Below are 103,615 nucleotides of genomic sequence, written 5' to 3'. Positions count from 1 at the left end.
TGGTAAATAACCCAGGGACTGCCTGTATATGAAGAAGGTTCACAGGCTTGGTCGTCTTCATACACACCGGGGGGTGTATGAAGAATTTGCGATTATAAAAGCAACTATGCCACCTCCATGACATGTGGGCGTGAAGGTTTGGGCATGCGGTGTGCCTGAATTATTTTGAAAAACCTACAAACTTTTGTTTGTTGTTTTTACACAAAATTACAACAGGATGGACCTGGTTTGGTTTTTCCAGCAGATACATCAAGAGGCCTCAGGGCGCTGTCACATGTTAGGGTTTTGATTCCGATTTGTAACCAATTGCATATTTGTTTGTATAGAAACAGATGTGATCGGCAATCAGCGCCGTTGTCTTGTATTGTGTAAATGCAAGACACCGGGTGCGGATTGTCGATCGCATGTGTTTTCATACAAACGAATACTATATGCAATTGGTTGCGGCCCAATACGCTGCATTTTGAATGAGTTACAAAACACAATTAAAATGCTAACATGTGACAATACCCTAAGTCTCTCCAGGTATCCGGCAGGACATGGGGCATGGCCGATGAATATCCCCCTAAATGGATTGCTGGTACCAATCAAAGGTATTAACCTACAAAATGCCACTGTGAGCATTAAAAGGTCAACTACCACCAGGATGAAGGACTGTAAGCAAATGAGCCTGAGAGGCTCCAGGCTCCATTAACAACTGTGGAGGATCCTGGAACCCCTCAGGCTCATTTGCATACAGGCTTTCATCCTGGTCGCCACATATTACGATGCAGCTATATTGTTGTAATTGGTAGGAACGAGAAGCCCTTATGGTCTGCAAATACAGTAAAAAAAGGTCAGTGGGACCCCTCGTTTTTGCAATCTGCACTGAGACCCCCGCTGATCAGTAAGTTATGCCCTATCCCGTGGATAGGGCCTAACTTGTCTTCGTAGGAAAACCCCTTTAAGGCTTTTTTTTTGTACCAAAGGTTCATATTTTATATAAAAACTGAATAAAAGCTTTATGAATTTGGTGTCCTCGTGATCACACTTACCCAAGGAATTAAGGGGGATGTATGATTTGGAGCATACAGTGAAAGCCATACATACGTAGCCCACAAAAAAAATGACATAAGTATGTTTTTTTTGTCAATTTTACCCCATTGGGATTTTTTCCCGCTTTCCAGTACATGGCATAGAATATTAAATACCATCACTAGGAAGGACAATTTGTTATGCAGAAAACAAGCCTCATACAGCTCTGCACATGGAAATAACACAGTTATGGATTTTTAAAGACACAGAAGTAAAAATGGAAAATCAAAGATGAAAATGGTCTGGCCTTTAACCCTTTAAGGGTTAATATTCCATGCAGTGCCCTAGGAAGCTGGAAAAAAATTCCAAATGTGGTATAAATGACAAAAAAAGTTGCATTAGTTTTATTACAGGCTCGGTTTCACACACCTTTTACTTTTTTAAACTTTGTACGGAGCTGGAGAAGCTGACGTTTTCAGTGATATCAGTTTGTGAAATGAAGAAGCTTTTCATCACTTTTTATTCAAATGTTTGTGCATTGAAATGGTGATGAATCTGCAATTTGGACACCATGGCGGGTGGGGGGTTTTGGTAAAACTGAGGATGCGGTCACACGTAACGCGGGATATACTGATAATACCGACGCTGGGGTCACACGTAACGCGGGGTATGCTGATAATACTGAGGCTGCAGTCACACGTAATGTGGGGTATGCTGGTAATACTGAGGCTGCAGTCACACGTAACGCAGGGCATGCTGGTAATACTGAGGCTGCAGTCACACGTAACGCAGGGTATGCTGGTAATACCGACGCTGGGGTCACACGTAACGTGGGGTATGCTGGTAATACTGAGGCTGCGGTCACACATAACGCAGGGTATGCTGGTAATACTGAGGCTGCGGTCACACATAACGCAGGGTATGCTGGTAATACTGAGGCTGCGGTCACACATAACGCAGGGTATGCTGGTAATACTGAGGCTGCAGTCACACATAACGCAGAGTATGCTGGTAATACTGAGGCTGTGGTCACACATAACGCAGAGTATGCTGGTAATACTGAGGCTGTGGTCACACATAACGCAGAGTATGCTGGTAATACTGAGGCTGTGGTCACACATAACGCAGAGTATACTGGTAATACTGAGGCTGGGGTTACACATAACGCGGGGTCTGCTGGTAATACTAAGGCTGCGGTCACATGTAACACGGGGTATGCTGGTAATACTGAGGCTGCGGTCACATGTAATGCGGGGTATGCTGGTAATACTAAGGCTGCGGTCACATGTAACGCAGGGTATGCTGGTAATACTGAGGCTGCGGTCACACGTAACGTGGGGTATGCTGGTAATACTGAGGCTGCAGTCACACGTAACGCAGGGTATGCTGGTAATACCAACGCTGGGGTCACACGTAACGTGGGGTATGCTGGTAATACTGAGGCTGCGGTCACACATAACGCAGGGTATACTGGTAATACCAACGCTGGGGTCACACGTAACGTGGGGTATACTGGTAATACTGAGGCAGGGGTTACACATAACGCGGGGTCTGCTGGTAATAGTAAGGCTGGGGTCACATGTAACGCTGGGTATGCTGGTAATACTGAGGCTGCGGTCACACATAACGCAAGGTATGCTGGTAATACTGAGGCTGCGGTCACATGTAACACGGGGTATGCTGGTAATACTGAGGCTGCGGTCACATGTAACACGGGGTATGCTGGTAATACTGAGGCTGCGGTCACATGTAACACGGGGTATGCTGGTAATACTGAGGCTGCGGTCACATGTAATGCGGGGTATGCTGGTAATACTGAGGCTGCGGTCACATGCAACACGGGGTATGCTGGTAATACTGAGGCTGCGGTCACATGTAATGCGGGGTATGCTGGTAATACTGAGGCTGCGGTCACATGCAACACGGGGTATGCTGGTAATACTGAGGCTGCAGTCACATGTAACACGGGGTATGCTGGTAATACTGAGGCTGCGGTCACATGTAATGCGGGGTATGCTGGTAATACTGAGGCTGCGGTCACATGTAACACGGGGTATGCTGGTAATACTGAGGCTGCGGTCACATGTAACACGGGGTATGCTGGTAATACTGAGGCTGCGGTCACATGTAATGCGGGGTATGCTGGTAATACTGAGGCTGCGGTCACATGTAACACGGGGTATGCTGGTAATACTGAGGCTGCGGTCAAACATAACGCGGGGTATGCTGGTAATACTGAGGCTGCGGTCAAACGTAACGCGGGGTATGCTGGTAATACTGAGGCTGCGGTCACATGTAACACGGGGTATGCTGGTAATACTGAGGTTGCGGTGAAACATAACGCGGGGTATGCTGGTAATACTGAGGCTGTGGTCACACGTAACGCAGGGTATGCTGGTAATACTGAGGCTGCGGTCAAACATAACGCGGGGTATGCTGGTAATACTGAGGCTGCGGACAAACGTAACGCGGGGTATGCTGGTAATACTGAGGCTGCGGTCACATGTAACACGGGGTATGCTGGTAATACTGAGGCTGCGGTCACATGTAACACGGGGTATGCTGGTAATACTGAGGCTGCGGTCACATGTAACACGGGGTATGCTGGTAATACTGAGGCTGCGGTCACATGTAACGCGGGGTATGCTGGTAATACTGAGGTTGCGGTGAAACATAACGCGGGGTTTGCTGGTAATACTGAGGCTGCGGTCACACGTAACGCGGGGTATGCTGGTAATACTGAGGCTGCGGTCACACGTAACACATTGATTCTTTCAGCCCTTGCATTTGGACAATACAAGACACTGGGTGCCGGTTATCCATCACATGCGTCTGCATAGAAGCGCATCCTGCCCCCGTGCGCTTTGATTCCATTTCTAAACACAGTCAGCGCGTTACATGTGACATCACTCCTTATTCTACAGCAATACTTAATACAGTCAATCAAAGTACTACAACTTTCAACATCTCATTCAACTGCTGGGAGTTGTAGTTGTTGAGGCCACTGTTATTCTGTATGTATATACACATTGCAGGGATGTAATGAGGTGCACTGTGTGTGTGTAAATGTGATGCACTTTTATTTTGTACCTTTTTCTTGTGCTGGAAGCCATCAGCAGCTCCTCATCCATCCTGAGCTCCTGCACATGAGGGCAGCCTGTGCTGTGCCAGGGGGGGACACTCCAGCATGACCAGGAGGAAGGGGGCCCACTGTGACAACTAGGGGGCCCACGTCCTCTGGTCTGTAATTAGTGACAGCTCACTGTCTGCTCCTCCAGTGAATCAGGGGCCATGTTCTCCTGCAGTGACGCAGGGGCTGAGGTGCTCAGTGCAGGGAGGAGGAAATGTCTTACTCACTGCCCCAGCGCTGCTATGGGAAGAGCAGAGAACCTGTCTCTCCCTCCTGCAGGACGTCATAGTCCCCCCTGCTGCCCCCCTCCTCCAGCCTCAGCTGAATGTGCCTGCACAGACACAGATAACAGATGGTGACTCATGATAAGGGCCCACCAGGGTTTTGACCAGTATCCCGGCAGGCCAGTCCGAGCCTGCATCCTAGATTATAGGAGCCATAACTTTGGATCCCTGGCACCTAGAATCTCTTGGCTGCTTGGGACTGAAGGAAAAGCGTGACGGTGTGGAGAACACTAGATTATCTTTGAAGGTCCTCCTGTTGGCCACATGACTCTTCCTGTACAGCGGGACCCTGGAGAGAAGCTACAGTGTTAGTCCCGAATTTGCCCTCCGGCTTTTAGTTGTATCGGTGTCCACAGAATGCTGATGTGAATGATAGTTGTGAGAGAACAGTTCAACAAATGAATAAATTACAGCTTATATTGGTACTTTGTGATAAGTAAGTGGATTTTAGTAAGTGGATTCTGTAAAAGGTTCACTGTCTGGGTCAGAGGGGACGATCAGCCATGGTTCAGACTCTATACTCTCCCACCATACAGAATATTGTGCTGCACAGTTGATTATGATTTTTCACCACAAGAGGGCGCCGTGTCTCTATCATCTACAGATAATTATTAATATAGGATCCAGGTCAGAAATCCTTATAGTTGTGATTTTGTGCAACTTTTTGCATACCGCGGCTTCTCAGCAAATGACAATTTACATGTTTGTGTTGTTTAATGGGGTTTTCTGGGAATTACTATTAATGGCCTATTCTGAGTGTTATTCTATGGGGGGAAAATGTTTGGAAATATTTGTCTCCGCAGGGTATACATCATGCAGTTCATGTGCAATGTCCATCCACCAGGGGCCTGACCACAGTGCGGGGACAGATGGACTCCTTGGTACCTGAGTGGCTGGCTCGTAGTGTGGCCTAGCATCAGGTAAATGTCCCGGGTGGCTTGGTTCAGGAGAACAGGCCTCCTCCATGGCCATCAGGGACAGCAGGGATATGCAGGAACAAGGGGAGGCCGTAGCACAGTGAAGGGTTCCCCTTGGGGCATAGATCCCCGAGCAGATGGTGAAGGGGAGGCCCATGATGTTAGTGGCAGCAGACCAGGGATCACACAGGGAGATGGGGATCATGAACAAAAACTTACTTCAATGTCACATAGTGACGACAAAGCAAGTAGCAGTTCGTAAAAAAAAATTCCGAATACAGTGAAATTGGCGAAAAAAAACGCATTTACATTTTCTTGTGGGCTTGGATTTTACGGCTTTCGCCCCAAATGACATGTCTACCATATTATATCAGTTGGCATGATTGGGGGGGGATACCAAATTTTTATAGGTTTTTATAATGTTTCCAAACATTTACAAAAATTAAAACCTCCTGTATTAAAAAAAAACCAAACATTTTTTTATTTTGCCATCTTCGGGTGCTAAAAACTTTTTCATACTTCGGTGTACGGAGCTGTATGTAGGGTCAAATCTCTGTCATCTGCAGATAAAAGGTGTGTGGGGGGTATTAATGATGACACCAGGGACTCTGTCTTCTTTGAAGGCATGTATATATGATCTTTTAAAAATAATTATGGTAATTATAAAAGCTAATTAGTAATTAGTATTAAAAAAAACTTATGGGAACCTGTTATTAGTTGAAAATGTTTGTCCTGATGACAGGTTCCCTTGAGGTGATGGGAGAGTTAAAAACCCTTAAGTTGAACTGCTAGATAACTAGACAGTTTCATGTCAATGGGGGGTCTGATTGCTGGGCCCCCCATGGATTTAGGAAACCCCTGGTAAATGAAGCACCAGTACACACACACATCGGCCAGCACTAAATTTACTTCAAAAATGTGTAGCCCCATAGAGGTAAACAGAGCACCCATCCTGAGGATAAGTTACCCATTTCAAGGAATTGTCTATGAAATACAATCCTATGCACAGGACTATCCCAGAACCTGCACCAGTTGGCTCCATGTCCATTGTAGTGGCCGAATGCTGTAACTACAGCCACGACTCCAACCAAAGTGAAAGTGTAATTCCCAGACCAACCCCTTTAAACTCCCAATCACTGCAGGTATATTATACCCCCCCACGTCAGTAATAACAGGAGGCAAGAAACATAAATAATCACAGTTTTATTTCTTTTCTACTCAAATTTTAACTAATTTATACAAAACACCATACTCAGGCGATTATACAAATGTACAAAAATGCATCTGCTCGGACAACGTTGTAACTGGATCTAGTGACAATCGCAGTTCATTGTAGGCTACGGTGAAATGCGTCAGTGCGTTATTAACAAGGACCTGGACTGTCGGAAAACAACGGACCCAACACATCGCTGATTTATCTAATTATTACACAAAAAGAAGACGCGGCCGTGCTGGAAATCTGCAACATGCAAAATGTTATGATGTAGGCAGGATGGTGACCGGACGATACACGATATACACCGAGAGGCTAACCAGCATGTACTGAATGCAAACATGGCTGCTCCATCGTACTACCATATACTGCTACTTAAAGGGGGTTTCCATCTTACTGATATTGATGATCTCCGCTCTCCTTTAAGTGAATTGGAGATGAGTTGCAGTACGGCATTTTGGCCACTACAAAGAATGGAGCTGCCTCCTCTGTGCAGTAACAAAGTTTGGCCACTACACAGAGGATGGCGCTGTTCTACTGGCTCTGTTCTCTGTGCTGGATCCAGAGTGTGATATTGATAATCTATCTATAAACTGAGCAATTACAACTCAGCTCCTCTTTAAGTGAATAGGAGATGATTGCACTAACAAAGTTTGGCCACTACACAGAGGATTGCGCTGTACTACTGGCTCTGTTATCTGGACCCCCACATCCGACACAGAAATCAGCACAGAGAACAGCGCCGTTGTCTGTATAGTGGCCAAACTTTGTTACTGCAATTCACCTCCTAATCACTTAAAGGGGCGTTGAGCTGTAATTGCTCAGTTTATATAAAGATTATCAATATCACACTCGGGACCCCCACCCCCGACACAGAAATCAGCACAGAGTGTGATATTGATAATCTATATACTGAAGAATTACAGCACAGCTCCCCTTTAAGTGATTTAAGGAGGTGAATTGCAGTAACAAAGTTTGGCCACTACACAGAGGACGGAGCTGTACTACAAGCTCTGTTCTCTATGCTGATTTCTGTGTCGGAGGTGGGGGTCCAGAGTGTCAGACCCCCACTCTTCTGATACTGATTATCTATCTATAAGATGGGTAATTACAGCTCAGTTCAGGAGCTGAGTTGCAGTAGCAAAGTTTGTCCACTACACACTAAAAGGAGCTGCACTTCTAGCATCATTCTCTGTATCTATTTTAGCGTCAGAGGTTGGGGTCCGGAGTGAAACCCAAACTAATCTGATACTTAGGATCTATCCTATTAAATAGGTCATCAATATCAGTAAGGTGGAAAACATCTTTTACTTTTGCTAATACCTTTAGTCACCACTAGGGGGAGCTCACTGTATACAAATGTATACACCCAATTAAATAGGTATTCCAGTTGTAGCAAATATAGGTCATTCTTTATATATTGTAAAGGGCAGTTTCCAAATTGCTCATGTTTATCAAGATCTCTGCTTGCTGTTGTTCCACAGGACTTGTATTGTTTGTCTGTCACATGACAGACACAAAAGATGGATGTCAACAAGCAGAGATCTTAAAAACCGTGATAAATTCTTACAATAAGTATACTAAATTTTAATGCAAAAAACCCCCAAAAACTTTCTATTGTGAGGCTGGAATACCCCTTTAAGCTACATAAAACCATTTGCTGTGAGCTCCCCCTTGTGGTCAGAATTATAGTTTTTAGACAGATTTTTTAGATTTCAGATTCCTCCTGCATAGATATATTATTATTAATCAGAACAGATTATTATAAGTGAATGGTGATTTTTTAAATTTGTAAATATGAACCTCTGAGATGGGGGAGGATAATTTTGAGAGTTGCTGTGGCGCTCTGTGATTGGCTATGATAAGGCCATTGTGCTTTTTCATTGTATTTACATAGAAGTTGTCTTTTCTGTGACAATTTGTACATTTCTCACTCTGGAAGCCATAACCATAATACTGATATACATACCTCCCAACATTTGGGAAAAGGAAAGAGGGACAAAATGGCGGCACGCGTAGCGTGCCGCGGCGATCCCCCTAAGCCACACCCCCAATCACTCCCTGGCCACGCCCCAAATTTTAGCCATATTAAAAATAATAAAAATCATAATTTAAAAAAAAAAAAAATAAAAATATTATCCTCATTGGGATTTGAACCCAGAACCTGCAGTGTCCATGTACAATAATAACACAGCGCCTCAACCCACTGAGCTATAACCTCAGTGATTAACAAGTGGAGAATTTTGGTAACTAAGAACTATATACTGCCTTGGTATATAGGGAGGGATCTTCTCAGATTATTGTAATTATTGAGACTATTATTATTATTATTATTATTATTATTATTATTGAGATGATTATTATTATTTTTACTATTATTAATAATCATCTCCATAATAATAAAATTTATAATAATAATAATAGTCTCAATAATTACAATAATAATCTCTGAGAAGATCCCTCTCTATATATCAGTGCATTAGTCTGTATCACAATGTAACACTGGCTGATAACATGTCTTACTTACCAGAAATCCTCAGCTCTGTATCACTGGGCTTATAGCTCAGTTAGTTAGGCTCCTGTCTATGGTGCAGAGGGTCCCAGGTTCGAATCTCAGCCTGGGCAAAACTTTATTTAATTTAATTATATAAAGAGCTTGTGTCTGGGGAAGACCTGGAGACCATATATGGACAGATAGAGATCTGAGCTGATGACGTAGTCCCTGCTCTCTCCACTAAGCCGACACTTCTCTGAAAAGGATTCCCTGCCCGATGTCTGCTCTGGAGAACCCTAGGAGATGCAGTGACCATATATGGACAGATCTGAAGCTGATGACGTGGTCCCTGCTCTGCGCTAAGCCCGACACTTCTCTGAAAAGGATTCCCTCCCGATGTCTGTAGAAGCCATTCTGTACTGTGAGTTCAGACTTTCAAAGTATTTACTATGCGGACACAGCAGCGGGACACAGCGGGACCTGGGGGGAGAATCCGTGACAATATCATAGCTGCCCGTGACGCGGGGCAGGGGTACGAAAAACGGGAAAGTCCCGTCAAAATCGGGACGGTTGGGAGCTATGGATATATGAAAATATCCTGTATCATCCTTCAGAACATATGGAAAAAGCTAAGAATTCTCCACTCATACAAAGCTTAAAGGGGGTTTCCACCCAAATTGTAAATGATTAAATATTATACTAAATCTTGGGTTGGAGCATCAGAAAAAAATTGTACTTAAGAGAGATGCTGATATATTTCTGGCAGCCATTTTGAAAAATGGACAACAGGAAGTGCAGCCATGCTTGTTTTCAATAGCTGATGCAGAACTTTATTGACCAAACATGCTGACAAATTCAAAATTATAACATCAGTTTTTAAGGGGACAATTGAAAAGTGACCAGCAGTGTGTTTGCACTTCCTGTTGTAGTAAAATAGACGCTGCTGATGTTGAAATATTATTACCTAACTTTGCCACTTTCATATTTGATTTTCTGTAATTTAATCTTTCAGGAAGGAAAAACTTTAATCAAAAGTAATATGCTGTGTTATACCGCATGCAGGAGCTGAGGGGAGGAGCTTAGCCAGGTCACCTTCAATCCTTTTGTCATGCTCCGCCCCCTCAGCACTGGACATACAGTGTATCAGCTTTTCCCTGACTCTCCCTTAAGGTTAAGCAGCTTTTATAACTTTACCTTTAACCGATGGCATAAGCAGGAGCCATGCCTAGTTAAATCTATCAGTCTCTCATTGCAACCCTTAAAGGGATTTTTTTTTTTTAGACTGATGCTCTTTTTCCTCCTCCATTTTGTTTCAATTCTCTAACTCAAGATCTCTGCTTGCAAATTCAGCATAATTGTGGCACCCCGCCCCCCCCCCCCCCTTTGCCCTCATATTAGGTCTATATCTAAATTCTACTACTGGATATAAACTGTACTGTTTCCGTTCACTGACAGCAAGCAGATACCTTAAATGTAGAGAAGATCTAAAACATAAATTATATTAAAAAGTTGCAAAACTCTTCATTGTATGATGATTAAGCTTTTTCTTTACAAAAGTGGAAAATCCCTTTAAGAGTTGCTTGCAAGAACTGTTGGTCTTCCACGACGGGGATTGTAACAACTGATTTGATTCAGTAATGCTATATAGATACTTAAAGGGATACTCCATGTGTCTTGTGCAGGGCCAGAGAATGACGCAAGGATTCTCTCTTTGGTTTACTTAGACTACCTGTGTCTTGCTCCGCCCACTCAAGCCCCTCCTTGCCGCCTGGAGTCCTCCCTTTCGTTAGGCCATCCGGATACCTGCACTTAAATTAGCAGCCAATTTGTAACATGAACCAACATTCAATAAATGTCATCTCCCGCTCTGCTCCTTGCTATTGGACCATTTCCCGATTCTGGTTCAGATACATGAACACGTAACTTTACGAAAAAAAAGCGTCGACGACTCACAATACAACCGTAACGTGATGTGCAAACATGAAACAAAACAGGAAACACTTTTTTTTTTGCCTTTTGATATGTCATCGATATCAATAGAGAAACCCTGTCCTCAGCCCTTTAAGAACTCGCTTGGTGTCAGAAGGACTTGGAAAGTTGAGCAGACGACGCGCTTCAAGTCACGGCTGGCACGCGGCAAGTTTACCAAGGCTTCACTACAGCTTTCATATGGACTCGTGCTAATATGACCGTGTAGCGTTAACATCCCTAGATAAAGGAAACAAAATCCTACTGTCTAGAAGAAGAGAGAGAGCGATAGAAATCGGTGGGTGGTAACACTGTGTCGGGAGGGGGCGGGGCGGTCAGTTGGATTGGGCAGGGGGCGGGCCGGGGCGTCGTGTCGGGATGATTCGAGGTTTGGGTGAAGTTTTTGCATCCTCCTCCTCTTCCAGGTCACTGTCACATACATGGACTACAACGCTGGGGGTGGACTCTGTTCCCGCATGGAGCTCGTACTTCTGACCTGCAGGGAGACAACAAAAAGTCAATGGAATTAGGAGCCAAATTATGAAATAATCCAGATTATCAGACATTGTAACATACACAAAACTGACTTCTAAAGGGAACCAACGACTCCAACTATGGCTCCCAATCCTGCGTTACTCCGGTACTTCCATTTTTCATGCCTGATCCTCTCCGAAATGTCTGCGGATGCTCTTCAGCCAATGGAGTGGTCTCCAAGTACCGCAAAGCGTCTCTTACATTTTTGTGGGAACATCACTTCCTTTCCTGTCCCCTGGTCTTAAAAAGTCGGTTCCATGAAAACCCCAGAACTTCCGCCCAGATGCAGGGTTGTAAACTATAAGTACCAGAACAATGGGGTGGGGCAAGTACCATATACACTTGAGTATAAGGCTAGTTTTTCAGCACAAAAAAATGTGCTGAAAACCCAAACTCGGCTTATACTCGAGTAAAAGAAATATATATCAATATATACTGGGGCTATATACTGGGGGATATGGGATGGCAGGCTATATACTGGGGGGCAGGTGCTGGCTATATACTAATGGGCAGGGTCCGGCAGGCTATATACTGGGGAGGCTGTGACTAAGGCATTTCCTACCCTCAGTGTATACTCGAGTCAATAGGTTTTCCCAGGTTTTTGTGGTAAAATTAGGGGCCTCGGCTTATACTTGGGTTGGCTTATACTCGAGTATATACGGTATGTATTTTTGGACCTTTATCTGCAGCTCTCATTTCCAACTTTGTCTTTAGCTGCCTGTATTTCTGGTTCTGTAGCTCACAAAGCCGTGAGCCTGGTGTGATCTGAAAGATGAGATTCTTATCTTTAAAATGACACAAAAAGCATTTTTCTAGGTGCTATAGAACTGAATATAGGGGAAGTGACACTACCCATGAAACCACTAAACATGAAAATGAGGTGAGAATAGTTATATCTGTCCAAGTTTGAGGGGAGATTTCTTTTTATAAGTAAACAAATAAAATTTCACTTAAAACATGGAATTTAATAATTGAGGGGGCTAGTGGTTTAATGGGGTAAAAGCTGGTGACAAGTTTCCTTTAAAGGGGTCGCATAAGATTATAAAAACATCTGCTAGCAACAGCGCCACCACCGTCCATAGGTCGTGACTGGCATTGAAGCTCAGTGGCTTTGATGTGAGTGTAAACCTGCGGACAATCCCTTTAATTAATGTAAGAAGTTGATGCAATGACTCAGTAGTGATTAGCCTCAGTAGTAATTGACAGTAATAGCGATGTTGTCCTTTACACCCTCGCGTGCGAATCTGACAATAACTAGTAAGTGTGTGGTTAACACTAGACAGAGAATAATTAGGGTCTACTGATGGCTACATCCACGTTTCGCCTTTAATGATGCATTTGGCACCAGGCCAAGGCTCTATACCCAGTATATGATACGTGCGGCTCTGCGTTACCGCATGGAAATAATTAGAGGATTGTGTCCCACACGCCGGCCCTGAATGGCACACGCGGTCACTCCAGCACGTAGGCCTGAAAGCAGAGCGTCTCCATTGTGACGAGATGCAGAAGATTAGCGCGTTGTCAGGAACACCGGGTGGCGAGGACAAGCTGCACAAAAGAATCCGGGAACAATGTAATTTGCCGTCGACTTTGTAGAACAGATTTCTGGGAAATTGTAGGGGTGGGGAACGGCACAAAAAGTGTCTGCTAAAATTTAAAACCAAGGCCAAACCTATAGTGAAACAGTCAAGTGAGATTCCTGCACTGCCCGACCCTGTGCCTACCCTCCTCATCAGGACTGTATCATTCAACAAATTCAGGTGACACTTCAAGGGGTTGGGACAAGCAAAAGACAGGAAAATTAGAAAACCCATTAAGGGGTTGGGACAAGCAAAAGACCCTTCAAGTAGTTAGGACAGTGATGGCGAACCTTTTGGAGTCGGAGTGCCCAAGCTACAACCAAAAAATGTAAGCAGTAACTTATTGATCCCTGCTGTATCACAGGTTTTAATCGTATTGGCGTCCTGAGTTCACCAATACAATAGAAAGATGATGGAAACATTTGGATTGTAGCTTCCCTCCAGGGTCCCCTGAAGAGGAATAATCAGGGGAGCCAGAGCAGGAGCTCCAATGACAATCCATCTCTATCCACACCTTCTGGATACTCCTGAAGTCCTGGCAGCCAAATAGCGCTGAGCATGGCACGTCCTGGGCTGTATTGTATCACAGGAGGAAGCCTAGCTGGCAAACTCTGTGTTGGGGTGAAGACCTGGGTGCCCACAGAAAGGGCTCTCAGTGCCACCTCTGGCACCCGTGCCAAAGGTTCGCCACCACTGGGTTAGGACAACCAAAAGACCCTTCAAGGGGCTGGGACAAGCAAGTGACTCTTCAAGGGGTTAGCTCAAGCAAAAGACCCATCAAACGGTTAGTACAAGCAAAAGATAGGACAAGCAAAAGACCTTTCAAGGGGTTAGGACAAGCAAGTAACCCCTCAATAGGTTGGGACAAGCTAGTGAGATCACTTTTCCCTCCATCCGTTTTCGTTTTTTGTGGATCGACAAAAACGGATGACATATGGATACCAGGCGGACCGCAGAAACGGACAAGGGATCCACATTTGTGTGAAAGTAGACAGAGGCCAGAGCAGAGGTCGCAGGTCATGGTTTCAGGGCGTCACACTTTCTGCTTGCTTCGGATGACCTTTATGTGAGTCACTATGGCAGATTAATTGAGGTTTCCAAAAATAATTCCACCACCCCCCCATCAGTGACTGACAGCACAGATTACACCGCATGCCATGCATCCTCAGGGGAGCAGCAGGACTGCGTCATGGCAGCGGCGGGTGTCACTACGGATCATCTGGAATGATGCACTTTTCACCCAGTTATCTCAGTCTGTCGCACGGGGCCTTGTGCACTTTGCAGGCTCTCAAGATATAAAAGAAGACGACGGCAACGATGGAGGAGGAGGGGGGGGGGGGATGGAGTGAAGAACATACTGTAGTGATTGAAGGAGATTACGGAGCCGCTCTGTTGTTAGAGGAAATTATTTGATTCCTCCGTGCTCCGCTGCCCTCCAGGCTCCAGCTCATTTCTCCGCCACAAGCTGACGTCAACTCTGCCGGCAAAGCCCCACCAGCCGAGGGGTCTCTGATGGAGGCAGCAAGACGCTTAATGGTTGTGTAGACACAAAGAGGATTGTCCCTGAGCGCAGCAAGGAAATCGCCTCCCTGCTCCTGCTCGCCGGCTGATAAGATCCACCAAAATGTCACATTCTCTCCCGAAACCACTTGTATAGTCTCCGAGCAGCTTTTATCCGCAGCCCCCTGCTACCCATTATCTGCTACAGACCTAGTACAGTCAGTATGATACCACGGCCCGGTGCAGACAAACTGAGCTCTGCTACATCTGCAGATACAACAGGATGATGCATCTTTCTGATAGAGGAGTCAATGGAGAGGGGCTGTGTACTGTATATGATATATATATATATATAATTGTCCTGCCTCTTCTGTTTCCGATATAGATTACTTTCCTTCATATTTTGGTTTCTGTATAGATTACTGATCTCCATCTCCCGGTTCCTGTATAGATTACTGATCTCCATCTCCCGGTTCCTGTATAGATTACTGATCTCCATCTACTGGTTCCTGTATAGATTACTGATCTCCATCTATTGGTTCCTGTATAGATTACTGATCTCCATCTACTGGTTCCTGTATAGATTACTGATCTCCATCTACTGGTTCCTGTATAGATTATTGTCCACCATCTACTGGTTCCTGTATAGATGACTGATCTCCATCTAGTGGTTCCTGTATAGATGACTGATCTCCATCTCCCGGTTCCTGTATAGATTACTGATCTCCATCTACTGGTTCCTGTATAGATTACTGATCTCCATCTACCGGTTCCTGTATAGATTACTGATCTCCATCTACTGGTTCCTGTATAGATTACTGATCTCCATCTACTGGTTCCTGTATAGATTACTGATCTCCATCTACTGGTTCCTGTATAGATTACTGATCTCCATCTACTGGTTCCTGTATAGATTACTGATCTCCATCTACTGGTTCCTGTATAGATTACTGTCCTCCATCTACCGGTTCCTGTATAGATTATTGTCCACCATCTACTGGTTCCTGTATAGATGACTGATCTCCATCTAGTGGTTCCTGTATAGATGACTGATCTCCATCTCCCGGTTCCTGTATAGATTACTGATCTCCATCTACTGGTTCCTGTACAGATTACTGTCCTCCATCTCCCGGTTCCTGTATAGATTACTGATCTCCATCTACTGGTTCCTGTATAGATTACTGATCTCCATCTACTGGTTCCTGTATAGATTACTGATCTCCATCTACTGGTTCCTGTATAGATTACTGATCTCCATCTACTAGTTCCTGTATAGATTACTGATCTCCATCTACTAGTTCCTGTATAGATTACTGATCTCCATCTACTGGTTCCTGTATAGATTACTGATCTCCATCTACTGGTTCCTGTATAGATTACTGATCTCCATCTACCGGTTCCTGTATAGATTACTGATCTCCATCTACTGGTTCCTGTATAGATTACTGATCTCCATCTACTGGTTCCTGTATAGATTACTGATCTCCATCTACTGGTTCCTGTATAGATTACTATCCTCCATCTACCGGTTCCTGTATAGATTATTGTCCACCATCTACTGGTTCCTGTATAGATGACTGATCTCCATCTAGTGGTTCCTGTATAGATGACTGATCTCCATCTCCCGGTTCCTGTATAGATTACTGATCTCCATCTACTGGTTCCTGTACAGATTACTGTCCTCCATCTCCCGGTTCCTGTATAGATTACTGATCTCCATCTAGTGGTTCCTGTATAGATTACTGATCTCCATCTACTGGTTCCTGTATAGATTACTGATCTCCATCTACTGGTTCCTGTATAGATTACTGATCTCCATCTCCCGGTTCCTGTATAGATTACTGATCTCCATCTCCCGGTTCCTGTATAGATTACTGATCTCCATCTACTAGTTCCTGTATAGATTACTGATCTCCATCTACTAGTTCCTGTATAGATTACTGATCTCCATCTACTGGTTCCTGTATAGATTACTGTCCTCCATCTACCGGTTCCTGTATAGATTTTTGTCCACCATCTACTGGTTCCTGTATAGATTACTGATCTCCATCTCCCGGTTCCTGTATAGATTATTGTCCACCATCTACTGGTTCCTGTATAGATGACTGATCTCCATCTAGTGGTTCCTGTATAGATTACTGATCTCCATCTCCCGGTTCCTGTATAGATTACTGTCCCCCAGAGGTCACACTAACATTTTTCCAGAAGGGTAATAATACTCCTCTCACCATTTTTGAGGAGTATTTTGAGCTGAGGAAGAGTATGGAATTTTCAGTTAATACAAATATATAACTCCAAGTTGTATAAATTGTTAATAGCCAGCCCCAAACCCCCTACCTCCCCACGCTGAGCAGGCTGGGGCTGCCGCCTCTAGATTTATTTCATTTATTTTTGGGGGGTTGAGGGCATAACACTTTTTTTTTTTTTTTTTTTTTTTTTTACACGGTTTATTTTTTACTAGATAATGCTTCCCAAAAACATAAGCCTTCTGACCAATGCACTTGCGTTCACTAACTAGCAAGATGTGTTTGGCCGCGATAAAGTTGTTACTTACGGAGCACAAGTGTTTTGGTTCAGGGAGGATTTTTTTCAATACAATGTGAAAACATTGGGGTCTTTGGGGTATTTATTTATTTTATCCCTTACTTGAAATGCCTGGATCATTGTACAAGCCCTGTCATCTCCTGTGTCCCCTCCTCCTCATAGATTGTAAGCTCTTGTGATCATTGTACAAGCATCTCCTGTGTCCTCTCCTCCTCATAGATTGTAAGCTCTTGTGACCATTGTACAAGCACTGTCATCTCCTGTGTCCTCCTCTTCATAAATTGCAAGCTCTTGTGACCATCGTACAAGCACTGTCATCTCCTGTGTCCCCTCCTCCTAATAGATTGTAAGCTCTTGTGACCATTGTACAAGCACTGTCACCTCCTGTGTCCCCTCCTCCTTCTCATAGATTGTAAGCTCTTGTGACCATTGTACAAGCAATGTCACCTCCTGTGCCCCCTCCTCCTCAGATTGTAAGCTCTTGTGACCATTGTACAAGCACTGTCCCCTCCTGTGTCCTCCTCCTCATAGATTGTAAGCTCTTGTGACCATTGTAAAAGCACTGTCACCTCCTGTGTCCCCTCCTCCTCATAGATTGTAAGCTCTTGTGACCATTGGACACGCACTGTCATCTCCTGTGTCCCCTCCTCCTCAGATTGTAAGCTCTTGTGACCATTGTACAAGCACTGTCACCTCCTGTGTCCCCTCCTCCTCATAGATTGTAAGCTCTTGTGACCATTGTACAAGCACTGTCACCTCCTGTGTCCCCTCCTCCTTCTCATAGATTGTAAGCTCTTGTGACCATTGTAAAAGCACTGTCACCTTCTGTGTCCCCTCCTCCTCATAGATTGTAAGCTCTTGTGACCATTGTACAAGCACTGTGTCCTCCTGTGTCCTCCTCCTCCTCATAAATTGTAAGCTCTTGTGACCATTGTAAAAGCACTGTCACCTCCTGTTCCTCCTCATAGATTGTAAGCTCTTGTGACTATTGGACACGCACTGTCACCTCCTGTGTCCCCTCCTCCTCATAGATTGTAAGCTCTTGTGACCATTGTACAAGCACCTTCCCCTCCTGTGTCCTCCTCCTCATAAATTGTAAGCTCTTGTGACCATTGTAAAAGCACTGTCACCTCCTGTTCCTCCTCATAGATTGTAAGCTCTTGTGACCACTGTACAAGCATTGTCACCTCCTGTGTACCCTCCTTCTTATAGATTGTAAGCTCTTGTGACCATTGGACACGCACTGTCACCTCCTGTGTCCCCTCCTCGTTCTCACAGATTGTAAGCTCTTGTGACCATTGGACAAGCACTTTCACCTCCTGCCACTCCCCCCTCAGATTGTAAGCTCTTGTGACCATTGTAAGATCACTGTCCCCTCCTGTGTCCCATGCAGTCCACCCATACATAGAACCTCAATCATAACTATTTTGTACAATATTGAATACATCTTATATCAGGCTCAGGTAACCAGTATAAATCAATTGAAATCCCTGGGAATAGGTCAGTCACACAAACCTGTGAGAACACCACAGCAGGCACAGGACCGTCCTCCACAGCAGGCACAGGACCGCCCACCACAGCAGGCACAGGACCCCCCACCACAGCAGGCACAGGACCCCCCACCACAGATGACAACAAACTCCTTTGAGAAAGGAGGAGAGTGGAGAAGCCTTTGATTCCAGACTTTGCCAAGTCTGCTAGTGCGCATGTGCAGCTGTATATATTAGAGCTAGAGAGACGGGTCAGGAGGGGAGGAGGAGCTGAGATCCCAGTAATGGTCACATGTCCTGTCCTCCTGCTTGTGCTTGCCCCGCCCCTTTTTAGTGTAATGTGATTCCCCAGCTGCTCCCTATATGTGAAATGAGCTTGGAGAAGACAGTGACCGGCAGCAGTGAGTGTTCAGGGGGCGTGGCTTCATCTTCCCTTCTGCCGGCAGAAGCAGAGACCTCTCTGCAGTGTAGTGGGTCCGTGTGCACGTGACTGCTCTGTGCGCTCCGCTGTCCGCTCTGCTCCTTACAAACTAGCAGGCGGCAGCTGCACAAAGTTACTGCGGAGAGCCAGCGCTTTTACAAGAAAATCACCAAGCGTATTTATACGCTTGGTGGTTTTTTTGGAGAGTAAATCAGCCTCTGCATGCGTCATAGACGCTTGTAGAGGCGTTATCGCGATCTCTGCTGTCCCCCATCTACTGGTTCCTGTATAGATTACTGATCTCCATCTCCCGGTTCCTGTATAGATTACTGATCTCCATCTACTTGTTCCTGTATAGATGACTGATCTCCATCTACTGGTTCCTGTATAGATTACTGTCCCCCATCTACTGGTTCCTGTATAGATTACTGATCTCCATCTACTGGTTCCTGTATAGATTACTGATCTCCATCTACTGGTTCCTGTATAGATTACTGATCTCCATCTACTGGTTCCTGTATAGATTACTGATCTCCATCTACTGGTTCCTGTATAGATTACTGTCCCCCATCTACTGGTTCCTGTATAGATTACTGATCTCCATCTACTGGTTCCTGTATAGATTACTGATCTCCATCTACTGGTTCCTGTATAGATTACTGATCTCCATCTCCCGGTTCCTGTATAGATTACTGATCTCCATCTACTGGTTCCTGTATAGATTACTGATCTCCATCTACTGGTTCCTGTATAGATTACTGATCTCCATCTCCCGGTTCCTGTATAGATTACTGTCCTCCATCTACTGGTTCCTGTATAGATTACTGATCTCCATCTACTGGTTCCTGTATAGATTACTGATCTCCATCTACTGGTTCCTGTATAGATTACTGATCTCCATCTACTGGTTCCTGTATAGATTACTGTCCCCCATCTACTGGTTCCTGTATAGATTACTGATCTCCATCTACTGGTTCCTGTATAGATTACTGATCTCCATCTCCCGGTTCCTGTATAGATTACTGATCTCCATCTACTGGTTCCTGTATAGATTACTGCTCTCCATCTACTGGTTCCTGTATAGATTACTGATCTCCATCTACTGGTTCCTGTATAGATTACTGATCTCCATCTATTGGTTCCTGTATAGATTACTGTCCTCCATCTACTGGTTCCTGTATAGATTACTGATCTCCATCTCCCGGTTCCTGTATAGATTACTGATCTCCATCTCCCGGTTCCTGTATAGATTACTGATCTCCATCTACTTGTTCCTGTATAGATTACTGATCTCCATCTACTGGTTCCTGTATAGATTACTGATCTCCATCTACTGGTTCCTGTATAGATTACTGATCTCCATCTACTGGTTCCTGTATAGATTACTGTCCTCCATCTACTGGTTCCTGTATAGATTACTGATCTCCATCTACTTGTTCCTGTATAGATTACTGATCTCCATCTACTGGTTCCTGTATAGATTACTGTCCCCCATCTACTGGTTCCTGTATAGATTACTGATCTCCATCTACTGGTTCCTGTATAGATTACTGATCTCCATCTACTGGTTCCTGTATAGATTACTGATCTCCATCTACTGGTTCCTGTATAGATTACTGATCTCCATCTACTGGTTCCTGTATAGATTACTGTCCCCCATCTACTGGTTCCTGTATAGATTACTGATCTCCATCTACTGGTTCCTGTATAGATTACTGATCTCCATCTACTGGTTCCTGTATAGATTACTGATCTCCATCTCCCGGTTCCTGTATAGATTACTGTCCTCCATCTACTGGTTCCTGTATAGATTACTGATCTCCATCTACTGGTTCCTGTATAGATTACTGATCTCCATCTACTGGTTCCTGTATAGATTACTGATCTCCATCTACTGGTTCCTGTATAGATTACTGTCCCCCATCTACTGGTTCCTGTATAGATTACTGATCTCCATCTACTGGTTCCTGTATAGATTACTGATCTCCATCTCCCGGTTCCTGTATAGATTACTGATCTCCATCTACTGGTTCCTGTATAGATTACTGATCTCCATCTACTGGTTCCTGTATAGATTACTGATCTCCATCTACTGGTTCCTGTATAGATTACTGATCTCCATCTATTGGTTCCTGTATAGATTACTGTCCTCCATCTACTGGTTCCTGTATAGATTACTGATCTCCATCTCCCGGTTCCTGTATAGATTACTGATCTCCATCTCCCGGTTCCTGTATAGATTACTGATCTCCATCTACTTGTTCCTGTATAGATTACTGATCTCCATCTACTGGTTCCTGTATAGATTACTGATCTCCATCTACTGGTTCCTGTATAGATTACTGATCTCCATCTACTGGTTCCTGTATAGATTACTGTCCTCCATCTACTGGTTCCTGTATAGATTACTGATCTCCATCTACTGGTTCCTGTATAGATTACTGATCTCCATCTCCCGGTTCCTGTATAGATTACTGATCTCCATCTACTGGTTCCTGTATAGATTACTGATCTCTATCTACTGGTTCCTGTATAGATTACTGTCCACCATCTACTGGTTCCTGTATAGATTACTGATCTCCATCTACTGGTTCCTGTATAGATTACTGATCTCCATCTACTGGTTCCTGTATAGATTACTGATCTCCATCTACTGGTTCCTGTATAGATTACTGATCTCCATCTAGTGGTTCCTGTATAGATTATTGTCCACCATCTACTGGTTCCTGTATAGATTACTGTCCTCCATCTACTGGTTCCTGTATAGATTACTGATCTCCATCTACCGGTTCCTGTATAGATTACTGATCTCCATCTACTGGTTCCTGTATAGATTACTGATCTCCATCTACTGGTTCCTGTATAGATTACTGTCCTCCATCTACTGGTTCCTGTATAGATTACTGATCTCCATCTACTGGTTCCTGTATAGATTATTGTCCTCCATCTACTGGTTCCTGTATAGATTACTGATCTCCATCTACTGATTCCTGTATAGATTACTGTCCTCCATCTACTGGTTCCTGTATAGATTATTGTCCCCCATCTACTGGTTCCTGTATAGATTACTGATCTCCATCTACTGGTTCCTGTATAGATTACTGATCTCCATCTCCTGTTTGCTGTATAAATTACTATCCTCCATCTCCTGTTTGCTGTAGAGATTATTAGCCTCCATCTACTAGTTCCTATATTACGTTACATTATAAGTGCCATCTTTATAGGAAAATATCAATGAATGGACACCTCATTTCCTGGTAAGAAACCTCCCAAATCTGCAATACAAGAAAGTCCTATAAACAGCCGAGCTGAGACTCATCCGCATCCAGGCAGCTGTAAATGTTCTGGAACATAATGCGAGAGATTATTGTGACATGGACCTTCCTGCTGAGTTTATAGCAGTAAAAAGTCATTCAGACCTCCGAGGTCCCATCGCCTGACAAGATTTCAGCTCCGTGAGTGTGATTAATAAGTGATAATGTTGGCTCGGCGCACTCCCTGTTCCCAGACTTCATCCTCTCCATTGTACAGGATGATGAGTTACTCTTAGAGTTACATAAAGAATTTACAGCGTGGGCTATGAAGACCAGGGATCAGCCGAAATACAGATAAAGCAGAGGTGACTTCATCTCTAGAGGTGACCTAGGAGCCATTCACTTGTCACTAGGGTCTATAATTTATGGGATGACCACGAAAAAACCCATTCAGTCTTACAGATATGTGCAACGTAAAGGTTTAGATGGAGCAAAACGTTGTCAAGGACCTGCCCTCTGAAGGTAAAGGCTTGAGATGTCATCATGGTGGACCCAAGAAAGCCTACTCAGATACTGAAGTCATAGTATGCAGAGTCATAGAAGAACGCGTGGATGCTGCCAAGTTTCTCAGTGAATGAGATCAAAGAGTTAAGTTGTCTATAAGGAGACAGGACTTTGATGTCACGCCAGGAGATGACTTCAGACGCAGATGTCTTGAAGACCTGGAGATGAGACCTTACAATGTGTAATTGCTTTCTCCGTAGGGGGCACGGTACTTGTATCAGTGACAGTCTGCTGACTCACAGAGTACGTCATGTCACAAAGAAATCACAAAGACCCCCTAATACAGCCCAGTAAGAGATCCAAGACTATATAGAGAATGTTAAAGGAGAAGGACACCCAGGATCTGTCCTTTCCCATGATCTCCAACCAAAACCCCTTTGTAGAATATTCTGTTTGTGGTACGAGGAAATTAGAACAAAATGTTCTGCCAGAATTAAGCTAGATAGAATAGAAAGTGACTTCTGGTTAGACACGTCTAGGAGATGGCTCAAGTTAGATCAATAGTTTAACCAAGAGCCTTTTCTCTCAAATTTTTTGGATCCAACCCAATGTTGCTCCAATGGTCCTGTATTCAGCATCCTATAATACCAGAATTTTCAGTGTGATCTGGAAAAGTATCATGGTACTCAATAAAAGACTTTTCAAGAAAAGAAGCAAGTGCTATTGGAATCCAAACTGTTAATTAAAATTAGTTTTTTTTTGCATCGCTATCTTTATAAAGTTGCAACTTGCTGTATAAACTTAAATATAAGCCGAGATACCTAATTTTAACATAAAAAACTGGGAAAACCTATTGACTTGAGTATAGGCTGAGGGTGAGAAATGCACAGCCTCCCCAGTATATAGCCAGCAAGCACATGCCCCCCGGTATATAGCAGGCCCCTGCCCCCCAGTATATAGCCAGCACCAGCCCCCTATTGTATAGCCAGCACCAGCCTCCTATTACAGACAGCCCCTGCCCCCTAGTATATAGCCAGCACCTGCCCCCTATTATATAGCCAGCGCCTGCCCCCTGGTATGTAGCCAGCACCAGCCCCCTATTGTATAGCCAGCACCAGCCTCCTATTACAGAGACAGCCCCTGCCCCCTAGTATATAGCCAGCACCTGCCCCCTATTATATAGCCAGCGCCTGCCCCCTGGTATGTAGCCAGAAGGCCCCTGCCCCCAGAATATAGCCAGCAGCCTCCTAGTATATAGCCATCCCTCTGCACCCTAGTATATAGCCAGCAGCCCCTAGTATATAGCCAGCCCTCTGCCCCCTAGTATATAGCCAGCCCCTGCCCCCCAGTATATAGCCAGCCCCTGCCCCCTAGTATATAGCCAGCAGCCCCATAGTATATAGCCAGCAGTCCCTAGTATATAGCCAGCCCCCTGCCTCCTAGTATATAGCCAGCCCTCTGCACCCTAGTATATAGCCAGCAGCCCCTAGTATATAGCCAGCCCCTGCCCCCTAGTACATATCCAGCAGCCCCATAGTATATAGCCAGTCCCCTGCCCCCTAATATATAGCCAGCAGCCCCTGCCCCCTAGTATATAATCAGCAGTCCCTAGTATATAGCTAGCCCCCTGCCCTCTAGTAGATAGCCAGCAGCCCCATAGTATATAGTCAGTCCCCTGCCCTCTAGTATATAGCCAGAAGCCCCTGCTCCCTAGTACATAGCCAGCCTCCTGCCCCCTAGTATATAGCTAACTCCCTAGTATATAGCCAGCATCCCCATAGTATAAAGCCAGCCCCATAAAGCCAGCCCCCTTCCCCTGCATTCCTTTAAGTTCTGGGATACATGAAAGCAGTTTTTACAAAATTCAAACGCAGCAAATCAGAAAAAAAAATTAGATCAAGACCAAATTTTCGAACCAAGTAATAGATTCCTCTAGATTAATTTCTGGTGTTGGATCTAATCAATTATGGTACTTAACAATAATTCATTTATGTATATAGCGCACACATGTTACGTAGCGCTGCACAGAGCTTGCCAAATCAGTCTTAGGAGGTATTCAAAAAATAGCGGCTGGGGTATGCAACACTACAAGGGATGGGAAGTCTCTGGTCTCCCATTCAGGTGGTTGAACTCTCTTCTTAGTGACCGCCCCTGCAGAGCAGCTTATATTATGCCCCACCCCTGATGTGCTAACTACCATCTTATCCACTCCATTATCTGATTCCTTGATCTATCAGCTACATTTACAAAGTAAAAAATCTCATTCCTTACCTGGGCCTAGCTTAGCAACTGCATAAAGGAGATCGTAATTGATGACTGGTGTAGCGTCGTCTATAGGTTTCCAACCGACTGGAGGAGATACAGGAGGAGAAATGAGGAACTGTTTTGCCGGCTGTGGGGGTGCCAGATGGAGTTTATCTCCGTCTGTCACTGTGGTTTGGACCTGTTTTTGACAATACAGAAAATATGTGATATGTATGAAAAGAAGTCATTTAATACAAAAAGTCAGCCATATATGAACATTGTCAGGGTGTCTTTAAAAAAAAAGCCAAAATTACCTGTGCAAAATAAAGCTTTAACTTCTTCCCCCTGAACGTTGTCTCGTGGAGCTCTATCCTCGCCCGCGCCGCTGCCTTAGGGTTACTGAAGTTTATTCGTACTCTTCTGAAACTCTTGAAAAGTTGTAACGTGACGCACTCGTCGTATGCCCGGAAAAGACCCTCAAACTTCTCCTGTAGTAAAGAAGGATAGTACACGTCGTCATATTGTATATATCTTTTTTCCTAGAAGGGTGGATTCTAGGTATTTTAGAAAGTATCTGGGTCACAAAACTAATGGATGTCATGGACCAATTGTTGGACCAAAGTCCTCATCCATCCAACTGGGCATCAAAACTGATTGAGGTTCTCTGGAGATCACTTAAAGCACTTACCAAAGCAGTTTGAAGAACAAGTCAACTAAATAATATAACAACACATAGTATAGTTTTGTACAATACAACAAACAAAACAGAAGATGACTCGGGTGTCAGACTACATCGAAGCTATATGTAGGGGGAGCAGGGAGTCACAGGACAAAGTCTCTTTCCAACAGCTTTGAGACAACAGCAAATTTACAAACAGAGACAAACAAAGTTTGTTGAAGTAAGACTGTTTCACTACAAGCTACTCTTTGGGTCAAAAGACCCTTGGGCTTTAAGAACTTGCTGGAGCCACAAAACCACAAGACGCCTACAACTGAGTGAGTGACAAAGCAACAGGGCACCACTGACAAAATGCCAGAGACCTCTGGATACCAGGGAGTTCCCAAGTCGTAAAATTAGGTATTAGGAACTGCCTCTGTCCCAAAACCAATAGATAATGTTGAGTGTCTCAGCTTCACAACCAAAATGAGGGGCTGCTAGAGACAAAAAAAAACACTCAAAAATCAGAGTATGACTAAGCAATAAAAACACTGGGCACCATGGATTGGCCATGATAGGAAACCTCTGGAAATCAGAGACTTCCTAAGCCATAAAAACACTGGATAACCATAGACTGGCCGAGCAATGAAACCACTGGACACCGGACACTGGCGGAGCAATGAAACCACTGAGCACCAGAGACTGGCTGAGCCACAAAACTACTGGACACCAGAGACTGGCCGAGCCACAAAACCACTGGACACCAGAGACTGGCTGAACCATAAAACCACTGGACACCAGACACTGGCTGAGCCATAAAACCATCGGGCACTAGAGACTAGTCAAGCCATAAAACCATTGGACCCCAGACACTGGTCTAGCCATAAAACCACTGGACCCCAGACACTGGTCTAGCCATACAACCACTGGGCACTAGAGACTTGCCGAGCAATAAATCCAATGGGCACCAGACATTGGCTGAGCCATAAAACCTCTGGGAACCTGACACTGGCCAACCCATAAAACCACCATGGATTGGCCATGCTAGAAAAGCACTGGAAATCAGAGACTTTGTAAGCCATAAAAACACTGGATAACCACAGACTGGCCGAGCAATAAAACCACTGGACACCAGAGACTGGCCGAGCAATAAAAACACTGGAACCAGAGACTGTCTGAGCCACAAAACCACTGGACACCAGAGACTGTCTGTGTCATAAAACCACTGGACACCGGACACTGACCAAGCGATAAAACGACTGGGCTTCAAACACTCGCCGGGCCATAAAAACACTGGGCACTAGAGACTGGCAAAGCCATAAAACTACTGGACTTCATATACCACTAAACCCATAGAACAAGTTGGGTCACCAAACTACTGGACCTTATCATTAGGTTTCATGAGACAACTCAAAGCCTTAATTTCTATGAACCAAGGGAACAAAAGGGGCAGTACTCGAGCCAGGGATTGCATTCACTCTCACTGCCATAACTTTATTAAAAACTCCATTTAGACAGAAGGTCCCTTTAACTACATATACAAATGTCCCATCTTGATGAGACGAGCCCTGACACCATGTAGTAGTAATAGACACCATGTAGTAGTAATAGACACCATGTAGTAGTAATAAACACCATGACATAAACCAGAGCTCTCATAATATCAGAATGATCCCGCTGTCAGGGTTAAATCCCGGCTCTGCTCCCTCTACCAGACTTGTCAGCCGAAGACTCACAACATTTAGGGTAGAGGTAAATTTTTAGGTTCTCATCGAAGATGAAAATGTCAAGTTGTTGTGTTGGCACTTATCAGCCTAGTACCACGAAATACCATCTCTCCAGCGCCCGCTTCTGATATTTACAGATCCCAGAGGAAGCAAACAATCACTTCCCTCTAGATGAGTCTGACCTTACCTTCTCTACAACTAAACCACAGGTTCAGTTCCCGGCAGGGGAAAATTTGGGGGCTACTGGTGTTAATGTAAAAACCAAAGCAGATGGGTTTATACAAGGAGAGATCAATTAATATTGTCTTTGCACAAATCTATTAAAATTTTTTATAAATATACATTTCTGTATAGTTGCCATAGCATCTAATGACACGACTAGCAACATTGATCCTTGTCTGTAATCGGACAGCAAGAAAACATCTTAAACTGCTCTCCAAGCCATAATTGATAGTAACATCAATTATAAAGTAAACATGTCAGATCTAAATGGTGAAGTGATCCAAACAAATCATTATGTTACATTCACTTTATGCTACTTTAAGTGTCCCTCAGCTCATGTCTCAAGTCATTCACTTGTTGTCTTAAAGGGAACCTACCACCACGATTCTACCTATAAAGGTAGATCGGGTGGTAGGTGGATGTAAGGGACGTGAGGAGAGCTCTTTTTAGAGCTAATCCTCACGTCCCCGCCAACTTTTAATAAACTTTATTCCCCTAACATGTAAATTTACTTATGCGGCTACTGGGGCTTGGAGTAGCCGGGCACGAGACTACACAGGGCGGCTACTCCACGCCCCAGTAGCCACGTTACTCCTCCTACCCTGTGTGTTCGGCGCGCAGCTCCTCGTAGCTGTGTGCCCTCGGCCGACATGCTGGCGTTCTGAGCATGCGCAGAACTCCGGCTTGTCGGATGCCGAGCGCCGAACACACAGGGTAGGAGGAGTAACGTGGCTACTGGGGCGTGGAGTAGCCGCCCTGTGTAGTCTCGTGCCCGGCTACTCCAAGCCCCAGTAGCCGCATAAGTAAATTTACATGTTAGGGGAATAAAGTTTATTAAAAGTTAGCGGGGACGTGAGGATTAGCTCTAAAAAGAGCTCTCCTCACGTCCCTAACATCCACCTACCACCCGATCTACCTTTATAGGTAGAATCGTGGTGGTAGGTGCCCTTTAAATACATCAGAGAAAATTTAACATTTTTCCAAAAATGTACAATAATATAGAACTGCCCCCTATGTACAAGAATAGAACTACTATAATACTGCCCCCTATGTAGAGGAATATAACTACTATAATACTTCCCTGTGTACAGGAATATAACTACTATAATACTGCCCCTATGTACAAGAATATAACTACTATAATACTGCCCCCTATGTACAAGAATATAACTACTATAATACTGCCCCCTATGTACAGGAATATAACTACTATAATACTGCCCCCTATGTACAGGAATATAACTACTATAATACTGCCCCCTATGTACAGGAATATAACTACTATAATACTGCCCCCTATGTACAAGAATATAACTACTATAATACTGCCCCCTATGTACAAGAATATAACTACTATAATACTGCCCCCTATGTACAAGAATATAACTACTATAATACTACCCCCTATGTACAAGAATATAACTACTATAATACTGCCCCCTATGTACAAGAATATAACTACTATAATACTGCCCCCTATGTACAAGAATATAACTACTATAATACTGCCCCCTATGTACAAGAATAGAACTACTATAATACTGCCCCCTATGTAGAGGAATATAACTACTATAATACTTCCCTGTGTACAGGAATATAACTACTATAATACTGCCCCTATGTACAAGAATATAACTACTATAATACTGCCCCCTATGTACAAGAATATAACTACTATAATACTGCCCCCTATGTACAGGAATATAACTACTATAATACTGCCCCCTATGTACAGGAATATAACTACTATAATACTGCCCCCTATGTACAGGAATATAACTACTATAATACTGCCCCCTATGTACAAGAATATAACTACTATAATACTGCCCCCTATGTACAAGAATATAACTACTATAATACTGCCCCCTATGTACAAGAATATAACTACTATAATACTACCCCCTATGTACAAGAATATAACTACTATAATACTGCCCCCTATGTACAAGAATATAACTACTATAATACTGCCCCCTATGTACAAGAATATAACTACTATAATACTGCCCCCTATGTACAAGAATATAACTACTATAATACTGCAACCATGTACAATAATATAACTACTATAATACTGCCCCCTATGTACAAGAATATAACTACTATACTACTGCAACCATGTACAATAATATAACTACTATAATACTGCCCCCTATGTACAAGAATATAACTACTATAATACTGCCCCCTATGTACAAGAATATAACTACTATAATACTGCCCCTATGTACAAGAATATAACTACTATAATACTGCCCCCTATGTACAAGAATAGAACTACTATAATACTGCCCCCTATGTAGAGGAATATAACTACTATAATACTTCCCTGTGTACAGGAATATAACTACTATAATACTGCCCCTATGTACAAGAATATAACTACTATAATACTGCCCCCTATGTACAAGAATATAACTACTATAATACTGCCCCCTATGTACAGGAATATAACTACTATAATACTGCCCCCTATGTACAAGAATATAACTACTATAATACTGCCCCCTATGTACAAGAATATAACTACTATAATACTGCCCCCTATGTACAAGAATATAACTACTATAATACTACCCCCTATGTACAAGAATATAACTACTATAATACTGCCCCCTATGTACAAGAATATAACTACTATAATACTGCCCCCTATGTACAAGAATAAAACTACTATAATACTGCCCCCTATGTACAGGACTATAACTACTATAATACTGCCCCCTGTGTACAAGAATATAACTATTATAATACTGCCCCCTATGTACAAGAATATAACTACCATAATACTGTCCCTTATGTACAAGAATATAACTACTATAATACTACCCCCTATGTACAAGAATATAACTACTATAATACTGCCCCCTATGTACAGGAATATAACTACTATAATACTGCCCTCTATGTACAAGAATATAACTACTATAATACTGCCCCCTATGTACAAGAATATAACTACTATAATACTGCCCCCTATGTACAAGAATATAACTACTATAATACTGCCCCCTATGTACAAGAATATAACTACTATAATACTGCCCCCTATGTACAGGAATATAACTACTATAATACTGCCCCCTATGTACAAGAATATAACTACTATAATACTGCCCCCTATGTACAAGAATATAACTACTATAATACTGCCCCCTATGTACAGGAATATAACTACTATAATACTGCCCCCTATGTACAAGAATATAACTACTATAATACCGCCCCTATATACAGGAATATAACTACTATAATACTGCCCCCTATGTACAGGAATATAACTACTATAATACCGCCCCTTTGTACAATAATATAACTACTATAATACTGCCCCCTATGTACAGGAATATAACTACTATAATACTGCCCCCTATGTACAAGAATATAACTACTATAATACCGCCCATATATACAGGAATATAACTACTATAATACTGCCCCCTATGTACAGGAATATAACTACTATAATACCGCCCCTATGTACAGGAATATAACTACTATAATACTGCCCCTATGTACAAGAATATAACTACTATAATACCGCCCCTATGTACAGGAATATAACTACTATAATACTGCCCCCTATGTACAAGAATATAACTACTATAATACTGCCCCTATGTACAGGAATATAACTACTATAATACTGCCCCCTATGTACAGGAATATAACTACTATAATACTGCCCCCTATGTACAAGAATATAACTACTATAATACCGCCCCTATGTACAGGAATATAACTACTATAATACTGCCCCCTATGTACAAGAATATAACTACTATAATACTGCCCCTATGTACAGGAATATAACTACTATAATACTGCCCCCTATGTACAGGAATATAACTACTATAATACTGCCCCCTATGTACAAGAATATAACTACTATAATACTGCCCCCTATGTACAGGAATATAACTACTATAATACTGCCCCCTATGTACAAGAATATAACTACTATAATACTGCCCCCTATGTACAAGAATATAACTACTATAATACTGCCCGCTATGTACAAGGATATAACTACTATAATACTGCCCCCTATGTACAAGAATATAACTACTATAATTCTGCCCCCTATGTACAAGAATATAAGTACTATAATACTGCCCCCTATGTACAAGAATATAACTACTATAATACTGCCCCCTATGTACAAGAATATAACTACTATAATACTGCCCCCTATGTATAAGAATATAACTACTATAATACTGCCCCCTATGTACAAGAATATAACTACTATAATACTGCCCCCTATGTACAAGAATATAACTACTATAATACTGCCCCCTATGTACAAGAATATAACTACTATAATACTGCCCCCTATGTACAGGAATATAACTACTATAATACTGCCCCCTATGTACAAGAATATAACTACTATAATACTGCCCCCTATGTACAGGAATATAACTACTATAATACTGCTCCCTATGTACAAGAATATAACTACTATAATACCGCCCCTATATACAGGAATATAACTACTATAATACTGCCCCCTATGTACAGGAATATAACTACTATAATACCGCCCCTATGTACAGGAATATAACTACTATAATACTGCCCCCTATGTACAGGAATATAACTACTATAATACTGCCCCCTATGTACAAGAATATAACTACTATAATACTGACCCCTATGTACAAGAATATAACTACTATAATACTGCCCCCTATGTACAAGAATATAATTACTATAATACTGCCCCTATGTACAAGAATATAACTACAATAATACTGCCCCCTATGTACAAGAATATAACTACTATAATACTGCCCCCTATGTACAAGAATATAACTACTATAATACTGCCCCCTATGTACAAGAATATAACTACTATAATACTGCCCCCTATGTACAAGAATATAACTACTATAATACTGCCTCCTAGAGGTGAGGTTGTGTGATAGTTGAGCTCCTGACCCCTTCTGATGTCTGGAGACAGCCCAGGGCGGGGCCACCCTGGGTGGGGAAGCTCCCCAAGCAAGGCCCAGGCTCCAAGGCCTAATCTGGCAGATAACACCCAGCCAGCTCAAACAAGGGATGTTAATCCCCAAGTTTCTGTTAAAGGAACAAATGTCAGCACTGCAAGTTCCAGTGCGAGTAGGAAAGTTTGTGTGGACAATGAAGAGGTTACAAGCAAGAAGCTGGTAAAACAACCTACCAGTGAAAATGTTGGATCATCTGTGAGCAGAGCAAAAGTGCCTGAAAGTCCAAAGGCAAGTAACATCCACAGTGTGCAGCAGCCTCCATCCCAGGCCTCAGGTGGACAATCCACCTCCACCCCGGGCAGGCAGAGGAGGACATCGCTGGAGAGACAGACAATCCAGGAGAACCTGAAGCAGCGAGTGATGTTACCAGCTGAGCGCACCAGGTCTGGGGGAATGCAGGCTGGGAAGGAGATGCAAGGCGGCCATGAGGAAAGACCCAAAGGTGCTAACAGTGTTGTGTCTGCAAGACCTCTGGGACCCAGTCACCCAGCAAGAGATTGTGACCCCCGAGCAGTAACAGCAGCCACCAAACACCAGAAGTCACCGGGTCTGTTACCAGGAAAGAGCAGTGGTAGTGCGGCTACAGGATCCAGGCCTGCAAGCAAGTCAGAACAACACCCCAGTAGAAAACTGCAGCCCCCAGAGCCATCACCTGAGCTCCAGCCCCCAGAGCCATCACCGGAGCTCCAGCTGGCCGCTAAGATCCCAGGACTGGTGAGAAAAATGGACGCTTTACAAAAACAAAAGCTGTACCTGCAAAAGCAAATAGATTGCACTTACAAACTGAAGGCAGCAAACCCGGGGAAGCAGGCCCTGCTGAATAACAAGCTGGACTCCCTGGCCAAACAACTATCTGACATTGTGAGGGAGATGGAGTCTGTTATTGACCAAATGGGACCAGTTGGAGAGACCTACAGGAACCAGCAGAGGTTTGACAAGATATCTGCATCAACATCCAGGTCTGAGACCCAGCAGTCCCATGTAAGGCCAGTACTGCAGCCAGCAACTCTTCTTTTTGAGGAGGGAGATGTATACAAAAGAAGACAACATCAACACGGTGAGGTACTACAAGACCTAGCAACCCTTGATGAGGCACCACAAATCCCAGCAACCCTTGGTGAGGCACCACAAGTCCCAGCAACCCTTGATGAGGCACCACAAGTCCCAGCAGTAAGTGGACCTGATGACAGCAGTGAAGTTGTGCAAACACCACAAGTCCCAGGAGGCAGCAAACTGCAGGAGGACTCAGGACTCGCACCTGAAGGTAACACCATGGCACCTCAGGGTGTTTCTCCACAGGACTTTGCTGTGCAGGATGTTTCTGGGGAGGACATTCAGGACTGTGATCTGCAAGGGGTTAATGCTGATATTGATGAAGCTGCTGATGTGCCTAATATTGTGGTTGGTGTTTCTGATATGTCTGATGTTTCTGTGCATAAAAATGTCCCAGCTGAGGAGTCATCTCCAGTGCAGTCTATGGCAGCTGGTGACACAGATAGCACTGATGTTGTTGTGGAGGGTGAGGGACAATCTACAGCTGAGGAGTTCCCCCCACTAGTCACGCCACAGGCAGCAGTGCCCCATGGTCCGGGTGGTCAGCAGCCCCATGGTCCGGGTGGTCAGCAGCCCCCTTGTACTGATGATCCACAGCCCACACATCCCCCACAGCAGGACAGGGGTCAGTCATCTGGGAATGCATGGAGTCGAGGTTCCCCATTCTTCTCCTCTAATACCAGCTATACCGGCCAGGCCTTCAAGAGGAGGAATGTTGTCAGGTTTAGGCATAAGGGGGCTAAGGAAGATCTGCCTGACAGGAGGCATGTGGTCAGGGACATGTTGTGCGCCCAGATGGGTTTCCAGCCAGCCGACATCCTGGCCGTAATAAATCTGCCTGACAGACAGGGGTATGACATTAGCTTCAAGCTGATGTCTAATCTGGACCGGTTCTGGGCTCAACAACCCCGTTATAGAGATACTGAGGGGTGGAACAAGTTTAGTTTCATTCCCATCTCCAAACTAGATACAGCGGTTGTCACCATCATGTTCTGGAATGAGTCTGTCCCCCCTCAGGATATTATCATATGGCTCAAGAGACATTGCACCCTCATGTCAGACATGACCAAGACCAGGGATGAGGATGGGATCTGGACCGGGGGGTGGAGGGTCCTGGTTAAATTACATCAACACCAGAACATCACCCATCACCTCCCCAACTCCTTCTTTATCGGCAGAGAGAAGGGTGTGTGCTTTTATGTCGGTCAGCCCAGGTTATGTTTTAAGTGTGGAAGATCCGGTCATGTGGCGAGTAACTGCACCACAGTGAAGTGCACCCTGTGCGGAGACCTCGGCCATGTGAGCGCCAACTGCAAGACCATCAGATGCAACCTTTGTGGTCAGATTGGTCACCCCCACAGGGACTGTCCTGATGCCTGGCATAATATCTGTAGGGACCTCCCCGATGAAGACCTGATGGAAGGGGCAGATATACCAGAGGAGGAGCAGGAGGAGGAGGCGTTATTATCAGGATCAGTGTGCACAGTGCCAGAAACTCCTGATATTAGTGGTGCTGCCCCAGACCATCCAGGGACAGGTAACACTGAGGGAGACATGGAGGTAGGGGAGCAGCCATTAGTGCAGCCAGCGCCCATCTCTTCCCCTAACTTGACACCCACCACTGGGGGAAATCATAGTGTTAAAAAGAGGAAGAAGGACAGGAGCACCCGAAAACCTGAGAGTGCGTGGACTACCGTCCAAAAACCCTCAAAAGTGAAAATGCAGAGTCAGGCTGATGTTACTGTAACCACTAATAGGTACAGCGTACTGTCCGAGTCAGATGGAGAGGAGGAGATTGAGAGAGAACTGAAGCGCATGATGGAGGAGTATGATGACGACCCAGGGGGGGATCCTCCCACAAAAAGGAAACCCCTTCATGCCGAGTCACAGTCAGTTTGGGATATGGAAACCGGTAGTCAGGAAGACAACTCTGACTCTGATTTATGATGATGGGGTTGATCTTTCTATTTCTTCTCATGATGGCGCACTTCCATCTTACTGTGGTCACCAGTAATGTGAATAGTATTAGGGCTAGAAGGACCAGACATGTTGTGTACGAACATCTGAAATATCTCAATGCCGATGTGTTTTTCTTACAGGAGACCCGTTTAAACACCTTGGGTCTCATGCGAGAGGCGGAGAGAGATTGGCAGTCTGGTCCTTCCTTTTGGTCGCTGGCTGTGGAGCCTTATGCCGGAGTCTCTATCATATTTAACACCCATGATGTCACCGTCCACAGACTCACCGAGGTATCGATGGGACGGTGCCTGCTGCTAGAGGTCACCATCAGAGGTAGAAGACTCCGGCTCATTAACATCTATGGCCCACAGACAGTGACCGAAAGGACTCAGCTTTTTAACGATTTAAAGCCTTATCTGTTCACGTCTATTCCAGTCATCATGGCCGGGGACTTTAATGCCACCACTACCACCAGGGACAGGAACGGTAGGCCCCTTACCAGGGACTGTAAGGTCCTTAATAGTATTATTCAGCAGTCCGGCCTGTCTGATGTTTTTGTACTGGGTGGTAGGAGTCCTAAGTTTACTTACACATGTGCAGGACGCAGCAGTAGGATTGATCTCGCTCTGGTGAGTCCTACTGAAGCCATTGGAGAAAAAAGGGAAAGAACGGTCCCATACTCCGATCATTTGGCCTTATATTTTTGTTTGGGTGCCTCTAAGTATCCTGATGTTGGTAGAGGGCTGTGGAGACTAAATTCTAGTCTGTTAGATGACGATTCTGTCCAGGAATACATTTACTCTTTCTTTCATCATCAACTGGAAAGAGTGGATTTTTATAACAACATGGCCGACTGGTGGGAGGACGTCAAGGAGGAGATCCGATCCCTCTTGCAAAGACTGTCAATTAAGAAGGGGAGAAGTAAGTACAGCCAGTATCTGAGACTGCGTAAAGAATTGGAGTCACTCTATTCGGCGGGTGGGGATGACCAACAAAGCATTGACCGGCTGAAATCTGAGATAAGACAGTATCAGTACAGTAGGTACACCTCCCTGGTAGTGGAAAGGGACTATGGCACCCGAGGGGCACCTGATCCATTTGAGAATTGCCGGGAGCGTGTGGAGAAAAAACTGATCGCAGGTCTCACTGACTCCCAGGGTGTTTTACAAGAGTCTCGGGAGGGAATCCTGGGAGTGGTGAGATCGTACTATACTGACTTGTTTCAGAAGAAAGCTTTGGATAAGGAAAAAGTGGCCCAATTCTTGGAGGCAACTCCAGGCCCTGATACTAGAGAATTGGACTTTTCTCCTTTGACAGCAGGAATAACGGTGGAGGAGATAAAAGAGGCCATTGATAAGTTAAATCTGAAGAAGGCACCAGGTCCTGACGGTATTACAGCAGAATTTTATAAGAAGTTCAGAGACCTCTTGGCTCCAATCCTTGTGGATGTTTACAGAAATTGTCTAGAAAACCACCTGATGCCTCCATCCATGAGGGTCTCATCGTTGATCCTGCTATCCAAAGGGAAAGAGCCTAGTGACATCAAGAACTGGAGGCCGATCGCCCTTTTGAATGTTGATAGGAAAATTCTGGCAAAAATTGTATTCTCTAGATTAGTCTGTTTGTCCCCGGCACTGTTGGCAGGCTCTCAGTACGGCACGGTAAAAGGGCGGAACATCTCTGGAGCAGTCATCTCGATAAGGGAGATGTTTGATAGATGTAAAGCTCTGAGGTGTGGGAGATATGTTGTAGGTCTGGACCAGGCTAAAGCCTTTGACAGGGTTGACCATGATTATCTATGGGCAACTTTATCAAAGTACGGTATTCCGGGACAATTTTTGGATTGGCTCAGGACTTTGTATAGAGAGGCTGAGAGCTTTCCTCTGATCAATGGTTGGCAGGGGGACACTTTCAGGGTAGAGGCAGGGGTGCGACAAGGCTGCCCCCTGAGTCCACTGCTGTATGTGTTTGCTATCGACCCGTTCCTGAGATCACTGCAGCGGTGTGATTTTCAGGGGGTGCCGGTCCCCCATTGTTTGCCCCTGGATGTTGTTGCCTACGCGGATGATGTGACTGTGGTGATATCTGAACCTCGTGAGGTGGAGATGTTGTCTGCAGCCATCAGAAGTTACTCAGAGGCCTCCGGGTCTCTGGTCAACCTTGAGAAGAGTCAGGCTTTCTGGACATTGGACACTGCTCCTGGCTTTGATCTGCCACAGTTCGCCAAGGCCTCCACCCATATTAAGATCCTTGGGGTGAAATTCGGGAGGGAAGACAATTCCACACTAAACTGGGAGGATAAGTTGGAAACCGGAAATGTAAAGGTTCAGCGATGGAAAAACTGGAGGCTGACCTATAGAGAAAGGGTTACTCTGCTGAAGACTTACCTGGTCCCTGTCTTCCTTTACATCTCTGTCGTATTTCCTTTGCCAGAATCTTTCTCCGCTAGGCTCTTTAGCCTGTTCTTCCAACTTTTATGGGGGAACAGGTTGAACCCGGTTAAAAGAGGGATCACCTACCTGCAGAGGAGAGAGGGTGGACTGGATATGTTAAATCCAAGGGTTTTCTTTGACTCCATGTTTCTGAAAGTTAATTTTGGAAGCTTGGACTCAAATAATGGTCTCCTGTGGGTAAGTAGTGTCAGGGACTGGATATTGCCTTTTGCAGAATCTTGGATGCGAGGCGGCAGTCTCAAGAGGGGCCGATGGACTCCTGGCTTCCTCCCCCAGTATCTGGAGTATGGGATACGGTGTTTAAGGAAATGGGGCATTGAAAAGTCTTTCCTAGAAACTAAGACCAGAAAAGATGTGTACTCCAGAGTCTGCAGGACCTTCTATTGCTTACAACTGGCACTCCCAGACTGTCCAACCACCACCCTAAAGGACAGTTTGAGGTTTCTGAATGGTCGGAGGCTGCCCTATAAGTTTCATGACATTGCCTGGCTCTCATTACAGGGTAAACTGTTTGTGAGGGGGAATCTAAAATTCCTAAGTGTGACTGATCGCATGTGTCCCCTCGGGTGTCAGCAGGAGGAGACAATGGTCCACTTTATATCAGAGTGCTGGGGTGGACGGAACATCTGGCGTGACATATCCACCAAGCTAAAGATACCATCACTGCAGTCCCTCAGGTACCCCGAGATGCTGTATGGAGTGACACCTTCTGTACATAACTTCAACCAGGAGACCATGTACATAGTTATACAGGTCATCAAGTATTACCACTGGCACATGAGAACCAGAGTGTCCATACATAGCGAGGACTTCCACCATAATAAAGCCATAAGCCTCATCATGTCCGAGCTCAGGTGGATCCGGTCACTAGAGGTCAGGAAAAAGGGGCAGAATATAAGACTCTGGAGGAACATCCATCTAGACTGAAATATGTCTGATTATATAATGTGGATGCATATGTTTTCTTATGTTTTTCTTTATTTCCCTTTCAGCCAAAATGGACTCTTAAGTTACATTTAATATAAATTTAAATTTTTTTGAACATGTATGATTTATACTGAATGATCTATGTTTTATTTTGATGGAAAAAGTATTTCTGTATTTATGTTTGTTTTATACTAATACAAATTGCCCCCTATGTACAAGAATATAACTACTATAATACTGCCCCCTATGTACAAGAATATAACTACTATAATACTGCCCCCTATGTACAAGAATATAACTACTACAATACTGCCCCCTATGTACAAGAATATAACTACTACAATACTGCCCCCTATGTACAAGAATATAACTACTATAATACTGCCCCCTATGTACAAGAATATAACTACTACAATACTGCCCCCTATGTACAAGAATATAACTACTATAATACTGACCCCTATGTACAAGAATATAACTACTATAATACTGCCCCTTATGTACAAGAATATAACTACTATAATACTGCCCCCTATGTACAAGAATATAACTACTATAATACTGCCCCCTATGTACAAGAATATAACTACTATAATACTGCCCCCTATGTACAAGAATATAACTACTATAATACTGCCCCCTATGTACAAGAATATAACTACTATAATACTGCCCCGTATGTACAAGAATATAACTACTATAATACTGCCCCCTATGTACAAGAATATTACTATAATACTGCCCCCTATGTACAAGAATATAACTACTATAATACTGCCCCCTATGTACAAGAATATAACTACTATAATACTGCCCCCTATGTACAAGAATATAACTACTATAATACTGCCCCCTATGTACAAGAATATAACTGCTATAATACTGCCCCCTATGTAGAGGAATATAACTACTATAATAATGACCCCTATGTACAGGAATATAAGTACTATAATACTGCCCCCTATGTACAAGAATATAACTACTATAATACTGCCCCCTATGTACAAGAATATAACTACTATAATACTGCCTCCTATGTACAAGAATATAACTACTATAATACTGCCTCCTATGTACAGGAATATAACTACTATAATACTGCCTCCTATGTACAGGAATATAACTACTATAATACTGCCCCCTATGTACAGGAATATAACTACTATAATACTGCCCTCTATGTACAAGAATATAACTACTATAATACTGCCCCCTATGTACAAGAATAGAACTACTATAATACTGCCCCCTATGTACAAGAATATAACTACTATAATACTGACCCCTATGTACAATAATATAACTACTATAATACTGACCCCTATGTACAATAATATAACTACTATGATACTGCCCCCTATGTACAAGAATATAACTACTATAATACTGCCCCTATGTACAAGAATATAACTACTATAATACTGCCCCTATGTACAAGAATATAACTACTATAATACTGCCCCCTATGTACAGGAATATAAGTACTATAATACTGCCCCCTATGTACAAGAATATAACTACTATAATACTGCCCCCTATGTACAAGAATATAACTACTATAATACTGCCCCCTATGTACAAGAATATAACTACTATAATACTGCCCCCTATGTACAGGAATATAACTACTATAATACTGCCCCCTATGTACAAGAATATAACTACTATAATACTGCCTCCTATGTACAGGAATATAACTACTATAATACTGCCTCCTATGTACAGGAATATAACTACTATAATACTGCCCCCTATGTACAGGAATATAACTACTATAATACTGCCCTCTATGTACAAGAATATAACTACTATAATACTGCCCCTATGTACAAGAATATAACTACTATAATACTGCCCCCTATGTACAAGAATAGAACTACTATAATACTGACCCCTATGTACAATAATATAACTACTATAATACTGACCCCTATGTACAAGAATATAACTACTATAATACTGCCCCTATGTACAAGAATATAACTACTATAATACTGCCCCTATGTACAAGAATATAACTACTATAATACTGCCCCCTATGTACAAGAATATAACTACTATAATACTGCCCCCTATGTACAAGAATATAACTACTATAATACTGCCCCCTATGTACAAGAATATAACTACTATAATACTGCCCCCTATGTACAAGAATATAACTACTATAATACTGCCCCCTATGTACAAGAATATAACTGCTATAATACTGCCCCCTATGTACAGGAATATAACTACTATAATACTGCCCCCTATGTACAAGAATATAACTACTATAATACTGCCCCCTATGTACAAGAATATAACTACTATAATACTGCCCCCTATGTACAAGAATATAACTACTATAATACTGCCCCCTATGTACAATAATATAACTACTATAATACTGCCCCTATGTACAAGAATATAACTACTGTAATACTGCCCCCTATGTACAAGAATATAACTACTATAATACTGCCCCATGTACAAGAATATAACTACTATAATACTGCTCCCTATGTACAAGAATATAACTACTATAATACTGCCCCCTATGTACAAGAATATAACTACTATAATACTGCCCCCTATGTACAAGAATATAACTACTATAATACTGCCCCCTATGTACAAGAATATAACTACTATAATACTGCCCCCTATGTACAATAATATAACTACTATAATACTGCCCCTATGTACAAGAATATAACTACTGTAATACTGCCCCCTATGTACAAGAATATAACTACTATAATACTGCCCCATGTACAAGAATATAACTACTATAATACTGCTCCCTATGTACAAGAATATAACTACTATAATACTGCCCCCTATGTACAAGAATAGAACTACTATAATACTGCCCCCTATGTACAAGAATATAACTACTATAATACTGACCCCTATGTACAATAATATAACTACTATAATACTGACCCCTATGTACAATAATATAACTACTATGATACTGCCCCCTATGTACAAGAATATAACTACTATAATACTGCCCCTATGTACAAGAATATAACTACTATAATACTGCCCCTATGTACAAGAATATAACTACTATAATACTGCCCCCTATGTACAGGAATATAAGTACTATAATACTGCCCCCTATGTACAAGAATATAACTACTATAATACTGCCCCCTATGTACAAGAATATAACTACTATAATACTGCCCCCTATGTACAAGAATATAACTACTATAATACTGCCCCCTATGTACAGGAATATAACTACTATAATACTGCCCCCTATGTACAAGAATATAACTACTATAATACTGCCTCCTATGTACAGGAATATAACTACTATAATACTGCCTCCTATGTACAGGAATATAACTACTATAATACTGCCCCCTATGTACAGGAATATAACTACTATAATACTGCCCTCTATGTACAAGAATATAACTACTATAATACTGCCCCTATGTACAAGAATATAACTACTATAATACTGCCCCCTATGTACAAGAATAGAACTACTATAATACTGACCCCTATGTACAATAATATAACTACTATAATACTGACCCCTATGTACAAGAATATAACTACTATAATACTGCCCCTATGTACAAGAATATAACTACTATAATACTGCCCCTATGTACAAGAATATAACTACTATAATACTGCCCCCTATGTACAAGAATATAACTACTATAATACTGCCCCCTATGTACAAGAATATAACTACTATAATACTGCCCCCTATGTACAAGAATATAACTACTATAATACTGCCCCCTATGTACAAGAATATAACTACTATAATACTGCCCCCTATGTACAAGAATATAACTGCTATAATACTGCCCCCTATGTACAGGAATATAACTACTATAATACTGCCCCCTATGTACAAGAATATAACTACTATAATACTGCCCCCTATGTACAAGAATATAACTACTATAATACTGCCCCCTATGTACAAGAATATAACTACTATAATACTGCCCCCTATGTACAATAATATAACTACTATAATACTGCCCCTATGTACAAGAATATAACTACTGTAATACTGCCCCCTATGTACAAGAATATAACTACTATAATACTGCCCCATGTACAAGAATATAACTACTATAATACTGCTCCCTATGTACAAGAATATAACTACTATAATACTGCCCCCTATGTACAAGAATATAACTACTATAATACTGCCCCCTATGTACAAGAATATAACTACTATAATACTGCCCCCTATGTACAAGAATATAACTACTATAATACTGCCCCCTATGTACAATAATATAACTACTATAATACTGCCCCTATGTACAAGAATATAACTACTGTAATACTGCCCCCTATGTACAAGAATATAACTACTATAATACTGCCCCATGTACAAGAATATAACTACTATAATACTGCTCCCTATGTACAAGAATATAACTACTATAATACTGCCCCCTATGTACAAGAATATAACTACTATAATACTGCCCCCTATGTACAAGAATATAACTACTATAATACTGCCCCCTATGTACAGGAATATAACTACTATAATACTGCCCCCTATGTACAAGAATATAACTACTATAATACTGCCTCCTATGTACAGGAATATAACTACTATAATACTGCCTCCTATGTACAGGAATATAACTACTATAATACTGCCCCCTATGTACAGGAATATAACTACTATAATACTGCCCTCTATGTACAAGAATATAACTACTATAATACTGCCCCTATGTACAAGAATATAACTACTATAATACTGCCCCCTATGTACAAGAATAGAACTACTATAATACTGACCCCTATGTACAATAATATAACTACTATAATACTGACCCCTATGTACAAGAATATAACTACTATAATACTGCCCCTATGTACAAGAATATAACTACTATAATACTGCCCCTATGTACAAGAATATAACTACTATAATACTGCCCCCTATGTACAAGAATATAACTACTATAATACTGCCCCCTATGTACAAGAATATAACTACTATAATACTGCCCCCTATGTACAAGAATATAACTACTATAATACTGCCCCCTATGTACAAGAATATAACTACTATAATACTGCCCCCTATGTACAAGAATATAACTGCTATAATACTGCCCCCTATGTACAGGAATATAACTACTATAATACTGCCCCCTATGTACAAGAATATAACTACTATAATACTGCCCCCTATGTACAAGAATATAACTACTATAATACTGCCCCCTATGTACAAGAATATAACTACTATAATACTGCCCCCTATGTACAATAATATAACTACTATAATACTGCCCCTATGTACAAGAATATAACTACTGTAATACTGCCCCCTATGTACAAGAATATAACTACTATAATACTGCCCCATGTACAAGAATATAACTACTATAATACTGCCCCCTATGTACAGGGATATAACTACTATAATACTGCCCCCTATGTACAAGAATATAACTACTATAATACTGCCCCATATGTACAAGAATATAACTACTATAATACTGCCCCCATGTACAAGAATATAACTACTATAATACTGCCCCTATGTACAAGAATATAACTACTATAATACTGCCCCCTATGTACAAGAATATAACTACTATAATACTGCCCCCTATGTACAGGAATATAACTACTATAATACTGCCCCCTATGTACAGGAATATAACTACTATAATACCGCCCCCTATGTACAAGAATATAACTACTATAATACTGCCCCTATGTACAAGAATATAATTACTATAATACTGCCCCCTATGTACAGGAATATAACTACTATAATACTGCCCCCTATGTACAAGAATATAACTACTATAATACTGCTCCCTATGTACAAGAATATAACTACTATAATACTGCCCCCTATGTACAAGAATATAACTACTATAATACTGCCCCCTATGTACAAGAATATAACTACTATAATACTGCCCCCTATGTACAATAATATAACTACTATAATACTGCCCCTATGTACAAGAATATAACTACTGTAATACTGCCCCCTATGTACAAGAATATAACTACTATAATACTGCCCCATGTACAAGAATATAACTACTATAATACTGCTCCCTATGTACAAGAATATAACTACTATAATACTGCCCCCTATGTACAAGAATATAACTACTATAATACTGCCCCCTATGTACAAGAATATAACTACTATAATACTAGACAGTGTACAATTAGTTATGGGGCATGTAAATAATTATTACTCCCCTATGCAGTGACTGGTAAGAGGCAGATACTGTGTGAGTCCAGCTATAATCTGCATGGATGATTGTGTCAATGAAGCGATGCTCATTTTGTTTCAATTACATTTAGCGGATCCTCCATCACTATGGGAACCATATGGAACCTTGATGCACGTGATCCGGGTGAAATGTCCTAATCTAGCAATTTGTATTCCAGAAGAGTTTTGTGCTCGCTTCATTTTCCCTTCGCTATAGACGCTGGTAGGGACGAGGCTCCACAACTGATTTACATAGTGACCATGTGGAAACTGGTCCTGGTTATGTAAGCCATAAGTCCGGCATGAGAGGACCACGGCTTCCTTATTACATGCAAGGGCAAGAGGCGATGAAGCAGCTGTGGCAGGTGGAAATCTAAATAAATACTGCCAAACTGTGACCAATAGTTGGTCGCGGAGCAGATTTGCAAGATTTCATCCTAGAAGAAGGCCGGTGCTGGAGCAAATTATAAATAGTCGTGGGGAATAGTGTATTCACGATAGCATGAGCACTCGCCATAATCAGGACCGCCCACTAGGCACTTGCAAACTTATTCGCATATTAAATGATATATATGAGTATGAATGCAAATGCATTCCAGATATATTATTATACAAGGCGGTCCCCTATTTAAGGAAAACCGACTTACAGACGACCCCTAGTTACAGAAGGACCCCTCTGCCCACTGTGACCTCTGGTGACCTCTCCGGATGTTACTATAGTCCCAGACTGCAATGATCAGCTGTAAAGTGTCTGTAATGAAGCTTTATTGATAATCCTTGCTCCCATTACAGCAAAAAATTTTGAAAGTCCAATTGTCACTGGGGATTGTCTAAAACTACAATTATAAAATATACAGTTTTGACTTACATACAAATTCAACTTAAGAACAAACCTATGGACCCTATCTTGTATGTAACCCGGGGACTGCCTGTATAGTAATAAAGGTTTTCAATATCACGTTAACAGCATCTTCTATTCAGTGCTGAGGCTTCCTGCTGTGATAGAGGTAGAGAGAGCTGCACTAGTCAGAGAACTACTCTCATATTCAGTTTACCTTAGAGTGTTATATATTATATATGACTCGTCACCATATCCTAGATCTGTAGTTTGAAGGAATCTCACTTCTGGAATGTGTGAATACTGTATTGTTAATACAGCAAATCCCAGCAGTCCAGGAGAAGAATCCCTCTTCACATGCCACCTCCTACACTACTCCACCGAAGGTCAGTGTTACCACGTGCATATCGCCCTCAGCATAAGGCACCTGCCACATAGAACCTACTGTATCTAGTAGAGAATATTCACCGTGCAGAGGTATATATATACCAGGGGTGTAATTGGGAGAGGCAGGGTCTCATAGCAGGCTTCTGAATGGGCCCCCCTTCCCAATTACACACTCATTTATATATACACACATTTATATATACAAATACAGCATATACACATCACAGATACACACACACAGATACAGCATATACACATCACAGATACACACACACAGATACAGCATATACACATCACAGATACACACATGACAGATACACACACACAGATACAGCATATACACATCACAGATACACACACACAGATACAGCATATACACATCACAAATACACAAACACAGATACAGCATATGCACATGACAGATACACACACAGATACAGCATATATACATCACAGATACACACAGATACAGCATATACACATCACAGATACACACACAGATACAGCATATATACATCACAGATACACACACAGATACAGCATATACACATCACAGATACACACACAGATACAGCATATACACATCACAGATACACACACAGATACAGCATATATACATCACAGATACACACACAGATACAGCATATACACATCACAGATACACACACAGATACAGCATATACACATCACAGATACACACACAGATACAGCATATATACATCACAGATACACACAGATACAGCATATACACATCACAGATACACACACAGATACAGCATATACACATGACAGATACACACACACAGATACAGCATATACACATGACAGATACACACACAGATACAGCATATACACATCACAGATACACACACAGATACAGCATATATACATCACAGATACACACACAGATACAGCATATACACATCACAGATACACACACAGATACAGCATATACACATCACAGATACACACACACATATACAGCATATACACATGACAGATACACACACACAGATACAGCATATACACATGACAGATACACACACAGATACAGCATATACACATCACAGATACACACAGACAGATACAGCATATATACATCACAGATACACACACAGATACAGCATATACACATCACAGATACACACACACAGATACAGCATATACACATCACAGATACACACACACACAGATACAGCATATACACATCACTTTGTGATATACATATTATACTGTACAACGTGCACCATAATATGTATACAGGCAGTCCCCTACTTAAGGACACCCTTCTTACTGACAACCCCTAGTTAAAGACGGACCCCTCTGCCCACTGTGACCTCTGGTGACCTCTCTGGATGTTACTATAGTCCCAGACTGTAATAATCAGCTGTAAGGTGTCTGTAATGAAGCTTTATTGATAATCCTTGGTCCCATTACAGCAAAAAAATTTTGAAAATCCAATTGTCACTGGGACAAAAATAAATTTTGTCTGGATCTACAATTATAAAATATACAGTTTATACTTACATACAAATTCAACTTAAGAACAAACCTATGAAACCTATCTTGTACGTAACTCGGGGGCTGCCTATATAATGGCGCACATCCTCCATTCTTTAGTGTCAGGTCCGATAACAGGGCCCCCTGACACTACGGGCCCCATAGCAGCCGCTACGGCTGCTACTCCTGTAGTTACACCCCTGATACATAACACAGAAGATCTCAGGTCAATATGACCCTGGGGTAAAAAAAATCCAACTGTGACTCTCTCTTCATGCAAATTCCCATATTTTATTAAAAACAGAGATAAATATAAAATTATGGGTCGTGTTTACCATGTGATCATGGATATTTGGCCCTTCATAAACGGAATGTATCCCTTCTAACATCTTTCAATCTGCAGTTTTAGGACTTTTGGAGGTCCTGAAATGGCTCTTGTGTACATGTGTATTGAGAGCAGGAACATATTTCATGGGTGAAGGTCCTTGTCAGTATAGAATTTGTTGGGTGGTCTGGGTGGCCGTGGGCCCTGGGCTACTGCCCAAACCGCCTATATTATAACCCACTACTGGTGAATGGGTACATACTAGATATGAGGATATTGTTTTGTAAAAATTTGTAGTTTTTGCATAAAATAAATCCCCCCCCCCCCCCATAGTATTTTAGACTAGTAATGTGCTATAAATAGAAATGGGTAACCTGTACTAATCACTTATGGAAAGACGTGATACATATGTTACAGGTACCTGACCTTGGGCATGTAATCGTGATATAATCTAGCAGTATGCCAACATAAATAAAATATAACTTTTAATATGCATAAGTAAAAAGGGACCACCTATATTGCTGCGGTCCAGGTCAATACACGGTTAAAATATCAAACAAAACCTAGTGAAATCCAAACATCAAAGAGCAGCGGGTAAATAACCCTGTACCAAACAAAAATGAAGTATTTACAATTGCAGCATTAGATAGGGCTACATGAAAAGTGCAGAGATACCAGTGCTAGGGTAGGAAAAAGGTTGGATCTCACCCATCTTCATCCAGGTTCGGCCGTGGTAGGGACCGTTTTTGTGCAGTGATCACCTAATAAGCCCTACTCACACTGTTGGCCTGATCCCCTTTTGTTTGCTCCCAGCCCTTACAAGGGCGGTCCCACACTCTCCCTGCACCGGCTGTTATGCCCTTACTCTATGCTGTTTTTCTTCGTTGGTTCCCTCCGCGTTTCGTGCAACGATCCGTGTGCACTCATCAGGGGAAACTAGAAACAGTTGTATTGGTGCTCGTATACTTGCTGCGCCACAATGGGCCGTATGATTCCGCTAGCGCTAAATCATCTAAACAGGCGGGCAGTGGCTCGTCCTGTGCTCATCCAAGAGCTGCAGGTATACACCTAAACACTAGGAAAAAAGAAGCACGGCGTCGGCGCCAGTCTAGTGCGCCTGCGCCCATTTGTAGCCAGTTCCGGCTCCGCCCATGCCACGCCCCCTCTGACGTGTAGCAGGGTAAGTGTCATGGCGTGGGAGGGGTCTATGTGCGGAGGCACTACGGGAGATCCGCTTACCTCTCGTTCACAGAGTTTCAGCATCTTCCTTAACTTACAGCCCTGATAGTTGTGGATGTTATTGGCATAATGCAAGTTTTTAGGGAGGACGCTGAGAGTCTCCTATCATTTGGGAGTTCCGGCCAATGTACTTTGGCCGGGGTGTAAAGGTAATTTTAGGAGTTTAGAACCTCATTAACCTGTACATAGTCCTTAAGATGGAGACAGTTAGGTCTAGAAGAAAATTTGGTTTTTTAGGCAGGAAAAAGGTGTAGGGTGGCAACAATTAGTGTTCGGTTGGGCCTCTTGTCTGAGGCAAATGGGCAAGGAGGTAATCAACATACAAGGAAAGGATTAAAAGGGGTGGCACGGAGGCAAGCATCATACCTGGAAATAGGCAAGGGAGGATGGATAGGTTAGAGGAAGCAGGCATAACTAAGGGTTTCATTTAGACCCTTGGGGGCCACTGTGTCAAGGAGAAATATCCATCTTGCTTCACATCGCAAGACGGACCTGTCCCAGTTTCCTCCCCTAATTGGTCTTGGGATAGCCTCTACCCCATGGAACCTAAGTTTCCTAGCGTCACCATTATGAACCAGATTGATGTGGCGGGCTAAAGGTGTATCCCTTTTGTGTAGGATATCACCCAGGTGCGCTCCTATCCTCCTTCTCAATTGGCATATGGTCTTGCCAATGTATTCAAGTTTACATTCACATACCGCCCTGTAGACTACTCCTTCTGTCCTGCAATTAATAAATTGTTTAATTTTGAAGGTTCTGCCCGTTACTGTGGATGTGAAAGTTCTACCTCTCGCCATGTACGGACAGGCGATGCATCCACTGCAGCCAAAATTGCCAGTAACAGGAGTTTTGTCAAGCCAGGTGGTATGTTGTTCTTGTGTAAAGTGACTATGAACTAGTCTATCTTTAAGTGAGCGGCCCTTCCTATATGTCACAGTAGGGTGCGTGCTGATTACTTCTCTAATATCGGGGTCCATCAGTAAAATGTCCCAGTGCTTCTCTAGGATTTTTTTAGCACTCAGTGCCCCATTGTCGTACGTAGTGATCAGCCTGATCATTTTGTCCTCGTTGGTTTTATCTTGTTTTCGGAGAAGGTCATTCCTATTTCTACTTAGAGCATCCCCAAAGGCTGTCCTCAGCAGTCTATCCGGATAACCCTTATCTTGAAATCTCAGGCGGAGGTCCTTTGCTTGTTTGATGAATTTTTTTGTCCCTGAGCAATTCCTCCTTAGTCGGAGGTATTGCCCCTTGGGAATACCCCGTTTGAGGGGAGCGGGGTGGCAGCTTTCCCATCTGAGAAGTGAATTGGTTGAGGTTGCTTTTCGGTACACTTCAGTAGCGAGGCCCCCCCGTTCATCTTTTGTGATTAGGACATCCAAAAAAGGTAGTTTAATCCCTGAGCTCTCATGAGTGAAGCGCAGCCCTATTGGGTTATTGTTCAGTTTTTGGACAAAAATGGCGAACTCTGAGGCCGGGCCCCTCCAGATGACTAGCACATCATCTATATATCTGTGCCATGCATCTATTTTGTCTGTATCCAATGTATTGTCATCATTGAACACCAGGGACTCCTCCCACCAGCCCAGGAGCAAATTGGCATAGGTTGGCGCGCAAGGCCAACCCATTGCCGTGCCCCTGAGCTGGTGGTAGAATTTGCCATCAAAGAGGAAAAAATTCTTAGTTAGACAGAATTCCAGGGCTTTCAGAAGGAACCTATTGTGTGTCTCGTGTTGCCTCCCCCTCGACCTCAGGAAGTGGGCTACTGCCTTCAGGCCCATATCGTGGGGTATAGATGAATATAACGCCTCTACATCTACACTTCCTATGATATGGTCATTGTCGAGAGTTATACCTTCTAATTTTGACAGGAGGTCTAAAGTATCTCTTGTATAGGAGGGGAGTGCTACAACAAACTCTCTTAACACCTTGTCAAGGTATATCCCCAAATTTTGTGTAATTTTTACTTATGCATATTATTAGACTAGTAATGTGCATTAAAAAGTAACTAGTGATGAAGGACTTGGAACTGGAAGTGGAGTGTGCCTCTAGTGTATGTAGATTGTAACCAACAAGCATTCTAGTAAATTGTGTAGTGAGCAGACAACAGCTTCTGCCGGGTCTCCTGGTTCTTATTTCACATCAAACGCTCCCCGATTCGTCCCCTACAGAATCTGGGGAGCAGGTTGTATCGTGCAGGTCCCCCCCCATCTATGTGCAGGGAGGGTAAGTAGGGGAGAGCCGGAGCAGCTCACAGGCAGACACAATGTACCGCAGGCAATAAGGCCGCATGCAGGTCAGTGATTGCCGCCCGGCCGCCTGTAATCAGAGGAAGCTCTCACTGAGCGCGCTCCTAATCACTTCATTAAAATAAGATTGCGGCACGCCAATTACAGCAACAGTAATTAAAGGGAACGTTCAGTTCTGGGAAACTTCTGTCCACAATGTGAAAAAGAAACATGAAAGTTATATGCAATGTCTGGTTACGCACACTCTGTCCTGATTTCCTTTATACTACCAGGAGGGAGGGGGGCACTTACTACACAGAGGGGGCACTTACTACACAGAGGGGGGCACTTACTACACAGAGGGGGCACTTACTACACAGAGGGGGGCACTTACTACACAGAGGGGGCACTTACTACACAGAGGGGGGCACTTACTACACAGAGGGGGCACTTACTACACAGAGGGGGGCACTTACTACACAGAGGGGGGCACTTACTACACAGAGGGGGGCACTTACTACACAGAGGGGGGCACTTACTACACAGAGGGGGCACTTACTACACAGAGGGGGGCACTTACTACACAGAGGGGGGCACTTACTACACAGAGGGGGGCACTTACTACACAGAGGGGGGCACTTACTACACAGAGGGGATACTTACTACACAGAGGGGGGCACTTACTACACAGAGGGGGGCACTTACTACACAGAGGGGGGCACTTACTACACAGAGGGGGGCACTTACTACACAGAGGGGGCACTTACTACACAGAGGGGGGCACTTACTACACAGAGGGGGGCACTTACTACACAGAGGGGGGCACTTACTACACAGAGGGGGGCACTTACTACTCAGAGGGGGCACTTACTACACAGAGGGGGGCACTTACTACACAGAGGGGGCACTTACTACACAGAGGGGGCACTTACTACACAGAGGGGGGCACTTACTACACAGAGGGGGGCACTTACTACACAGAGGGGGCACTTACTACACAGAGGGGGGCACTTACTACACAGAGGGGGGCACTTACTACACAGAGGGGATACTTACTACACAGAGGGGGGCACTTACTACACAGAGGGGATACTTACTACACAGAGGGGGGCACTTACTACACAGAGGGGGGCACTTACTACACAGAGGGGGGCACTTACTACACAGAGGGGGGCACTTACTACACAGAGGGGGGCACTTACTACACAGAGGGGATACTTACTACACAGAGGGGGGCACTTACTACACAGAGGGGGGGCACTTACTACACAGAGGGGGGCACTTACTACACAGAGGGGGGCACTTACTACACAGAGGGGGGCACTTACTACACAGAGGGGGGCACTTACTACACAGAGGGGGGCACTTACTACACAGAGGGGGCACTTACTACACAGAGGGGGGCACTTACTACACAGAGGGGATACTTACTACACAGAGGGAGCACTTACTACACAGAGGGGATACTTACTACACAGAGGGAGCACTTACTACACAGAGGGAGCACTTACTACACAGAGGGGATACTTACTACACAGAGGGGGCACTTATTACACAGAGGGGATACTTACTACACAGAGGGGGCACTTACACAGAAGTCTAGAGGAAGTCATCAGCCGCAACGTAACAATTGCCAGGAGTAAAACCCAAACTGAGCACTAAATCCTGCTGCAACATGTGACCAAATGATAATTCCTGAGCACTGGCGTAAAGGTGCTCCACTGCCACAATCACAGTCTCTATCACTGGCATAAAGGTGCTCCACCACCATCACACAGTCTCTACCTCTGGCGTAAAGGTGCTCCACCACCATCACACAGTCTCTACCTCTGGCGTAAAGGTGCTCCACCACCACCATCACAGTCTCTACCTCTGGCATAAAGGTGCTCCACCACCATCACACAGTCTCTACCTCTGGCATAAAGGTGCTCCACCACCATCACACAGTCTCTACCTCTGGCGTAAAGGTGCTCCACCACCACCATCACAGTCTCTACCTCTGGCATAAAGGTGCTCCACCACCACCATCACAGTCTCTACCTCTGGCATAAAGGTGCTCCGCCACCATCACACAGTCTCTACCACTGGCTTAAAGGTGCTCCACCACCATCACACAGTCTCTACCTCTGGCGTAAAGGTGCTCCACCACCATCACAGTCTCTACCTCTGGCATAAAGGTGCTCCACCACCATCACACAGTCTCTACCACTGGCTTAAAGGTGCTCCGCCACCATCACAGTCTCTACCTCTGGCATAAAGGTGCTCCACCACCATCACACAGTCTCTACCTCTGGCATAAAGGTGCTCCACCACCATCACACAGTCTCTACCTCTGGCGTAAAGGTGCTCCGCCACCATCACACAGTCTCTACCTCTGGCGTAAAGGTACTCCCCCACCATCACACAGTCTCTACCTCTGGCATAAAGGTGCTCCACCACCATCACACAGTCTCTACCACTGGCTTAAAGGTGCTCCACCACCATCACACAGTCTCTACCTCTGGCATAAAGGTGCTCCACCACCATCCCACAGTCTCTACCTCTGGCGTAAAGGTGCTCCGCCACCATCACACAGTCTCTACCTCTGGCGTAAAGGTGCTCCGCCACCATCACAGTCTCTATCACTGGCGTAAAGGTGCTCCGCCACCATCACAGTCTCTATCACTGGCGTAAAGGTGCTCCGCCACCATCACAGTCTCTACCTCTGGCGTAAAGGTGCTCCACCACCATCACACAGTCTCTACCTCTGGCGTAAAGGTGCTCCGCCACCATCACACAGTCTCTACCTCTGGCGTAAAGGTACTCCATCACCATCACACAGTCTCTACCTCTGGCATAAAGGTGCTCCACCACCATCACACAGTCTCTACCTCTGGCATAAAGGTGCTCCACCACCATCACACAGTCTCTACCTCTGGCTTAAAGGTGCTCCACCACCATCACACAGTCTCTACCTCTGGCGTAAAGGTGCTCCGCCACCATCACAGTCTCTATCACTGGCGTAAAGGTGCTCCGCCACCATCACAGTCTCTATCACTGGCGTAAAGGTGCTCCGCCACCATCAGTCTCTACCTCTGGTGTAAAGGTGCTCCACCACCATCACACAGTCTCTACCTCTGGCGTAAAGGTGCTCCGCCACCATCACACAGTCTCTACCTCTGGCGTAAAGGTACTCCGTCACCATCACACAGTCTCTACCTCTGGCATAAAGGTACTCCGTCACCATCACACAGTCTCTACCTCTGGCATAAAGGTGCTCCACCACCATCACACAGTCTCTACCTCTGGCTTAAAGGTGCTCCACCACCATCACACAGTCTCTACCTCTGGCATAAAGGTGCTCCACCACCATCACACAGTCTCTACCTCTGGCATAAAGGTGCTCCGCCGCCATCACACAGTCTCTACCTCTGGAATAAAGGTGCTCCACCACCATCACAGTCTCTACCTCTGGCTTACAGAGCCTCCGCTACCATCACACTGGCTCTACCTATCTTGTATCTCCTCTTCTAAGTCATGGGGCAAACCTTTTGTCTCTTCAGTGTCAGTCAGGATACGATAGAGCTTCACATCATCTAAATGGGCATCTCTGAGACTATTGAGGAGCTCCCAACTTTGTTCCTCCAGTAGATCACCTTTCTGCTCAGTGCCTAGCTCAGATGGGCACATACTCACACCCAACCTGACTTATCAGCACCAATGCATGCTAATTCCCACTAAAGTGACTCAACCTCCCCCTAGTGGTGGTCACAGAGAGACAGAATTTTATCATCTAGTATGTAAATAAAAGCAGCGATTTGGAACTCTGTATCAGAACTGAACCTTGTAGAGAATTGAAGACTCACTTAGATTAATCAATTATAGCTCCACTTTCCTGCCTGAGACCCAAATATCTAAACTCAAAGACAATATACATTTACCTTTGTATACAGCTCTACACGTGACTCTACATAATCCAATTCTAATGCACTAGTTTCCCACCCAGCATTCGGGTCCTGTGACCTCTGTATTAGTACAGCACTGTATATTCCTCCTGTGCTATAGTCATCATCTTACTCATAAATGTGGGGGTGCGGGGGCAGCGCATGACATAGCCAGATACGTCTGCACCAGGGTGAGAGGCGCCACACTCCTTCATACATAATAGACTGGAGGAATACATATATAATCTCATGCTAAAGTTATCCGAAAATATCTATTATCAGCTGTAGTCACTGCGACTATGTATAGTACAGAGAAAGTCATAGATCTGAGTGTAACCTGCACATACATCAAGTTACAATACAGCAAAGACAGATAGATATGAGATAGATAGATAGATAGATAGATAGATAGATAGATAGATAGATAGATAGATATGAAATAGATAATAGATAGAAAGAAAGATATATAGGAGATAGATAAATAGATAGATATGAGATAGATAGATAGATAGGTAGATAGATAGGAGATGCATAGATAGATAGGATATGGATAGATAGATAGATAGATAGATAGATAGATAGATAGATAGATATATGGATATGAGATAGATAGATAGATAGGAGATGGATAGATAGATAGATAGATAGATAGATAGATAGATAGATGGATATGAGGTAGATAGTTATGAGATAGATAGATATGAGATATCGATAGATAGATATGGGATAGATAGATAGATATGAGATAGATAGATATGAGATAGATATGAGATAGATGATAGATAGATAGATAGATAGATAGATAGATAGATAGATAGATATGAGATAGATAGATATGAGATAGATAGATAGATATGAGAGATCGATAGATAGATATTAGACAGATAGATGGATATGAGATAGATAGATAAATAGAGAAATATAAATAGGAGATACCCATAATAACCCCCCCCCCCCCCTAAACCAATGTTTCTCATCACCCTGTACCCAACTTATCCCCCACAACCCAATATTTAATAAATGCTTTGGCAATGCTAACTTATATTTGGTCGTGCCAATACAACTTCTTTGAATATGATATAGATAAATATAAGAAATACAGTTGAATAACACAGAATTGTTCTATTTGGACAGTTCCATCTGTTTTTGTTAGGCAATAGATTAGATACAAAGATAAAAAGATGTGTGTATAGATAAATAGATAGAGAGATACATAGCAAGATAAATAGATAGAGAGATACATAGATAGAACAGAAAGACAGGGGAAGATAGATATTAGATGCAGATAGCTATATCACAAAAAGAGAAAGAGGTATGAGTAGATAGAAAAACAGATTTTGATACAAAAATAGATATGAAATAGATAGATGATAGATTGCTAGAAAGAGATAGATCTCTGAAATACAATGTAGAACTTAGCTCATCTACATTTGTTTTAGATTTAGAAATGATCCAAGTTGAGTTTCCAGATGCTACTGAAATTGCCAATGCCTCACAGCACGAATCACAGGCACCACATTCCACAAGGAGGACTACAAGTCCCAGCAAGCCAGGATGGCACACTATGCTGGCCCTTGGACTTTACCTTCCCCTTGTCTGGACTACAAAGAAAGAAAGACAAAAGCGCAACATTCCAGCTTCTAAATGACACAATTGTACCGCTAGATATAGCAGAGCTGAGTGTGTTGTGAGAGATCTCCTTGTGATAGCTGTAGTGTTACACATAGATCTAGGCACCTCAGCTCTGCTACACCTGTCCTGGACTTACCTGGACGCTGCGGTTGGTGAATACCTCCATGTCGGGCGCACATGCCACCAGAGTGGTGATATCGAAGTCCATACTAGGGACAGGCATGTCTCCTCTGGGTTGGCCAAGGTCTGGTGTGGCGGATCCTCAGATGGGGTAGAGGAGGCACTCGATGCCTGGTACAGCCGTGCCACTCCGTGCCTTGTGTGCGTCTGATCACACAGCATAGTAACAACTCCAGCCGCCTCTCTCTCCAGCAGTGACATCAGCGGCAGCGCTGACATAAGCCACATCTATTATCTGCAGGCGGTGCAGCCGAGCAAACGCAACGTGATTATGTACTAAGGGTCAGTCACTACCAGGGGCAGCTCTGACCTGACTGTGGCCGCACCGTGCTAGGGGGCACATCAAAACAGCAAGGCCAGCAAACTGCAACCTAATGGCAGCATTTCCAGGAGAAGCCTCCAGGACCATCCACGTACAAATGAAGCACAGCCGAGTCTTATCATTTGGCACTGCAGGCAAACACACAGAGACAGATGACAAACACAGCTCTACTATCTCCTACACATATACCTCTACATAACCCGTTATCCCTCATCCCATATCCAAATCCGATCAGGGGTCCAGAATACCTGGGTGACAAATCTGTTAAAGGGATATTTAGCTGTTTAGTCCAGATATCAGATTATCTTCCATTATCACATTAAATCTGTACCCCGTACCGTGCGTTGCTAAACTATTCACAACCCTCAAATTTTTTCTCATGGTTAAACATCACAGACACAAACTTTAAAGGGAACCTGTCATCAGAAAAAAACAATTAAGTTATCTGCACACGTTGTGGATTCTGTGCGGATTTTGGTGCAGAAAATCCATAGTGTAATACAGTAGCTTTAAAGCCAATGTGATGTTAAGTAAAAGTAATGCAGACCATGAAGTTAATTCTTTATTTATATAGCACACACGGATTACACAGCGTTGCACAGAGTTGGCTAAACCAGTCTAATCAACCTACCAGTATGTTTTGGAGTGTGGGAGTAAACCAGAGGACCCGGGGGAAACAAACATATACAGGGAGAGAACATACAAACTCTTTGCAATTGTTGACCTAGATGGGACTTGAACCCAGGACCCCAGCGCTGCAAGGCTGTAGTGCTAACCACCGAGCCACCGTGTTGCAGTTGCGTGGAAATGTTTTTCCTTTACATCAAAGTCTGTTGGTAAGTGAAAATCTGCATCAAATCTGCATCAACGTCTGTTTTTTTATGCGGAATTCCTTCAGCCGAAGGGTATACGCACATGTTGCAGGTTCTCATGCAGAAAATCTGCATCCAAAATGAACAGTTTTTATGTGCATTCTTTGTGTTTTTATGCATTTTCCCCCCATCCCTTTAGGCTGTGAATTTAGATGTGGATTTGATGCAGATTTTCAAGAAAGCTATTGCAAAAATCCCCAAGGGCGCTAAAGAAAAGTTACATGATCCTTATTTTATTTTCCGAACTGAGTAACAATTTGTGCGTGAAAAAAAGGTACCTCGACCTTGGCTGCCAACACGGACAAGTCTCACCTGTGGAACGACCTGGTGGCACCATGCTGCAGCAAGACCATCCCGCTTTGCGGCGGCCAGGTGCTACTTAAGATTCCGGTCCCAGGTGTCGGCTAACGTCATCGTCCGCGGTGTTCCAGAGGATCCACTATCTCCGATCCTTACAGTCCTCCACATGGGCTGTTCAACTATAATATAATAATTAGTCCCCCCCGCCCCCTTACGGGTCTGTAAGAATTTTCTCTTTCCGGACTCAAACTAGAATATAACTCCCTGTAAGAGTTCTTTGTTTCTCTTCCTTTTTGTTTTAGTTGATATTTATTTGAATACATAATTCTAAATGAACAAGCAACTTGTAGAGATAGCCGGCATATACATATAGCTGCTTTATGAGAACATATAGCATCAGATATGTAACCTTGTGATGTAAGATGTATGCAACCAGCTGTTCAAATATTATGCACTTACTAAGTGTACTGGATTTTATGCTTTCCTTTGTTAAAATCAATGAAAACTATTGAAACAGAAAACAAATGTTTACTGAAGGTCTCAAGGGTTGGTTAGAGAACATTAGAGAACAAACTCATGAAAATGAAAGAACACAGAAGTCAGATCAGGAATAAAGTTGTGGCAAAATGTTTTGCGGCATTATGTTTTAAAAAATAACCTAAGCTCATGAAAGGTGCTGGGACCAGATGAGAGGCAGGACAACCCTGCACCTACCCCTGACCACGTCATCCTCACCAGGGACTGGGAAGCTGATCAGAGCCGATAAGAAGATGGAGGAAAACCTGGTAGAGGCTGCAGAAGAGCTGAGACTGAGGGGTAGGTTCACCTTCCAACCATAAGTATACAGGCTTCACAAACATTCTCAAACCAATGTGACTGAGCTAGAGCCGTGCTGCAAAGAAAAAGGGGGGAACCTCCAGCCTCTAGATGTACAAAGAATGAAGGGCCCCTCCAGCCGCTAGATGTACAAAGAAGAATGGGGGAACCTCCAGGCTCAAGATGTACAAAGAAGAATGGGGGAACCTCCAGCCTCTAGATGTACAGAGAAGAATGGGGGAACCTCCAGCCTCTAGATGTGCAAAGAAGAATGGGGCAACCTCCAGCCTCTAGATGTACAAAGAAGAATGGAGGAACCTCCAGCCTCTAGATGTACAAAGAAGAATGGGGGAACCTCCGGCCTCTAGATGTACAAAGAAGAATGAAGGAACCTCCAGCCTCTAGATGTACAAAGAAGAATGAAGGAACCTCCAGCCTCTAGATGTACAAAGAAGAATGGAGGAACCTCCAGCCTCTAGATGTACAAAGAAGAATGGGGGAACCTCCAGCCTCTAGATATACAAAGAAGAATGGAGGAACCTCCAGCCTCTAGATGTACAAAGAAGAATGGAGGAACCTCCAGCCTCTAGATGTACAAAGAAGAATGGGGGGAACCTCCAGCCTCTAGATGTGCAAAGAAGAATGGAGGAACCTCCAGCCTCTAGATGTACAAAGAAGAATGGGGCAACCTCCAGCCTCTAGATGTACAAAGAAGAATGGAGGAACCTCCAGCCTCTAGATGTACAGAGAAGAATGGGAGAACCTCCAGCCTCTAGATATACAAAGAAGAATGGAGGAACCTCCAGCCTCTAGATGTACATAGAAGAATGGGGGAACCTCCAGCCTCTAGATGTACAAAGAAGAATGGAGGAACCTCCAGCCTCTAGATGTACAAAGAAGAATGGGGCAACCTCCAGCCTCTAGATGTACAAAGAAGAATGGAGGAACCTCCAGCCTCTAGATGTACAGAGAAGAATGGGAGAACCTCCAGCCTCTAGATATACAAAGAAGAATGGAGGAACCTCCAGCCTCTAGATGTACAAAGAAGAATGGAGGAACCTCCAGCCTCTAGATGTACAGAGAAGAATGGGAGAACCTCCAGCCTCTAGATATACAAAGAAGAATGGAGGAACCTCCAGCCTCTAGATGTACAGAGAAGAATGGAGGAACCTCCAGCCTCTAGATCAGTGGTTCTCAACCTTTCTAATGCTGTGACCCCGCAATACAGTTCAACATGTTGCGGTGACCCCAAACCATGTACAAGAATATTGTATTTGTGCCAAAAAATGCATTAAAATCATGTCTCCGATGGCTTTAGGCGACCCCTGTGTTTTGATCATTCGACCCCCGCCGGGGTCGCGGCCCACAGGTTGAGAACCACTGCTCTAGATGTACAAAGAAGAATGGGGGAACCTCCAGCCTCTAGATGTACAAAGAAGAATGGGGGAACCTCCAGCCTCTAGATGTACAAAGAAGAATGGGGGAACCTCCAGCCTCTAGATGTACAGAGAAGAATGGAGGAACCTCCAGCCTCTAGATGTACAGAGAAGAATGGGGGGAACCTCCAGCCTCTAGATGTACAAAGAAGAATGGGGGAACCTCCAGCCTCTAGATGTACAAAGAAGAATGGAGGAACCTACAGCCTCTAGATGTACAAAGAAGAATGGGGGAACCTCCTGCCTCTAGATGTACAAAGAAGAATGGAGGAACATCCAGCCTCTAGATGTACAAAGAAGAATGGGGGAACCTCCAGCCTCTAGATGTACAAAGAAGAATGGGGGAACCTCCAGCCCCTAGATGTACAGAGAAGAATGGAGGAACCTCCAGCCTCTAGATGTACAAAGAAGAATGGAGGGAACCTCCAGCCTCTAGATGTACAAAGAAGAATGGAGGGAACCTCCAGCCTCTAGATGTACAAAGAAGAATGGGGGAACCTCCAGCCTCTAGATGTACAGAGAAGAATGGAGGAACCTCCTGCCTCTAGATGTACAAAGAAGAATGGAGGAACCTCCAGCCTCTAGATGTACAAAGAAGAATGGGGGAACCTCCAGCCTCTAGATGTACAAAGAAGAATGGGGAACCTCCAGCCTCTAGATGTACAGAGAAGAATGTGGGAGCCTCCAGCCTCTAGATGTACAGAGAAGAATGGAGGAACCTCCAGCCTCTAGATGTACAAAGAAGAATGGGGGTACCTCCAGCCTCTAGATGTACAAAGAAGAATGGGGGAACCTCCAGCCTCTAGATGTACAAAGAAGAATGGGGGAACCTCCAGCCTCTAGATGTACAAAGAAGAATGGGGGGAACCTCCAGCCTCTAGATGTACAAAGAAGAATGAGGGAACCTCCAGCCTCTAGATCTACAGAGAAGAATGGGGGAACCTCCAGCCTCTAGATCTACAGAGAAAAATGGGGGAACCTCCAGCCTCTAGATGTACAAAGAAGAATGGGGGGAACCTCCAGCCTCTAGATGTACAAAGAAGAATGGGGGGAACCTCCAGCCTCTAGATGTACAAAGAAGAATGAGGGGAACCTCCAGCCTCTAGAGGTGCAAAGAAGAATAGGGGGAACCACCAGCCTCTAGATGTACAAAGAAGAATGGGGGAACCTCCAGCCTCTAGATGTACAAAGAAGAATGGAGGAACCTCCAGCCTCTAGATGTACAAAGAAGAATGGGGGAACCTCCAGCCTCTAGATGTACAAAGAAGAATGGAGGAACCTCCAGCCTCTAGATGTCCAAAGAAGAATGGAGGAACCTCCAGCCTCTAGATGTGCAAAGAAGAATGGGGGAACCTCCAGCCTCTAGATGTCCAAAGAAGAATGGAGGAACCTCCAGCCTCTAGATGTACAAAGAAGAATGTGGGAGCCTCCAGCCTCTAGATGTACAAAGAAGAATGGGGGAACCTCCAGCCTCTAGATGTACAAAGAAGAATGGGGGGAACCTCCAGCCTCTAGATGTACAAAGAAGAATGGGGGGAACCTCCAGCCTCTAGATGTACAAAGAAGAATGAGGGGAACCTCCAGCCTCTAGAGGTGCAAAGAAGAATAGGGGGAACCACCAGCCTCTAGATGTACAAAGAAGAATGGGGGAACCTCCAGCCTCTAGATGTACAAAGAAGAATGGAGGAACCTCCAGCCTCTAGATGTACAAAGAAGAATGGGGGAACCTCCAGCCTCTAGATGTACAAAGAAGAATGGGGGAGCCTCCAGCCTCTAGATGTGCAAAGAAGAATGGGGGAACCTCCAGCCTCTAGATGTCCAAAGAAGAATGGAGGAACCTCCAGCCTCTAGATGTACAAAGAAGAATGTGGGAGCCTCCAGCCTCTAGATGTACAAAGAAGAATGGGGGAACCTCCAGCCTCTAGATGTACAAAGAAGAATGGAGGAACCTCCAGCCTCTAGATGTACAAAAGAAGAATGGGGGAACATCCAGCCTCTAGATGTACAAAGAAGAATGGGGGAACCACCAGCCTCTAGATGTACAAAGAAGAATGGAGGAACCTCCAGCCTCTAGATGTACAAAGGAGAATGGAGGAACCTCCAGCCTCTAGATGTACAAAGAAGAATGGGGGGGAACCTCCAGCCTCTAGATGAGCAAAGAAGAATGGGGGGAACCTCCAGCCTCTAGATGAGCAAAGAAGAATAGAGGAACCTCCAGCCTCTAGATGTACAAAGAAGAATGGAGGGAACCTCCAGCCTCTAGATGTCCAAAGAAGAATGGAGGAACCTCCAGCCTCTAGATGTACAAAGAAGAATGGGGGAACCTCCAGCCTCTAGATGTACAAAGAAGAATGGAGGAACCTACAGCCTCTAGATGTACAAAGAATAATGGAGGGAACCTCCAGCCTCTAGATGTGCAAATAAGAATGGGGGGAACCTGCAGCCTCTAGATGTACAAAGAAGAATGGAGGGAACATCCAGCCTCTAGATGTGGAAATAAGAATGGAGGGACCTCCAGCCTCTAGATGTGGAAATAAGAATGGAGGGACCTCCAGCTTCTAGATGTGGAAATAAGAATGGAGGGACCTCCAGCCTCTAGATGTGCAAATAAGAATGGAGGGACCTCCAGCCTCTACATGTACAGAGAAGAATGGAGGGACCTCCAGCCTCTAGATGTGCAAAGCTGGGAGAGACATCCTCCAAAAGACTGCAGTAAAGGGGGCCGGGCTGAATACATATGCACTCCACAGTTTTCAGTTTAAAAAAAAAAATTGGGGGAAAATCATTTCCATAAATAATTCTGTGTGACTTATTACGAGGATGAAAGCTTCCTCTATATCGCGCTTGCTCATTATCAGTAGTGCACAAGTGGCAGCTGCGAGTCATTCTCATACATTACACGGATTTGTTGAGCCCACAAAAGGGCAGTGCGGCTTCTCCGCCAGCGGAAAGGTTAATTGCTTCCCCAACCTACGGCAGATTCATCAGCAGACAGCAAAGAGCTCCGTACGCGGCCGCACAACAAAGAGCGTCAGCTGTTATCGCACCGCATGCAATATGGACCGTTCTCAGGGAAGAAGAGAGATATGGACAAGGGCCAACAAATAATGTAAGTCCTGCAGCCGCTACTACCATCAGCGAGGTTTGAAACATTGGGGCTTATTGCGCCCACTTTTGTCGGACTGTGCACTGTTTTCAGGATTTGAACGGCTTTGACAGGTATTTAACAGGGGTCTGCGCTGGGATTGTATCGCATGCAATCGGTTTTTGGCGCAGCTGCGCTGCTTCCATGCGACAAGAATTTCGCGGCGTGTCGTCGGACGATGGCTCGGGAGGGAGCGCAGTATGAGGAGGAGCTTGGGGCGGAGCACAGTATGAGGAGGAGCTCGGGGCAGAGCACAGTATGAGGAGGAGCTCGGGGCAGAGCACAATATGAGGAGGAGCTCAGGAGGGAGCACAGTATGAGGAGGAGCTCGAGAGGGAGCACAGTATGAGGAGGAGCTGGGGAGGGAGCACGGTATGAGGAGGAGCTGGGGAGGGAGCACAGTATAAGGAGGAGCTTGGGAGGGAGCACGGTATGAGGAGGAGCTCGGGAGGGAGCACGGTATGAGGAGGAGCTGGGGAGGGAGCAAGGTATGAGGAGGAGCTCGGAGGGAGCACGGTATGAGGAGGAGCTCGGGAGGGAGCACGGTATGAGGAGGAGCTGGGGAGGGAGCACGGTATGAGGAGGAGCTGGGAAAGGGAGCACAGTATGAGGAGGAGCTGGGAAAGGGAGCACAGTATGAGGAGGAGCTGGGAAAGGGAGCACAGTATGAGGAGGAGCTGGGAAAGGGAGCACAGTATGAGGAGGAGCTGGGGAGGGAGCACAGTATGAGGAGGAGCTGGGGAGGGAGCACAGTATGAGGAGGAGCTGGGGGAGGACAGTATGTGAAGAAGCTGGAGGGAACAGTACAGGGACGGCACAGTATGAGGGGGTGCTGGGAGGGGGAGCTTGAACTCCATCTGCCCGGACCTTGACTTATTTTCTGACCACTCTTCTGTATCTCTTGATGGTCTGGCTGATAACCCATTCTGGCTACAACTTACCACTGACCATGAATCTCTGCTGCCTACAACCTACAACCTGACCTTGCTTGAATTCTACCTGCCCTTACCTTGACTTGTATCTGACTACTCTTTGACTACTCTCCTTGGTACTTCACAACAGTATCCCTCAGTCAGCCACAACCTATACCTGGGCTATTTTAAGAGGCAGCAGCCTTTTGGCTTCCTTGAGAAGTCCGGATGGGTGCAAACAAAGAAGGTTTTTAGAATTAGGGACTGAGGAGCGATCCAGGGGCAAACCAGTTAGGGGACACAGTCCTCCACCAGCATATACAGCTCATACCTTCAAAGGGAAGATTTAACCTCACGGTGGCTTTGGTGACAAGGACAACTTTATGAATCAGAAAGTATTTTTAGATTTTCTTGAGGGACGTACAAGCGCTGATGCTGTCAGAACTCATAAGCGCTTAAAGGAGACGGCGGGGACTTCGTCACCGGCTTCACAGTGTAGTGTCTGACGTCATTAATTCATAGGAGACGCGGTGTGAGCGTCCGCCCCGGCATCAGGATGCTGCGCACACATCCCCCGGATAATACAAGTGAATGGAAACCGAAAACCAGGACACCGAGGATTTCTATCTACAAACCCAGCAAAAAAAACGCCTTCACTCCGTATTTGATGAATCACAAAGAGATTAACTAAATTGTAGGTCTCATTGAAATGGAGGTAGAGATGTAGCAGGGCCGAATGCGTTCAAATAGGATGATCGGCTTATCTGCAGTACAATCTCAATGTCATCAGAGCCGCAGGACAAACTCAGCTCTGCTGAATCTGTGTGTATCAGTATGGGGGGAGGCTGGTTTGGAAAGCAGAATCTATTTAAAGTGTCCCTTCATCTAATATTAAAGGGATTTTCCATGCTCAATAAATGAATGCAAGGTGGGTCCAACACCCAGCACCCCTACAGATCATCTGTCTTCCGTAGCTGATACACAGAGAATGGAACTAGAAGTAGACAGCGCCGTTCTTTGTGTAGTGGATAAACCATGTCACTGCGGGTTTGTTCCCATTCAAATGAATCTGCGGTAACCTGGTCTGACCACTATACAAAAAATGGCGCTATGTTCTTCCTCATTCTCATTCTATGTGAAGCGGAGTTGCCCGCATGACAGCCCACATACACTATGAGCAGCGATTTTATGCTTTTACACTGTGCATTTATTCAATAGAATGGAATAAAATGATCTAAAGGGGTATTCCAGCCCTTAGGATATGAGATCAATATCAGAAGATGGGTGGGGGTCCGACACCTGGCCCCCTCGCTAATCGTCAGATTAGGAGCGGGTGTGAGCTGCAATACCAAACACGGCCAGTACACATATGAGGGCGCTTGATGAGCAATGAACGTACTGCAGCGCTTCTGCGGGGACACTACTGTCTTTTCGAATGAGCGGTAGAATTTTTACAAACTTTTTAAACATGAATTGGCTAAATTAAAAAATAAAAAAGAATGACAATAAACTATTAAAACCAGCAGGGGGCAGCATTGTCACAATCTTGTGCATATACTTACATTACATCAAGATTCTCATCCAGTATCGGGTGACTGGTCTGTGCGGAGACTTGTTATCATAGGGTTTGGTATATTTGGAGTATTTCGCCATTAATTGATATGAAATATGAAGAATATTAATTAATAAATATCTTATGTGTATTGTTTGGCCAATTCTTTTTTATCAATAGGGAAACACAGTATACGGCGTGTTGGATTTTAAGATTTTTTTTCTGATTTTATTCTTTCTTCCTGCAGGTGAATGTGTGTAAACGGCAACAGAACTGTGAAAATGGATTTAGATTTAAGTGTAACACTGCTGTGCTCTTAGGTCTCTGCCCTCCCCCTTTCCCTGAAAAAAGCTGTAATATACAACTGCAAACCTGCTAATGTTTTTCTAATTAGAGTTAATCACAGCGGCTATGAAACAATACAATGCAGAGGTTACAGAGCGCAACAGTGTGAGGACACACCCCCAGTGCACTTAGAGAAGCCACAATCCTAAAACATATATTTTTTTACACAGTTCTGCTGCTACTAATACATACAAAGGTATGATTATTACAATACCTGGCTGCAGAGAACACAGAGAACAGCAGTGTGGGAATACAACCCCCAGTGCGCTTAAAGAAGCCACAATCCTAAAAGTAGCAATCCTGCTGCTACTGACACACACACAAAAGGTATGATTACACATCGCTACAGGGACAACTGCTGACACTGGCCGCACAGAGCACAGAGCACAGCAGTGTGGGAAAATTCAGTTCACTTGGAGAAGCCACAATTGAGAAATATATATCCATATTTCACAGTCCTGCTGCTAATGACACAGACACATAAAAGGTATGGGGACACATTCCAGAGACAATATTATGCCTCTTTTACACTACTGTATGTTTTTTTCTTGTTCTGTATATACAGCTGCATTTTGGACTTAAGTACAGGACGTTTTTCACCTGTCTAAGCACGTATGGCACCCTATTCGTGCACCCCCAGTGGACTTGGAGAAGCCACAATCTGAAAATATAAATTTCTTCACAGTCCTGCTTCTACTAACACCACACACAAAAGTCTGATTACACATCTCTGCCATACACTGGCTCCAGTTCTACTTCGCAGTATGGTGCATCTTTTATATCGATATGTACCCACTTTTCTAAAAAGTGGTGGGGAACATCAATTGTATATGTATCGGTATTTAAATAGTTAATATATAGTAAATAATGTTAATAAGTATGTGATCGTTAGAAGTGCAACCAGAGATTATAACGTGTCCCCAAATGTTCCCTATGTGAATGGAGAGAATTAGAGAATGGCCGTCACAGACGTCACATAGAATTGAATAGAGGACCTGAGTGCCCACAGGGAGGTCTCTGAGTACCACCCCTGGCACCCATGCCATAGGTTCGCCATCACTGCCCTATACTAATTATCAGTGGGGGTTCCAGCGCTTGGAAGGGCAGCCATTAATTACTTCAGTAGGACCACCCCTTTATGCAAAAGGCTATGGATGGCTCTACCAAATCCACAGCCACGTCTCGAAAAGGCCGTGATGAACCTTCACATAGGGATTCACAGAGGATTTATAACCGGATGGACATCCCCTTTAAGGATAGGAGAATATCATTAAATTTGGTTTCACATTTCTAAAAAAAATTTACACATCACTTCTCGCACTGGACCTGCGGGGTGTGTCCCAATCCCATCCGAAATTCTAGGGGAGGTCACTGATTGGCTGAGTGTCGGCTTGTAGAATAGCGGGAAGCCGTGTGGGAATATCTTTCATTTAGTTAAAAAAAAAAAAACCTTAAACATGTATAACCTCCTGGATATGTAAAAAATTGTATAGTTCTCTTTCATAATCTTGTGAAATATTATATTACACACATGTTGTGTTATCTTTCTTATTAACCAATAGCAGCGCAGCTTTCATTTTGTTTTGTGCTTTCAAAAAATGAAAGCTGCGCTGTCACTGGTTACTATTGGCAACTATATTGACAGTCTCCTATGGGCAGACATTTTGTTGTTTTGGCCTATGCCAGCCCTTTTCCTGTAGGTTTTTTTTTACCCTAACCAAAACAGGGGACAAGAGTGAAAAAAGGGGCAGTTCAGAGGGTCCCATAATCCTGTAGTGATGCACACTTAAAAATAACAATCTCTATGGGGACTGGTAGTAATAATAATCTTTATTTATATAGCACCATCATATTCCGTAGCGCCTTTTTCGCCCCCCGGACTATTAGGAGGGATCATGGCGGTTTAGTTTGGGTTTTGTAGGTCATGTGACATGTAGCGGTCTCCGTTTTTCTCTACTTCCATTCTCTGATAACCTTGCGCTCTTTCCAGGGAGCGTCCACCTTAAAAGGAGAGAGGAGGGCGATAAGATGGGAGAAGGGACATGTAGACGGACATTCCAGACCTGGGAACGAGCGCTGACATCATTTACCCGCACTGAGGTCACTTTCCACCAGCCGCGGGCCAAGCGCTATTAATACAACAAAGAAAAAACCTTCATCGTCCTAAAAATAGTGACAGCTCAGATTGCTGCAGCAAAGGGATGTGCAGAGGAAGCCTCCACCTCCGTAATACTGGAAGACAGACATAGTGGGACTCTAGGAAACAATAAAGCCAAAAAATATCTCAGCTTTCCTGAAACCCTGAATGGCTCTCTTATTACCCTCTTATCTCTAGGACCCGAATACAAATGTATGGGATGCAGTGTGGGAAAATCGGGCGGCAGTTACATGTGTAGAAATTAACTATATCCTATTGGGTACAACGGAAATCTACCATAAGAATCCATCCATCACTTACTTATAGATCCAGGCACAGTGACTGTGGTATCTTCTTATATTTGTTACCCATGACCTTCTTCCTTCTAAAATCAACATTTACAATGATGCTAATGAGTTCTGAAAAGGGCTCTGGAGGCGTTACCAGAGCCCCTCCGTGTTGCAGCTTCATAGACTGTTACATTGTTCCCCGTTGCTCCCTCAGCACTTCCCCCCTCCCTCTGCCTGATGTAATCTCACACAGTGAGAGGCGGAAGTGCTCCTGAACAGTATAACAGCATGTGCAACTAAAATATGGAGGGCTTCTGGTAACTCCCCCCCCCCCCCCCAACAGAACCCTTCAGACTTTAATTAGCATAATTTTAAAAGTTGATTCTAGAAGAAAGAGGATTTAGAAGAAGAAGAGATTTACTTACCCGATCCTTTCGCAATCCAGCGGCGCGTTCTCTGCGGTGGATTCGGGTCCGGCCGGGATTCACTAAGGTCGTTCCTCCGACGTCCACCAGGTGGCGCTGCTGCGCTGAAGTTCCCCCGAGGCCCGCTGTAATGCACTGAAGTACACCGGCCTATTCCTAGTGAAGGTAAGCGCGAGTCCCGCGACACTTTTTTTCTTTTAAATGCGGCGGTTTTTCCGAATCCGTCGGGTTTTCGTTCGGCCACGCCCCCTCGATTTCCGTTGCGTGCATGCCGGCGCCACAATCCGATCGTGAGCGCCAAAATCCCGGGGCAATTCAGGAAAATCGGTAATATTCGGGTAACACGTCGGCAAATCGGGCCCTTAGTAAATGACCCCCACTGTGTCTGGATCTTTAAATAAATGACCCTGTTTTTTTAGGCTTTATTTTGCTGGTAGATTTGTTTCCTGTAGAAAATGTTTTTTAGAAAGCAGAATAGACATCTATGAGGGCCGTGATGTGACAGCCTTAGGGTGATGCCACACATGGCGTTTTTAAGCATGTGTTTTCAGTCCATTTAAAAACGTATGCTTTTTTGACCGTTTTTGTCAGTTTTTTCCAATTATCTTAATAGCTAAACAGGTTGTAAGCAGCAAAACGCATGAAAAATGGTCAAAAACTGATGCGTTTTAAAACGCATTTGTTTTTAAAAGGACTGAAAACACATGCTTAAAAACGAACCAAAAACTCCATGTGTGCCATCACCTTTAGAGGTTCTGTTCCAGCAGCATGGTCCTTATTCATCTGACGTTCGGGCCTTTTCATATCGGATGTGATGCAACAGAGCAATAGAGATTATGCTCCGATTTTACTTTAAACCACCAGTGTATTCTCTAGTTACCCTGGCGAACCCATTTTTACCACTATGTGTACCACAATGGTATAGTATGTGTGATGCTAGGGGTTGTAAGGAGAGAGCACACAGATTGATAGCATTCATCACTATAGTTAACCTGTTAAATCACGCACCCGACCCCGGCACCAAACAATGCTGCATGTAGGTGCTGCCGTCTTGGATGGCCAATCAGTGATCTCATAGAGACTCTTAGGCCTGTCATGAAGCCTGATCTGTAGCAGTGTGCCAGAGGCACATCATTGCAGATCTCCAGCAAATACACAATACTCTGCAGTACAGCAGTATCATAGTATATTGTATGAATGATCTGAGGGTTAAAGAACCCTAGGGGGTCAGAAATAATAGGAGAAAATTATATATATAAAATATATAAACGTTATTTATGTGTCCTAAAATGTGTGATCTATCAAAATATAAAAACGATGATCCCACGTGGTAAACTCAGTAGCAGAAAATAGTGCCCAAATGTCAGAATTACAGCTTTTTTTTGCCATTTTACTCCCATAAAAATTGTAATCCAAAATAATCAAAAGGTCAAATAGGTTCCAAAATTGTATCAATGAAAACGTAGTCTCCTCCAGCACAAATGACACCTTGACCGGCTGCGTACACTAAAGTATGAAAACATTTTTGCCGTTGAAATATGGCGGAACGACAATTTTTTTTGTGGACAAATACACTAAAAATGTATATGTATTAAAACCTACATAAATTAGGTATTTTCATGACCATACCGAGGCAAAAAATAAAGGGGAGGAGTCATTTAGACCACACGCTGAAAGTTGTAAAAACCGTAGGCAAGAATATGATGTAAATGTTTTGGGGGGTTTTTGAGTTTTTTCCAAGTTCATTGCATGGATATATAAATAGGACGTAAAATTTGTTACACAGAAGCTTCATACAAGATTCTGTATGCGGAAAAACAAAAAAGTTTAATGAAATCTACCATTAAAATCCATCTTGATAAACCATAGATCCAGGCACCGGGACTGTGGTCATCTTCTTATATTTGTTCCATGGCCTCCTTCCTTCCAAAATCAACCTGTATAATTATGCTAATCACGGTGCCTGGATCTGTGAGTAAATGTCCCTGGTTTATCATGATGGAATTTGATGGTAGATTTCCTATGAAGCTTTACGAAGATAAAGAGTAAAAAAACAGAAACAAAAAATAGGAAAAAGGATCAAAGGTTTTTTTTACCCAAAAATTAATCTGCATCTTCTAAGCACAGGAGCTCTCTTATGAGTTGATGAACCAGAGGTGTAACTAGGAGTGGCAGGGCCCCCTAGTATATTTCTGAATTGGCCCCCCTTTCCCCCTTAAAAATATACCTATTATACACTTTTATAAACACACATTTATATACTTACAGATTAATATACAGTATACAAATATACAGCATAAACAAACATACATTATTCACACACCGCATATACATACAAACAGCATATACACACATGCATACAGTACACTACCATATACACCCATGCAGTTTATACACACATACAGCAAATACACACACATATACAATAGCATATAGACATACAGCACATACACACACATTCAGTATATATACACCACATATACATACAGCAGCATATACACACATGCATACAATATACTACCATATACACCCATGCAGTATATGCATACACACAGCAAATACACACACATATACAATACCATATACAGACATACAGCATATACACACCACATATACATACAAACAGCATATACACACATGCATACAATACACTACCATCTACACCCATACAGTATATACATACACACACATACAGCACATACACACACATATACAATACCATATACAGACTTACAGCATATACAAACACATACAGTATATATACACCACATACAGCATATACCCAACACCCCAGAAGTCGGGGCCCCCTCCCACTGTGGGCCCATAGATGCTGCTATGGCTGCTACCACTGTAGTTACACTGGTTTAACTATCAAGGTGATAACTTCAGCATCTTTAAACCACTGAAATTCTGATGGTCCGCAGTGTGTCCAGAGCCGGGGCTGCACCTTAAACACATAATGGCACAGACTGCATCTTTATGTAACGGGAGAAGCCTCAGGATCCCCGGACGCTGCAATATATGAAATACCTTTTCTCCCTGCGTGGATTCGCCCAGATTCCCCCCCCCCCCCCCCTCCTTCCCTCATCCCGTCCTCGCTAACACAATGTGGCACGTACGAGGACTTGTTTACATCCAGAATCCTGCAAATAACCAAGGGCAAGCCTAAGATGTCAGGAGAAATGTACAAAAAAAGCCACAAATAGACCCCCGTCCCCGAGTGGAGGCGGCGCTGCTCCGGAGACATAATCCTGTTGTACATTAATCAATTGCAGGATGACCCACTTGTATGTTATCTCAGTGCACATCTCCCAGGATTTTCTACTGATAATAGAAAGCCCTGTGATGGGTAGTACGCTGGTGGTACTACAACTCCCAGCATGGACAGTGGAATCAGTGTCGGACTGGCATGTGTTGAGCCTACCAGAGGTGGTGATCTTGAGGGCCCGCCCTTCAACCATAAAAAAATCATATCATGTAGGATGTATCATCAAAAAGATCCTAATAATCTATAATATCGGAATCGTCCTATATGAAATAGATCATAATATCCAATGATTACTGCATTCACTTCCAAATTAAGATATTTGGGGCCCATTATAAAGTGTAAGAACCTGGGGCCCACCGGAGGATTCTCTGATGCTCTGGTGGGCCAGTCCGACACTGAGTGGAATAAACAGTGGCTGGGATTTGTAGCGCCATCACAGTTTGACACGATGAGGTAATGGGATGAGGAGAAGTTGTGCATCTGATGGAATATCCGAAATCCCAAAAACAGCACAGCCGTTTCGGCACGGACAAACTACAACTGCATGGAGCTTATACACAACAAGCACCATCCACAGTGACGGAGATCCTGCAGTCCTGGTATCATGTGAATGTTACTCTAGCTAAACAATGCACATCAAGTATCCTCCGCAATCATGACAGTGCTGCCCCCTAGTGGTGGTGGTCTTTTCAGCAGGATAATGCCCCCCTGCCACAATGCAAAAATAGTGTTTGTTATCTCAATTATGCCAACGATCGGCCCCCTTAGTACTAATTCAGTAAAGACCCCTCAGGGTACAAACCAGGTAACTGGAGAAAAGTTAAAGGGGTATTCCCGAAATATGAGTGTCTAATACAAAAATCCATAATGCTAAAAACAAATGAATACAACAAAACTCAATGTCATTATTCACAGAATGGAGCTGAAATAGTTTGCATTTATGATTCACAAAACTTTATGGCCTTTCTAAAGTAGGTGGAGTTATCTCCAAGATGGCCGCCACAAGATACTACAACTCCCTGCAATCTCCGAGCATGTACGTGATACATGAGTTAATATTACCAATAACCTACCTTACTGGCTCCATCTTCGAACACCGATTGGTGGACGTTACATGCAAACAGAGAATTAGGGAGGTCGTTAAAGTCGGTGATGCCTTGAAAGTCCTCTTCAGTCAAATATCCAGATAAGTCCTTGCTTCTGTGTATTGGATAGAGCAATAGGAACTCCCCACCTCCGACTACACAGGCGAAATAACTGGGGTCCCTCATCCCAGCAAAGTACGGGTCTTCCCTCATACCTGGCAGGGAGAAGAAAGACAATAAATGAGGATAGTCATGGTCACCAGATGAATGATGAAGTGGCTTCCAGTAATCAGATCAGATGGCCCACCAGAGAATCAAAGGATCCTCCGGTGGGCAACTAAATTCGAAGGCTACTTAGGTTAATTTACTATAGGTAATAGAGGGGGGGGGGGCGGAAGCAGAATATTTTTATCTGGTGGGCCTAAAGAACCCTAGTCTGATATTACCCAGGGATATTCTCATCAGGTCATTCACTAGAACTCAGCTGCCAAATATATACATTTCGTTAATTGGATGTTATTAAATGAATGTACCTGTGTGAAGATAATTTCCAATAAAGGTAGCCAAGTTGTCCTTTGTTAAAAACCATCTTGTTGAAAGATAGTTGTCTTGGATACGCCCACTACCACCCACACTCTTCCAGTGGTGGCCAGATATGGACTGTTGAGGTGCCCGACTACCTGGATTTAACATTCATTACCAAAAGACGGTTGAGGAACACACAGTGACTCACGAACATTTCATAAGCAAAAACTATTTGTTTTTCTATGCAATCACTCCAGCAGCGGTGGTCGTATCCAAGGAGAACTTGACTACATTTATGGGATATTATCTTCTTACAGGTACATATTTTTTAATAACATCTAATTAAAAAAATGTATGTATATGATAGATGAATTAAATGTGAATGTCCAGATCAGAATATCCCTCTAAGATATGAATATTCATGTATGTAAAAACTACCATACAAATAACAGTAGCCAAACCTGAGAAGTTCTGACTCTCCCTGTACATAAGATGTAGAGGAAGGCAGGACCGGGAATCATAAATTTAGTCTCATTTGAAAGTACATGCATGCTCAGCATTCACAGTCAGGGGGACTACCTGTGGAGCGAGCAAACAGTTGCTCTGGACACCTATAGATCAATGGATGAGAGAGACAGAAGAGCAGCTGTCATGTGACACTCCCTGCTGCGTCTGTTTCCCGTAATCGCATTATCTCAATGATAATTGTGTGGCCTTGACGTGACAAAAAGTGACAAAAGATGATGAAATTCACATGGCCCTAAAAAAAAAAAAGTGTGAGCAGGACATGGGTCAATGCCGATTTTAGAACAGATTTCGGCACAGGGTCTGTGAAGATAGACCGCTGTTACACTGTAAGGACACATGCAACCGTCTGAGGACAACATGGATCCAAACAGTCCATAAGAGATTTAAGAAGATGAAAGTTCAGGACTTTTGAAGACAGAGGAGTAATACATTGTAACGGCTACGCAGCTGTGTGAGAGCAGGACATGGATCATGGAGAGCTCCTAATATACTAGAACGTTGCGAAACTTACTTGCACCCGAAAATGAAATAAAACTCGTCCTTTGTCACCCTCCCAGCATTCCTGACGTGACATTGGCGCCCCCACACATGCCGCCAGGACTGTCCTAATCCCAAGATATAATCCGTATTCACACCGGGCAGTAACCGAGCTCTGATGAATAGGGTTTCATTTTAACGAAAAAGTTTTAACCTTATTAAAATACCAGAGCGCTGCTGTATGAATTCCTGGAGGTATTAGGTGTCTAAGCCGTGTTTTGTTAGCAAAGAAACAGTCACTACCCAGATAAACCTGACACCCAAAAGAGCCGCCTGAAAGCCTCGCGGGTGCACCACGCCAACTCGCTGTCTGCCCCGCTACTCTGTGTACTGGCAATGACAATACAGCTAATGACCACAGAGATACTGGGAGCAATTATTCCGAGAGAATGGGGAATGCTGGGTAATTACTCTGCGCGTCCCCTGTATGATATATGGACACCACTTGTTGGGTCTGGCAGCAAATCATCGCTATGTGGCTTCTCATAACGATATGGATATGTACATTGATACAGAAGAATGGCCAGTGCCACCAGTAGTTGTTCTTCTGGGGTTTCTCCAACACATAAAAAAAAAAAAAATCAATAACCTCCAACCCGCAGCTTCGAGGACAGGAACTCAAGTTTTTGGTTTGATTAATGATGCACATATTGAAGCGCTCATGTTGGATAACAAGAGAAGTTCCCCATTAACCCAAGCCCGAGGGTAAGAGTTCCACCACTGTTGATTGAAAAAAAAAATTCTAATTCAGTGAAGTGCTTTTATTATATTTCAGAGGAATAGACATCAAGTCATGTATCCACTAGACTAGAAGAACATCTTGGGTACCTGGATACCTGGCCAATCCAACAATCAAACTCACCATCATGACCCATCAAACCTTTCCATATACAAATCACTTGACTTAGCCCAAAGCTCAATGTCAAGTACTGACCATCAATTTCTCCTCAAACTGCTAATTTTCATGATCTACCGTACATTATCCAAAGACTCCTCCACCTAAAAAGTCACGTTCATGACCTACTTCTCCAACCCAACATGTCAAGCAATCAATGTCTCCCTCATAACCTATTCAACTACTTCTCTAACTGTTCTGCAGTGTTTCTGACCTTCTCTGTATCTTCTGAGCAGGCTACATTAGGCTTGAGTATTCAACGTCTTCTTGTTGGTCCTACTCAACATTTCAGCCCAGCATGCTCTCCTCCACTTTCTTACATGCTATTTCTTCACCTAGACTTTCTTGTTCTGGCTGATTAAACCATCTTATTTACAGCATGTTATGGTAACTGGAGCTTCCTAGCCAAACCCGCAACATCTCTTCATTACCATTTTGTCATGTTTTACATTGGTGACCTAGAACTTAAGGTCTTCATGAGGATCCAAGCCGACCAACCTAGAAACTTCTCCTCAAACTTCTTACCATGTACTTTTTTATCTTTATGACCTAGGATTCAAGGAGTCCTCAGCGTTATGATCTATTCACCAAACTAGTAACTTCTCCTCAAGCTTCTTAACATTGTCATGTGCTTTTTACTTTCACATTCCTAACAACTTCTTCTCAAACCACTTACCATGAACACTTAACATTTATGACACTCCGTGTCATAATCTATTCACCAACCAAGAAACTTCTCCTCCAATTTTTACCATCATGTTCTACTAGACCATGATCTTAGCCAACTACTTCTACACCAAGAAGCTTCAATAATGTCCATCTTCATTCCCAAGTTCTGACCACAACATCTTCTCAAGGATACTACTTCCATGATCTACTCTACTAAGTCTCCACCTAGACGCTCCAGAGGAAACAGAAGCCAAGTGAATACAAGAAGGTTCCCAGACGAGTGTAAGTTGTGTAACCCTTGTATTATTTTTTTATTTTATCACTGCTCTAACCACCATGGGGGTTTTCTGTTTAGAGAAGAACACCCCTTTAAGGAAATTGAATCCATACCAATTTTTGGATGTATCCCTTTAACTAGATAATTGTAGTGTATACATACAATAGGAGTAGTATGGATTTTCGATAGAGCGGGGAATGCTTGGAGATGTAACATAACAGCAGGTAGGACACAGTCTCATCACTTGTCATACATATCGCCATGAGTGCACCTTCCCTCCAGGGGACACTATAGATTTCCCATATATACTGCATCATGTGACCAGCCTCCTATCACTATAAATACCGTGCACATAATGGCAGAGAATGCAGATTCCAGAAATATCCGGCATCCTCTCCGCAGGGGAATAGTGAGTACAATCTGGTGCACTCACCCTTCACACCTGCAATGCACAGAATTCCCCAAGGTGTAAAGAGATTGTAAGAAAATCTATTGACATTATAAGAGACGTCAATGGAAAGTTTCTACAGTCACGTCTGTAAATAATCACTAAATAAGATGTCAGAGGCCGACGACTATACAGAGATGAGCGGAGCAACACACACACGCTTATCTCTGTCCGCAGAATGAGTCACAAACCTCACAATGCCCTCCTCAGCTGCTGCAGAACCTCACAATACACACCTCAGCTGCTGCAAAACCTCACAATACACACTGCAGCTGCTGCAGAACTTCACTATGCCCACCTTAGCTGCTGCAGAACCTCACAATACACACCTCAGCTGCTGCAAAACCTCACAATACACACTGCAGCTGCTGCAGAACTTCACAATGCCCAACTTAGCTGCTGCAGAACCTCACAATACACACCTCAGCTGCTGCAGAACCTTACAATGCCCACCTTAGCTGCTGCAGAACCTCAAAATACCCACCTCAGCTGCTGCAGAACCTCACAATACACACCTCAGCTGCTGCAAAACCTCACAATACACACTGCAGCTGCTGCAGAACTTCACTATGCCCACCTTAGCTGCTGCAGAACCTCACAATACACACCTCAGCTGCTGCAAAACCTCACAATACACACTGCAGCTGCTGCAGAACTTCACAATGCCCAACTTAGCTGCTGCAGAACCTCACAATACACACCTCAGCTGCTGCAGAACCTTACAATGCCCACCTTAGCTGCTGCAGAACCTCAAAATACCCACCTCAGCTGCTGCAGAACCTCACAATACACACCTCAGCTGCTGCAAAACCTCACAATACACACTGCAGCTGCTGCAGAACTTCACAATGCCCACCTTAGCTGCTGCAGAACCTCACAATACACACCTCAGCTGCTGCAGAACCTCACAATACACACCTCAGCTGCTGCAGAACCTCACAATGCCCACCTCAGCTGCCACAGAACCTCACAATACACACCTCAGCTGCTGCAGAACCTCAAAATACCCACCTCAGCTGCCGCAGAACCTCGCAATGCCCACCTCAGCTGCTGCAGAACATCATAATACACACCTCAGCTGCTGCAGAACCACACAATACACACCTCAGCTGCTGTAGAAACTCACAATACACACGTCAGCTGCTGTAGAAACTCACAATACACACCTCAGCTGCTGCAGAACCTCACAATACCCACATCAGCTGCCGGAGAACCTCGCAAGACACACCTCAGCTGCTGCAGAACCTCAAAAAACACACTGAAACTGCAGCAGAACGCCGCAATACACAACTCAGCTGCTGCAGAACCTCAGAATGCAAGCCTCAAATATCACAGAACCTCGCAATACAAGCCTCAGCTGCCGCAGAACCTCGCAATATCCACCTCAGCTGCTGCTATAATGTGACTCTCTTCTATCTATATGCAGCCATACATTCTCAGTCTGCGGGAGGCACCGGAGCATCACACTGTTTGCTAGATATGGCTGACTATAAATAATGGGGACGATTTATCTGATGGGGTTGGAGCAGTGGCAGATCACAACAGGAGTTAATTGACCGGTAGCTATCGGCAACTGCTTATTTTCCAACATATACAGGACACCATGCATCGTAAACAGAGTGTATACCCTGGTGACACATATACAACACCAGCGGTTCTCAGGAGACACATCAAGGATCTCACACTCTCAGGGGTTACATGACCAAACATGCTGGCATCAGATAGGACACAGTGTACAATGTGCTCAGCTCCTCCTGCTCTATAACCTGCTGCCTGCAGACAGGACACTATGTACAATCTGCTCAGCTCCTCCAGTTCCATAACATGCTCCTTGCAGATAGGACACTATGTAAAATCTGCTCAGCTCCTCCTGCTCTATAACATGCTGCCTGCAGATAGGACACTGTGTACAATCTGCTCAGCTCCTCCTGTTCTATAACATGTTCCCTGCAGATAGGACACTATGTAAAATCTGCTCCGCTCCTCCTGCTCTTTAACATGCTGCCTGCAGATAGGAAACTATGTACAATCTGCTCAGCTCCTCCTGCTCTATAAGATGTTGGCATCAGAAAGGACACTGTTTACAATCTGCTCAGCTCCTCCTGTTCTATAACATGCTGCCTGCAGATAGGACACTGTGTACAATCTGCTCAGTTCCTCCTGTTTTATAACATGCTGCCTGCAGATAGGACAATATGTAGAATCTGCTCAGCACCTCCTGCTCCGTAACATGCTGCCTGCAGATAGGACACTATGTACAATCTGCTCAGCTCCTCCTGTTCTATAACAAACTGGTTGCATATAGGACACTATGTACAATCTGCTCAGCTCCCCCTGCTCTATAATATTCTGCCTGCAGATAGGACACAATGTACAATCTGCTCAGCTCCTCCTGTTCTATAACATGCTGCCTGCAGATAGGATACTATGTACAATCTGCTCAGCTCCTCCTGCTCTATAACATGCTGCCTGCAGATAGGACACTATATACAATATGCTCAGCTCCTCCTCCTCCTCTATAACATGCTACCTGCAGATAGGACACTATGTACAATCTACTCAGTTCCTCCTGTTCTATAACATGCTGCCTGCAGATAGGACACTATGTACAATCTGCTCAGCTCCTCCTGTTCTATAACATGCTGCCTGCAGATAGGACACTATGTACAATCTGCTCAGCTCCTCCTGCTCTATAACCTGCTACCTGCAAAATTTACTGCCCACCAGAATGGAAGGTTAACTTTTCCAGAAGAAACTCCATGTCGAAATACATAATGTGAACTCACCCTAATATGCCTTACATGCCGTTAATCAAGTATTAGACGACAGTTTGCGCCACTTATATGACTTGCATGTTTAAAGTGTTATAGCTACACAAAAAGGGGTGTGGCTTTTCAGTGGAAAAGGGTGTGGCCTCCATTGCACCAAAGATGTTGCCAATACACCAAAAATGTAGTGTTTTTTGGGGTTAAACTAGACATTCTTACTATAGACGGAGTTGATCATTCATCATTTCCCCCTTCACTTCCTATTGACTGTGCGCTTACTTCTTTATCGCGTCCCGTTTTCGCTAAGAGGGTTAAATAAGCCCCTTTAGAAAAAAAAGACCTAAAATTATCAAAGCTAAAAATCATTCATGTTGTCATTGTCGCTGCTCTCTAGTGGTGGTCACCGCAGTACAACTCCCACTTGTTGGATATTTAGAGACCCCTAAAGGACTGTTAGTAAATGATACGTTTTGGGTTGGGGTCCTGACTTTAGGGCTCTCATGGATTAGTGGATACACTGTGTATGGAGCCACAACGTCCCTGCACAGGCGATTGAATCATTTTTCACTTTGTTTTTCAGTGCTGCCTATTTTCTAATTTTTAAATAGATACAAAGTATATCCATATCAGAAAGATGTACAGATAGTGGGACAGTGATAAAAAGGATAGAGATAGATTTTATATTATAGACACAGGAGGCGCCATCTACAACTTCTTTATATTTTTTCCAAGCTCCTGGGAGATGAAGCCATGTTACCCCTGACCCTCTGTACAGATTTCACCCCCTATCACCCCCTGCTGTACCAGGCAGTGCCCGATGCCCAGTATTACCCCCTGCTGTACCAGGCAGTGCCCGATGCCCAGTATTACCCCCTGCTGTACCAGGCAGTGCCCTATGCCCAGTATCACCCCTTGCTGTACCAGGCAGTGCCCCATGCCCAGTATCACCCCCTGCTGTACCAAGCAGTGCCCCATGCCCAGTATCACCCCTGCTGTACCAGGCAGTGCCCCATGCCCAGTATCACCCCCTGCTGTACCAGGCAGTGCCCCATGCCCAGTATCACCCCTTGCTCTACCAGGCAGTGCCCCATGCCCAGTATCACCCCCTTCTGTACCAGGCAGTGCCCCATGCCCAGTATCACCCCCTGCTGTACCAGGCAGTGCCCCATGTCCAGTATCACCCCCTGCTGTACCAGACAATGCCCCCATGTCCAGTATCTCCCCCTGCCGTACCAGAGAGTGCCCTGATGTCCAGTATCACCCCCTGCTGTACCAGGCAGTGCCCGATGCCCAGTATCACCCATTGGTGTACAAGGCAGTGCCCGATGCCCAGTATCACCCCCTGCTGTACCAGGCAGTGCTGATGCCCAGTATCACCCCCTGCTGTACCAGGCACTATTACCCCCTGCTGTACCAAGCAGTGCCCCATGCCCAGTATCACCCCCTGCTGTACCAGGCAGTATTACCCCCTGCTGTACCAAGCAGTGCCCCATGCCCAGTATCACCCCCTGCTGTACCAGGCAGTGCCCCATGTCCAGTATCAACCCCTGCTGTACCAGGCAGTGCCCCATGCCCAGTATTACCCCTGCTGTACCAGGCAGTGCCCGATGCCCAGTATCACCCCTTGCTGTACCAGGCAGTGCCCGATGCCCAGTATCACCCCCTGCTGTACCAGGCAGTATTACCCCTTGCTGTACCAAGCAGTGCCCCATGCCCACTATCACCCCCTGCTGTACCAGGCAGTATTACCCCCTGCTGTACCAAGCAGTGCCCCATGCCCACTATCACCCCTTGCTGTACCAGGCAGTATTACCCCCTGCTGTACCAAGCAGTGCCCCATGCCCACTATCACCCCGTGCTGTACCAAGCAGTATTACCCCCTGCTGTACCAAGCAGTGCCCCATGCCCACTATCACCCCGTGCATTACCAGGCAGTATTACCCCCTGCTGTACCAGGCAGTGCCCGATGCCCAGTATCACCCCCTACTGTACCAGGCAGTGCCCGATGCCCAGTATCACCCCCTGCTGTACCAGGCAGTGCCCCATGCCCAGTATCACCCCCTGCTGTACCAGGCAGTGCCCGATGCCCAGTATCACCCCCTGCTTTACCAGGCAGTATTACCCCCTGCTGTACCAGGCAGTGCCCCATGCCCAGTATCACCCCCTGCTGTACCAATCAGTGCCCGATGCCCAGTATCACCCCCTGCTGTACAGGCAGTGCCCCATTCCCAGTATCACCCCCTGCTGTACCAGGCAGTGCCCCATGCCCAGTATCACCCCCTGCTGTACAAGGCAGTGCCCAATGCCCAGTATCACCCCCTGCTGTATCAGGCGGTGCCCGATGCCCAGTATCACCCCCTGCAGTACCAGGCAGTGCCCCATGCCCAGTATTACCCCCTGCTGTACCAGGCAGTGCCCGATGTCCAGTATCACCCCCTGCTGTACCAGGCAATGCCCCATGCCCAGTATCACCCCCTGCTGTACCAGGCAGTGCCCCATGCCCAGTATCACCCCCTGCTGTACCAAGCAGTGCCCGATGCCCAGTATCACCCCCTGCTGTACCAGGCAGTGCCCCATGTCCAGTATCACCCCCTGCTGTACCAAGCAGTGCCCCATGCCCAGTACCACCCCCTGCTGTACCAGGCAGTGCCCCATGCCCAGTATCACCCCTGCTGTACCAGGCAGTGCCCCATGCCCAGTATCACCCCCTGCTGTACCAAGCAGTGCCCCATGCCCAGTATCACCCCCTGCTGTACCAAGCAGTGCCCCATGCCCAGTATCACCCCCTGCTGTACCAGGCAGTGCCCGATGCCCAGTATAACCCCCTGCTGTACCAGGCAGTGCCCATCTCCCTGCAGTCACACAGTGACCTCTGCTGTCTATTCTCCGCAGGCAGGTATTGGCAGTGCCCTCTGTGCAGCAGCCGGGCACCCATCAGCAGCCCCTGCTGCCTCACCTGCTACAATAACACTGCGGTCCCCCGGAGCTCGGGCTGTCACCTACCTGCAGCAGCAGCAGATCAGCTGTGTGTCCTCTCCTGCTCTGCCCCCGCCCGCACCGCTCCGCTACACAGGCGCATAGCGCTCAGCCTGAGCGGCCAATCAGAGAGCGCCCGACCGCAGCGCTTCCCGCCCACACCGTGAGGTGAACCTGAGAACTTACCTCATCACCGTATACAACAGCGCGCCGGTATATACAGGGGGGGCTGCTCTATATACAGGAGGGACTGGGGGCTGCTCTATATACAGGAGCGACTGGGGGCTGCTCTATATACAGGGGGGACTGGGGGCTGCTCTATATACAGGGGGGACTGGGGGCTGCTCTATATACAGGGGGGACTGGGGGCTGCTCTATATACAGGGAGGACTGGGGGCTGCTCTATATACAGGGGGGACTGGGGGCTGCTCTATATACAGGGGGGACTGGGGGCTGCTCTATATACAGGGGAGACTGGGGGCTGCTCTATATACAGGGGGACTAGGGGCTGCTCTATATACAGGGGGGACTAGGGGCTGCTCTATATACAGGGAGGACTGGGGGCTGCTCTATATACAGGGAGGACTGGGGGCTGCTCTATATACAGGGGGGACTGGGGGCTGCTCTATATACAGGGGAGACTGGGGGCTGCTCTATATACAGGGAGGACTGAGGGCTGCTCTATATACAGGGGGACTGGGGGCTGCTCTATATACAGGGGGGACTGGGGGATGCTCTATATACAGGGGGGACAGGGGGCTGCTCTTTTTACAGGGGAGACTGGGGGCTGCTCTATATACAGGGGGGGCTGGGGGATGCTCTATATACAGGGAGGACTGGGGGCTGCTCTATATACAGGGAGGACTGGGGGCTGCTCTATATACAGGGGGACTGAGGGCTGCTCTATATACAGGGAGGACTGGGGGCTTCTCTATATACAGGGAGGACTGGGGGCTGCTCTATATACAGGGGGACTGGGGGCTGCTCTATATACAGGGGGGACTGGGGGCTGCTCTATATACAGGGGGACTGGGGGCTGCTCTATATACAGGGGGACTGCTCTATATACAGGGAGGACTGGGGGCTGCTCTATATACAGGGAGGACTGAGGGCTGCTCTATATACAGGGAGGACTGGGGGCTGCTCTATATACAGGGGGACTGGGGGCTGCTCTGTATACAGGGGGGACTGGGGGCTGCTCTATATACAGGGGGGACTGGGGGCTGCTCTATATACAGGGGGGACTGGGGGCTGCTCTATATACAGGGGGACTGGGGGCTGCTCTATATACAGGGGGGACTGGGGGCTGCTCTATATACAGGGAGGACTGGGGGCTGCTCTATATACAGGGGGGACTGGGGGCTGCTCTATATACAGGGAGGACTGGGGGCTGCTCTATATACAGGGAGGACTGGGGGCTGCTCTATATACAGGGAGGACTGGGGGCTGCTCTATATACAGGGGGACTGGGGGCTGCTCTATATACAGGGGGGACTGGGGGCTGCTCTATATACAGGGGGACTGGGGGCTGCTCTATATACAGGGGGACTGCTCTATATACAGGGAGGACTGGGGGCTGCTCTATATACAGGGAGGACTGAGGGCTGCTCTATATACAGGGGGGACTGAGGGCTGCTCTATATACAGGGGGACTGGGGGCTGCTCTGTATACTGGGGGCTGCTCTATATACAGGGGGGACTGGGGGCTGCTCTATATACAGGGGGGACTGGGGGCTGCTCTATATACAGGGGGGACTGGGGGCTGCTCTATATACATGGGGACTGGGGGCTGCTCTATATACAGGGGGGACTGGGGGCTGCTCTATATACAGGGGGGGCAGGGGACTGCTCTATATAAAGGGGGGCTGCTCTATATACAGGGAGGACTGGGGGCTGCTCTATATACAGGGGGGACTGGGGGCTGCTCTATATACAGGGAGGACTGAGGGCTGCTCTATATACAGGGGGGACTGAGGGCCGCTCTATATACAGGGGGGGCTGCTCTATATACAGGGGGGGGCTGCGCTATATACAGGGGGGGCTGAGGGCTGCTCTATATACAGGGGGACTGGGGGCTGCTCTATATACAGGGGGTAATGGGGGCTGCTCTATATACAGGGGGACTGGGGGCTGCTCTATATACAGGGGGGACTGAGGGCTGCTCTATATACAGGGGGACTGGGGGCTGCTCTATATACAGGGGGGGCAGGGGGCTGCTCTATATACAGGGGGACTGGGGGCTGCTCTATATACAGGGGGGCTGCTCTATATACAGGGGGGACTGGGGGCTGCTCTATATACAGGGGGACTGGGGGCTGCTCTATATACAGGGGGTAATGGGGGCTGCTCTATATACTGGGGGCTGCTCTGTATACAGGGGGGACTGGGGGCTGCTCTATATACAGGGGGGACTGCTCTGTATACAGGGGGGACTGGGGGCTGCTCTATATACAGGGGTGGCTGGGGGCTGCTCAATATACTGGGGGGACAGGGGGCTGCTCTATATTCAGGTGGGGCTGGGGACTGCTCTATATACAGGGGGGACTGGGAGCTGTTCTATATACAGGGGGGGCTGGGGGCTGCTCTATGTACAGGGGCGACTGGGGGCTGCTCTACATACAGGGGGGCTTCTCTATATACAGGGGGACTGGGGGCTGCTCTATATACAGGGGGGACTGGGGGCTGATCTATATACAGGGGGGACAGGGGGCTGCTCTATATACAGAAGGGGCTGCTCTATATACAGGGTGGCAGGGGATGCTCTATATACAGGGGGGAGCTGCTCTGTATACAGAGGAGACTGGGGTCACGAACCCTCTAGTAAGTTCCTAGCAATGGAAGATTATGTAAAAGCAGCTGTAACCTCTGCCTGGAAAGGCAATAGTTAAATGGGTGTAAGATGTTATCCAATTTAGTGGCTGTATTGTAAACTGGAGTGTGATTGGAGAGGTGCTGCCACCTGACCAGGGGGAGTATAAAACCCCTGTGCAGTGGGAGCACATGATTTTAGCTGGTCTTTTCAGACCTCATGGTCTATCAGAGTCTGTCAGCTGTCCAGACCACATAGTCTGAGTGAAGAGTCAGTGTTCAGGAGACTCTAATCCAGAGCTGCAATTTGGACACAGCTTCCATCTCCATGATCCCAGCCTGATACTACTACCAGACTAGTGCATTATTCCTGGAAACCACTCTCCACCACCACTGCAGTACCAGAATCCAAATCTGCTGTTTGACCGTTTTTGCCCGTTGCCTGCTACCCGTTGTTCAATAAAGAACCGTGAGTTGATTTGCACAGCGTTGCCTCTGTCTGATCCCTGGATACTGATGTCTATCTCCACAGGCTTCCCCATTCATTATCCATGGACTCATCCTACAGTCATTTAGGGGTTGCCCCAGGGAGAACCAGTACATCAGCCTCTCCCTCCATATTTCTTGCACACACCACCTGCTGGAGACCTACCAGGCTGTAAGACAGACCTCCAGTCCCCATACCAAACACCGTGACATCAGCGCGCCCTAGGCTGCAATCGCCAGCCACTCTGGTATTCTGGGCCCCGGCTGTCTCCAGGCCCACAAGAAAAGGCTAGGCCCCGGTGGGGGATGTTGCAAGTGGCGTGACGAACAGGATATATACTTCTGTGCCTTATACTGGCACTATAGACTGTCCTTTTTACTAAAAGACTGTGCTGCCTAACCCGGCTGACATCCGGGTTAAGGCTCAAGTGATTGTGATCTACAACATAAACTGTGTTAATTCATGCTCCAGCACCCAAGAGGTTAATCCCTGCAGAAAGAACAGCTCCACTACATCCGGCGCTGCAGCGCCCCAAGTTTAAACCTCTGGAGGACTGTGTGGCGCAGCAAGAAATTCCAGCCCACCAAAATCCGCAATGGCGGGAAATCCAGGCTGCTGGCTAAGCTCTGTACCTTTGCAAATGGCATGAATCCTGCATGAGGACTCTGTGCCATAGCTCCCTGCGGGAAGTACCCAAGTGCCCCCTTACCCGTGGCCCAGCAGCCCCACCTGTCGCCTCCGCAGTCACATGGTTGTGGTGAGACCCTCCGCAGGAACCTGCGGACCAGCGTCTGCTAGAACGGGAGGCCCAACGCTTAGTGACTGGTCAGTCCACCAAAGGTTACTGGGTGCAGCGGAACAGGACATGTACGGGCCTTCAACATCAAGAAGAGATACAGGTTTGCCACCAAGGGCTATACCGGGCGGGAGCGACCCTATCTCCCTGAGCGACTCCACAATCTCAAGCCCGGAGAATGGATCAAGTTCAGCTTGCAAGAAGGGCCACGGGGGCCTGGGCTGCTGGGGTCGTCCTGGATAGGGGACTCCGAGGAGCACTTTATCAGAGCCATCCTCCGGAGCACTCATGGCCGGAGCCTCCCATCTCTTCCCGGGCTGCAACTCCCCAGGCGGTGACCCACGTGAGTGCTCTGTCTACTTTGATTGTCAGTGTGGTTCTTATTGCCATTCATGTACCAGGCCTAGTCCAGGGGAGCACCCTGGCTGTCTCTCCAGCTGCCAGTGTGACCGAATCCCAGGGGACCTGGGATGAGCCCCCTCCGGTTTCTCCGACGAAAAACCCTCATCCGGCAGCTGTCTACCAGTGGGGTGATGAACCGGCCCCGGAAGATTTGGAGGAGGAGGCTCCCATTTACTTATTCTTGGACTCGGCAATGGTCTGGAGTCTTCCCCAAGAACCAGCTGGAGAGGTCAACACCCCGGAGATCAGCGTCCCTGCCCCTGAGCATCAGGAGACCAGTGATGACGCCGAGGAGCCTGCAGTTCCCTGAATTGCCACAAGGTGTCCCCAGCTGGCTGCAGCCTCACCATGGAATCCAGAATTGGACAAGGATCCGATTGCTACCTGGATGACAGTGATTAGTTCCCTGATGGGCTGAAGCCCACTAACTACTTTTTGTATATAGGATTTTCTGATTTTTTTTCTCCCAGTTGGGCTGCTTCCAACTACCCTTGCTATAGAGCCAGAGACTCTCCTGGACTCTCATCTAATTTATTATAAGTCAGAAACTTTCCTGAACTTTCCCCCAGTTGTGCTGTGAAAGCACCCCTTTCTGCTGACGCAGAATAACCCCGTCAAAGGACTGTGTCCCTCATCTGAAGAGGAGACCATTTGTATTATTGCTCTACTTTCTCCTGCATCAAGGACTGTGCCCAGAGAATGAACTCTACCTACAAGAGCTTTCTGAGAGACTTATGGTCGGTTACTCCAACGAAAAAGTTTATTATATTTGCACTTAATGCCTTTCTTTCTAGGAAATGGACACTCTGTATGCATTTTGTGCCTTTTCTTTCACAGGAAAATGGACATTACTATTTTTGCTACCCAAGATAGCTATCCAGTTAAATAGCGTTATGTAACGTTTCAACCTGTGTACCCATTGGGCTGTTAAAGCCAATGTGATTATAATATTTGCACATATTAGTAATAGTAATAATTGCTATAAGTTAGTTTGTATTTAACCTTTTTGTTAGGCTTTGCAGCTATGTGGACAAGACTATTTCGGACCGTATTTGTCTTTGTCAAATCCTGACCCGAGGCTTACGCCTCAAATCGGAGCTCCGTAATTGTGTGGCCTCTGTAAACCGCGCGTCTTTAAGGGACCGGGGGTGTTTAAATAGTGACACCTAGACATCATACACTAGGGTAAGACCATCAGACGGCAGATATACTGTATGTACAATACGTATCATTTATGTTTGTGATGATGCCAACTAGGTGATGTGTCTTTGGACAAATTTTCAGGCCTTGGTGCAAGGAGTGGATTACGGACATGACACCACACCTTTCCCTTAACAAACAGTTGGTTTAAGGGTGCTAGCTACCAACTGTACCGTCCTCATTTATGTACCCAGTCCGACACCAACCCCCAGTGCCTGTAGCCAGGACTGTGGGCTGTTTGTCTCCCCTACACTGCACATAGTCAGCCACCCCAAAATGCTGTAGTGTGCATGGACCATCTAGAGGCCATATGCTGCTGGCTAGCTTTGGTTTACCTTCCCATCCATTCCATAGCCAAGCTGTGGGCGGCTCTTTGAAATACCTGGGGGGTATGCAACACCCCTGCCAACGTATAGGCGACTGGTAGTTGCGAATAGAGGCCCAGGGAGAAACAAGAACATCAGCCTCTCCCTCCATATTTCTTTCAGACACCACCTGCTGGAGACCTGCCACGCTGTAGGACAGTCCTCCGGTCCCCATACCAAGCACCGTGACATCACCGTGCCCTAGGCCGCAATCGCCATCCGCTCTGGTATTCTGGGCACCGGCTGCCTCCAGGCCCCAAGAAAAGGCTAGGCCCGGTGGGGGATGTTGCATATACATGCCGCAGAGCTCTGTCACTCCTCCTATGTCTGTATACTGTGTTATACAAGACTGCAGAGCCCCATCACGCCTCATATGTCTGTATACTGTGTTATATACAGAAAGCAGAGCCCCATCACACCTCATATGTCTGTATACTGTGTTTTATACAGAAAGCAGAGCCCCATCACACCTCATATGTCTGTATACTGTGTTATATACAGAAAGCAGAGCCCCATCACTCCTCATATGTCTGTATACTGTGTTATATACAGAAAGCAGAGCCCCATCACACCTCATATGTCTGTATACTGTGTTTTATACAGAAAGCAGAGCCCCATCACACCTCATATGTCTGTATACTGTGTTATATACAGAAAGCAGAGCCCCATCACTCCTCATATGTCTGTATACTGTGTTATATACAGAAAGCAGAGCCCCATCACTCCTCATATGTCTGTATACTGTGTTATATACAGAAAGCAGAGCCCCATCACACCTCATATGTCTGTATACTGTGTTATATACAGAAAGCAGAGCCCCATCACTCCTCATATGTCTGTATACTGTGTTATATACAAACTGCAGAGCCCCATCACTCCTCATATGTCTGTATACTGTGTTATATACAGAAAGCAGAGCCCCATCACACCTCATATGTCTGTATACTGTGTTATATACAGAAAGCAGAGCCCCATCACACCTCATATGTCTGTATACTGTGTTATATACAGAAAGCAGAGCCCCATCACTCCTCATATGTCTGAATACTGTGTTATATACAAACTGCAGAGCCCCATCACTCCTCATATACCTGTATACTGTGTTATATACAGAAAGCAGAGCCCCATCACTCCTCATATGTCTGTATACTGTGTTATATACAGAAAGCAGAGCCCCATCACTCCTCATATGTCTGTATACTGTGTTATATACAGACTGCAGAGCCCCATCACACCTCATATGTCTGTATACTGTGTTATATACAGACTGCAGAGCCCCATCACACCTCATATGTCTGTATACTGTGTTATATACAGACTGCAGAGCCCCATCACTCCTCATATGTCTGTATACTGTGTTATATACAGAAAGCAGAGCCCCATCACTCCTCATATGTCTGTATACTGTGTTATATACAGGCTGCAGAGCCCCATAACTCCTCATATGTCTGTATACTGTGTTATATACAGAAAGCAGAGCCCCATCACGCCTCATATGTCTGTATACTGTGTTATATACAGGCTGCAGAGCTCCGTCACTCCTCATATACCTGTATACTGTGTTATATACAGGCTGCAGAGCCCCATCACTCCTGATATGTCTGTATAGTGTACAGGCTGCAGAGCCCCATCACTCCTGATATGTCTGTATAGTGTACAGGCTGCAGAGCCCCATCACTCCTGATATGTCTGTATAGTGTACAGGCTGCAGAGCCCCATCACTCCTGATATGTCTGTATAGTGTACAGGCTGCAGAGCCCCATCACTCCTCATATGTCTGTATAGTGTACAGGCTGCAGAGCCCCATCACTCCTGATATGTCTGTATAGTGTACAGGCTGCAGAGCCCCATCACTCCTCATATGTCTGTATAGTGTACAGGCTGCAGAGCCCCATCACTCCTGATATGTCTGTATAGTGTACAGGCTGCAGAGCCCCATCACTCCTCATATGTCTGTATAGTGTACATGCTGCAGAGCCCCATCACTCCTCATATACCTGTATACTGTGTTATATACAGGCTGCAGAGCACTACCATGCTATATAGTTCTGCACGTTGTGTTGTACAATAAAGGACAAGGATACGGTATATCTGGTATCTCTGCTTAGTTCGCGGAGTGCTCAGTATAATCCAGACACAGCAGGTTTAGGAGCTGATTCATTTTACATTATTTCATGCGCTCTGGCAGATGTAGCAGTGCCAAACATGTTATTTAAAGGAAGGTTCATCTAAACTGTCTTTGTGACCCACCATCTGGGTTCTTCCCGGGTGATGGAGATGGCCAGACACTCCATCAGTTGGGGGAAACGTGACCCCATTCCCAAATCACTCATATTATCCCCTATCCTGTGGATATAGGGTAACAATTAAACATGGAACAACCCGATTCGGAGAGAGTAGTGAATGGTTCCTGTTGAGGAAGACTGGTCATTATTGCAGGAGATAGATAGTGATTGATACTTCTCTAGTCCAAGGTTGGTTAAGCCCCCAAAGTCCCACATTCAGATGGATCTGACTCTACATGAGAAGTTTATTACTGAACAATAGGATGGTATGGTCCATTCCTATAGGGAGTCAATCAGTCATTGGCTTGTAAATGCCGGATGTACAGGATTTCCGGCAATGATTTATTACTAGGAGGAAATTCACTTTTGCTTTTAGCTTTACTTTTTACATAAGCGAGTATGAATGAAAGCCTCGTAAAATATACAGCGAACATCAGGAGATACGTTATATATCAGACATCAGCATTAATGTACATTAATATTAATAAGGATCAATATCCTCAATCCTCATGTAAATGCATTACCCTCACTTTACTCATCTATTCCTGTATACCACATATATATTTTAACAAGCAATAGCTCACTGTCAGAGTTAGCCTTAAAGTGAATGTAACAATAATTCTTCCGTATGTTCAAATTTCTGTAAAATATATCCTTATAATGGTTGGGCCCAGTGTTTGCTTTGCAGATTTCCTATAACCCCTGTGTTCTGGATGACTGAAGCTGCCACTAGAGGGAGCTGAAGAGAATACTGAAGACAGACAGTTTGTGCTCAATGCCAGATATCTGTTGAAGTCATACTTGGAAAAGATGAACCAGCTATCTGATTGTTGAATCAGGTTTTGGTGTGACTTATAAAGGATCTAGCACATATTTCCAGACAAGGCTAATATTAATTTTGTATTATACCAGGACATTTCAGACAAGTGTATGCTTCCAACTTTATGGGAAGAACAAGAGGAAGGTCTTTTTTATTCCTATCTGGGTCCAGTGCACACGGTCTGGTGTAGAAGAACTTGACCACACAGAACCAGGACCTCTACCAAACACCTTTGAAATGACCTAGGATGGAGATTGATAACCAATGGGAATACATTTTCACAGATATACTGTATTCTAGAATCTTGTGAAAAACCATCCCAGATTATTGGAGGGTCTAATTATCACATAAGAGCTTAAGCTTTACCCCATTAGATGTCATGGTCATAGTCAACTGGCACTAAAACGTTTGACAGGGTAATGGACATCCACCTTCCTTTAGTCACCCTACAATGGGAGTTGCTGATGGGTGACCATGGCAGTGAGGACCTTTGATAATATGAAAAACCAAACTTTAATAGGTTCTCCAATGGCCCATGGACACCCAAACCACCTACCAAATGTTATATTTAGAAGGACCTTTACCCATGAAAATCTTGTACATTGGTTCCTTCTCACAATACATCTGTACACAAGAGACGTTTTAGGACCTTTGAAGGCGGTCCTAAAACCACAGATTGAAAGCAGGCAGAAGGGACACATCCTCCATTCCCCAAGAAGCTGATTCTAGTACCAGATGTAGGAAGTGATTCCAGACTTGTAAGGGGTTTAATATTCATACAGCCCAGGGCCCATGGCAGTCTTCATCCGCCCCTGACCTAACACCTAGTGAGCCTACAGTACTTGTTTCCACCAAGAAATAATCTGACCCCTCAGTGAGCATCTCACCATCTTGTTTGCAAGACAGAATTTATCAGAGATTTCTCAGTGAAAAAAAAGAGGGAGGAGGATGAGAAGAACCAAGTAACTGGAGAAAGAACCATTTTCCTCTGATAAGTTCTATTACAAAGTCACTTGTACTATTGATTTATGCAAAGTTTTTTTGAAATGTCATCGATGTTGGGGGGTGGAGTTTAAGCCAAACCCCGACCTGAGCAGATCCCGATCTTTGCAGTTTGGGTCCGCTCATTACCAAGTATAACTGGTATTGATCTGAATTCCACAATCATAATATAGTTTTACCCACATAGATGGTGTCATAAAAAATTATGTGAAAGATATTTTTGTTCATCCCATAAAAAGCGCAACAAAAAGCAGTCAAAAATTCCTATCTACTGGGGGTCAATTTCTGTGGTGGCTACCTATGTGCTGAGGGGGCTACCTATCTACTGGGAGGCATGTGCTGCGATGGCTACCTATCTACTGGGGGTATGTGCTGAGGTGGATACCTATCTTATGGGGGGCATGTTCTGCGGTGGCTACCTATCTACTGGGGGGCATGTGCTGCAGTGGCTACCTATCTACTGGGGGGCATGTGCTGCAGTGGCTACCAATCTATTGAGAGGCATGTGCTGCAGTGGCTACCAATCTACTGGGAGGCATGTGCTGAGGTGGCTGCCTATCTACTGGGGGGCATGTGCTGCAGTGGCTACCAATCTACTGAGGGGCATGTGCTGCAGTGGCTACCTATCTACTGGGAGGCATGTGCTGAGGTGGCTGCCTATCTACTGGGGGGCATGTTCTGCTGTGGCTACCTATCTACTGGGTGGCATGTGCAAAGGTGGCTACCTATCTACTGGGGGGCATGTGCTGTAGTGGCTACCAATCTATTGAGAGGCATGTGCTAAGGTGGCTACCTATCTACTGGGTGGCATGTGCTAAGGTGGCTACCTATCTACTGGGGGGCATGTGCTGTAGTGGCTACCTATCTACTGGGTGGCATGTGCAAAGGTGGCTACCTATCTACTGGGGGGCATGTGCTGTAGTGGCTACCAATCTATTGAGAAGCATGTTCTGCGGTGGCTGCCTATCTACTGGGGGGACATGTGCAGCACTACATACAGTATATGCATTGTTAATGCATTTTGTGCTTTATGTTATATCAACGCACCCTTAATTCATGAATTAGGGGGTGATGTATGTAATCAGTTAAGGGGTGCAGTGTATATTATAAATTGGGGGTGCTGTTCTCGCTATAATTCAATTTAGGAAACTATATATAGGAAAATGAATCTAAGAAGCACTTATATATGATGTGGCAAAATAGGATAAGATTGGAACTAAAGTGTGTGTGGGGGGGGGGGGGGGGGGGCAAAAGAATCTTGTCAGTCAGGGGCCCCAAAATTGCTAGTGGCTGGGAGCTGTAGTTTTGTAGTCTGGGGAGCTTCATGGTAGAGACTTTGTCTGTGACCTTCTGCATCCAGTTCTGGGCATCATCCTCTCCATAAGGCACCATGATCCTGCCGGGCCGGTGTCAGTATCTGATTATTTAGTGGAGAATCTGCCCCCACCTCTTGTTGTTCTATATAATGGGCTCATTTATTATCCAGTTCACGTGTGCAGATCTCCATCCAGCAGCATGAGGTCCTAAATATTTCAAAAAGGTCAAAGACATGGTAATAATGCTGGAAATGGCAGACTTTACAAAGCCGGTGTTTGAAGAAAGATGGAACTTGATTAATTTACACAGAGAGAAGTGTATGAAAGCTATGAGGAGCACGGCACAGTCCCGGAATGCTATGACATTAACTCTTGCAGTGGTTTGGAATCTCCGACGTTCTTCGCATTCACTTTAATGGAACAGATAGAACAATGTTGATCCTGATCAAGGGATGACACAGCAAAGAGGGGGCGCAAATATAAAATTACGTTCCCATAATGGTAGCAAACTTTGCCACCCAGGGCCAAGGCTTCTTGTATGTTTCCTCTACATCCTTTCCATAACCTTTGTTCTCACAAAACACTTGCTTCTCTAGAAGAACTCCTGACAGGTTCTTGCCTACATGGGCATCACCATAGGGGGGTTAGAAGTAGCAGTTACACTAAGTCCATAAAGCTGGAAGGGGTCCCAAAGTTCTCACATGAGAAGACACTAACTAGTATGATAAGTGACACCTATAGATAAGGGCCACTTACAAACCTCATCCAGTCTAGTGCAGTGCACTCTCTCCCGACGCCTGAGGGCACGTTCTCGTGTTGCGTTTTTAAACACATCCAAAGCGCAAGTGGGAGGGGGTTTGGCTTTGGATTTAATGGTCCACGAAAAGTAACTTTATTTATATGACACAATATTTTATATTCAAGGGACTTAGATTTGTCTCAGGGAATACCCCTTTAAATATCACCCCATAAGTCTGGGTGGGATTGGATTACACTAGAACATAAGGTTCCTCTCATAAAAAGATGACATTACAAATCCTGCTGTTGTCTCCCCAGAGATTGCAGAGGTAGCCGAGTGTCGGGGGCTGCGGGGATGATTCAGCTCAGGTCTCCGGCGCTCAGGAGATTACTCAGCACAGAGACCAGGGAACTCCCAGCTGTATAATACACAGAAAAAACACTGACATTGCATAACTGCGTACGCCGAATCAACGCGTGTCCTCTACTGGCGCTGACACCGCACCAAGTGCTGCGGCTACAATATGGCCAACGCTGTGGCCGCACGCAGTCTGAATGTCATAGTATTAAGACTCGTCACATCTGCGTTGTTGTCGTTTCTGTTTTGTCAGGAGAATCACGTTATGTACTTTCTCATATCCTGCCCTCTCGCAGCCACAGCGACTCCTAAAGGCTTGAGCAGATCTCCCTCCATTTCTTAAAAAGGAGACAATGGGGCTCATTTACTAAAGGTCCGCACGGCGCATTTTCGACGTGTTTTTCTGACTATTTCTGATTTGCGCCGCATTTAAGTGGGGTTTTTGGCGCACACAAACAGATTTTGGGGCAATCGCGCCGACTTGCATGCGAGACAAATCGGGGGCGTGGCCGACTGACAACCCGACTGATTCGGACAAACCGCGGGATTTACAATTCAAATTGTGTTGCAAGACAATGCACTCACATACAACAGGAAGAAGAAGGTGAACTACGCCGGACCTCGGCGGGGAAGTGACACATGCAGGAAAATGGACACACGATCTTGAAGAATCGTGCCGGACTTCATCCTCGTCGGACAACGCACCTCTAAAGATCTCTGGATGGGACCATAGCAAATGGGTCAGGTTTGGTATCAATGCAAACTAGGGATTCACCTGGATCCAATGATACCAGAACCCTGACCCTTTGACTTTTCCAAGGTACTGGACTTAATACCAGGTAGGAGGGTCCTATGAGCCCCCCTTATGCTTTTGTCTTTCATCTGGGATCCATTTACCATCAAGTGCAGGAAATTTCTTAGTAGACTAAGACTATCAGGTTCCATTAGACCCACACATAAGGTAACTAACATATGAATTGCTGTACTCTGAATGAATTTGTACTCTGTTAACTATATAGCGTGTACTGTTTGTCTAGTGTGCCCTTAAGGAAATTAAATATAAAATTTAACCTGTGTTGCTCTATCCATGAACCCCAATATCCATGTCTCGTTATATATATGCTACAGGGTTGGTTCCTCACCCTATATAATTTCGTTACGGACTGGGCTTATATTAAAGGAAAACTGGTGGCAGCTTAATTGGGTTGATAAGGTTCTGTTTCACTGAGGCTAGTGAAAAGGGTCTTTTAGCCATTCAGGGCTGTGATTTATTGTTGTGCCATATCCCTAGGTTGTGTGGACAACTTTACGAGTTAATCGGACCACACTCGCTCATGAGCGACTGATTCATAGCAGTTTATTAAATTAAAAGTCACTTGTGATGTCACAGTGGTTTACCTCATGGAAATACTTGTGATGTCACAGTGGTTTACCTCATGGAAATAATTGTGATGTCACAGTGGTTTACCTCATGGAAATACTTGTGATGTCACAGTGGTTTACCTCATGGAAATACTTGTGATGTCACGGTGGTTTACCTCATGGAAATACTTGTGATGTCACAGTGGTTTACCTCATGGAAATACTTGAGATGTCACAGTGGTTTACCTCATGGAAATACTTGTGATGTCACGGTGGTTTACCTCATGGAAATACTTGTGATGTCACGGTGGTTTACCTCATGGAAATACTTGTGATGTCACGGTGGTTTACCTCATGGAAATACTTGTGATGTCACGGTGGTTTACCTCATGGAAATAATTGTGATGCCACGGTGGTTTACCTCATGGAAATAATTGTGATGCCACGGTGGTTTACCTCATGGAAATAATTGTGATGCCACGGTGGTTTACCTCATGGAAATAATTGTGATGTCACGGTGGTTTACCTCATGGAAATACTTGTGATGTCACGGTGGTTTACCTCATGGAAATAATTGTGATGTCACAGTGGTTTAGCTCATGGAAATACTTGTGATGTCACAGTGGTTTACCTCATGGAAATACTTGTGATGTCATAGCAGATTACCTGATTAAACTCTGTAATAGAGAGTAGTAATGACTATTATTTTGTAAGACAGCAGTGGCCCACCTGACTACAGGCCCCTGTGCAGTCTTTTCATGGTGGATCCCAAAACTGTTAATTTTGGACATAGTAGACATTGGATAAGAATTACATAGTTTAATAAGAAAGTGCTTTTAAAACTATTGTACAGGATTTAATGATGTTTTAATGCAGCAACATATGTCCATGAGTTCTGTCTGGGTATCACAGATCAGCGCTATTGAAGGAAATGCAATACCCCACATAACCTGTGACACGTGTGGTGCTGTGTTTAGAAGGAAGCAATCCTGAGGGAATTTTTTTGGTTTTCCGACATTTTTTGGTTTTCTGCCCCACAAGCCACATTAGTAGTCACGGAAAAGAGGGTGAACAGAGGAATGAACGCCCTGGTCCCTGTATTTACTATTGTTTACACCAGTATACCTGGGGGAGAGTTCATTCCACCGGCGGAGCTCACCTCTAAGAGCTTGATACTTCCTAATATCCTCCCTGTCAGAGTACAGATGGTCCCATACTTAAGAACACCCGACTTACATACGACCCCTAGTTACAAACTAATGAATGTTGGTAATTTACTGTACTTTAGCCTTAGGCTACAATAAACATCTATAATAGTTATCACAGGTGTCTGTAATTAAGATATATTATTAATCCTAGTTCCGACTTACATACAAATTCAACTTAAGAACAAACCTATAGAACCTATCCAGTACGTAACCCGGGGACTGCCTGTACTGGACACCAGATGTGCTAAGACTTGGTTTCAATACGGAAGTATTAATAAATTCTCCCGAATGTGTTTACAACACCTGTAGGGGTTCAGCTCAAATGTGGGGATCAGCAATGACAAAGCTCTCTTGGACAGCAGGATTAAAGTTGAAACTGTGCATTTATTCCAGCAAAAACAGCAGTAACAAACAAAACATCAAATAAAATCCTTGCCTGTCCGGCTCTAACTAAACACTTGGCGGCCTCACTAGCCACTGTAGGGCTTCTCCCTGCCAGCATGAAACATACGTTCAGTAACCCCGTGTCACTCACGTGTGGCCAGGGCAGCCATCAGGAAATTCGGGGCCCCATACAGCAAAAGTGTCTGGGCCCCAACACACCCCAAAACCGAACAAGCCTCCTGCCCCCCGCAGTGACCTTTCACAAACAGGGTTTGAGGCCTGTTGCTACGACAAGGCACACTCTTCTGGTAGATTGCCAATAGGAGTCATACTATTGAACGTCACGTGCAATTTTTCACATTTTCATAAAAAAAGCTAAATCCTGCTATTGAGGGACCTGCTCAGGTTTCAAGTCACTTTGAGAGGCCTAAATAAAGTAAAACCCCATAAATTACTCCATTATAGAAACTACACCCCTCAACGTACGTAAAACAACTTTTATGAAGTTTGTTAACCCTTTAATTGGTTTACAGGGGTTAAAACAAAATCGGATACAATTTCGAAATTACATTTTATTTGGCTAAATTAATGTGTTTTTCATAAAATGTACAAATTCTCAGTGGATAAAATTCCAAAACGCTCCTCAAAATTTGATCCCCAATCTCTCCCGCGTATAACAATACCCCATATGTGGTGGTAACCTCCTGTATGGGCAGACACCAGGGCATGGAAGGGAAGCTGCGCCATTCAGAGCAGATTATGCATTGTCACTTTTTATTGGCTATACAATCTTTATTTTTTTGGCAATTTGGACATTTAAGGGCTTATTTTTTGCGACATGAGATGCACTTTACAAATACTTCATTTAAGTGGGTCTATAGCTTTTCGATGAGATTTTATTAACTCTTTAATGTATGGAGGAAAAGAAAATTGTCAATTTGGGGTTTCTTTTTTTTGTATATTTTGGGGGTCGTACACCATACACTAAAAATACTATAATATTTTCATTCTATAGATCACTACGATTACGGTGATACCTCATTTATATAGTTTTTCATTTATTTTTACAATTTTACTGGAGAAAAACTAATACAGAGGAAATCTTATTTGTTTCTGCATCGCCATCTTTTCGGGAACTTAACCTTAATATTTTTTGGTTGACAGAGCTAGTTTAGGGCTTATTTTTTACGTGTTGAGTTGTTCTTTCAATTGGTACCATTTTGGGGCACATAACTTTTTTTGATCACTTTTTAGAACATTTTTGTAAAGGGATTTTATGAAAATTTATATTTTTGGCGAGTTTTTCGGGTTTTGTTTTTACGGCGTTCACCGTACGGGTCCAATAATGTTTCTGACTTATTGTACAGATTGTTACGGACGCGGTGATACCAAATATGTGGGGGGTTTTGGTGATTTTCAGGTATTTTTACTTTATTAGATGTGTATAGGGAATGTTTGTGTTTAGGGGACTTTAACTCTATTTAATTAATTATTTTTATTAAAAATTGTGTTTATTCAGTGTTTTTAACTTTTTTTTCTTTACTTTTACAGGTTAGCTTGAACAAGTGATCCACTGATCACTTGTTCAAGCTATTCTTCACCTAATACAGTGTAATACAGATGTATTACACTGTATTATGTGAAACACTGAGCACTGCCAGGAGGCATTATGTGAAACACTGCCAGGAGGCACGGACCCGGCACCCGGAAGAAGATCGCGCAGCCCCGGGCACCGGCAGTCCCGGGGCTGCGATCAGAGCAGCGGGACCCCCCCGGTAAGCGCCGCGGGGGGGTCCGAATCCTGTTAAATGCCCCTAGCACGTGTTAGGGGTTAACACCCGCGATCGGAGAAATCTCCGATCGCGGGTGTTAGAGGAGGGTGTCTTAGAGTCCGGGCCCCCCTAGTGTCTTAGAGTCCGGGCCCCATAGGGCAGTACCAGTTGTACTGCCCTATCGGCGGCCCTGCGTGTGGCTCTCACACAGTCCAGCTTCTGTGTCTCCAGGTAGAGAGCGACTTCTGGCTGCTCCACACCCATCTTTAAGGGATTGCACACCTGGTGCATTGTTAGACCCATTAGAACCTGGAAGCTTTGCTTTGGAGCAATGATCACACTTGTCTCCAATCCTGCAATTAGAGTCCTCTACCAGGTCTTCCAAGAGACCAACACATGGAAAACAGCTTCCAGTTTGACCCCATTCACACTGTGGTCGCTGTAATACACATAAACCTTCATTTTCTCGCCAATTCAATAGTGACTTTGTCACACACCTTAAAATATTCCCATTTTTAGTGGCCCTTCTTGTGAGTCATCTTTGTCATATACCTTGACTATATTTTTACAGTCTTTACGGCTTGTGTTCATGGAGAAGTGTCTTATGGGGCTCTCCAAGCTCCATCTTTGATTGACAAATCCTTCTACTGTCGCACATACTGGATCTCCTAATCCCAGTCTGCTTGTGGTTTCTAAACAAAACCAGAAATCAAGGAAACTAACACTCTCATTCCTTCACTGCTTTCAATACTTACTGTATTACATCCCACATGATCGTAGGGAGTAGAGTTTAAAATTTTATGCTGCACTTCATAGAACCATCCAGAGAAATTATAAATTTCTGCTAGCTGTAGCTACCACTAGAGGGAGCCCACACAGCTGTCACAGCTTCCATTGGATGCAGAAATAGATCTGTATTTAGAGAGCTCCCCCTAGTGGGGATAATAATGAGCACCTCCATAGTAGTTAGATCAACTATCATCAAGTCCATTACTAAGTGCTTAGAGGGGAATTTCAGAATCCCACAAAAATAGTGTGTGAATACGAACCAAATCCACCAATTCGTAGACAGATATGTAATCTTGACACTTACTGTATAGTTTATTTTAGCCACAGCCAAAAAAAAAAACAAAAAAAAAACATGGAACCTGCGGCACCTACAATGACTGCAAATTTTACAGTTCCAAAAATATTTTTCTAATCCAAACCTTAAATGTCAAGTGGAGTCTGATTAACCCCAGGCCGCGGATTCTGAGACATCATGGATTCAGCGATTCCTGCTTAATTCTATTCTTATTTACATCCTATTAGCAGAAGATAATATGAAGTGGGATATGTCGCGGCAATTATTCAATCCCTATAAATGTTGAATTTTGCATTTTTAGAAATCGTCTTGTGGACGCATAGATTACACAGAGAATGTCACAATAATACACAGCGGAAACTTTAACTTAGTGATGACATCACTTTTTCTCAAAGTGTGATAAAGTTATGTTCTTCCAAAACCCTAGAGAAGTTGTGAGACAAGAAGTAGAAGAATTTCAGGGAACTGCTACACGGCAGGATATCAATCAATGACCTTGGGGGCAGAGGAGTTGCTCAGCGTGTGAATATAGCTGGACTCATACTATGAGTCCAGTGTATTATTTATATTATTTATACCAAATAAATTAATACAGTCCAAAGACCAGACTCCAGACCAAAGCAGCCCTTAAAGGGAACCTGTCAGAAACATTAATACCCCAAACTGATGGTCCTGCCTCATTTACTGTAATGAGTTGCTCTGCTTAATGATATTGAAATGAGTCAGCGGCTCCTGTGACTTTATAAAATGAACCCCCCCCCCCCCAGAAGGTGTGCAGGGGGATTGTTTACTAGAGGACAGAAAAAGAAGTGGGTGTTGCAGCCTGACTCAGGAACTCTCAATTCAAAAGTTACAATGCAGACTGAGGGGGGGGGGGATAATTTAAAAATTCATAGGAGCCGCTGAATCATTTCAATATCATCTTGCAAAGCAACTCAGTATAGTAAATGAGGTAGGACCATTGGTGTGTGTGTGTGTGTGTGTGTTGGGGTGGGGGGTGGGGGCTAGATGTGCCGACAGGTTCTCTTTATCAAAATCCATCATGATAAAACAGAGCCACTTACTCATAGATCCAGGCACCGGGACTGAGGTAATCTTCTTATATGTGT

The 103,615-nt window shown here is 44.6% G+C and overlaps 1 protein-coding gene across 3 annotated transcripts; it reads right to left on the bottom strand.

Moving 5' to 3' along the window:
* Positions 1 to 10,983: 10,983 nt before the first annotated feature.
* On the bottom strand, positions 10,984 to 84,226 carry RCAN2 (regulator of calcineurin 2). 3 transcript variants are annotated; one of them, XM_072143717.1, is made up of 5 exons: positions 84,147 to 84,226; positions 74,485 to 74,711; positions 25,406 to 25,579; positions 25,119 to 25,290; positions 10,984 to 11,516 (listed from the first exon to the last, which is right to left on the bottom strand). In XM_072143717.1, the coding sequence occupies exons 2-5, from the start codon at positions 74,707 to 74,709 to the stop codon at positions 11,356 to 11,358; spliced, it is 732 nt and encodes a 243-aa protein (XP_071999818.1). In that variant the 5' UTR covers positions 74,710 to 74,711; positions 84,147 to 84,226; the 3' UTR covers positions 10,984 to 11,355. The 3 variants fall into 3 exon arrangements, with proteins under 3 accessions (XP_071999818.1, XP_071999819.1, XP_071999821.1); XM_072143718.1 differs by lacking the exon at positions 84,147 to 84,226 and adding an exon at positions 84,100 to 84,141; XM_072143720.1 differs by lacking the exons at positions 74,485 to 74,711; positions 84,147 to 84,226 and adding an exon at positions 57,549 to 57,795.
* Between the last annotated feature and the right edge of the window lie 19,389 nt (positions 84,227 to 103,615).

This window comes from Engystomops pustulosus, chromosome 3 (assembly GCF_040894005.1).
Source record: "Engystomops pustulosus chromosome 3, aEngPut4.maternal, whole genome shotgun sequence".
Taxonomy (NCBI): domain Eukaryota; kingdom Metazoa; phylum Chordata; class Amphibia; order Anura; family Leptodactylidae; genus Engystomops; species Engystomops pustulosus.
Note: the sequence above shows the minus strand (reverse complement) of the source record. Positions and strands in the feature narration are given on the sequence as shown.

Coding starts and splice junctions, on each gene's coding strand:
- RCAN2 (XM_072143717.1), bottom strand. CDS start 74,709: ATGAGGGAAGACCCGTACTTTGCTGGGATGAGGGACCCCAGTTATTTC. Junction 25,291..25,405: donor TAAAGCTTTATTTTGCACAG/GTAATTTTGGCT, acceptor TGTCAAAAACAG/GTCCAAACCACAGTGACAGA. Junction 11,517..25,118: donor AGTTGCTAAGCTAGGCCCAG/GTAAGGAATGAG, acceptor GTCTCCCTGCAG/GTCAGAAGTACGAGCTCCAT.